The following is a 113,593-nucleotide window of genomic DNA, read 5'->3' as shown; positions in this document are numbered from 1 at the left end:
TATGGAATATTCCGTTATCCAAAATACCCCTGGTCCCAAGCATTTTGGATATGGGAGACTTAACCTGTACTTGTCAAATCCGAGAAAATGTTAAAATTAGGTAAATTTAATATGTGGGGGGAAATGCACTAAGCCACAGGTTCTCAAACTCTGTCCTCAGGACCCCAAACAGAGCATGTTTCCAGGTATCCTCACAGAATCGCAAGTGAAATAATTGGCTCCACCTGTGGATCTTTTAAAATGTGTCAGTGAGTAATGACTACACCTGTGCACCTGCTGGGTGACCTGGAAAATGTGACCTGTGTGGGGTCCTGAGGACCAAGTTTGAGAACCACTCCACTAAGCCTTGGAGACTGATAGAGTGGAGAGAGATAAAGTACCAACCAATCAGCTTCTAACTGTCACTTTATAGACTGTTTGAAAAATGAAAGGAGCCGATTGGTTGGTACTTTATGACTCTCCAAGGCTTTGTACATCTAGACAAACTTTTGCTAAGGGGCCTTTAAATACCTAGTTACGCCCCCGCCAACAGATATTTTATCTGACAGCCTGGAACCCACCAGATATCGTGGCTATACATAGTGAGATATTTCACAGTATGGCCACACAATATCTGCGCTCCTCCCCAAGGGAGAAAACATCTCCCTGTTCCTGTGAATGAACAGGAGGAATTTTGGGCAGTCAGCCGCAGCAGCGCATACACTGCCAGATGCGGCAGACCGCTGATGAGCGTATCAGTCCGGCATGTTGGAAGTTTTCTCATGCCCGAATGCTGATCAGTTGCAGCCATACACTATGCGATTATCAGCTCGATCCGCTGATAGTCTGTGGATCTAGACGATAATGGCATATTGTATGCCCGGCTTAACAGATGTACAGCATCACAGTTCCAAACTAATTTCCTACATGCTAGAGCAGGGGTTCTCAAACTCTGTCCTCAGGACCCCACACAGTTCACATTTTCCAGGTCGCCTGGTAGGTGCATAAGTCTAATCATTACTCACTGATACATTTTAAAAGATCCACAGGTGGAGCTAATTATTTCACTTGTGATTCTGTGAGGAGACCTGGAAAACATGCACTGTTTGGGGTCCTGAGGGCTGAGTTTGAGAACCCGTGTGCTAGAGAGACAGGCACACCTAGTTACGTAGTGATAAATGTACAGGAGTGAGACCAGGTACCTCACTGATGTTATTTTACCATTTTTAGTGCTAGTTTGCATTTGAAATGCATTCATTAGTAGCGTCCTGAGGAAATTAAAGTTCATAGGCCAAGATTTATCAATGAGTGATATTTTTATTATTGCTTATTACTAATCTTAAATGGTGCTCCAACCAATCAGCTCGTAACTGTCATGTGTTTGAAAAATGACAGGAGCTGATTGGTTGGAGCACAATTTAATATTAGTAACAAGTGATAACAAGAATATCACTCATTGATCAATGAGGCCCATTGTCTCCTCAGTATGGAGGGGCCTACACATTAAGTTGAACGGGTCCGTTATACGTAGCTGTCCTGATGTGGCCACTGTCCATTCAAGCTCAGAAAACAAAGTTTTACTGTAGGAACTCGTTAGCTCGCTGTATCCCGCTCTTTAACTTACGCTACACGGTAGAGGTGAAAGTAGTAATGGTAGAGATATTTTTTTAGGAAGCTGTCCCTGTGCCGGATAAATACTTTATTGGTGTCTGCTGCTGCTGCAAATCGTGGTGAGTTGGCTCCCTCATTTCCGCTGGGCCACCATAAATTATAATGGGTAGGCTCCATAGCAAACCGATAGTAAATAAAACTTGGGTATGGTAGCTCCAAGTACATTCACATCCCCACTCACATCAACAGGACCGGATTAAGGGGGGGCGACGGGCGGTTGTCCCTGGGCCCCCACACATGGAGGGGCCCCCACACAGGGTCGGTGTGACCCTGCCGAGAACAGGTGTCCAGCGGCACCTGTTCCCGGATTGAGGCTCACTGCCACAATCCGCTGTTACTGTATGCATCGGCACAGTCAGTGCCGCAGCATACAGCGCAGAGCGGCTCCCGAGTCCTCTCACCGGCGCCACGTGACCCATTATATCCGCGATGCCGATGAGAGAACCAGGGAGCAGCTCTGCAGGGAGGTCACGTAAGTCAGTGGCGGAACAATAAGCATTGGGGGTAGGAGGACGGTAGGCTCAGGGTGGCTAGGAGGAAGAGGGGGGCTCTGTGTGTCTTGATGGGGCCCCCCACAATTTAGTTGCCCTGAGGCCGGCCCTGCACATCACCGTACTCTTCTGCCGAACCAGGGCTCAATGGCATCTACTTTTTTCCTTTTCCCCTCTTTTCCTTTATGTTAAGTTACATATTGAACTAATTTCAATGCAATAAGCTACTGTCATGTCCGCAACAGAGCAAACAGTCCATCTACACTAGAAGCCAGGATCTGTTGTTAGTTACTATTATCTGTGGCATCCAGAGCAGTTTACGCCCCATGAATAAAGCGCTCTCCGGTGATGTGCGGTGAGGTCAATGGCTGGGGAGGTACACATGGAGATGGGTCTGAGTGCTGGGAGCCTCTCACCCCCTACTCACTGTAACTCTCCCCTCACTACACAAAGCTTCAGTATCCATTGATTCTCCTACCTGCATCACTGTGTCTTCTCTTGCTGCTGCTGACTGAGCTCAGATCTCTAAACACTGCAGTGCACTTCCTGGTCACATGACACATCCAAGGCATCCATAAGTGCTCAAGCCCCCCCCCTTCCCCTTTACTCAGTGGCATATCTCTATTAGCTCTCTTTCTGTGCAGCTTACTGGCCGTGGTGTGGCCCCGACTCCAGCTCTGCAAGCAGTGTCTGACTATACAGAAGTGAGGCTGAGCTGTTGCTGCCTCATCTCTCATCTCTCTGCAGTACCAGGGAGCTCCACAAAGCTGGTGAGTGTTAACTATAAAAATGATGAGGGTTGGCTCCTGACACGTTCTGTCAGTGCAGCCGCACAGGGGCGCCGGGTCCGACCAGAGATAATCCCCACACTCCACCCATGTGTCGCAGGTATAATTATAAGGTGAGAGGGAGGACACATGGAAGGAGCGGGTGGAGGGGAAACACGGAATGGCGTTGGGTGCAAAGACACCTAGCGCCGACACTGAAAATTATTACAAAGATGATGTCTATAAGTTATAAATATATTCTTTGTATTATTCTAATCGTTTTTATATCAAATCTCAGCAGTGGGACAGTATGGCTCGACCTCCCCTGACTGCACATGCCTTGGCTCTCCTAGATTGACCAATCTGCCGCAGGAACACTGCGAATGCGCCCGCAGTTATCACACGGTGCACTACCACCATCTGGTGGCCGCACGGTGCAATGACACGTCAATGGCCGCTGACAGCACGCATGCGTAGACCAGTCTCTTCCGTGCTCGTCCCTGCGCACAGACAGTGTGACTGTACTGTGTACGTGCTCGCCGCCCGTGGCTGCTGCTGGCTTTAGCTATGTCCCGCCGTGCCCTGAGGAGGCTGCGCGGGGAGCAGAGGGGGCAGGAGGAGCCGGAGGGCCCCGTGGAGGAACCCCAGCAGCCCGAGCCAGCCAGCCGAAAAAACCGGGGGAACCGTAAACTGTTGGAGGAACGGGGTTTGAGTAACCCGTTCCAGCTGGTGTGTACTGCCACCTAGTGGGGGAAACAGCTGACAGCAGCTGGCAGGGAATGAGTAACCCGTTCCAGCTTGCGTGTACTGCCACCTAGTGGGGGAACCGCTGACTGCAGCTGGCAATAGCATAGTTACGGATGTGCCATTTTTAACTACTAATTACACCATAGAACAGGCTTAAGTCACATCTGGTCCTCCAGTTTGTGTGCAGGCTGGGAAGACATGCTGAGACATGTAGTTCCACAAAAGTTGGAAAAGGGTTTACTAAGCTTGCTGTAGGTAGTAGCTAGGAAATAAACGTGATATAGCTATGTATACCAGTGTCATACTGGGATGGGGAGAGCGCATCATCTGTGACACTAGACGATGTGCCCCGATATGTCATCCAATCCGGCCGGATTGGACGACCTATCGTCTAGTGTGTACACTGCACTGTTAGTACTTTATCTCTCACCAAGGTTTGATATGTCTACCCCTGGGTGTTTTAGTTCCAGGAGAACTGCCATGCCACAGATTGCCCTTTTCTGACCTGATCTGGAGCCAGTCCTATCGGAAGGCTTAATGGATCAGCAGAGTCGTAGTAACGCCTGGGGGAGGCCTCCGTGTACCGTGCCTCCCCTCCCTCCACACACACACACACAAACCTTTTGACGGTGGTACCATATCCCATTTGTTATTTTCAGAAGCTCGTGCATGTGGTGAAGACTGAAAGGGCTCTTGGAACAGTGTCAGAAGTGGCTGCACAGGAGAAACCCTTTCTCAATGGCTTTCAGTCCGTTCACAGGCATTCTGTAATAGATCTAAATGTAGATGAGCCGCCCGTACAGAGTCTGTACTGTAGTACGTACTTCTGTAGTGTTAGCTGATTGGCTGACCCTTTTATTTTCTCACCTTGTCACAGATTACTGAAACAGACGAAGACCCCCAGGGTGACCCAAACGTTGGCCAGACGGCTCAGTCGAGATTGACTGATGAAGAGGAGCCAGATGGACTAGAGAACCACCAAAATGGCAGGAGTGGGTCAGCTTCAGCAGAGGTACAGTAAGGCACTGGCCTTCCTGCTCTATATTGAAAAACCACTGTATGTTGATGAGAAACAGCTTTTATATGTGTTGTGCTGCATTGTGATTATATTATAGCAGGCCTAGATTTCATAGTGGTGCTTTGTCGCTATTTGACACTAAGGGGCAGATTCATTTAAGCGCGGAAGCCCCTGTGACCCCCTCCGGTGGCTTTGACGCATTAACTGACAGAAGCCATTTTGCTCGCAGCCAGTGGCGGAATAAGCAGAATCAGCCACTGGTAATAGGCGGGAATATACGCAACGCGAGCTGCCGGCGGCTGCTCGTGTACCACAAATCTCAGAGACAACACGTCATTAGCCATAATTACATTACTGATTGTAAAGTCCGTTTTATTTGTTTTTGTTGGAAGAATATGTATTGAATGCATCACCCTTCATGCTGAATATCAGGTCACTTGCATGTCATTAAGGGGTCTATTTACTAAGCAGTGTTAGGAGACAGTGAAAAGTGATAAGGTACCAGCCAATCAGCTCCCAACTGTCATTTCTCCATCCACTAGGGGACACTGGAGTTCAAGACAGTGGTGGTAGAGCAGAGCCTGGCACTTTAAATAATTTAGAAGTGTGACTGGCTCCTCCCCCTCTATGCCCCATCAGCCCCAGTTTTTAGAATGTGCCCGAGAGAGCCGGTCGCACATCAGGCTGTCTCCAGCCTTTCTCATTTTATTTTTAGTGTTTTTTATTAACAAGCACTGAGGACAGGCAGGCTGCTTACTGTGGCAGTCTGCCTGCTACGTGGGAGACGCCGGGAAGGGCACCACACGGCTACTGCAGCATGTGTCCGGTGACCCTGAGGAGGGGGCACAAACATGGAGTCATCGGACCCTGCGAGGACCCGCCACTGCTGACACCGGCATGTGTCCGGGTTCCTCGCCGCCCCCTCAGGCCAGCATCCCGGCCGCAGCAGTTGTAAGTATAACCACTGCTTCTGATAGCAGGAGCAGTGGAAGCATTGCTGGGCTCAGTGACATAGTATGTCACTGTTAGGAGACCCGACCATCCCCCCCGCAATAGCTCCCTCCATGAGCACTAGACCCGCCACGGCCCTCAGCAGGCAGCGTCCGGGTCTCTTAGCTTATCCCTAGCGGCCAGTTACTAGTAACGCTGACAGGACAGCGCGATCCCGCAAGACTAGCGGGGGTGAAATTATAAGGCGCGTCCGGCATATTTAGCGGCGCCATCGGCATTTGGGCTCTCCCTCTTCAGGCGCTGCTGCCAGAAACCAGAGAAGGGGCCCGTCGCAGCTGAAATCCGCCAAGGCTAGCGGGGGTGGAGCTTATTACCGGCGCGTCCTGCATATCAAGCGGCGCCTTCTGTAGTCGGGCTCTCCCTCTTCTGCCAATTAAGGGGCCCGTCGCAGCTGAAACCGGCTGGGTCCGGCTCCTCCTCCCTACACTCAGCAAGGAAAGTGGATGTGTAGCGCTAGGGTAGGCGCGCTGAACGGCCACCATTAGCGGGAGCTGTTGAGAGAGACCCACCACAGCTTATAGAGGTCAGTGTCTGGGTTACTGATTATGGGGAGCGGCGCGATGTTTGCTCTAAGCGTAGCTCTGCGCCCACCCTGTACTCCTGCTATGCATTGTCCATGCGGCCCACCATAACATGTGGGCTAAATATATGCAGCTGAGACACCAGCCACCGCCAGAGCAGACTGGCTGGACTTAGAGCAGCGGTTTTGCCATCATATCACTGCATGCCTTGGCTATTAGAAGCTCTCCTCACGGGAGGAGACGCCGCGTCCCGTAGCTCCTAGCTGTGCTGAGTGACTGTCATCCCTATAATAACAGGCTACTAGCCTTTAAGTACCAGCGCAAGGCTCGGATCCCACCACGGCCCTTGGTGTGTGGAGTTTGTATGTTCTCCCTGTGCTGGCAGCACTGCCTTAGCTATTAGCTACTCTCATCTAAATCTCAGGAGGAGACGCCGTGTCCCGTAGCTCCTGGCTGGGCTGGGCAGGCTTCCCTGTTAGATATAGCCTTACGTTATACCTATGCCTGTATGACGTCACGCTGCTGCCACAGCAGCACATCAGTGTTCCCGTGAGTTAGCCCCTCTCCTGTCTTGCAGGAGAGGTGTTGGTTAATGCGTGGCTTTGCGTCAGGAGCCTTGAATGCTCCCTGTATTCCCGGCACTGACCGGACCTTCAACTACTCCACACTATTAAGAGGACTAGCGCTTTGCTGACTGGTGTGTAACAGTTCGCGCATACACAGCGTGGTATTTCATAACAGAGGCAGTATAGCTCAGTGCACTACCTGCACCACACATGTATATAAAGATACATACTTACACCCTCCTGGGGGTTATAGTTCAGTTCCCGTCATTCTATATCTACGGCACCCGTTTGGGGGACCTATTATTATTTACAATGGTGCACTTGGTAGCAAACGTATTAGACTCAACCACGCTGTGAGTGCTTCAGCACAAAAGGTAAGGGATGCCTGTCCTTGATCACAAGGGTTTAATGCTAGCTACAGTGGATAGCTGGTTGCTAGCGGTAGGGACGCTAGCCCAATCCCCCTTTTGCACTATAACACCGCTTTAGGCGGTTCGGAAAGCGGCCAGTGGTTCAACCGATGCATCACGTCTAGAAGCAATGTGCTGACGAGCCACAGTCCTGCCAATTGCAGCGCCGTTTGGTTTTACCCCATCAGGCTCCCCTTCGTTCAGTAACAAAGGGCGCCTAGCTTAATCTAATGGCCTGATATCTTAGCCTGTTAAGTATCATAGCCTCATGGTGTACTAGCTCCACGGTTCTGGTGCTGCTGCCAGAACTTTAGGTTATAGCATACCCTTCACCCAGGGTTAGTACATTTTTGCGTCCCATCCCCAGGCTTATGCCTCACATTGGCTCGCCTTACTGAGGGGCAGTATCTTCCCATGTATATATGTGGCAGCAAATATACTACATTATAGGCTGGTCTTAAAATCTCTCACCAGTTTTCTATGCTTACCTTAGAAGGTATGCATATGTGCATCTATTTATATCTCATGTGTTCCCTTTGGCAGCACATACAGGAAGAGGTTAATGACGCACGGCTGGTGTGGTTGTTGGCATTGCTGCCTCGCAGTACTGAGGTTTTCTTTTTGATTCCCACTTCAATAAACAGGTTCATCTGGCGCTAAGATGGCTCACTTGATAATGCGAGTACACCAGTAACAGAAGGGTCCTAAGATCGTAACCAGTCTGGGACAACACGCTGCTAGAATATCCGGCCCCTACGCTGTAGCAAAATGACGGCCACACGCGTCACATGAGCAGTCTATGTATGTATATTGTATTTTATACTAGCCCTGCTGTATAACATATACATGCTGGAGTGTTCCATGGCTTTAACTATTGCTCATGTTCTAATTTTAAAAGTTATCGTCACCTACTAAATTTGTATGTAGGTACGCGTATCTATATGTGGATATCGCTTCTTATCCTTGCGTAATAGCAGGGGTAGGATTTGTTCTCATCAGTCTGTCTAGTACCTAGCATATTGATAGAAGGAGGCTGCGATTGGAGGCTGGACTCGCCTGAGGCGTTAGTTGGTGCATGACTCCGCTTTACACTCTCTCTCCCTGAGGATTGGGTTGTGTGCGTGTGTGTGTATATATACATATATATATTTATGTATATGTGTAGGATGCCTATACTTCTACAATCATTAGGTTTACTTATTATTCCACGCATGGGAAGCCGCCTGGGATTCCAGAAGCTGTAGGTAGTATTCATACTTATTAATATTATATGGTGGCTCTATAAACTAGGGTGATGTGTTGCAGCTTACATAGTGATAGTCACAATTCCCTAAGGCATTGCTTCTAGTATGGACCCTGACATGTCCTGGGGCTTTCTTGTATGTCCCTTATGTATATGGACTGATATGAAAACTTCTGGAGTTTTCATCTATATTGGACAAGCGCAGAACTGTAAGATTGTATTTTTTTTTGCATGTCCCATTCCTTGTATGAACACTTGGGATGACAAACGCGTTCTATGTCTAAGTACAGGTACCCTTCTCAGTATCTATTCCGGTACTCCATATTATTGTCGCATATCTCAATAAACTTAGTCTCTAAGGGGCCCTTATGTACAATTCATATCATGAAGGCCTAGGGACACCCTCCGATATAGGCAGGGTCAGGCCTGGGTTGTATTAGATTGGTGGGCATAATATGCACTTCACCATTATAAATATTTATGTAAGGGTACTTACACTAGCAGACGGTTTTAGGGGTATATGTATAATCTAACACGGCTATACAGATACACATCCCTTATGGAACAGGCTCAAGATAGAGTTCTACGACCTTCTTGTCTCCACTAACATTTTGCTAGTTTCCACAGTATTTTATACTGCACATCTCCAGACTAAGGTCCGTGCTGTAGAGCATTGGTCTTAGCCCACTGAAGCTACTCTCTATTCCTAACGTGGCGGGTCGCTGTGTGGTGAAAAAGGTCAGTGACATTCTACATAGCGACCAGAGGTCTTCTGGTCGCCCACAGGTAAGAACTTACCTCACTAATGCCTAGGAAGATGCTCCTATTTCATGCAACCTGACATACATAGTGTTATTCTCCCTTACGCACCCTAGCTGCTTTCCTAGCAGCCATCCACTCTTTTAATCAGTTGGCTCTGCACTTTAGAGTTTTCCTGGTGTGTGGGTGCATAGTTACATCATTGGATCAGTGACACTATTCTACTAGAATCTGAGTTAGGGACTGAAGCGCACCTACGGGCTAGTGCACATGTTGCATAGAAGTGTAGCAGTCACTATGTTCCACACTGGGGGCCTGGTTGGGTTTCCTGTTCAATATCTGTTGATATTTGATCACTCTGACAGGTACCGAACAAGTATCTTCATGGTTGTCCTAGTGCTCTAGCCTTGCTGATGGGATGCTTCCCTATATTGGTAGCTCTCCCTGGTTGACTGTTGCATTCGTGCACTTTTACTGCTAGGGTTCGAGCCAGCAGTTGGTCCTGACTACGCACTTCCATCATGTTGGAAGTTGTCTGTTGTTTTCTTTTTACGGCAGTGTTTCAGTTGCTGTTTTATCCCTGTTTTCAGAATGGGATGTACTGCTGTCTGACCCTTTTGAAGGGTATTGTAGTCTCAGTCCTCCCTATTTCGCCTATGTCTCATGCCCAGTGGGAACTCCACTCGTTGGAGACTTCTATGGCCTAACCCTTCCGCTGGTTCACAACTTTGTTGTAGTTGGACCTCAAGGATGGTTCAGGGCGACTGTTCGGTCTAGTCTTTTGACTCCCTGCATTCTCTGTTAGGAGTCTGTGGACAGGATTAGCTCTATATCTGTATATTGATATTGTTATACTTCTGTATACACGATTATGTCCAGCTGTGCTGGGATTCTGCTGTCTGCACCTGTTGCAGCTTCCTGTATAGCCTCTAGTACGGTTTCTCGAGTTTGTTCTCGTTTACGGCCCTTCTATGGATTCTTGTTGGGGCTCTCGGCTACCAATGGTCCGTTTCTGGTCTATTTTCAGTTGAGATTACTGGTTCTGACGTTTCTCAACTGTCTTTGTTCTCTCGCCAGCCGTTCTGTTCCTTTTGACTCAACCTGTACGTTGTGGAAGTTTCCATGACTGTTTAGCGAGGAGTGGTGTTTTGTCTCCTGTGCTCTACAGCACTTAATCCTCAGCTTCCGCTGGGCCTAAGGTTCTTGGCGGTCCCTGTTTCGGATTGGCCGAGGGGGTCAGCAAGTTCTCCGCGCTTCCCACCCAGGAGGTTGGCTTTGGGACGTCCCCACTGTGGATGAAGGAGAAAACAGGATTTTGGTACTTACCGATAAATCCTTTTCTCCGATTCCACAGGGGACACTGGACGCCCGCCCAGCGCTGCGTATCTGCTGTTTTGTTTGGTTCCTTCTATGGTCGTGTGACTGCATGGGTTCCCTGCAATGGGTTCCTTTGTTCTCCTTCAGTCGGTCTTGTTCCGTTCTGTGGTCTTCTCCTTCTCGTTTTTCTGTTGTCCTCCGTCTCCTCTCGGGCTCAGTTCTTAAACTGGGGCTGATGGGGCATAGAGGGGGAGGAGCCAGTCACACTTCTAAATTATTTAAAGTGCCAGGCTCTGCTCTACCACCGTCTATACCCCACTGTCTTGAACTCCAGTGTCCCCTGTGGAATCGGAGAAAGGGATTTATCGGTAAGTACCAAAATCCTGTTTTTTCAAACACAGCCTGTGAGATGACAGTAGGGAGCTGATTGGCTGGCACCTGATCACTTTCTTATCACTTTTCACTCTGTCTCCTAACACTGCTTAGTAAATTGACCCCTAAGACACTGTTGAACCGTTACATCTTGGTAAAGAACAAATGAGTCTGACTATTTGACATGGTAACTTCAGAAAGGAGGGAGGGATTCTAATGGAGTTTGTGGTAATATTTTATAGACATATAGCAATACTATAAGTACTGTGGCCAGAGCAACTGAAGGAAGCACAAAGTGCTTCACACCTCAGCGATGTCCCCATTCCTGAGAATTGCTATCATGAATATTGGTTCAGCCCACAAAATGGCTGCCTCCGCTGCAAGTGACAGGTCCACATTAAGTGACAGCCTAAAAAATGATGCTGGGTGGAGCTATAGGAGGAATCTGATGTCTTTTGGGAAGATTTCACGATTTACCCATATACGTACTATTGTTTTGTTTCCTCAGACAGTGCGTTTGTAATACAGTGATAAGTCAGTCATCCATTTTGTAATACAGTGATAAGTCAGTCATCCATTTTGTAATACAGTAATAACAACTGACTTTCTTTTAAGGCTGCTCCAAGTAATAAAGCAAAAAAGAAAAAAAAGAAGAGGAAAGCGAAAAAGTCTGCGGCCAGCGATGGTCAGGTAATATTTCCAGTCCTGTCCCATCCGCTCTGGTGGTTGTTACCGGTTAGTGACAGATTTTCTCTCTAGAGCGGTATATTTACTAAAGTGCGGGTTTTTAGAAGTGGAGATGTTGCCCGTAGCAACCAATCAGACTCTACGTAACATTTATCTAGCACCTACTAGAAGATAATAGCTAGAATCTGATTGGTTGCTATGGGCAACATCTCCACTTCTAAAAAAAACCAGCCCTTTAGTAAATATACTATACTGCTGCCCTTAATATGTGCCTTGCATAGGTAAGCACAGGCCTGAATATTCAAGGGACATAGTTTAACACACACGCAGTGGTCGCTTTCTAGGTACGCCTGTCTGGTACTGAGTGGGTTCCCCCTTTGCTCCCAAAACAGCCCAGATTCTTAGTGCAATGGAGAAAACAAGGTGCTGGGACTATTCTGGCCCATGGTGACGTGATAGCATTACGCAGTTGCAGCAGATTTGTCTCCCCTTCCCCCACATCCCAGAGGAGCCCTATTGTGCTGAGATCTGGTGACTGTAGAGTGGATTGGAGTGCACAGATGTCATGGTCATGATCATGGAACCAGCATGAGATGACGTGTGCTGTGTGCCATGGCGTGCTATCCTGCTGGAAGTAGCCATCCGAGGATGGGCAGACTGTGGCTATAAAGGGATGCACATGGTCAGCAGCAATAGCCAGGTTGTGGCATTTCAACAATACTCAGTTGGTAATAAGGGCACTAATGTGTGCCAAGGAAACATCCCCCACATCATTACACCTCCACCATCAGCCTGAACTGCTGAGAGAAGGAAGGCTGGTTCTTTGTTGTTTATGCCAAATTCTGAACCTCCCCTCTGAATGTAGCCTCAGAAATGAATATTAGTCAGACCATGCTGCGTTCTTCCAGTTTTCATCTGCCCGTTATTGGTGGCCGGTGCCCTCTGTAGCAGCAGAAATGAATATTAGTCAGACCATGCTGCGTTCTTCCAGTCTTCAGCTGCCCGTTATTGGTGGCCGGTGCCCTCTGTAGCAGCAGAAATGAATATTAGTCAGACCATGCTGCGTTCTTCTAGTCTTCAGCTGCCCGTTATCGGTGGCCGGTGCCTCTGTAGCAGCAGAAATGAATATTAGTCAGACCATGCTGCGTTCTTCCAGTCTTCAGCTGCCCGTTATTGGTGGCCGGTGCCCTCTTTAGCAGCAGAGATGAATATTAGCCAGACCATGCTGCGCTCTTCCAGTCTTCATCTGCCCGTTATCGGTGGCTGGTGCCCTCTGTAGCCTCAGAAATGAATATTAGTCAGACCATGCTGCGTTCTTCCAGTCTTCAGCTGCCCGTTATTGGTGGCCGGTGCCCTCTGCATGTAGTCTCAGAAATGAATATTAGTCAGACCATGCTGCGTTCTTCCAGTCTTCATCTGCCCGTTATCGGTGGCTGGTGCCCTCTGTAGCAGCAGAGATGAATATTAGCCAGACCATGCTGCGCTCTTCCAGTCTTCAGCTGCCCGTTGTTGGTGGCTGGTGCCCTCTGCATGTAGTCTCAGAAATGAATATTAGTCAGACCATGCTGCGTTCTTCCAGTCTTCAGCTGCCCGTTATTGGTGGCCGGTGCCCTCTGTAGCCTCAGAAATGAATATTAGTCAGACCATGCTGCGTTCTTCCAGTCTTCAGCTGCCCGTTATTGGTGGCCGGTGCCCTCTGTAGCAGCAGAGATGAATATTAGTCAGACCATGCTGCGTTCTTCCAGTCTTCAGCTGCCCGTTATTGGTGGCCGGTGCCTCTGTAGCAGCAGAAATGAATATTAGTCAGACCATGCTGCGTTCTTCCAGTCTTCAGCTGCCCGTTATCGGTGGCCGGTGCCCTCTGTAGCCTCAGAAATGAATATTAGTCAGACCATGCTGCGTTCTTCTAGTCTTCAGCTGCCCGTTATTGGTGGCCGGTGCCTCTGTAGCAGCAGAAATGAATATTAGTCAGACCATGCTGCGTTCTTCCAGTCTTCAGCTGCCCGTTATTGGTGGCCGGTGCCTCTGTAGCAGCAGAAATGAATATTAGTCAGACCATGCTGCGTTCTTCCAGTCTTCAGCTGCCCGTTATCGGTGGCCGGTGCCCTCTGTAGCCTCAGAAATGAATATTAGTCAGACCATGCTGCATTCTTCCAGTCTTCAGCTGCCCGTTGTTGGTGGCCGGTGCCCTCTGTAGCCTCAGAAATGAATATTAGTCAGACCATGCTGCGTTCTTCCAGTCTTCAGCTGCCCGTTATTGGTGGCCGGTGCCCTCTGTAGCAGCAGAAATGAATATTAGTCAGACCATGCTGCGTTCTTCCAGTCTTCCGGTGCCCTCTGTAGCCTCAGTTTCTGGTATTAGCTGACAGCAGTTTAGTCTTCTGCTGCTGTAGCCCATGTACTAAAAGGCACCACATGCTGTGTGGTCAGTTGCTCTTTCTCATACCACCACTGGTGTAACACAGGAGCAGGCTTCGTGTGGCACTCCAGCTGTTGTGGAACTACACATCCCAGCATGCCATGTCACAGGTTTAGCAGGCCCCAAGAGTAAAATTGTGGCAGTGCATTCTGGGATGTGTAGTTCCACAGCAGCTGGAGTGCCACAGGTTGCCTACCGCTGTTGTAACGCATGATTATTTGAGTTTCTGTCGCCTCCCTGTCAGCTTGATAGGGTCCGGCCATTTCGCCCCCAGAACTGCCGCTCACTGGATTTTTTGTTTTGCGCACCATTCTCTGTAAGAGTTAGAAATTTGTACATGAAAATCCCAAGATCAGCAGGTTCTGAGGTTCTCAAACTCAAACCGCCACAAATCCTTCCACGGTCACAGCCACTGAGATCATATTTTTCCCCTCTTGACCATGCTTGTAGGCATTGACTTGCTGCCACGTGATTGGCTGATTAGATGTTTGCATTAGCATGCAGGTATACAGATGCATCTAATAAAGTGGTTACTGAGTTTTATATATGAAATCATGCTGCATGTCACTACTGAATATTTTGTGTTTCTCCCCTTTGCAGCCAGATGGCGCTCTAGAGGGAGGAGATGATCTGAAAAATATTGACAGTATTTTGGAGAGCATAGAAAACACCAATGGTTTCACCTACCAAAGCCAGAACAGCGGCAGCACAGACAGCCGCCCCCTGCTATATGTGGAGCACAGGTAAAGTCTGATATTTTTGTGGGAGACATAAAAGGTTTCTCATTTCGAACCATGTACTGCATCCATCACCTACACATAACTGAGGCAGCCATCTTTGTGGGTGGGGCCAAAGTGACACCACTACCGGTCACGTTAGCAGTATAGAGCAGCTACCCAGATAATTCGAGGGAGGACCCCACTGGTGGTGGCAATGGGAAAGAAGCAACCAGGAATACAGGTGTATTGGGAACTAGAATGCTGTGATATTGGTATTATCTGAAATAGAAGAACAGATTAGCAGACTGACCTTGAATAGACAAGTTCATAGTCCTTCAGTCCTAGGTTCGGTACACATATAGGCGATGATTGCAATAGCATAGGGTCAGGCAATAGTGTAGTACTTCAGTATCACAGTCATACAGAGGTTCCACAGTAACAAGAGGGTCAGGCAGAAGTGTGGTGAAGTCTGTTCCATAGGTCTGATGCACAGTATTAGCAGGCAGCAGGGGATTAGGCAAAAGCGTATTTAATAATCACAGCAAGAATCTGGTACACAGGACATACAATCCTGTGATATAAGGGTATGCGAACGATTAATTAGGAGTCACAGCCAGATTGGTACACAGAAAGGCTTTTCAGAGTGTGGCGGAAAGCAGCAAGTCATAGAGCACATTAAACAATCACCTAGCACTGACTGCTAGGTCTCACCATGCCTTATAATACAAGGGGCAGCGGAGACGGAGTTCATAAAAGTCAGCCAACAACTTGCACCTGATCATTTTGATTCCAGCAATGCCAGGGACTCGTGGAGGTTACGTTTCTACTTCAGGGTCCATAGGGGGTCCACAGGGTTGACCTTGGGGTATAGGTTGGGAACCAAATCCGGGCACCACGCAGTTAAAGCTTTTAGCTCCCAGGATGCACTTGGGTCCACTCTCCCTATAACCCCGCCCCCCAGCCAGAGGCACCTCAGTTTAAGTTGGTGCCCGGCCGGAGTCGGGTCACCGTTACTGCAGGGGGGCTGCTTAGCAGCCCCTAAGCTTAAAAGAGTTTTATTTTATTATTTTTTTTTACTACTCTTCAGAGCGGCAGCATCAGACTGTCCAATGGACGTCTGAGCTGCCGCTCCTACACCCCGCCGGCGCTGCGACGCCAGTACAGATCTGGGGATCGCAGCGGGACCCCAGAGTCTGTACTAGCCGGGCTCTGGAGGAATCCCTGGGCTGCTGCCGGATCGACGGGGACAGGTAAGTCGCGTGGTCACCGCTTGCGGTGACCCGCGTGTACATGCAGCCTTATGCCTCCGGTCTCTGGGGACAGACCGGAGGCGCTAGCGGTGGCGGCGGGCTCCCCCTCCATGGAGGCATACCCCGCGTGTCCACAGCCCACCAGGGATTATAGCGGCAGCGGGAGCCGGCATCCCGGGGGGTTAATTGCTAGCCAGGGGAGGAAGCCTTCCCTGTCTAGCGGCTCCTCCCCTCAGCTCAGCGCGCCTTTCAATAATACAGTCTGGCGTCGCTGAGCTGCTTCCTCCGCGGGCCACGCTTCTTCTGAGGTCTCCAGCGGCCATTATCTCTCGGTGGTGCTGCAGAACTCTTAGGATGTCAGTGAGCCCAGTCCCCCTGCGTACCTGGCCATTTTGGGTGAGTGTACACAGCGCTATAGCCTTCCCAGACACTGAATCTGGGCAGTTGAATGTAGCGACATTGTGCAGTATATTATATGTCATGCTTATGTATGTATATATATTTTTCTGCATTGTATGTGACTTATGCTAGTGCTGACTGTCTGCTTTTTCTCTCACCTGTCAGTGTATATCTATCCCTTTTCTTTATCTGCCCTAATACAGGTGTACCTGGGGTGGTTCTGAGACCTCACATATATATATTTGTTAATATCTGTGAGGTTTGTCACATACTGTTGCGTGCTGCACGTTGCCATATTTTAGATGGAACTGTGAGTTGCGTACGCTGATAATGGGTTCCTGCAGCTAATCTTAGCGTCAGTCAGGACCGGTATGGCGCTGCTTAATATTTCCGTCAAGATAGTCAGATATATCTGACCAGGAGATTGCACACGATACTGCACCCATTATTGCTATCCTGCAAGTCATAGCCTGCAGGAATTAGTGCGGAGGATTTTAACTCAGAAAGGTTTTCGTATGCGGCACCATCTGGTGCCGGGCCCCTTGCACGACCCCCTTAAAGGGCGTTGTTTCTCAGGATCCTCTCCTTTGAGGATCGCCGGGCGGGCCCCATTGTCGTCACTCGCTTGGAGTTACTTCACCATACTGCCCTTTTGAACTCGGGGTATCTCGCAATTTCTTGCAATTTACCCCTGTGTCACAGACTATCGCTCCCTGCCGGGGTTTTTCACAGTACATGAATTACCTCCGATACCACATCGGTCTGTCATTCCCCTTGCAGGGATTACCACAACGGCCACCCTGGTGGATGTCGTTTTATACGAAATACTAATTGGCGTGATATACGCCCTGTGGTTACTGACCAGTGGCTCTGCCGTGAACTGGATGGTATATTCGGCTCTTTCCCTCTCACATGGGGGGGAGCCGATCTCAAGTATTATTATCCCTGCTTTGGGGCTGGTAGCCAGGCTCATTCTGGATATAGAGAATGTCGATCCTGCACCAGTATCATACATCTCCCGTTTTCTGCCCAGCGGGTGGATCTCATAGCGGGAGTCTGGCTGTCCCCAGATACGAGGAGTCACAAAGGCCTCCTGTTTCCCATTCCCTGAGGGTCCTCACAAGTAATGGAAATCCCCTTCTGGGATGGATTTGTATGTTAATCATCGGGTTACAGGCATTAATACGCCTCCCATCCCGGCCTGGACGAATTTTACGGATCCGTAGGTGGTAACTTTGCCTGAAATCAATGTACTCGTTTTCAGGGCCTGTTGCCCGTCCTACCATGGCCATCGCATGGTGATGCTTTTGTGACGTTTTTCCCCTCCAACACGTCTGAGGTTCAAATATCTTTTTGCCGCTCACAAAATATGCAGTGGTCATATGTGGGATTACCTCATGGGATGCCGGTCTTCTAACTTCAGGGTTTCGGCGGCGTCTGTATCCGCCGCAGTACCCTATGGCTGCGTTATGGGAAAGCAGAGGTGCACACTCCTTCCAGGGGGAAGTTCTTGTTTGGTCCTGACCTTGACAAGATTGTTGCATCATTGGCAGTATCACTAATGGGGAGATACCGTCTTTAGCTACTCCCACTACATTCGGACTAACTCTGTTAAGTTTTTTTGTCCTCAGGGTCAGCCTAAAGGCCTGTTTTTTCCTAGGCTGTCGGCCTCCACGGGGGCCACCTTATCCAGTACCGAGCAGTCCTGGACTTCCGGACGACCCTGTTTCTACACCTGAGGATATACCCTCAGCCTGACGGGACAGGTCTACATCTGGGGAATTTCCAGAGTGAGGTACTGATTCTCAACGGCCTCTCATTGCTCATGCAGCCTCCTCACAGGCATTGTTACACGGGCCCTTCTTCAGAACTGATCAGGGCCTTACAATCCCAGAAAGCTATACAGTCTTTGTGGTAAGCAGAGCTATTTCGGCCAACCTCACTATCTCAGTGAGGGACTGGTTGTTCTACTTTCTTTTTGGGGCGGTGACCGACTGGTCCTCCTTTGCCTATACTCTGTCTCAAATCCCTGAATCAGATTCCAACGGTGCCTTGACTCAGGTGGAATCGTCCATGCTCCATCATCCGATGTTTGGAACCTGGGGATTTTATGGTATATCCGAGTATTCAGGATACGTACCTACGGGTACATACAGAGCCCTCTCATCAGCATGGGTTCAGGTTTGCTGTGCCACAGCAACACTTGTAAGTTTCGGGCTCTGCCTTTTGGGGCTGTCCTCAACTCCACCGGGGTTTACCAGCTTTATGGATTTTCTGACAGTTCACCTGTTCAGTGTATCCGAATGCTCCTTTCTCTGGACGGTCTCCTACTTTTAGCAGGATCACCAAGGTACTTTACCGCCAGGTCAGGATAACCGGGGCTTCTTCTCGTCACAGAAAAGTCCTCCCTGCATCCCTCACAGGGTTTTCTTCATCTGGGAGCACTGCTGGATTCTCAGAATCTGAGAATTTTTCTGGCGTAAGACAAGATCTCCACTCTTCAACTTCGAGTGTGCGGATATCTACGCAGTCGACATATGTCATTACTCTTTGTGATGCGCGGTCTACCAGAGTGTCTACCTTTTGGTAGGGTGGAATGTGCTCAGTTCCATTCCAGGCCTTGCCATAATTGACTCCCCTCCAGATGGATCGAGTTTTTTCCATCGGATCGCTGTTCGAACGATGATACTTTCTACGGAGGCGAGTTGGTCTCTGTCCGGGTGGCTATGGCCATCTCGTCCAGGGTGTTCTTTGCTAAAGACAGTGTCTGGTCCGCATTCATTTCGGGGCAGTTGGACGTCTGTCGCTTCTGCCCTGCCACTTACCTTGTTGATACTTTAAGCTGTCTTGGACTTTCACTCTGGCCTAACCCATTTGTCACGGTAAACCTGAATAGGTTCAGTCCGACAGTGTCACAACAGTGGCTTCCATCTAGGCAACACTGGTAGTTGGGTGGCAATGTTAGGAATGTCACCCATTCTGACATAGTCCAAGGGTCTTCTCCTGGCCAACTCTGCGGTGTTTATTCCCGGAGCTCTCCATTGGGAAGCGGGCTTCCTCAGCCGTCACGGCGTGCATCCCGGGGACTAGTCTCTTCTCCAAGAGAGGTTTCAACTCCTGGTGAGCAGAGGGGGCCTCCCTGAGGGGATTGATCCCCATGGCCTTCTGACTCGATCACACATTACCGGTGTTACAGTCCAGCTCTAGGAGTACTGAAGCTACCTTCAGTGACTCTTTGTCAGTGAAGTGGTCCTTCCACTTTGTGTACCTGTGTCCTCCGGTCTCCCTTCTTCCTCGAGGTCTTCGGAAGTTTAATTCGAGACGGAGGGGCTTTCCTTCTGGGGGCTCCAGGTCGTCCCAGACATCACTGGTACTAAGATTTTCGGAGTCTCCTCCTCGATGCTCCGTTCCTACTGCTTCACTATCTGGACCTGTTGTCTCAGGGTCCTTGTTTTTCCCTGGATCTGGATCGCTTGTCTTTAACTGCGCCCCTACTGTGGTCCTCGGGCTTCCCTGGCTCTGTCTTCATTGAGATGTTTAGAGCAGATAGGCCAGACTTTGCTGGGATCTGCCACGGACTGTGGCATACATAATTCTTATGGTATCGTACCTGTCGATACGATCCTCCGGTGTCCAGGATTTCCAGATATTCTGGCATTCCTTCCAGCTGGCTTGGGTTTCACCCTTGGCCTGGCCTTCCTGACAGTGCGGATCTCTACACTGTCGGTATGGTTAAGATATGGAATTGCTCCGCTCTGATATCCAGTTCATCCTTTGGAGTGTTTTCTGGATTATGTCTCCACTTGTCCCCCCTAGGGACTCCTGGGGAGTTAGTAGTGGTTCTTTGTTCCCTCCGGGGACAGTCAATGGAACCGCTGGTTGTGATAGCCATTACATGGTCTATTGTTTAAGCTCTCTCTCTCTCTCTCTCTCTCTCTCAGGGTGTTTAAATCAACCAGGAGAGTGTCTGAATGGGGAGCGTTCTCATGTGGCTCCCTCTTCTGGAGGGCATCATGTCAGGGTGTGAGTTGCTCTCGCCCTGTGTTTCTTCTTAAAGTGGTTTTTAGGTTCCATATTATTCTGGAACTTATGGTATGGCCATTCAGTTCCCAGTCCTCTCGGCTGTTGTGGCCTCATGGACTGTGGTCCGGCCTCTTTGGCTTTATGTGATCCGTTCAAGTTCCTTATGGTAAGCGGACTCCTTATTGGTGGTCTGCGGTTTCTGGTTTTAACAGGAAACGATGGCCGGCCTATAATGAAATGTTGACTGGATGGCCTCGTATGTCTTCCTCAGGGGCCTACCCATGGGTGGGCATTTCTGTCGTTGAGGCTTGTTTTTTTCTCGGGCCGTGTAACCCTCGTGGGCGGCTCGTCGTGGCGCCTCGGCTGTTTTGCCTTACTAGGTGTCCACGTGGTCTTCTGTCCATACCTTTTTAAGGTTCTAGGCATTGGTTTCCTTTGCCTCTCAGGATGCTTCCTTTTTGGCGACGGATTCTCCTCTCAGCACAGGAGCGTCCCCACCCTTGGTTGAACTGCTTTGGGACATCCCCAAGGTCAACCCTGTGGACCCCCTATGGACCCTGAAGTAGAAAACAAGAGATATGGTAAGAACTTACCTTTGTTATCTCTGTTTCTACGAAGTCCATAGGGTCCACAGGGCGCCCGCCCTGACGCACCTGGCTTCATATGGGCTGTGTTACTGGTCACCGGCTTCCCGTCTCCTTTTCTGTGAGTATGGTTCTAGAGTGTTCCAGTTTTCTCTCTCTTTTTCTCTCCTCCTCCGGCCTTTGGCTACTTACAATCTGAGGTGCCTCTGGCTGGGGGGCGGGGTTATAGGGAGAGTGGACCCAAGTGCATCCTGGGAGCTAAAAGCTTTAACTGCGTGGTGCCCGGATTTGGTTCCCAACCTATACCCCAAGGTCAACCCTGTGGACCCTATGGACTTCGTAGAAACAGAGATAACAAAGGTAAGTTCTTACCATATCTCTTGTTTTTTCCCTTCTGTAGTCTGCAGGTGATACACTTTATGTATGCGAGCCGTTTAGTGTAATGACATGGATAGGAAAAGTGCTGCGGGCAACCACTGAACAGACCAGACTACCTGACACTGTGCCCTCTTCTTGTTTGCAGGAGCTTAAACCCAGAGACGGAACTGAAGAAATTCTTTGGTTCACGGGCAGTGATGGGAGATCAGAGGTGAGCATGTGAGGCTGCATGGCCTGCTTTCATGTCTATTTAGGGGTGAGAACAGCAGATGTAAGACAGTAAATCAAATGAATGGTAACTGGATGACTGATACTGGTAACTGGATGACTGATACTGGTAACTGGATGACTGATACTGGTAACTGGCTGACTGATACTGGTAACTGGATGACTGATACTGGTAACTGGATGACTGATACTGGTAACTGGATGACTGATACTGGTAACTGGATGATTTGATACTGGTAACTGGATGATTTGATACTGGTAACTAGATGACTAATACTGGTAACTGGATGACTAATACTGGTAACTGGATGACTGATACTGGTAACTGGATGACTGATACTGGTAACTGGATGATTTGATACTGGTAACTAGATGACTGATACTGGTAACTGGATGGTTGATACTGGTAACTGGATGACTGATACTGGTAACTGGATGACTGATACTGGTAACTGGATGACTGATACTGGTAACTAGATGACTGATACTGGTAACTGGATGGTTGATACTGGTAACTGGATGGTTGATACTGGTAACTGGATGACTGATACTGGTAACTGGATGACTGCTACTGGTAACTGGATGACTGATACTGGTAACTGGATGATTTGATACTGGTAACTGGATGATTTGATACTGGTAACTAGATGACTAATACTGGTAACTGGATGACTAATACTGGTAACTGGATGACTGATACTGGTAACTGGATGATTTGATACTGGTAACTAGATGACTGATACTGGTAACTGGATGGTTGATACTGGTAACTGGATGACTGATACTGGTAAATAAAAGTATATTTATACAAGTAAATTATTAATTCTGTATATAAAAGGTATGTTATCCCCAGGTAACACTTTATTGCTGCCTCTAAAATAAAACACCATAAAACACTTAAAGACCTACATCAGTATAATGGGAGCCCAGTAGATGGGATATCAGGCGTGCAAGCGCCGTCATACAAATAGCCCAGTGGTGCCCGCAAGGGGGAGGGAGGGGGCTTCTGAGTAACTAGAAACCTTTCCTTGTCTCACTACAATTGGAGCTCGTGGGATAGATACTTAGCATTGTGTAGGGCCCCCTCTAACCCAGCGACGTGCAGAAACACAATGTGATTTCACAAATAGAGGGAAGACCTCTGGAGAGAGGGTGACCCATAACGTCTGGATAGCTTCTCACAGCTCCCTGTTATTTGTGGGTGCAGGATCTGGGGTGTGAATGGACCTCTCCACCATGTCCCATAAATGCTCGATTGGGTTCATGTCAGGTTAACGTGGCAGCCGCACCATTCGCCGGAACTCTCCAGAATGGTCCACGAACCAATTCTGCTCAACTTGGGACTGATGATATGGTGCATTTTCTACTTCAGGGTCCATAGGGGGTCCACAGGGTTGACCTTGGGGTATAGCTGGATCTGGATCCACGGGCACCACGCAGTTAAAGCTTTGCTGCTCCCAGGATGCACTTGGGTCCGTCCTCCTCTATACCCCGCCCCGGCCACAGGCACCTCAGTTTTAGTTGGTGCCCGGCCGGAGTCGGGTCACCCTGTCGCAGTGGGGCTGCAGGAGCAGCCCCTAAGCTTTATTTTAAAAGAGAAATTTTTTATTTTTTTCTACTTTTTTTACACTTTTAGAGCGGCAGCATCAGACTGTCCTTTAGGACGTCCACGCTGCCGCTCCTCCCCGCTGGCGCCGCGACGCCAGTACAGCTCTGGGGATCGCGGCGGACCCCAGAGCCTGTATTAGCTGGGCTCTGGGGACTCCCTTGACTGCTGCCGGACACGACGGGGATCAGGTAAGCCGCGGGTCGCCGCGTGCGGCGGCCCGCGGATACTTTAAATGCAGTCAGAAGCCTCCGGTCTCTGGGGACAGACCGGAGGCGCTAGCGGCGGCGGCGGGCTCCGGGGCGGCGGGCCCCTCCAACCCCCCTGTATCACAGGACCCTCCTTGGGCGATGTTTTCACAGGTGCTGGCGTCTATTGCGGACCGGTTATCGGTCCCATCAGCGGTCCCTTCTAGGGCGTTGCCGCAGCCCACCATCCCCCATTCCCCGGGGGTTCCACAAATATTGCGGTCTCCCCCCGGGGCCCAGACTGTGGGTCCTTACTCGGGACTGCCTGTGTATGTGCAGTCTTCCCCAGGGACGCGTCAGTCTGTAGTGCCTTTGCAGAGTTTTGCTCCGACGGCTCCTCCGCCTTGGGTGGATGTTCTATCCAGCTCCGTACAGAGTCTGGCGGCTTCATCCTCTGCGTTTCAGTCCATGTTGCAAGGTGATGTGCCACCAAGGGTGTCTAAACGTCCGGTTGTGAGTTCACTAGCTGCGCAGTTGTCGGACTCGGAAGTGTCCTCAGATGATGGAGAAATCCATGAGGACTCTGATGTCATGGGGCAGGAGGTGGAAGCTAAGTCCTCCATTAATGTTCCAGCCTTAGTTAGGGCGGTGCGGGCTATCCTACATGTTGAGGATGATGCGCCGGCTCCTAGGTCGAAGTTTCCTAATTTTAAAAAGGCCAAGGTGACTTCAACTGTGTTCCCCCTGTCTGATCAATTATCGGATCATATGGCGGCGGCCTGGCAATTACCTAGTAAGAGGTTCCATCCACAGAAGAGGTTGGCGGCGAACTATTCTTTTCCTGAAGCTCATTGCAGGAAATGGGAAACTCCGCCGGCGGTGGATTCCCACGTTACCCGCTTGATCAAAAGCGCGACGCTGCCATTGCCGTCTATCTCCTCTTTGAAGGATCCCACAGACAGGAAGGTGGAGACTTGTTTAAAGTCCATTTATTCTCTTTCCGGGGCGGTGGCTCGCCCGTCCATGGCTATCTCCTGGGTGGCTAAAGCCATTGAGGCATGGGCCAATGCCTTGGAGGATACCTCCTGATGAGGCTCCGGATATCCAGAGAGCGTTAGTGGGACAGATGCGGGATGCAGCTTCCTATATTGGGGAAGCGTCTTTGGATGCCAGCCTGCTCACTTCTAGGGTGTCGGCTGCAGCGGTGTCTGCTCGGTGCTCCCTGTGGCTGAGGTCCTGGAGGGCTGATGCAGATTCAAAAAAGGGTCTGGAGGCCTTGCCTTTTAATGGTGATTTACTACTTGGTCCGGATTTGGACAAAATAGTGGATACTTTGGCTAAGTCCAAGTCGGCTTTTCTCCCTTCGGCCTCTGCGCCGGCTAAAGTGAGGAGCTCTGCCTTTCGGTCCTTTCGGGTTCAGGGTAAGGCCAAGGGCCAGTCCTTCCCGAGACATTCGGCGACCAAGGCCGCACCCAAGCCCAAGAAGCAGGCATGGAGTGCTCGGCGCCCTTCTTCCAAGCAGGAGGATAAGCCTGCTGCCTGATGGGACGGGCCTCTCTCTGGGGGACCCCAGAGTGGGAGGCCGACTTCTCCAATTCGCCCAGTGTTGGCACAATACCACCACGGATGCCTGGGTTCGAGAAGTAGTCTCTCAGGGGTACGCCCTGTCTTTTCGGTTCAGGCCGCCCCACCAGTTTTTCTGTACGAGTCCTTCTCTGGACAAGACCAAAGCTGGTCAGATTCAGGTAGCTATAGAATCCTTGCTACAAGCAGGGGTCATTGTTCCCGTTCCGCAGTCTCAGCGCGGGACGGGGTACTATTCTACTCTGTTTCTGGTACAGAAACCCAATGGTTCTCATCGCCCTATCCTGAATTTGAAGTCTCTGAACAGATACCTCAGAGTTCCCAGGTTCAGGATGGAAACGTTACGTTCCATCATTCTGGCGATGGAACCCGGGGATTATATGGTCTCCCTCGATATCCAGGACGCCTATCTCCATGTGCCCATAGCACCGGCACATCAGCGGTATCTGAGGTTTGCTATCCTGAACCATCACTACCAATTTCGGGCGTTGCCTTTTGGCCTTTCCACGGCTCCGAGGGTGTTCACCAAGGTGATGGCGGTTATGGCTGCCCACCTTCGGGGTCAGGGTCTACGTCTGTTGCCGTACCTGGACGATCTTCTGCTGCTGGCGAGCTCCCCGGAGGTGCTTCTTCGACATCTCCACCTGACCATTGCTTGTCTTCAAGCACACGGGTGGTTGATGAACTGGAAGAAGTCCTCCCTGATTCCATCACAGCGGATGGTTCATTTGGGAGCCCTGCTGGATTCTCGTCAGCAACGGATTTTCCTGACTCCAGAGAAGGTCTCCTCCCTGCAGCTGCGGATACAGTTGCCTGAGCAGTTGCCGCCTGTCGGTCCATTCAGCTATGAGAGTTCTGGGGTCCATGGTGTCGACATTCGACATGGTGGAATTTGCCCAGTTCCATTCCCGGCCCCTGCAGGGGCTGATTCTATCGGAATGGAACGGGTTACCTCACCGGATCCGCTCTCAGATGCTGGTGTTGTCCCCGGAGGTTCGGCAGTCTTTGGCTTGGTGGCTTCAGATGGCGCATCTGGTCGAGGGGCGCCCCTTTTGGATCCCGGACTGGGTCCTGCTCACGACGGATGCCAGTCTTCGGGGTTGGGGGGCAGTGACCGGCTCATTATCGCTTCAGGGTCGTTGGTCCGCGGAAGAAGCACTTCTCCCCATCAACATCCTGGAACTGCGGGCTGTGTACAGGGCCCTGCAGTCGTCCGGCCCCGCTCTTTACGGAAGGGTGGTTCAGGTGCAGTCCGACAACGCCACCACGGTGGCGTACATCAACCACCAAGGGGGAACTCGCAGTCGGGCAGCAATGTCGGAGGTGTCTCGCATTCTTGCTTGGGCGGAGTGTCACGTTCCAGCGATCTCGGCAGTCTTCATTCCCGGAGTCCTCAATTGGGAGGCGGACTTCCTCAGCCGTCACGACGTGCATCCCGGGGAATGGTCGCTTCACCCAGAGGTGTTTCAGATACTTGTGGACAGGTGGGGGCTGCCGGAGCTGGACTTGATGGCCTCCCGTCACAATCACAAGTTGCCCGTTTACGGGTCAAGGACAAGAGACGCAGGCGCCTTTCTGGTAGACGCTCTGTCGGTGAAATGGATGTTTCACCTGGCGTATCTGTTTCCTCCGATATCCTTACTTCCTCGGGTTCTGCGGAAATTCAAGCAGGACGGCGGCACGCTCGTGCTGGTGGCTCCGGCGTGGCCCAGACGTCCTTGGTACTCCGATCTGAGGTGCCTCTCCATCGACGCTCCGTACCTTCTTCCTCAGCGTCGGGACCTGTTGTCTCAAGGGCCCTGCCTTTACCCGGATCTGGGTCGGCTGTCTTTGACGGCGTGGCTCTTGAGACAGCCGTCTTGAGGTCTAGGGGTTTCTCCAGTTCGGTGATTGGTACCATGCTTAGGGCACGCAAGCCTGCTTCCGCGCGGATTTACCACAGGGTGTGGCGCACTTATTTTCAGTGGTGTGAATCCAGAAACTATGATCCGCAGGTGTTTCGGGTTTCTAGAATCTTGGAGTTTCTTCAATCGGGTTTGGACCTCGGCTTACGCCTGGCCTCTCTGAAGGTTCATGTGTCTGCTTTGTCTGTGTGGTTTCAGCGACGGATTGCTACACTGCCAGACGTTCACACCTTTTTCCAAGGTGTTCTCAGGATCCAGCCTCCCTTCGTGCCTCGGTGGCTCCGTGGGACTTGGCGGTGGTGCTGCGGGTCTTGCAAGGTCCTCCTTTTGAGCCGCTTGAGTCGGTGGAGCTCAAGTGGCTGACGTTTAAGACCATTTTTCTCCTGGCAATTGCTTCTGCCAGGAGGGTTTCAGAATTGGGGGCGCTTTCCTGTCGCTCCCCTTTTCTGATTTTTCACCAGGACAGGGCGGTGCTCCGCACTCGTCCTGAGTTTTTGCCCAAAGTGGTCTCACAGTTCCACATTAATCAGGAACTTGTTGTGCCAGCTTTTCAGTCACCTGATCTTTCCGCTGGTGGGGCTTCCTTAGATGTAGTCCGGGCACTTAGAATCTACGTGGACCGGACTGCTTCGGTTAGGAAGTCGGATTCTTTGTTTGTCCTCTTCGGTTTTCACAAGAGGGGTTGGCCTGCCAACAAGCAAACGTTAGCCCGTTGGCTTCGTTCAGTTATTCGTGAGGCTTATGCACAGGAGGGTTTACCTGTGCCAGCCTCTCTTAAGGCTCATTCCACTCGTTTTGTGGGTCCCTCTTGGGCTGCTAGACGTGGCGCCTCCGCTGTTCAGCTGTGTAAGGCGGCTACTTGGTCTTCAATTCAGACGTTTTTGAGGTTTTATGCGTTTGACACCTTCGCCTCTCAGGATGCATCCTTTGGGCGCCGGGTACTCCTTTCAGCACAGGAGCGTCCCCGCCCTTAGTTGAACTGCTTTGGGACATCCCCAAGGTCAACCCTGTGGACCCCCTATGGACCCTGAAGTAGAAAACAAGAGATATGGTAAGAACTTACCTTTGTTATCTCTGTTTCTACGAAGTCCATAGGGTCCACAGGGCGCCCGCCCTGACGCACCTGGCTTCAAATGGGCTGTGTGGCTGGTCACCGGTTTTCCGTCTCCCATTTCTGTGAGTATGGTTTCTTGTGTGTTCCAGTCTTCCTTCTCTCTGTTTAGTCTCCTCCTCCGGCCTTAGCTGCTTACCAACTGATGTGCCTGTGGCCGGGGCGGGGTATAGAGGAGGACGGACCCAAGTGCATCCTGGGAGCAGCAAAGCTTTAACTGCGTGGTGCCCGTGGATCCAGATCCAGCTATACCCCAAGGTCAACCCTGTGGACCCTATGGACTTCGTAGAAACAGAGATAACAAAGGTAAGTTCTTACCATATCTCTTGTTATTCTGCTGGAATATTCCATCGTTGTGGGGGTACATGAAGTCCATTAAGAACTGCAAATGGTCATCGAGCGATGCGACATAGCTGTTACCGGTCAATGACGTGGTTCAGGCGGACCCAATCCATGCCACGTGAATACACCCCACACCATTATGGAACCACCACCAGCCTTCATGGTGCCTTGTTGACAACTGGGGTCCATGGCCTCATGGGGTCTGCGCCACACCCGAACCCTACCATCAGCCTGAAACAACTGGAACCGTGACTCATTGGACCACGTCACGTTACCAATTCCAATGCTTAATAAGCGACGTCACGAGCCCAGGTGAGGCGCTGTGTCCTGTGTCATAGTGTTAACAGGGACACTCTGGTGGGTCCTCTGCTCCCATATCCCATGGAAGATAAAGATTGCTGCACTGACCTGCTGGATATGCGTCTGGTTCCTCCTGCATTGAATGTGGATGTGATTTGAGCCAGTGTCACTAGTATGTTACCATGGACAATTCTGGCCAGACGCCGCTGTTCACGATCATTAAGCACCCATGGTCGGTATACCTGATACACACGTGACACCGTAAATCGAGAAATGTTGAATGTCCGCACAACTTCGGAGATTAATATACCATCCCTTGGGCACCCGCCATCATGCCCCATTCGAACTCCAATAATTCTCTTCGCCCTGCCATGAGCAGCCTAGCCGGGGTTCAAACTGACTCGTGAGATGTCAGATTACAACTGAAGTAGGTCTGGGCATTTCCAAGACGTCACCGTACAACGCCACCTACCATTATGTATCCCAGAATACACATGTAGCAGCAGCGGCACTCAGGGTCTCAGAAAAAGTAGCACAGTGTCTGTCTGATCGACATTTCACTGGATTTCCTGTTTTCAGCAGGGACCCCCCCTCCCCTTCCCCTTGCAATTCCTGCATCTGCCTATTGTGTCTGTCCTGGTAATGTCTGCCATTAGCCTTTCGTTCCTCTTCCCAAAGTTACAGGGTGTGCTATATTTCTTATTTCTCCTTCATCCACTAGGGGACACTGGAGTTCAAGACAGTGGGGTATAGACGGTGGTAGAGTAGAGCCTGGCACTTTAAATTCAGAAGTGTGACTGGCTCCTCCCCCTCTATGCCCCATCAGCCCCAGTTTTAGAAATGTGCCCGAGAAGAGCCGGTCACATAGGGCTGAGCTCCAGCCCACACTTAGTATTTTTACTTTTATTTTAACTTTATTTATTTTCATAGCTTCAACAAGCATTGAGGACAGGCTGACAGAGTGCTGCGTCTGTCAGCCTGCTACATGGAGACATCAGGAGACCCGCCACCACTAATAAAGAGTGCGTGTCCGGGTCCCAGGCACCCTGGCAGTAGCTCAGGGAGGGACACGCCACAGCTTAATATAGAAGCTGTGTCCGTGCTTCCATATGCCTAGCCGCAGCCCTGATGCCAGCAGCTGGTAAGTATAGCTCTGTTCCCCTGACTAGCGGGGGACTGAGTTAGATCTGCGGCCCGTCCGCCCCCTCCCAGGCTCAAACAGTCCTGGATTCCTGTTATAACGCCGCTAGCGTTATTACAAGGGGCGGAGCTACCGCGCATATAGCGCGGATATCCACAAGAGAGACTGTTCAGACAGTCTGTAATTACATAGGTTCGCTGTGCACTGCCCTGCTACGAGCTGCTGGCGCACGCTCTTAACATCCCTGCACTGCTGAGTCAGCGCTGGCTCACTTAAAAGAGTCTGACAGCGCTGTGTTTGACTGCTGCTCTCATGTAAGTGAGAGACGATGTGATCTCCTCCTCCCTCTGCTCTATGCCACAGTGGTGAGCAGCAGGGGTTAGTTTATTGGCGGTTAAGACCGGATGCAGTTAGCGACGGGGCTCTACTCCCGGCAGTGAGGGGGCGTGGCTTAGGTCCGGCAGCCATTACTGCTCCCGGGGAGCAGGCGCCGCATTTTTTTTTTCTGGCCTCTCAGTTGGCGCGCACTACAGCGCAGGCATATGCAGAGGCTGTCACTGTACAGAGCACAGACAGTCTGTAACTTTGCAGAGGCAGCTGCTTGCAGTGCAGGGAGAGGCGTAGAAGTTGGTGCCTGAAGACGCTGCACTCACTGTACCGCTGCTGGAGTTAGTTCCAAGCACCTTTGTCTACCTATGACATAATTTAATATGGGTAGCTTTGTATACATGCCTACATGAGTTAAGTGTATGGATGAGTATATATGTGTATATATACGGGGCTTTCCTGCTTATATATACTGTCTGTTAAAACCAGTTTTGTTCTATTGCTGTTTCCAATTATAAAGCGTGGCAGAATACGCTGCGATATATAAGAACTGTTAATAAATATATAGATGAAGAGGACCTATGTGTATAGTCTCCCCTGTGCATAGCTGTAGATTCTAGATAGAACCTAGTTTGGTCTCTATGATAGTAAAATGCTGAGGCATACTGAGCTGATTACAAGTCTTCCTGCTTACTCAGTCACGCAGCGGCATGGTCCATATAGAACATGGCTCATCTCTGTAGTTCCTATATGGTGGTCAGATTCCAGCAATGAACTTGTTAGTACTTTATCTAGCAGTAATGTACTTCTATTCTGTAGGGGAGAGCACTTCAAAACTGTCGACCCCACAACTATCCTAACTGCTGCCCTACGTCATTGTGATGTCACTGTGTAGAGATAGTTGCGACTATTTTACAATTGTCTATCTCAAGATGTCTGCTGGAGTCTGTTTGATTAAGAAATTAATCAGTACTCGCTAATGTCAGATGTTATTGAAGCAGTACCTCTACATATCATGGGACCCACCGCCACTATTATAGAGTGAGTGTCCGGGCCCCTGACAGTAGCTCAGGGAGGAACATGCCGCAGCCTAATTCAGAGGCTGTGTCCATGTCACTTTGCCCTCCGCATGACAAATGTGCCTGTTAATGCAGTATACTTCATTGCACTGAGGTCGTCCTTTTGATCCCCACTTTGAAAAGGTGGGTTCAACTGGAGCTCAAATGGCTCACCTGATAAGGCAAGGGCAGAAGGCTCCCAGGATCTATACCAGTCTGGGACAGCACGCTGCTAAAATATCAGGCCTACAGAGGATGGACACACGGCACATCAGCAGTCTCCCTGCGTGGAGGTAAGCCACAGTTCATACTTACCTGGCCGGGGAGATACCATGATCACAAAGGTGGTTCTCCCAGGGCGAGGCGCATCCATTGCACTCTGGGTGTGCTGACCCCCGATGATTTCTCAAAATGCGGAAATCTCGACTGCATAATTTGTGGAAGTGGGGGACTGCGTTCATGCTTTTTCCTGGATAAATTATCGTTACCTGTGACCTTGTATGAGGGTACATGTACAATATATATATATATATATATATATATATATATAATGTATCGCTTCTTATCCTTGCCATAAAGGCAAGGGTAGGATTTGTTCTTATCAGTTTTAGATCTGATACCTAGCATATTTTAAAAAGAAAGATACTGCAATTGGAGGCTGGACTCTCCTGCTGCGGTGGGTTGGTACAACAACTTCGATTTACACATACTATGTATGAATGTATTTGTTATATGTGTGGGTATGCCTATGCTTCCGCAATCATTAGGTTACCTCTAATTCCACAGATGGGAAGCCGCCTGGGATTACCAGAAGCTGTAGGCTATAATATATTATATTGGCTCTATAGACTAGAGTCATGTTCTGCAGTTTACATTGTGATAATCACAATTCCCTAAAGGCATGGCTTCTAATATGGACCATATACTTGTCGGGGAGCCTTCTGGTAGTCCACACATGTATATAAGATAGGCACTTACACCCTTCTGGGGTTACAGTTTTGTTCCTGTCAGTTTATATCTACGGCGCCCCCTTTTCGGGGGAGTTATTATTATTACAATGTATGTGTATGTATATATACTCGCTTTGACAAAGGGGCACGTATCCCCTGAAACGTCGGCCTGTTTGTTTCAACATAGTTTAGATATACCTTTTTGATCACTATTTAAGTCTCGGAGTGCCGCTATTTGTGGTTCCTACTATGTATATATTTATATATTATATAGAGCATAATGTTCTCCTAGTGCAGGAGTATACAAGTATACTTACTATGTTGACTTCTCATGCAACTATTTGTCTAAGTGTACGTGTGTATGTATACCGATATTTCTACTTCAGGGTCCATAGGGGGTCCACAGGGTTGACCTTGGGGTTATAGCTGGAACAGGATCCATGGGCACCACACAGTTAAGCTTTTAGCTCCCAGGATGCACTTGGGTCCTCTATACCCCGCCCCCGAGCCACAGGCACCTCAGTGTAAGCTGGTGCCCGGCCGGAGTCGGTCACCGCGCAGGGGGGCTGCAGGAGCAGCCCCCAGAAGCTTTTTATTTTAAGTTACATTTTATTAATTTTTAATCTATTTTTACTACAGACGGCAGCGAAGGGCTGTCTGTACAGACGCCCACGCTGCCGCTCTGATCCCCGACTGGCGCCGCGACGCCAGTACTGATCTGGGGATCGCGGCGGGAGGGCAGAGTCCGTACTAGCCGGACTCTGTCTACCTCCCAGGACTGCTGCCGGAGTCGCCGGGGATTCAGGTAAGCCGCGCGTCGCTGGCTAGCGGCGGCGCGCGGAATGCCTTAAATGCAGTCCTTTAGCCTCAGGTCCGGGGGACAGACCGGAGGCTGCTGGCAGTGGCGGCGGGCCCCCCCCCATAACCCGTGGGACCACTAGACCACCAGGGATAACCGGCAAGCGGGAAGCCAGCATCCCTGGGGTTAATGGCCAGCCAGGGGAGGAAGCCTTCCCTGTCAGCGGCTCCTCCCCTCAGCTCAGCGCGCCTTTCAGCACGCAGTCTGGCGTCGCTGAGCTGCAGATTCCTCGGCCACTCCTCCTCTGAGGTCTCCAGCGGCCATTTTCCCAGTGGCAGCGCAGATCTCAGGGAGCACGCGGACCGGTCCCCCTGTGTACCTCTCCCCTGATTAAGGACAGCGTACACAGCACTATAGCCCTCCCAGACACTGAATCTGGGCAGGTTGATTGTAGTGTAAAGGTGCAGTGAGTATATCTTCCTGCATGGTATGTGACTTTTGCTAGTGCTGCCTGTCTGTGCTTATTTTCCGCTTACTGTCAGCTTATACCTATCCCTTTACTTCTCCTACAAGCCCTACAGGTGTGTGGGGGAGGGGCGTTTCTACTGACCTCACTTATATAGATCACGTATTTGTGAGGTCCGTCACATACAGTTGTGTGCTACTCAGTGCCATATTGTGGGCTGTTGTTCAGCACACCGGTGAGTGCGTTTTACTTCTACCCTGGTGCCAGATATATAATATATTCTGTCATGTCAGACGAGGAGGTTGAGCGCTCAGTGGCTCCGGTGTTGGCCTCCTGCGGACGCTGTTCTGCAGGAGTAGATAGGGAGGATTTGTCACAGGATGGCCTGTGTAGTCGATGCCAGGTGGCTCCTGGCCCATCCAGACCTTCTCTGGCGCAGGAACCACCGTGGGCGATGTTTTCTCAAGTGCTGGTGTCTATTGCGGACCGTCTGTCGGTCCCGACTGCTCTCCCTACTAGGGCGGTGCCCCAGCCGACCATCCCCCATTCCCCGGGTGTCCCACAGTTATTGCGGAGTCCTCCTGGGTCTCAATCAGTTGGTCTCTATGCGGGGTTGCCTATGTATATACAGGCTTCCCCTGTGCCGCAGCAGCCTGTGGTACCTTTTCAGGCCCCTATGGCGACGCCTCCACCATGGGTGGATGTGCTCTCCAACTCCGTGCAAAATTTGGCGGCCGCTTCCTCGGCTTTTCAGTCAATGTTGCAGACTGACATGCCTTCTAGGATTTCTAAACGCCCACTCATGACACGGGCTGCTCAGGTATCGGACTCAGAGGGTTCCTCAGATGATGGGGAGGTCCCTGATGACACTGACTCGGACGCCTCGGTCCAGGAAATGGATACCAAGTCGTCCATTAATGTGCGAGCACTAGTTAGGGCGGTGCGAGCTATTCTTCTTATAGAGGATGAGGCACCGGTTCCTAGGTCAAAGTTTCCTAGTTTCAAAAAAACTAAGGTGGCTTCTGCGGTGTTTCCCCTGTCGGATCAGCTGACGGATCATATGGCGGTAGCTTGGCAGGCGCCCAGTAAGAGATTCCTTCCTCAGAAGCGGTTGGCTTCTAATTACCCCTTCCCTGAGGCACATTGTAAAAAATGGGAAACTCCACCGGCGGTGGATTCCCATGTCACCCGTTTAACTCGGGGCGCCACCTTACCATTACCGTCGATATCCTCGCTGAAGGATCCCACGGACAGGAAAGTTGAGACTTGCTTAAAGTCTATTTACTCCCTCTCCGGGGCGGTGGCCCGACCGTCCATGGCCATTTCCTGGGTGGCCAAGGCCATTGAGGGGTGGGCCAATGCATTGGAAGATACCTTCCCGGACGACGCTCCGGATGTCCAGCGGGCGTTGTTGGGACAAATGAGGGACGCCGCTTCTTACATTGGAGAAGCTTCTTTAGATGCTAGTCTGCTGACCTCGCGGGTATCGGCTGCAGCGGTGTCTGCCCGCCGATCCTTATGGTTGCGGTCCTGGAGAGCGGACTCTGATTCAAAGAAAGGTCTGGAGGCCTTACCTTTCAATGGGGAATTACTATTTGGTCCGGACTTGGACAAAATAGTGGACACCCTGGCTAAATCCAAGTCGGCCTTCCTCCCTTCGGCGGCACTGCCTGCTAAGGTTCGGAGTTCGGCTTTTCGTTCCTTTCGGGTTCAGGGTAAGGCGAAAGGTCAGTCCTTCCCGAGACAGTCTGCGAGTAAGACGGCCTCTAAACCCAAGAAGCAAGCCTGGAGTGCTCGGCGCCCTTCTTCCAAGCAGGAAGATAAACCTACGGCCTGATGGGACGGGCCTCCCTCTGGGGGACCTCAGAGTGGGAGGCCGACTTCTTCTATTTGCCCAGTGCTGGCACAATACCACCACGGATGCCTGGGTTCGAGAAGTGGTCTCCCAGGGGTACGCCCTGTCTTTTCGGCACAGACCACCCCACCAGTTTTTCTGCACAAGTCCTTCTCAGAACAAGACCAAGGCGTTACAGGTTCAGGAGGCTATAGAGTCCTTGCTGAAAGCAGGGGTCATTGTTCCCGTTCCTCTATCACAACGAGGGACGGGGTATTATTTGTCTCTGTTTCTGGTGCAGAAACCCAATGGTTCTCATCGCCCTATCCTCAACTTGAAGTCTCTGAACAAATTCCTCAGAGTTCCCAAGTTCAGGATGGAAACGTTACGTTCCATCATTCTGGCGATGGAACCGGGGGATTACATGGTGTCCCTGGACATCCAGGACGCCTACCTCCATGTTCCGATAGCATCTTCACACCAGCGGTATCTGAGGTTCGCTATCCTTCAACACCACTATCAGTTCCGGGCGCTACCCTTTGGTCTCTCCACGGCACCGAGGGTGTTCACGAAGATTATGGCGGTCATGGCCGCACATCTTCGGAACCAGAATGTACGGCTGCTGCCGTACCTGGACGACCTCCTGTTGCTGGCGAGCTCCCCGGAGGTACTGCTTCAACATCTCCACCTGACGATCGCTTGCCTGCAAGCACACGGGTGGTTGATAAATTGGAAAAAGTCCTCTCTGATTCCATCACAGCGGATGGTTCATTTGGGAGCCCTGCTGGATTCGCGTCAGCAAAGGATCTTCCTGACTCCGGAGAAGGTCGCCTCCCTACAGCTGCGGATACGCAGTTGCCTGAGCCGTTGCCGCCTGTCGGTCCATTCGGCTATGAGAGTTCTGGGGTCCATGGTGTCGACATTCGACATGGTGGAATTTGCCCAGTTCCATTCCCGGCCCCTGCAGGGGCTGATTCTATCAGAATGGAACGGGTTACCTCACCGGATCCGCTCTCAGGTGCTGGTGTTGTCTCCGGACGTTCGGCTATCTTTGGCTTGGTGGCTTCAGACAGCTCATCTGGTCGAGGGGCGCCCATTTTGGATCCCGGACTGGGTCCTGCTCACGACGGATGCCAGTCTCCGGGGTTGGGGGGCAGTGACCGGCTCTTTGTCGCTTCAGGGTCGTTGGTCAGCGGAAGAAGCACTTCTCCCCATCAACATCCTGGAACTGCGGGCAGTATACAAGGCCCTGCAGTCGTCCGGCCCCGCTCTTCACGGAAGGGCGGTACAGGTGCAGTCCGACAACGCCACCACGGTGGCGTATATCAATCACCAAGGCGGAACTCGCAGTCAGGCAGCGATGTCGGAGGTGTCTCATATCCTGTCTTGGGCGGAGGGTCACATTCCAGCGATCTCGGCGGTCTTCATCCCCGGAGTCCTCAATTGGGAGGCGGACTTCCTCAGCCGTCACGACGTGCATCCCGGGGAATGGTCGCTTCACCCAGAGGTGTTTCAGCTACTCGTGGACAGGTGGGGACTGCCGGAGCTGGACTTGATGGCCTCCCGTCACAATCACAAGTTGCCCGTTTACGGGTCAAGGACAAGAGACGCAGGTGCAAGTCTGGTGGACGCGCTGTCGGTGACATGGACGTTTCACCTGGCGTATCTGTTTCCTCCGATATCCCTGCTTCCTCGGGTTCTGCGGAAATTCAAGCAGGACGGCGGCATGCTCGTGCTGGTAGCTCCGGCGTGGCCCAGACGTCCTTGGTACTCCGATCTCAGGAGCCTCTCCATCGACGCTCCGTACCCTCTTCCTCAGCGTCGGGACCTGTTGTCTCAGGGGCCCTGCCTTTACCCGGATCTGGGTCGGCTGTCTTTGACGGCGTGTCTCTTGAGACAGCCGTCTTGAGGTCTCGGGGCTTCTCCAGTTCGGTTATTGGTACCATGCTCAGGGCACGCAAGCCTGCTTCAGCACGGATTTATCACAGAGTGTGGCACACTTACTTTCAGTGGTGTGAGTCCAGACATTATGATCCTCAGGTGTTCCGAGTTTCTAGGATCTTGGAATTTCTTCAGTCAGGATTGGATCTCGGCTTACGCCTTGCATCTCTGAAGGTTCATGTGTCCGCCTTGTCCGTGTGGTTTCAACGGCGGATTGCAATACTACCAGACGTTCACACCTTTTTCCAAGGTGTTCTCAGGATCCAGCCTCCCTTTGTGCCTCCTGTGGCTCCTTGGGACTTGGCGGTGGTGCTACGGGTCCTGCAGGGTCCTCCGTTTGAGCCTCTTGAGGCGGTGGAGCTCAAGTGGCTGACATTTAAGACGGTTTTTCTCCTGGCAATTGCTTCGGCCAGGAGGGTGTCTGAATTGGGGGCGCTTTCCTGTCGCCCTCCTTTCCTGATTTTTCACCAGGACAGAGCGGTGCTCCGCACTCGTCCTGAGTTTTTGCCCAAAGTGGTCTCGAAGTTCCATATTAATCAGGAACTTGTTGTGCCAGCTTTTCAGTCCCCTGATCTTTCAGCTGGTGAGACTTCCTTAGATGTGGTCCGGGCGCTTAGAATTTATGTAGACCGGACGGCTTCGGTTAGGAAGTCTGATTCCTTGTTTATCCTCTTTGGTTTTCACAAGAGGGGTTGGCCTGCCAACAAACAAACGTTAGCCCGTTGGCTTCGTTCCGTTATTTGTGAGGCTTATGCACAGGAGGGCTTACCTGTGCCAGCCTCTGTTAAGGCTCATTCCACTCGTTCTGTGGGTCCCTCTTGGGCTGCTAGACGTGGCGCTTCTGCTGTTCAGCTGTGTAAGGCGGCCACTTGGTCTTCAATTCAAACGTTTTTGAGGTTCTATGCGTTTGTCACCTTTGCCTCTCAGGATGCATCCTTTGGGCGCCGGGTACTCCTTTCAGCACAGGAGCGTCCCCGCCCTTAGTTGTACTGCTTTGGGACATCCCCAAGGTCAACCCTGTGGACCCCCTATGGACCCTGAAGTAGAAAACAAGAGATATGGTAAGAACTTACCTTTGTTATCTCTGTTTCTACGAAGTCCATAGGGTCCACAGGGCGCCCGCCCTGACGCACCTGGCTTCAAATGGGCTGTGTGGCTGGTCACCGGTTTTCCGTCTCCTATTGCTGTGAGTATGGTTTCTTGTGTGTTCCAGTCTTCCTTCTCTCTGTTCCATATTCTCCTCCGGCCTAGGCTGCTTACCAACTGAGGTGCCTGTGGCTCGGGGGCGGGGTATAGAGGAGGACCCAAGTGCATCCTGGGAGCTAAAAGCTTAACTGTGTGGTGCCCATGGATCCTGTTCCAGCTATAACCCCAAGGTCAACCCTGTGGACCCTATGGACTTCGTAGAAACAGAGATAACAAAGGTAAGTTCTTACCATATCTCTTGTTATTCATGTTCCTCGTATGACTACTTCCTAATAATTGGGAAACACCTGTTTTTTTAGCCCTAACTGGGGTTTTCTTTACAGATATATCCCTTCTTACCTTATCCCTTCTTATCCCTTGGGATAATTATTGCATTCTATGTCTATGTACAGGTACCTTTCTCTGTATAGGTTCCTGTACTCCATATTATTGTCTAGTCGCATATCTCAATAAAATGAGGCTATAAAGTGGCCCCTGGGTACATTCCTATCAGTACATAAAAATCCAGATTCTATTCCATCCTCAGGGCTTACTTGGTTAAATGACAACAGATCACACTTCTGCTCCTGTGCCTGAAGGTCTAGGGCCACCCACCAAATAGGCAGGGTCAGGCCTGGCTTGATTAGATTGGTGGGTATCCAGTAAATCATGGGCCCTGCGGTTCAAGTTTAATCCCTCATTGTGAACACTATGATTGTCAAGGGTCACTGGGGGGGATCCATCATCAAATATGTAATATTTCTATGTGTATCTTGACCAGTACAGGGTCTTATTTAATTCTTTCACTATCCCGCCTCTTGACTAATACGCACTTAACCATTATAAGTGTTAATGTACTAATACTTACTCTAGCAGACCGTGCTTGGGGTATATGTATAATCTCTATAAGGATACACATCCCTAATGGAACAAGCTCAGGTATAGAGTCCTGTAGTACGACCTTCTTGTTACCACTAACATTTTGCTAGTTTTCTACAGTCTCTCCTACGGCAACATCGCCAGACTGAAGACTGTGCTATGGAGCATTGGTTTTTAGCCCACTGAAGCTACTCTCTATTCCCGATGTGACGGGTTGCTGTGAGATGGAGAAGGTCAGTGACATTCTACATAGTTTCTAGAGGGCTTCTGATTGCTCACAGGTAAGCGGTACCCCACTATTGCCTCGGAAGATGCTCCGATTTCATGCAACCTGACACGACATAGCCGTTATTCTCCCTTCTGCATCCTAGCTGCAGACTTAGTAATCCGCTCTTTTTAGCAGCAGGCTCTACACTTTAGAGCTTTCCTGGCGTGCATAGTTCCAACATTGAGAATGTCACTTTATTCTTCTGTTGGGGTTATAATGGACTGTAGCGCATCTGTGGGCTAATGCACATCTTTACATTAAAGTGTGACAGTCATTATGTTCCACGCAGGGGGCCTGGTTGTTTTCCTGTTCAGTACTGTGAATATTTTCATCACACTGACAGGTACTTGATGGGTACCTCTATGGTTGTCCTAGTTCTGTAGCCTTGCTGTATGGTTGCTTCCCTATATTGGTAGCTCTCACTGGGTGACTGTTGCATCCGTGCTCTTTAACTGCTAGGGTAACTGGGTTGTTTTTATACTATGTTCAGGACAGCAGTTGATACTGCCTACGCACTTCCATCATGTTGGATGTTGTTTGGAGTTTGTTGCTGTGGGTTTCTTTTCAGGTCGGCACAGTGGCTTGTGCTGTAAGGTCTCCACTTGGGATGCCCCATACACTAATTCGAGACCCGCCCCAGGCAGTAGTAACCACTCAATAGGCAGACAACTGATGGGCTGCCAGACATTCTGCCAGTGGTCTGGTATGGGGATTTCCAGCTGCAAGGTTTCAGTTGCTGTTTTTCCCTCTGTTTCTGAGTTGATTGTACTGCTGTCTGACGCTCTGAAAGGAATTGTGGTCTCGATTCTTTCAGAGCTGCCTCTGCCTCATGTCATTGGGATTTCTATCCTTATTGGAGACTTCTATGGTTTCACTCTGGTTGCCAACCTTGTAGTAGTTGGACCTCAAGAATGGTCCAGGGCGACTGTTCGGTCTTGTCTTTTGCTCCCTGTATACTCTTGTTAGGAGTCTGTGGACAGGATCAACTCTGTATCTGTAGATTGGTATTGTTATATGTATAACTATATGAGTTATGTTCAGCAGTGCTGGGATTCTGCTGTCTCCAAATTATACAGCTTATCATGTTCAACTCTGGTTCGTGCTTGGTCTGTTTCGGCTGAGCTTACGGTGTTCAGCTGTTTTCATCTGCGGTTGTTCTCTTGCTAGCAGTATTCCATTCCATTTACGCTGTAAGGTGTGGAATTTCTATGGCTGTTTAGCAGGGAGCCTTGATTGTCTCCTCTGCTCTACAACACTTGATCTTCAGCTCTTGCCTTTCCATTAGGCCTATGGTTCTTGGTGATCCCGGTTTTCGGTTTTGCCAAGGGTTCGGCAAGTTCTCCGCGCTTCCCACCCGGGAGGTTGGCTTTGGGACGTCCCCACTGTCTTGAACTCCAGTGTCCCCTAGTGGATGAAGGAGAAAACAGGATTTTGGTACTTACCGATAAATCCCTTTCTCCGATTCCACAGGGGACACTGGACGCCCGCCCAGCGCTGCGTACCTGCCATTTTGTTTGGTTTCTTATAAGGTTGTGTGACTGCATGTGTTCCCTGCAGTTGGTTCCTCTGTTCTCCCTCATTCGGTCTTGTTCCGTTCTGTGGTCCTCTCCTTCTCCTCGTTTTCCTATGGTCCTCCGTCTCCTCTCGGGCTCAGTTCTTAAACTGGGGCTGATGGGGCATAGAGGGGGAGGAGCCAGTCACACTTCTAAATTATTTAAAGTGCCAGGCTCTACTCTACCACCGTCTATACCCCACTGTCTTGAACTCCAGTGTCCCCTGTGGAATCGGAGAAAGGGATTTATCGGTAAGTACCAAAATCCTGTTTTTTAATCTTTTTGGGATGCTATTGAATCTGCCTGCTTTTGTGTAAAAGATGAAGGCAAATAAGAGTTCCTATAACAAATGCTGATAGGGTGATATAAACGTATGTCTATATGTATCAGTAATAACTTCTTACACTATTAGGTGGACTTCTAGGAAGCAATCCGATCCCGTTTTCTCTCCCATACTGGGATCTTTTCCCCTGATGTTAGTGATCATTGTTTATTGCTGGCACAAGAGCAGCCTCTGATCCTACGGATCAAAAAATGATATCCAGCGTTCTTAATACTAAAGCGCTATCAGAACGTGTTATTGGTATACAGCAGACATTAAGGCAGCGCTAATGGAAAGGGGTGCGCTCTGGCAGCTGGCACACAAGTCTCACACTGCAAAAGACTGGCGGCTTCTCAGGACCAACAAAGACTAATACACGTAACAAGCCCGGAGATCAAAGTCCCAACTTTTATTGCTTTGAACTCAATGTTGTCTCCAACCGAGCCATAAAGTTCTGGTGTAGAATCGCCTTCTGGTAGTATGAAAGGTGCAGTAATGCTCTCCTCCAATACATATCTCACAATAGGTGCGACAGGTGGGTGGTTAGGCAGACGCGGGGTATCAGGAGTGTGTCACTAACAGAGACTCGTCTAAAGAGTAGGAAGATCATTGGTCGCGGCAATGTCAGAACAACGTGGCTGTGGAAAAGGCCACCTCTGAATCAGTTTCAGCTATTTTGGGGAAGAAGCAGAAGAACAAATCTAGTCTTACTGGTGCACTCTTAATAAATAGGATGAAAAGTCAGAAAAAGAAAAAATTAATGACATGATAATACTTACACTCTTTTTATTAGATACTAATTAAAGGTTATTATAGATACACTTCTGGTTACCTGGGATCACAAAAACAAATGATCATAAAATACAAATCAATAATTAATACAATAATTCATAAATATGGCGAAAATATTCTTCTCCCAATTCCCTTGTGTAATCATAGAGTAAGATTAGTTGACAGGAAACTAGAGTGGATACACCACCTTTTTAGGATGTGTAGTACTTAGATAATCTCATTAATACCCTAGAGACCAATTTAAGCACATCCAAAGTCAGGGCAGCTGTATATTTTAACTGAATCATTGTGCTTATATTTGATAATGTAATTATTTCGCTAGGAATTAGTTTGAACACATCAGACTCAGCAGCCATATATCATCATTGAGTCATTATGCTCATGATTGGAAATGATAGAATTGATAACATAGGCAGTTGAAAAACATATATAATCTTTTAACCTAGTTCTGTCCCATCACTATCAAACCTGAAACAGTGTTCTCCCTGAGGTAATTAATAGAGTAATAGAATAGTGAACTCAGAATATATAATAAGTGTATGAACACATACATATATGCAGAGACTGGTCAGTTTAAGTATGGAAAAGGTCGCAGTCTTTTGTAGATACTATTCAGTCTACAATTCGTAAAGCACAGTATATAATACTTTGCAACAATTGGTTGTGCTGATGGTTTAAATAAGAGATAGTAAATAGTCTATACAGACTTGATATAACTATTTAAAGTATACACAAAATGAAGCAAATAGTACCCACTTTATGTGTAGATGGAGACCACAGAGTTAAATCAATGTGTCACAGAAATTTGAGGAAAGCTTGGGGGCAAGCTTTGTTACACACCTTCTGCTTTCCCTTGTCTATATATATCGAACAACGGATGAGAGAGGAGTGAACAAGATCCCCAGGGAAACAACAGGTTGAAGTGCTTCTACTGTCCTCGCTCCTGACCGTGTCTCCCCTCTGTTGCTATTAAAGCATTGCAGAGGGAGAGTTTCAGTCCGGCTTGAATGAGAGGACGCTAGAGTGTTAGGAAGAAAATATACCTCGTGTGAGAGTGGCTGCGGGAGTGCGGCTGCCAATGATGTTTCAGCTGGGCTGTTACGAGTAGACAGCCCGTGGCTTGTGGCTGCGGGAGTGCGGCTGCCAGTGGTGTATCAGCTGGGCTGTTGCATGTAGACAGCCCGTCAGGTGGACGCGCGTTTCGCCTCTGCAGGCTTGGTCACCTGATCGCCTGATAACTTATTTATAATTATTGTGTACAAATGGTTCTGATTGACTAGTGGGGACTCTACAAAAAACCTTCTCTACACCTCTGAATCAGGCCTGATGTAACTATCGACAATAATAGAGAAAGTTCCACTCCACTGATTTGTGCATGCGTCGTGTCTCAACATGGACCCTTTTGGGAATGTTCTCTATTGCTCTGCTTTACATATTGAGTGATCATTTTTTCATGTGTCCTTGTTTCCTTCATGATGCTCTCGTTTCTATCTGCAGTTTTAATAGCCACTTTGTTAGTGCAAGCTAGCCCGCCACACTCACACTGCCCACACTCCCAGCTCACTGGGCAGGCTTCCTTATATAGCTGCAGTCTCCTCAGTCCCTCCAGCTCCCTAACAGAGGGGGGGAATCTCCTCCACTTGGACACCAGATAAAAGTGCTGGTGCTGATACCTTTGTGTCCTATAGGTTACCTTCCATGCATTGGCCGTACCCCTAACCCGTCTATTTAACATGTCATGTTCTCATGGCACCCACCCCAAACAGTGGTAGGCCACACGCCATCCCTTTGTCCAGATCACAGGGTATCAAAAGTTAAAGAACTACAGGCCCAGCTCCCTTCCCCCAATACCATCAATAGAAATTGTAAATACACCACTGAAATTATAGTTACCTGCTAAACACAAGAACAGAACGGAGCATAGGAAAATTATGCCCCCTCTATTAGAGGCCTATTGTAACTCCTGTTAGATAGACATTGTGGCCTTGTAAGTAAGCTTGCCCAATGCCGTTGGCCCTGGTAAATAATGTGATTGGTGCATAGGTGTCTCTTTCTGATATGATTATTACTATTTACATTGACCTTGTCCTGCTATAATGTTGTCTCCACCTCGCAGGCAGCGTCAGAGGCAGCGGCCGCACCACAGAAGTACCTGGCTCACATCCCTAAAGAACACCTGGCCGAGATACAGCAAAACGGGTGAGCGTCTGTCTGACTGTACGTTATGGGCGAGGCTAATAAAATCCCTTACCGGCGGAAATCTGGGATGAAGTCTCCTGGAAGTGATGTCATTCACCTGTGCGTGATGATGTCACGTTAAAGGAAAAACAAAACAAAAAAACCTGACCAAACAGAAATGAATGCAGTGGGGTGCGGTGTGTAGGGGACAGCATAACACAAACGTATGGCAAGTAACAGTACGCCTGCTTACCTTGTCATGCTGTACCTGTGTAAGTAGGGCCCTAAGACGGTGTTGGGTGTAATGAGGGCTGCGTGGTGCATGGCATAGTAATAGACGGTCTGAAAGTGTTTCTTAGTGCATCACTTAGCGTAATGTTCAATAGCTCCTGCCTGCTGCGTCCATCATTGCCTCGCTGAGCCTGCCTTCCCATGTATTCACTGACCCAGTGCTAATTGCATATGACTGCACAGCAGCTTCCAGATCCAGTTCATTTGACCGTTAGCAGGGCAGGATCCGCAGGGAGCCATACATACTGTACCTGACCCCGGGGGTAATGTGCAGAACCACATGTGCCAATGAGGTTATTGTGCTAATACATATACTTTTAAAAAACTACATATATCCATCTTTGGACACTTGTTTATTCAAAATAATATCTATTCTCAATAATAAATGCTATTACAATATCCATACAACACACACACAGGACTTGGTACTGTACAGCTGTTGATAACTACAAATTAAGAGCAGATACTGACAGGCAGCAAAGTCCCTGGAGCCGAGCCTCCAGCGAGCCTAATGGTGCATACACACGTTCAGATCTGTCAGACGAACGATTTCAGACTGCATTAAAATGAATGGAATCGTCCAAGTCTGACTGCAAACACATCAGATGTCAGATATCGTTATCTGACAATCGGGAACGCGCATCGTTGCATGTCAGATTATCTTTGAGATATGAACGATTGAACGATTTTTAAAATTGTAAAGCTGCATACACACGTAAAGATTTTCTGTCCAGCCATCCAGCTAGTTGATTGTTTGGAATGAAAATCTGGTAACGTACGGGAGTAACTGATCAGCAATTTGCTCCTAAATGCCAGAAAACAGATGAAAATGGCGTCAGACAAGTTTGTTAAATGTTTGATATAAACAATTTGTTCAAACAACAGTTTTTGTCCATTTTCCGGAGTTTGGGAACAAATTGCTGATTGTAATTTAAGGTTCCCATACACGGTGTGATGCAGCGTGTAGGGCGACTGCCCCGATCCTTTGGCAGACGGATCGTGCTGTCACCGCCGGCAATCGTGCGGTCCCCGCAGACCGCATGATATGCCGGCTTCCCCCTCCTTCATCTGAAGGGGATCGTACATCACATTCCCAGATCAGATGGTTTTGCAGGAAGACCTGGGGATGCGATGTACAACCCCGCAGCACGATATCAGGTACGATATCGTGCCCATACGCTGCACAATATATCACCTATATCGTGCTGATCCGTCGAATCGGCACGTATATCGTGCCATGTATGGGGGCCTTTACTCCCATACGTTACCAGATTTTCATTCCAACCAATCAACTAGTTGGATGGTTGGACAGAAAATCTTTACGTGTGTATGTAGCTTTATTGTTCAAATCTGAATGAAAATCTGGTGTGTATGCGCCATAACAAATCACTGCTGGCACTCTCAGTGTTGGAGGTCATTTCCGTTGATGTCAGTGGATGTATATATACCTATTATCCTTATCTCTGTGTAAGATCTCTCGTCCAGCTCTGAATTGTGGCTTTGTGGCTCCTTTATTCTGCAGTATTATCGCACACAGAACCATCGGTCCTGTGCAATTATCAATGTTGCATAGCAACCGTTTCCTTTTGGTAACATCTGATACTGTAAGTGCAAAACAGAAATACCAGCCAACCATGGCAGCTTCTTCTCACACCGCTACGACGCAAATTTCCGCCCCTGACTGATGACTGGTATGTAATCAAGGGGCAAACCTCTGAGCCCCTTACAGGGCATGGTAAGACGTAACGTAGAGCGGCACAGGGAAGCATGTGGCATCACACAGCAGTGAAATGTGGTCAGTAATATGTTATTGGGGCGTAGCCATGACAAAATGCCATAAAGTATCGATATAGGAGGAATGGACACTGTATAGTATCAATGTGCGTCTAAAGCCTCAGTTCCACTGTTCCTGGAAATCAGAGGGGTCATGTGCTGGAACGTTCTCAGTTACTGATTATATAGAGGCTGTTATAGTACCCTAATAAAGAGCCTTGATTTGGCATTTAGTGCAGTACCAGCGATGTGTGGTAGAGATGACAGGGGGCCTGATTCAGACGCAAACGCCATCGCAGCTGCCATCAAATTCGCAATTGCAAAAATATGCTAATGAGCCACTCCCCATTTGCTTAGAGACACCCTCTAAAAGTCTAGGCTTGGAAAGAGATAAATTACCAACCAATCAGCTTCTGTTGTTGTCAGGAGCTGATTGGTACTTTAATCTCTCTCCACTTTATCTCTCTCCAAGCTTTGATAAATCTCCCCCACTCTCTCGCTAGACTGTTACTTAGTTTTGGTGTCTTCTAAACTGGAAGAAGCTGTTACTGCAGTGGGTGAAATGATGCTATAATAACCAACACCGTATAACTCACCATCCTATACCACACCCAGGCCGGGCACAGGGACGGTCCTCCAAGTTCTGCACCCACTGACTGGTCTTGTTGCCATGTGACCACAGAAGCATTGCCAGCATAGGGCACCAGAGAACCCTCCCAAAATGATGTAAACCCTATGACTGTGGATCTTGGTTAAGGAAATATAAAATGGTTCAGAGATTTCACCTTAAGATCTTATTGGTGCTTTTTGCAACTTTAAAAGATCACCTTGTTTATTCTTCCTATACCCACCTGTGCGTTTTATTTACGTCTGGATATTTGGAATTATTGTTTGTCATTTCCCTGGTATACACAAAGTACATACAGTCAGGTGCATAAATATTGGGACATTGACAGAATTTTCATATTTTGGCCTCTATTCACCACCACAATGGCTTTGAAATGAAACAAACAAGATGTGCTTTAACTGCAGACTTTCAGATTTAATTTGAGGGTTATTACATCCAAATCAGGTGAACGGTGTAGGAATTACAATGGTTTCTATATGTGCCTCCCACTTTTTAAGGGGCCAAAAGTAATGGGACTATCAACTCAAAAGCTATTTCATGGACAGGTGTGGGCTATTCCCTCATTATTTCATTATCAATTAAGCAGGTAAAAGGTCTGGAGTTGATTCTAGGTGTGACATTTGCATTTGGAATCAGTTGCTGTCGACTCTCAATATGAGATCCAAAGACTGTCTCTATCAGTGAAGCAAGCCATCATTAGGCTGAAAAATCAAAGCAAACCCATCAGAGAGATAGCAAAAACATTAGGTGAGGCCAAATCAACTGTTTGGAACATTCTTAAAAAGAAAGAACGCATTGGAGAGCTCAGCAACACCAAAAGACCTGGAAGACCACGGAAAACAACTGTGGTGGATGACAGAAGAACAAATTCCCTGGTGAAGAAAAACCCCTTCACAACAGTTGGCCAAATCAAGAACACTCTCTCCAGGAGGTAGGTGTATATATGTCAAAGTCAACAATCAAGAGAATACTTCACAAGAGAGAATATAGAGGGTTCACCACAAGATGTAAACCATTGGTGAGCCTCAAAAACAGGAAGACCAGACTATAGTTTGTCAAACAACATCTAAAAAAACCATTACAGTTCTGGAACAACATCCTATGGACAGATGAGACAAAGATCAACTTGTACCAGAGTGATGGGAAGAGAAGAGAATGGAGAAGGAAAGGAACTGCTCATGATCCAAAACATACCACCTCATCAGTGAAGCATGGTGGTGGTAGTGTCATGGCGTAGGCATGTATGGCTGCCAATGGAACTGGTTCCCTTGTATTTATTGATGATGTGACTGCTGACAAAAGAAGCAGAATGAATTCTGAAGTGTTTCGGGCAATATTATATGCTCATATTCAGTCAAATGCTTCAGAACTCATTGGACGGTGCTTCACAGTGCAGATGGACAATGACCCGAAGCATACTGCAAAAGCAACCAAAGAGTTTTTTAAGGCTAAAAAGTGGAATGTTATGCAATGGCCAAGTCAATCCCCTGACCTGAATCTGATTGAGCATGCATTTCACTTGATGAAGACAAAACTGAAGGGAAAATGCCCCAAGAACAATCAGGAACTGAAGACATTTGCAGTAGAGGCCTGGCAGAGCATCACCAGGGATGAAACCCAGCGTCTGGTGATGTCTATGTGTTTCAGACTTCAGGCTGTAATTGCCTGTAAAGGATTTGCAACAAAGTATTAAAAAGTGAAAGTTAGATTTAGGATTGTTTAGTTTGTCCCATTACTTTTGGCCCCTTAAAAAGTGGGAGGCACATATAGAAACCGTTGTAATTCCTACACCGTTCACCTGATTTGGATGTAATTACCCTCAAATTAAATCTGAAAGTCTGCAGTTAAAGCACATCTTGTTTGTTTCATTTCAAAGCCATTGTGGTGGTGAATAGAGGCCAAAATATGAAAATTCTGTCAATGTCCCAATATTTATGCACCTGACTGTATGTATACAGGAGGGTGCAGCTGCGCTATAAGGAAGTAATGGATAAGAAATGCTGGGAGAACTGGGGGGACTACAGCTAATGATGTTGGAGGAGTATTAGGAACCTAACCAAAGTCCTTCTTCCCATGAAATGAGAATTTCCTTTTGGATGGAATCTCCCTGGGGGTGGTAGATACCAGCTTCTCACCTTCTGCCACCAACATGCCAGTACAACTGTGAGCAAAAAGAATAAGGTGCAGTCACCCTAAATTCAGGTCAGCTGCTCACACAGCGGGTTTTGCTCCCCACTACACAATAATAGAACAGTTAAAAAGGGCCATGGGGAGCGCCCCTTAGAATTTGATAAAGAAAAAACTTTATTGCTAAACATCTTACAATGGACCTGATTCAGAGCCGCTCGCTGGCAAAAAGGGGCCGGATATTTAAGTGAAGCGCTCGCACTGCGTCGCGTAAGGGCGCCCACTATGTTTTAGCGAGCTACGGCAAAGTGCTCTCGCAAGTGTCTGAAGACGCCCCCTTGCCACTCGCAACACACGTCATCTCCGGGAAATGAAGGATTGATCGGGACCATCGTGAGCCATCGGAGCTGCTCGCAGCCCTTGGGGTTGCCTTTCCCTGCCGCAAGCACAGCGATCAGCGCTGGCTGAATTACATGCAGGTGACGTGTACAATGACGATACTTTGCTAATTATGCACGCCCTTTAAACGGCGTTTTGGCAACCTGACACGCCTGCATTTGCACATCCACTACCCCGTTCTCAAGCACCTTCCCCTGTTACCACCCACAAACGGCACTATCTGTCACTCAAAGCAGTGACCTAACAGTAGCTTACTAGCTACCAAAATCAGATCGCAACGAATGACTTGCGCACGCGCACTGCGAATTATACGCATGCGCAGATGGGCAAAAATCGCTCACAGCGAGCGGGTCTGAATCAGGTCCAATATTCATATCCAAAAGATAATCGATTCCACATGATACAGTATCACAAGTATTGAACTTAACTTACTACAAACTAAAATACACCATCAGTGTACAATTATATTGCATTATACAGTTACGTGCCAATAAAACATGAACATTTATATGTCCCTAAAAAGGGTAAATAGCTGCACAGGTTTATCGCCATCTTCAAAATGTTGTATCAGTTTAAGTAACCAGTTGTGTCATATATTTTGAAACAAAGTAGCTGTTGTAATGTTAGTAACTTCACTACTCTGCAGAAACAGTGTTAAGTATAGCTGGTTCTCTTTAAAATAAGATCCCAATAGTACCGAACATAAATGTCCATGGGTAGGATAACTCACCTCTCTGAAGATGGTAACAACATATGGAGTAAAACGGGGTCGGGTCAGCAAGGGAGATATTCTGCATGTAACAAGGGTGGACCGTCAGCCAAAGTCAGTTCAATGAAAAGTGAGACAGGTCCCTTAGTAGGCGATCGCTGGTGTTCCACTGGCGACTTGGCTTGGCCCTGTGCCGGGGTGGAGGTGATAGGCAGCTGGGGGGAGTGGTGAGTTGGCAATAGAACTCCTCCGTGAGTAAAGCTGGCAACTCGTGGTGGCAGCCTGAGAGGTGGTCACTGGTCAGACCACTATGGTAATATCACTGTGCCATCACTTCTCATGTTTTACTGCTGCAGTTCCATAAGTTTGAACAGATAATTCCTTTAGAATCACCGAGAGTTCTGATACCTTCTGTAAGGAGAATGTACTTTAACGTGAGAGATTTTTCTGTGTCCTGTTTAACGCTGGCTCACTTGGCTGTTCCCATTCCAGGCATCACTATGAGTCTTCTAGAGACCAAGCGAGGGGTCCAGCACTTCACCTTCGAGCACCAGCGAGACTACCAGCAGGTGCAGTTCAAGTTCCTGGACGCTGTGGAATCGATGGATCCCAATAACATTGTGGTAAGTGAAACAACCCCCTCGTTCAGCCTGGACCACCCATTCTCTGCTGCAGTGTTCAAACCCACCAATCTGTCAGGGTTTATTTACCATATCGTACATGTTACAGGCAGCAGGGATGTTACACGTTGGGCCTTAGTTTTATTATGTGTATTATCATTTATTATTCTCAGTCTATATGTACTAATGCGTTCTGCAGTGGTAGGATCTGCCTGACACTCTATCCTGAACTGTGGAGCCATCTATTGGCTCTATCTTTCCTGTACCATTCATTTTTGCATTTACTTGTTTTAGCCAATCCATGTCTCTTTTCTATGTTGTATTTATATGTTCTTTATTCTTTGGCGCAGTTACTCCTTCAGATGAACCCCTATCACGTGGACTCCCTGCTGCAGCTCAGCGATGTCTGCCGACTGCAGGAAGACCAAGAAATGGCGAGAGACTTAGTTGGTAAATATCAGGCATTGGTGATTTTACATGTGTGCCAAGATTCCTAATTGAATTTAAAGGGTATTACATGCATGTTTTGCAGAGAGAGCCCTCTACAGTCTGGAGTGTGCATTCCATCCTGTATTCAGCCTCACCAGTGGGACCTGCAGGTTGAACTACTGCCGAACAGAAAACAGGTCTGTTGCCACCACTGAATTATGTACAATTTATGGAGGCAGCAGGAAGCCGCAGGCTGAGAGTTATATAGTGGAACGTGCAGGGTCCCCAGCAGCACAGAGTTTATCAGGAGATGAATGATATGCTAGTGAGGATAGAGCTGCATGTGACAGGGGCAGTGACATGATGTATGGAGGAGAATGGAGGCAGCAGGAAGCCGCAGACTGAGAGTTATATAGTGGAAAGAGCAGGATACGTAGCAGCACAGAGTATGTCAGGAGATGAGTCATGTGTTAGTGAGGGCAGGGCTGAATGTGACATGATGTGAGGACGGAATTTGAAGGCAGCAGGAAGCCACAGACTGAGAGTTATATAGTGGAAAGAGCAGGATACCTAGCAACACAGAGTATATCAGGAGATGAGTCGTGTTAGGACAGTGCTGTATGTGACATGATGTGAGGAGGGGAATTGAGGCAGCTAGAAGCAACAGATAGTTATATAGTGTGCGGAGCAGTGTACTCAGCAGCACAGAGTATATCAGGAGATGAGTGATGTGTTCAGGGCCACCTACTTGCAAAATAATAAAATTATTCTATTGCGCGGCTTTGAAGTGCCTGTGCACAGGGAAATGCCGTTGGCAGGCCCGATAAGGTGGGTGGAGGGGCGAGTGCAATCTCTCACTTTCCTCGCACATCACGCAGGAAGAGAGAGGACTGACTGCTGCTACAGCAGGCCTTCTCCACAGTCCAGTGCAGCAGCAGTCTCTTCTCTCTCCCTGACCAAAGTTCTGCAACCTGCTATGGGGGAGGGGGGTGCTTGGCTGCAGGACCGCCCCCCCCCTCCCTATCACTCGGTACCCCTGGATGTGAAGAGGGGAATGGAGGCTGCAGGAAGCCATATACTGAGCTAGAGTTTGGAAGGAGCAGGGTCCAATAACAGCACAGAGTAGTTACATGAGGCTCCTGTCAGACTTATGTAGGAAGACCGGTGATAACTGCATCTCTGCATGAAAAAACCTTCATACATTTAACTTGTTTACCATGGAGACCGTCCACCTGATTCTGCTCTTTTGTCTGCCCTCAGAGGGTTTTTCTTGGCCCTTTTCAAGCACATGATGTTCTTGGAGAAGAGAGGTTGCCCGAGAACTGCCCTGGAGTTCTGTAAACTTATCCTCAGGTGAGTGCAGACTCAGAGCCATGTTTATTATGAGCGCACCTAGAAAACACGTAGGCAACCTATACAAGCAGCCATATCTATGCTATGAACCAATCATCAATACCACATATCCTAATAGTTCATGACTAGCTAGTGACATTGCCGGTCCATTTACTAGAATGTCCTGAGGTCCTTATGCATTGAAAAAAAGAGCTGTTTTATGAAAGGAACGAGATATCTTCATGCTGTTACTGTCTTCATACTTCCATAATGTTCTGTGGTATCCAGCACCGTTTTACTTGCAAATAGAGAGTTTAAGGGGTGCCCCCCTCCCTTTCATATGGGGTATACAAATTATATCCCGTAAGCACACTGAGAGGGTAAAATAGACTGTCTAACTTCTGAATCATTTAACCAGAATGGCTTAATCAGTGAACGCTGCCATACTTCTGTGACAGTATGTCCCACATTTCTAGTTACTTACAGTAAATGACTAGATGGTAACAGTGGGCCTGATTCAGAGGTGACTGCTTTGCCGATGTTTGCGCAGTTGAGCAATGTTTTTTGTACAGTGCATGCGTCGGAGTCGCGCTGCGCATGTGCCGCGATGGTTTAACAACGGCAGTCGTAGTGAGTCAGTTTGCATATGTGGGGGGTAACGGGGGGTGGCTAGTCAAATGCGGGCGTGCCGCAAGTGTTGTGTGGGATGTCGCAGCCAGCAACTTTGTCTTTGTAAGCAGCTTCGCTGGCCCCGGGGCTTACGATCAGCGGACATTCAGAGCAGTCATAGGGTGGTTTAAACTAGGGATGTGCAGGCTCGGATAGGTTCGAGTTTGCACGTGGAGTTCGGATTTTTCCCTCCAAAAAAACGGAACTCAGAAAGAGGCAAAACGTCATCTTGCATGGATGAACATCATCATTCCTGGACTTTTGTCCAGGAATGATGACGTTCGTCCATGCAAGATGACGTTTTGCCTCTTTCTGAGTTCCGTTTTTTTGGAGGGAAAAATCCGAACTCCACGTGCAAACTCGAACCTATCCGAGCCTGCACATCCCTAGTTTAAACGTTTAATAGTGTGACCAATGCGTCTTTGTACGCAAGCGGCGGATCAGAGACGCAGCTGGTGGGCGTCTCTGTAAAAACTGCAGCGTCCACGGCATTAGGATAACTTATTAGTACAGCTGCGTACAAAGACGCAGCCCCAACGGGATTAGGGTTAGACACTAGGGGGAGGGTTAGGGTGAGACTTTAGGGGGAGGGTTCGGTTTAGACTTTAGGGGGAGGGTTAGGGTTAGACACTAGGGGGAGGGTTAGGTTTAGGGTGCGAGGGGAGGTTAGCTTTAGGCTCTAGGGGGGAGGTTAGCTTTAGGCTCTAGGGGGAGGGTTAGGGTTAGACACTATGGGGAGGGTTAGGGTTAGACACTATGGGGAGGGTTAGGGTTAGACACTAGGGGGAGGGTTAGGGTGAGACACTAGGGGGAGGGTTAGGGTTAGACACTATGGGGAGGGTTAGGGTTAGACACTAGGGGGAGGGTTAGGGTGAGACACTAGGGGGAGGGTTAGGGTTAGACACTAGGGGGAGGGTTAGGGTTCGACACTAGGGAGAGGGTTAGGGTGAGACTCTAGGGGGAGGGTTAGGGTTAGACACTAGGGGGAGGGTTAGGGTTAGACACTAGGGGGAGGGTTAGGGTGAGACACTAGGGGGAGGGTTAGGGTTAGACACTAGGGGGAGGGTTAGGGTTAGACACTAGGGGGAGGGTTAGGGTTAGACACTAGGGGGAGGGTTAGGGTTAGACACTAGGGGGAGGGTTAGGGTTAGACACTAGGGGGAGGATTAGGTTTAGACACTAGGGGGAGGGTTAGGGTGAGACTTTAGGGGGAGGGTTCGGTTTAGACTTTAGGGGGAGGGTTAGGGTTAGACACTAGGGGGAGGGTTAGGTTTAGGGTGCGAGGGGAGGTTAGATTTAGGCTCTAGGGGGGAGGTTAGGTTTAGACACTAGGGGGAGTGTTAGGGTTAGACACTAGGGGGAGTGTTAGGGTTAGACACTAGGGGGAGGGTTAGGGTTAGACACTAGGGGGAGGGTTAGGGTTAGACACTAGGGGGAGGGTTAGGGTTTGACACTAGGGGGAGGGTTAGGGTGAGACACTAGGGGGAGGGTTAGGGGGAGACACTAGGGGGAGGGTTAGGGGGAGACACTAGGGGGAGGGTTAGGGTGAGACACTAAGGGGAGGGTTAGGGTTAGACACTAAGGGGAGGGTTAGGGGGAGACACTAGGGGGAGGGTTAGGGGGAGACACTAGGGGGAGGGTTAGGGTTAGACATTAAGGGGAGGGTTAGGGTTAGACACTAGGGGGAGGGTTAGGGTGAGACTTTAGGGGGAGGGTTCGGTTTAGACTTTAGGGGGAGGGTTAGGTTTAGGGTGCGAGGGGAGGTTAGCTTTAGGCTCTAGGGGGGAGGTTAGGTTTAGACAGCGGGAAGGGGTAGGGAGAGGGGGAGGGTTCGGATACTGACTGACGTCGGTATCCTAACCCTATCGGGATGCCGGTGTCAGGATTATGACCGCCAGAAACCCAAGTGGCGGCATCCCGTACCCAACCCATATCCGCCATTTACCTCTTTACATATCACATTTAAAATGAAAAAGAAAACAAGTCAATCAGAGCATAATGGCCCTCATTCATAGCCGGACGCAATTAGCGCTCGCTCGTCCTGAAAATAGGGGTGGCTATTCAAATGAACCGTTCGCTGTTTGCGGTCTGTTCACGCCTCTAGGTCTGAACGAGCGAACAAAACTTGCGGTCGTTTTTTGGGAAACTACGCCCCCTGGCCGCTCGCATCCTACGTCATGTCCGCTATTTATTAGATTAATCGAGTACATCGAACAGGGTATGAACTGCTCGCTATTCTTGTGGTCGGTTTTTGCTACCACAATCTTGCGAGTAGTTCTGGCTATAAAATAACCCAGTGACGTGGTCAATGACGCTGCTGTTTTAATTATGCACACCCATAAAACGCCCATTTTGACCTTTAAGCATGCCTGCATTCTGATCTCCACTCCCCGTTTTCAAGCACCTTCCCCTGTTACCACCCACATACGCCTCATTCTGTCACTCAAATTAGCAGGCATTCGCTATTTTGCGAGCACATGAATTTCGACCGCACTGACTGGTTCGCGCATGCGTATAAAGATCCGTACGCATGCGCAGTTGGCCAAACATCGCTCGGAGCGAACGAGCTGCCGCTTACGAGTGGCTCTGAATCAGGCCCTATGTTTTCATTATTCTGTGTTCTGTGACCTTGGTACATAAAGCAGAGTTCACCATTACAGCTTCCAGTAGGGGGGGAGGCTGAGATGGCAAAACTGATTTATGTTGATGCAAAACAATCATTTGTTAGTTTCACATCTATGAACAGACCCTTCTGTATGCGTTTATATTATTGCACTGTAAGTGGAAGTCTGTTTTCTGTGTTAAAGGGCAATTCCACTCTTTGAGCAACCGTTCCTGTACCATACAATGGCTGTGCCATATATTTACTAATTTTTCCCTTTGCTAATATTCTTGGCGTTCTTCTTGCAGCCTTGATCCGGAGAATGACCCTCTCTGCATGCTGCTGCTGATAGACTACTTGTCTCTGCGGGCGCGGGAGTACGTGTTTCTCAGGCGGATGTATGACGAGTGGGAGGTGAGTCGGCATTCGGTCATTGCTGGCGCCAGTGCACGTTGTGCCTCCTAGTGGCGATGCAGCTGCACAACAGGGGGCGTATCTGCGCGACCTGGCAGTCTGTATGACAGAGGTGAAGACTGATTATCGGGGACAGGTGTGGCATAAAAGGTCAACATTCAGTAGGTCGACTGGTTCTGAAAGGTCAACGCATTTTTTCTTTTTGTTATTATGGCCTAACCCTAAAAATCAGGAAAAAAACCATTGTCGACATTTTAGTGTATGTGTTAAATGACAGCCTTCTGGACTGTGACGACAATTTAACCGTTTCGATTTAAATACATGTCTACATAATGATGGTCGCCTTAATGTCAACCTTTTTTACTGTCGGCATTCAGAATTGGTTGATCTTTTGGTGTTGACTTTCTGAATGTCAACCTTTTTTTTTTTTTGTCGAGCGGTATCCATCGGGGACTGTGCTGTAGGCACTGGTACAGTATGGGGGACACTGCGGAGTAATAGAACGTTGTAACCATCTATAACAGGGGTCTTCAAACTTGGCCCTCCAGATGCTGTGGAACTACACATCCCAGCATGCACTGCACATAGTTTTAGCATGCTGTTATATCAAAAAGGTGGCAGTGCATGCTGGGATGTGTAGTTCCACAGCAGCTGGAGGGCCAAGGTTGAAGACCCCTGACCTATAACAACAAAAAATGCAAAGTGCTAAATTTCTGCCAAAGCGATGAGTTCATTACATGTATTACAGCTGTATGATTAGCAGCTGGGACATGTAGTCACATTAAAGTGAGGTATGTTTCACATTGCAGACCCATCGGAACCTATCCCAGCTGCCAAACTTTGCGTTCTCTGTCCCCCTGGCCGTGTTGCAGTACAGCCAGCAGGAGGAGCTGTCTGAGCAGGAGCAGAGCACCGCCTATGACCAGGCATCGCACCTTTTGCGGCAGGCTATCATAATGTTCCCAGGAGGTATGTGTCCCATCTGTGGTGGCGTTTGGTTTATACACCTGTCTGAAGCCATTCATTTTCTTTTAAGGTGGGTTACTGGCCTTGTTTGTCATTGTGTTCATAACAGCAGCAGCAATAAAGTATTTCTGAATTGAAATCTGAACCTGCAGCTTTTTGCAGAGTACGCTGGCACCATGGTTCGTTTGAAGGCCCTATATGTGTGTAGTTTGTACGTTCTCATACATATAGGTTTCCTATGGGTGCTCTGGTTTCCTCCCACGAACCTAAAACACACTGGTAGGTTAATTGGCTTCTGACAAAATAATGAATGGATTTGATTCAGTCAGCTTGTCCACGCGGCTTTACACCGTAATTATGGTATCTTTGGACTGGTTGGGTACGGGATCCCGGCAGTCAGAATACCGACAGCAGCATTCTGATAGCCAGAATTCCGACAGAATAGGGTAAGTACAACCCTAACCCTCCCCCGCCCCGCAGCTTAACCCTAACCCGTAACCCTAATACCTACCGTCGGGGTGTCAGCGGTCGGGATTCTGACTCTGAGCCGTTTTCAATTACAGCGGATCCGCGATACTTTTCCACCTCCCAGACTTTTCGCCTACATCGCGTGTTTTGTAGGCGGAAAAGTATCGTGCATGTGTTCCCGCTTTACCCCGTATTCAATTTGAAAGTACGCGAAAACGGGACCCGGCGAAACTTAAACAAGCGTAAAGTACTGTCAGATTTGGGGAAATCAGCCTGACACCCCCCAAAAGATGCTCTGACATGGGGTTTAGCTATGGTAACCCCCGATTTGGCTTGCTGGAGGTATTTGGTGTTTTTAAACGGGCTCAATAGCTGCTAAATAGCGTTTTTGTATACGTGGTGAAGAATAGTATTCAGGAGGTTTTTTTGCAGAAAGTAACTTTTCTACTTCAGGGTCCATAGGGGGTCCACAGGGTTGACCTTGGGGTATAGGTTGGGAACCAAATCCGGGCACCACGCAGTTAAAGCTTTTAGCTCCCAGGATGCACTTGGGTCCACTCTCCCTATAACCCCGCCCCCCAGCCAGAGGCACCTCAGTTTAAGTTGGTGCCCGGCCGGAGTCGGGTCACCGTTACTGCAGGGGGGCTGCTTAGCAGCCCCTAAGCTTAAAAGAGTTTTATTTTATTATTTTTTTACTACTCTTCAGAGCGGCAGCATCAGACTGTCCAATGGACGTCTGAGCTGCCGCTCCTACACCCCGCCGGCGCTGCGACGCCAGTACAGATCTGGGGATCGCAGCGGGACCCCAGAGTCTGTACTAGCCGGGCTCTGGAGGAATCCCTGGGCTGCTGCCGGATCGACGGGGACAGGTAAGTCGCGTGGTCACCGCTTGCGGTGATCCACGTGTGAATAATGCAGCCTTATGCCTCCGGTCTCTGGGGACAGACCGGAGGCGCTAGCGGTGGCGGCGGGCTCCCCCTCCATGGAGGCATACCCCGCGTGTCCACAGCCCACCAGGGATTATAGCGGCAGCGGGAGCCGGCATCCCGGGGGGTTAATTGCTAGCCAGGGGAGGAAGCCTTCCCTGTCTAGCGGCTCCTCCCCTCAGCTCAGCGCGCCTTTCAATACTACAGTCTGGCGTCGCTGAGCTGCTTCCTCCGCGGGCCACGCTTCTTCTGAGGTCTCCAGCGGCCATTTTCTCTCTGTGGTGCTGCAGAACTCCTAGGATGACAGTGAGCCCAGTCCCCCTGCGTACCTGGCCATTTTGGGTGAGTGTACACAGCGCTATAGCCTTCCCAGACACTGAATCTGGGCAGTTGAATGTAGCGACATTGTGCAGTATATTATATGTCATGCTTATGTATGTATATATATTTTTCTGCATTGTATGTGACTTATGCTAGTGCTGACTGTCTGCTTTTTCTCTCACCTGTCAGTGTATATCTATCCCTTTTCTTTATCTGCCCTAATACAGGTGTACCTGGGGTGGTTCTGAGACCTCACATATATATATTTGTTAATATCTGTGAGGTTTGTCACATACTGTTGCGTGCTGCACGTTGCCATATTTTAGATGGAACTGTGAGTTGCGTACGCTGATAATGGGTTCCTGCAGCTAATCTTAGCGTCAGTCAGGACCGGTATGGCGCTGCTTAATATTTCCGTCAAGATAGTCAGATATATCTGACCAGGAGATTGCACACGATACTGCACCCATTATTGCTATCCTGCAAGTCATAGCCTGCAGGAATTAGTGCGGAGGATTTTAACTCAGAAAGGTTTACGTATGCGGCACCATCTGGTGCCGGGCCCCTTGCACGACCCCCTTAAAGGGCGTTGTTTCTCAGGATCCTCTCCTTTGAGGATCGCCGGGCGGGCCCCATTGTCGTCACTCGCTGGGAGTTACTTCACCATACTGCCCTTTTGAACTCGGGGTATCTCGCAATTTCTTGCAATTTACCCCTGTGTCACAGACTATCGCTCCCTGCCGGGGTTTTTCACAGTACATGAATTACCTCCGATACCACATCGGTCTGTCATTCCCCTTGCAGGGATTACCACAACGGCCACCCTGGTGGATGTCGTTTTATACGAAATACTAATTGGCGTGATATACGCCCTGTGGTTACTGACCAGTGGCTCTGCCGTGAACTGGATGGTATATTCGGCTCTTTCCCTCTCACAGGGGGGGGAGCCGATCTCAAGTATTATTATCCCTGCTTTGGGGCTGGTAGCCAGGCTCATTCTGGATATAGAGAATGTCGATCCTGCACCAGTATCATACATCTCCCGTTTTCTGCCCAGCGGGTGGATCTCATAGCGGGAGTCTGGCTGTCCCCAGATACGAGGAGTCACAAAGGCCTCCTGTTTCCCATTCCCTGAGGGTCCTCACAAGTAATGGAAATCCCTTTCTGGGATGGATTTGTATGTTAATCATCGGGTTACAGGCATTAATACGCCTCCCATCCCGGCCTGGACGAATTTTACGGATCCGTAGGTGGTAACTTTGCCTGAAATCAATGTACTCAAGTTTTCAGGGCCTGTTGCCCGTCCTACCATGGCCATCGCATGGTGATGCTTTTGTGACGTTTTTCCCCTCCAACACGTCTGAGGTTCAAATATCTTTTTGCCGCTCACAAAATATGCAGTGGTCATATGTGGGATTACCTCATGGGATGCCGGTCTTCTAACTTTCAGGGTTTCGGCGGCGTCTGTATCCGCCGCAGTACCCTATGGCTGCGTTATGGGAAAGCAGAGGTGCACACTCCTTCCAGGGGGAAGTTCTTGTTTGGTCCTGACCTTGACAAGATCGTTGCATCATTGGCAGTATCACTAATGGGGAGATACCGTCTTTAGCTACTCCCACTACATTCGGACTAACTCTGTTAAGTCTTTTTGTCCTCAGGGTCAGCCTAAAGGCCTGTTTTTTCCTAGGCTGTCGGCCTCCACGGGGGCCACCATATCCAGTACCGAGCAGTCCTGGACTTCCGGACGACCCTGTTTCTACACCTGAGGATATACCCTCAGCCTGACGGGACAGGTCTACATCTGGGGAATTTCCAGAGTGAGGTACTGATTCTCAACGGCCTCTCATTGCTCATGCAGCCTCCTCACAGGCATTGTTACACGGGCCCTTCTTCAGAACTGATCAGGGCCTTACAATCCCAGAAAGCTATACAGTCTTTGTGGTAAGCAGAGCTATTTCGGCCAACCTCACTATCTCAGTGAGGGACTGGTTGTTCTACTTTCTTTTTGGGGCGGTGACCGACTGGTCCTCCTTTGCCTATACTCTGTCTCAAATCTCTGAATCAGATTCCAACGGTGCCTTGACTCAGGTGGAATCGTCCATGCTCCATCATCCGATGTTTGGAACCTGGGGATTTTATGGTATATCCGAGTATTCAGGATACGTACCTACGGGTATGTACAGAGCCCTCTCATCAGCATGGGTTCAGGTTTGCTGTGCCACAGCAACACTTGTAAGTTTCGGGCTCTGCCTTTTGGGGCTGTCCTCAACTCCACCGGGGTTTACCAGCTTTATGGATTTTCTGACAGTTCACCTGTTCAGTGTATCCGAATGCTCCTTTCTCTGGACGGTCTCCTACTTTTAGCAGGATCACCAAGGTACTTTACCGCCAGGTCAGGATAACCGGGGCTTCTTCTCGTCACAGAAAAGTCCTCCCTGCATCCCTCACAGGGTTTTCTTCATCTGGGAGCACTGCTGGATTCTCAGAATCTGAGAATTTTTCTGGCGTAAGACAAGATCTCCACTCTTCAACTTCGAGTGTGCGGATATCTACGCAGTCGACATATGTCATTACTCTTTGTGATGCGCGGTCTACCAGAGTGTCTACCTTTTGGTAGGGTGGAATGTGCTCAGTTCCATTCCAGGCCTTGCCATAATTGACTCCCCTCCAGATGGATCGAGTTTTTTCCATCGGATCGCTGTTCGAACGATGATACTTTCTACGGAGGCGAGTTGGTCTCTGTCCGGGTGGCTATGGCCATCTCGTCCAGGGTGTTCTTTGCTAAAGACAGTGTCTGGTCCGCATTCATTTCGGGGCAGTTGGACGTCTGTCGCTTCTGCCCTGCCACTTAACTTGTTGATACTTTAAGCTGTCTTGGACTTTCACTCTGGCCTAACCCATTTGTCACGGTTAACCTGAATAGGTTCAGTCCGACAGTGTCACAACAGTGGCTTCCATCTAGGCAACACTGGTAGTTGGGTGGCAATGTTAGGAATGTCACCCATTCTGACATAGTCCAAGGGTCTTCTCCTGGCCAACTCTGCGGTGTTTATTCCCGGAGCTCTCCATTGGGAAGCGGGCTTCCTCAGCCGTCACGGCGTGCATCCCGGGGACTAGTCTCTTCTCCAAGAGAGGTTTCAACTCCTGGTGAGCAGAGGGGGCCTCCCTGAGGGGATTGATCCCCATGGCCTTCTGACTCGATCACACATTACCGGTGTTACAGTCCAGCTCTAGGAGTACTGAAGCTACCTTCAGTGACTCTTTGTCAGTGAAGTGGTCCTTCCACTTTGTGTACCTGTGTCCTCCGGTCTCCCTTCTTCCTCGAGGTCTTCGGAAGTTTAATTCGAGACGGAGGGGCTTTCCTTCTGGGGGCTCCAGGTCGTCCCAGACATCACTGGTACTAAGATTTTCGGAGTCTCCTCCTCGATGCTCCGTTCCTACTGCTTCACTATCTGGACCTGTTGTCTCAGGGTCCTTGTTTTTCCCTGGATCTGGATCGCTTGTCTTTAACTGCGCCCCTACTGTGGTCCTCGGGCTTCCCTGGCTCTGTCTTCATTGAGATGTTTAGAGCAGATAGGCCAGACTTTGCTGGGATCTGCCACGGACTGTGGCATACATAATTCTTATGGTATCGTACCTGTCGATACGATCCTCCGGTGTCCAGGATTTCCAGATATTCTGGCATTCCTTCCAGCTGGCTTGGGTTTCACCCTTGGCCTGGCCTTCCTGACAGTGCGGATCTCTACACTGTCGGTATGGTTAAGATATGGAATTGCTCCGCTCTGATATCCAGTTCATCCTTTGGAGTGTTTTCTGGATTATGTCTCCACTTGTCCTCCCTAGGGACTCCTGGGGAGTTAGTAGTGGTTCTTTGTTCCCTCCGGGGACAGTCAATGGAACCGCTGGTTGTGATAGCCATTACATGGTCTATTGTTTAAGCTCTCTCTCTCTCTCTCTCTCTCTCTCTCTCAGGGTGTTTAAATCAACCAGGAGAGTGTCTGAATGGGGAGCGTTCTCATGTGGCTCCCTCTTCTGGAGGGCATCATGTCAGGGTGTGAGTTGCTCTCGCCCTGTGTTTCTTCTTAAAGTGGTTTTTAGGTTCCATATTATTCTGGAACTTATGGTATGGCCATTCAGTTCCCAGTCCTCTCGGCTGTTGTGGCCTCATGGACTGTGGTCCGGCCTCTTTGGCTTTATGTGATCCGTTCAAGTTCCTTATGGTAAGCGGACTCCTTATTGGTGGTCTGCGGTTTCTGGTTTTAACAGGAAACGATGGCCGGCCTATAATGAAATGTTGACTGGATGGCCTCGTATGTCTTCCTCAGGGGCCTACCCATGGGTGGGCATTTCTGTCGTTGAGGCTTGTTTTTTTTTTTTTTTCTCGGGCCGTGTAACCCTCGTGGGCGGCTCGTCGTGGCGCCTCGGCTGTTTTGCCTTACTAGGTGTCCACGTGGTCTTCTGTCCATACCTTTTTAAGGTTCTAGGCATTGGTTTCCTTTGCCTCTCAGGATGCTTCCTTTTTGGCGACGGATTCTCCTCTCAGCACAGGAGCGTCCCCACCCTTGGTTGAACTGCTTTGGGACATCCCCAAGGTCAACCCTGTGGACCCCCTATGGACCCTGAAGTAGAAAACAAGAGATATGGTAAGAACTTACCTTTGTTATCTCTGTTTCTACGAAGTCCATAGGGTCCACAGGGCGCCCGCCCTGACGCACCTGGCTTCATATGGGCTGTGTGGCTGGTCACCGGCTTCCCGTCTCCTTTTCTGTGAGTATGGTTCTAGAGTGTTCCAGTTTTCTCTCTCTTTTTCTCTCCTCCTCCGGCCTTTGGCTACTTACAATCTGAGGTGCCTCTGGCTGGGGGGCGGGGTTATAGGGAGAGTGGACCCAAGTGCATCCTGGGAGCTAAAAGCTTTAACTGCGTGGTGCCCGGATTTGGTTCCCAACCTATACCCCAAGGTCAACCCTGTGGACCCTATGGACTTCGTAGAAACAGAGATAACAAAGGTAAGTTCTTACCATATCTCTTGTTATCCCAGCAAATTTGGGGTACGTGAAAACGGGGGCCAACATATTTTAAAGTTGCTAAAGTTAAGTTGAAAAAAAAAAACGTGAAAAATCCACCTGCCGCAAGCACCTGCAATCAAAAAAACACCTGGGGCATACTTGGGGACCCCCCCAGAGTCAAGTTCGCTAGTTTTTAACTTTGTTCCCCAACATTTTTTTTTTCCACCTCCAAATTCAAAGTGATTTTTTTTGGGTGTCCTTAAGTGTTTTTTTATTTTTTATTTTGACGCAGTTTACCTTTGGGGGACTGTCTGAAGGCTGCAGGGGGTTCCCGCAACGTTGCAACCCAAAACCCCAATTCTGCACTTTTTTCCGCCTCCTATTCATAGGCGAAACTTTTCCGCCTATTACATTGCATTGAGACGGAAAGTCTTTCAAATTGAATACGGAGTAAAGTGAAAACAGGTGAAAATTACGTCATCGCCGAAAAGTTTCCGCCAAAAACACGTGAAAACGGTCTTTTCGCCTCAAATTGAATACGGTGAATAGGCGTCAGCACCACGAAAGCTGGGATGCCGACTACATCCCTTTTGAACTTGCTGATTCTTTTTCTTAGCCCCATCGGGTTGCCTACAAAAACCTGTGACTCCAGAGTGAGATTAAGCCATGAGGGGGGCGAGTTGAGGTGCTGTTGCACTGGCAATTCGCGGCCAATGTCTCACTCTATACTCAGCGCTGTACAACATTAATGCCATTGTAGGGGTACTCACCTCTGTCACCAATTCCACTACTGCATCACCTGGCGGTATTCAGTTCAGGATAAGTCTGTACTTATTGTGCCAGAGAAGCTGACTGGACGAGCTGCACATGCCCGACCAATCATCTTCCACAGAGCGCGATGAATTCATGTATGGATGCCAGGGATTTGTTATTTATTTTTAATTCAAATACAAGGTACCCTATATATGGAGATGTCACATTAATTAACGGTGTCATTTTTCTCTTTTTTCTTTTTTTTCAGCAGAAAAAACTTTATACATTCTTAATGGTAATATTTAGCTGTTCTGTGTGGTATTCTAAGCGAGATACAGATCTTATTTTAAAATCTCTATGTCCTAGTGGCAATTGCTGTCAATAGAAAACATTTCTATGACACCTGGATCTCTTCATATAGAGCAATACACCTGGCTGCAACCTTTAGAATACATTTTTTTATTGACTTTGCATGGTAAATGACACAAGGCCGGTAGTACCCTGCTGTAATCGGTAAAATTAGCACAGAACATTAATACAAATAATGACACAAGCCATTAAATTGCTGCTTTCTCTGGTATCTCCCCGCTCTAGTTCTCCTGCCGCTCCTCGATGCCTGTGGGGTACAGCCTGACACCACTGTAACGGCACACGCGTTTTTTGGAACTGTTGCCCAAATAAGGTAAATAATAATATATATATTAAAAAAAAAAATACCTTTCAAGCTCTTTCTGTTGTACTGAGTTGTAACTTCACAGCTACATTCACCTACAAGTAGCAAAGATCTGGTATCGGTAAGATCTGGTCCGTGCTCAGAGCACCAATGTCCCTCCCCGTGTTTGAGGGACAGCACCCCTACTTCTGATCTCTCCAGGCCTTGGGGCTCAGTCAGTAGGGAAGTAGTGATAAGCTCACAGATTCTCCTTATACGGCCTGGAGAATTTCTATGCCCAGTTGCTATACATAGGTGACAGTGAGGATCCTGCCCAGGTGCTTATCACTAACCTTCCCCCCCCCCCCCCCTCCCGGTTGTGCCTAACCCTAATCCCCCTTTCCCGCACCCTAAACCTAACCCTCCCAGGGGATGCCTAACCCTAACCACCCCCCCTTGTGGTGCCTAAACCTACCCCCCGCCCCCCTCCCCGTAGCCTAACCCTCCGTGGGGGTTACATAAACCTAACCCTCCCCACCCGCAGCTAAGACCTAGGAAGCCCTGCTTACCTTCGTTCGGGATGTCGGCTGTCGGGATTTCGATGCCTATCTTTAGTCCCGGGTTGGGCTTCCACTGTCGGCATCCCGGCCGCCTATAATCTAACTGCATCCCGGTTAAATGCAATAGTCTGTGAGTTGCGGAAAGTGCAGAGAACCTTGCAATTTGTCTAAAGGTAAAACCAGATTTGTTACTATAGTACATTCTTATGAAAGGAGGTTTATGCCTGGGGAGTCTACCGCTCAGAATCTGCGCAGATTGTTTTCCCTTGTTTATAAGGCCCATGAAGGCGAGGGGGCGGGGGCCTGTGGTGGTGTCCTGGGGTGCTGCTGAGGCCTTAGACTCTTCAGACTGGGACTATCTGTAGGAGGTGTTTTCGAGATTTGGCTTGAACCTATAATTTTTACTCCACGGCTCGGGTCTGTCTGAGTTTAGGTTGGGTAAGTGCACCTGGCCCGCTCTCCCCCACGCTATTTGCACTGGCCATAGAGTCGGTGACACGACTTATAAGAGCTGAGCCTAGCATTTGTGGTCTGCAGGCAGGGGATTGTGTGGCTGCCATAGCTCTATATGCTCCTGTGCCTGACTGATGCAAGTGCTTTAATGGACAATCGCCTTCAAGAAGTTGACACTTTTCGTTGTTTCTCTGGACTTCAGATTAATTGAGTGGAGTTTGGGCCTGATTCAGCACAGATCGCAAGGCTACGTTCCCACGCACCCGCTCGCAGTGAAAATATGCTAATGAATGCGATCACACGGCAACCGCTGCACTATACCAAGACCCCATCACTGTGTAAAGCCTGCCCACTTCCCATGATATGCATCCGCAAGTCATCGGTAACATCGGAACCATTAGCACAGTTGTGGTTGACCTGACCCTACTGCACAAACTGCTACATTTCCTGTCGCCATCTAGACCTCTGCCAGCGTATGCGTAATTATGCACGCCCCTGTAATGGCGTTCAAACGCAGGGCACGCCTGAGTTCCGCCGACCACACCCCCAAACGGTCACTTCATGTCAATCACTATGTGACGGGACTGCGTGCTCACTGCGCTTGCTTCCCGATCACAACGGCCGGTTTGCGCACCGCGATGCATGCGCAGAGCACAAACATCGTGAACGCAGCCTTGCGATCCAACCTGAATAAGGCCCCTTATTCCCTTTCCACAGCTTATTCCCTATACAGCTGGACCCCCTCCCACTCTATACTTGACTACAAAGTTTGGTTACTTGGTTTAAGTGTCCTTTAACCACCAACTATGTCCAGCTTAACACTACTACCATGTAACAGTTACTGGTAGGATTAATCCGCTCATAATGGCAGGCGCCTCCTGACAGCGATATAGACACTGCATCGGATCAGTTGCGATGGCGGCAGCATTGGCCAGTCTGAGTAATCTTTAGTTTAGGCCGGCAGCTTGCCAGGCCAGGAAATCTGCGTCCACCAACGCAGATTTTGGCCTCTGAACTCCCGGAAAATGGGGGCGTCCAGGAACGCAGCCCAGACACTCCCCTGCTCTGTCCCCCATACGCGCAGTATGTCAGACATGCTGAGGCTTGGAGGATCTGGGAGCAAGATCGCAAGACCCAACCCAATAATTGGAACACTGCGTGAATACTCTCTATACCGTCCAGACATGAATCAGGCCCTGTCACCAAAATCTCGGCACTTGCTGCAACTTGTAGACTCCCGTCATAAGCGTAGATACGATGGAAATGCATCGCCGAACGTGTGCCCGCCTATTGCCGGAGCGAGATTCTTCCACAGAAGAGCAGATCTTTGGAATCCTGACATGAATTGGGTTCACGGTACAGACGCAGAAATGAGGAAAAACGAATTACTGACCTCCCAGCCTCCATCCTGACAGTCTTCCCTGCAGCTCCCCTGTGGTGATTGGCCCCCATCGCATACTCCCGCTCTTTATATAAGCTTTCTGCATCCGTCATTGGCATATAAATATGGACGTTTGTTTTGTTGTTTTTACCCAGCCAGCCAGCTGCCCTGTCCCAGTTGATCTCCCTGTATGTTGGACGATGCCACAGCCTCTGGAAGGAGCCCTCCATCATGTCCTGGCTGGAGCAGAATGTGGGGGAAGTTCTAGGCATGGTGGACAACAATGAGCCTATAGTGAAGGAGTGCGAGACCAGGTAAGAACATTTCCAGCAGCTACCTCCCGGCAATCGTGATCAAGTCTTATTTACAAGGACCCAGTGCCGGATAGGCAAGGAACAATTCCACAAAACCTAAATAAGCACAAGACAGAGGAACATATACAAGTCATGTGAGAAGAGATCCGCATCCAAGATAGGATGTGTGTAAATTCTCAGAGCAGGTATAATCATACAGCCGGGCCGGCCAAGATGTCCATCGCGATCTACCGTTAGCTCACGGAGCTCCCGCCGGTAGATCGCGACCTACTTGCTGCAGCAACTGGCAACGCTGGTCTCTGAAGCGATCAGAGACTAAAGAAGCCTCTAATAGTTTCAGAGGCCAGTGATGCAGTACTGCACAGGGGAGTGGGGCCTGTTCTACACTGGGAGGGGGCACAGCATAAGGGGCACTACTAGGGGCAAAACATAAGGGGCACAACTACATGGGCATTGCATAATGGGCTCTAATACAAAGGGCTTTGCGTAATGGGCTCTAATACAGGCACAATTACAGGGGCACTGCATAATGAGCTCTAATACAGAGGACATTGCATAATGTGCTCTAATACAGGGGGAACTGCATAATGTGCTCTAATACAGAGGACATTGCATAATGTGCTCTAATACAGGGGGAACTGCATAATGTGCTCTAATACAGAGGACATTGCATAATGTGCTCTAATACAGGGGGAACTGCATAATGGGCACAATTACAGGGGCACTGCATAAGGGGCTCTAATAGAAGAGGCATTGCATAATGGGCTCTAATACAGGGGGCATTGCATAATGGGCTCTAATACAGGGGGCATTGCATAATGGGCTCTAATACAGGGGCACTGCATAATGAGCTCTAATACAGAGGACATTGCATAATGTGCTCTAATACATAGGACATTGCATAATGTGCTCTAATACAGGGGGAACTGCATAATGGGCACAATTACAGGGGCACTGCATAAGGGGCTCTATTACAAGAGGCATTGCATAATGGGCTCTAATACAGGGGGCATTGCATAATGGGCTCTAATAAAGGGGGCATTGCATAATGGCTCTAATACAGGGGGCATTGCATAATGTGCTCTAATACAGGGGGCATTGCATAATGGGCTCTAATACAGGGGGCATTGCATAATGGGCTCTAATACAGGGGGCATTGCATAATGTGCTCTAATACAGGGGGCATTGCATAATGTGCTCTAATAAAGGGGGCATTGCATGATGGCTCTAATACAGGGGGCATTGCATAATGTGCTCTAATACAGGGGGAATTGCATAATGTGCTCTAATCACAAGAAAGAGAGAAAGAGAAAACAGAAACTCCTTTGTTTGGGGCACACTGCGTTACAAAAATAGTAAAAATTAACTTTTATCTCAGAGAATTAAAAAATGTTACAACTCAGATACATCATGTCAATGGTTGATTCAATCAAAGAAATATAATATGATCCTATATGTCTAGTTAGCAACAGGGGACATCAAGGTGCTTGGTGCAATCGAATATATATACACATAAATATGTCCTTTAAGGATATATATCCTGCTCATTAAATAAATATAGTAACAATAAATAAATAGTTAGTTAATGAATTAATAAATATAGTCAAAAACAAAAATAAATATATACAGAGAAAAATCAAAGTGCTAGTGCAAATGAGAAATTGATCAGGAAAACTCAATCAATAACATGTGTGTGCAAATGTGAGCAATAGATAAAGCAAAAATAGGCAGTCAATTGATAATTTGATAATTAAATATAAACACACAGAAGGTATGTGTCAACAAACTGGATAATTAGCAATTAGTGTCAAAAGTGCTAGTGCTATTTAGAGAGATCCTATATCAGAAACACAATAAACATATATGTGCAAAAGTAGGTGGTGACTGTCATCATACCACCAAATATTAATTTCACTGGTCCAAATACAAAGTACAGCGTACTGATATCTCACTTGATGCAGACAGAAAAATACACATAAGTCACATAAGATATATATAGTAAAAACTTGTCCTCTTGAGCAAGTGATATAGCGTTATCATATTGGTGTAAATACATTCATCATTAATTAATAGAACACAGTTAATAGGTAAGAAATACAGTACAGTAGGCGAAAATAAAATCAAATATGGAAGAAATGTCACCAATTGATCAATTACTGCCTATACTAATGGATGCAGTAATAACACGGACCTGACAGTCCTGTGATTGCAAGATGTCTTTTGAGGCATCCCTCATTAACCATAGATTGCCCCCATAGTAGATTAGAAATAAAGTGCCTGTGCGTTTATAGGGAGATAGGGATCTGTTATTGCCAGTCCTACATCTGCATAGGACTGGGAATGAGAGTCCCTGTCCAATAACACAGTGAAGTATAGGAAGCACTCTCTCTGCTGTCAGCGCGGGCAGTGTAACCCCCCTGTTACCGTGGTATTGCAGGGTGGGAATAACAGAGCCTGCAGCTGATGAGAGTCTGGTGAAAATAGAGTAGGACAGAGATACCTGATACACTTAGCGGGGAGAGTAGCCTGGACTGCCGTCCGTATGATCCGGAGTGCCTGTGCGCACAGGTGCTCCTGTGGCCTGACGCGCGTTTCACCAAAAAGGGCTTTTTCAAGAGGGCTCCTCTTGAAAAAGCCCTTTAGGCGAAACGCGCATCGGGCCACGGGAGCACCTGTGCTAAACATCATGTGATATCTCTTATTTACATTGGATTTGTTATATATCTGGGGAATCTTTATTTGACCTGTGCTGCGTTCTTCCCCCCTCCCCCCTTTTTTTCCCATACATTATTCATAATGTGCTCTAATACAGGGGGCATTGCATAATGTGCGCTAATACAGGGGGGCATTGCATAATGTGCTCTAATACAGGGGGGCATTGCATAATGTGCTCTAATACAGGGGGCATTGCATAATGTGCTCTAATACAGGGGGGCATTGCATAATGTGCTCTAATACAGGGGGGCATTGCATAATGTGCGCTAATACAGGGGGCATTGCATAATGTGCGCTAATACAGGGGGGCATTGCATAATGTGCTCTAATACAGGGGGCATTGCATAATGTGCTCTAATACAAATAAAATAAAAATGCATAGTCGGCTTTAATACAGGGGGAACTGCATAATGGGCACAACTACTGGCGGCATTGCGTAAAGGGCACTAATACTGGGGGCACTACTACTGGGGGCATTGCATAAAGGGCACTACTACTGGGGGCACTGCATAAAGGGCACTACTACTGGGGGCACTGCATAAAGGGCACTGGATAAGGGGCACTACTGCAGTGGGCATTGTATAAGGGGCATTACTGTGGGCATTGTGTATAAGGGGCACTACTGAGTGTAGTAACGTGAATAAGGGACACTACTATGTGGTGTAATGTGAATAAGATTGTGCTGCTGTGTGGAGTAATTTGAATTGGGGTCACTATGTGTGATTTCGTCAGGACAGTCCCCACGTCCCTTCCTGTGAGATCACTCCCCCTTTTTGCGTACCACGCCCCCTTTTTTGTGTACCACGCCCCCTATTTCGGACTCGGTAGATCACAAAAGGTTTTTAGTTTTAAAAGTAGGTCCCGGAGTCCAAAAGTCTGGCCACCCCGGTCATACCGTTACAGAGGAGCAACCGAAGGATAGTATGTGACTGGGTAATGGGGGTAAGGCCCAACATTTGTACCTTTTCAAAATACAGATTTTTTCCTACCTTTTCACACCCTCGGGGGTTGCGCACAAAAAAACACGAATCTGATGTAGTAAATCCGTTGCAAGTGTAATTCGCAGTACGAGTTCCCTGTGCGAATGTCTCGCAGGACCCGACTCGCACCTCATGTGATTGACCCCCAAAAGTGAAGGAATAACATAACCCTATTACAAATGATAGTGAATGTGATCAGTATAAAAGCACTCGGCCGGCCTTTATATGGTCTTAGAGCTTCTAATAGGCTAAAAGCTTCATGGAAGTGCGTTACCCAATGTATCACTTGCTGAAGTCTGTGAGTCCCGGTAGGTATTGGGGTAATGCTGCTCCATCTGTCACACACTGTATCTAAGGGCTCCGGGAGGAGTGTATACAGCTTAGAACAACAGCCCATTGATGACATGAAAGCGTCCTCTTTGGATTGGGAGAGCAGCATCACCCCGTGCTACAAGATCATGAAAGGCTTCAAATTGTTTTCCTAATCTCTAAATATAAACTTTTTCCATTGCCAGGAGGAAGACTCGCTATCAGAGTGCCCCCAGGAACGTACATCGTCATGTCATCTTGTCTGAGATCAAGGGGGCGAACTCTGCGCTGCCTCTGGTGAGCATCAGGCTGGCTCCGTGTGAGATCTCTCCAGGGGCTTTTCCAACTCTCACAGTTATGGTGTCCTTAGTATGTAAATATCTGCTTAGGCTTACCTCATTATGTCACAAGATGCCCTTTATCATACTCCTGTATTCTTAGCCCTGTTCATTCCTCTCTGCCCGACACACACACACACACACACACACACACACACACACACACACACACCCCCCCCCCCCCCCCCCATCCCCGCAGGGTGGAATTAAGGTATGTGGGAGCCACAGGGCAACTAACTTGTGGTGATATATTGTGCTCCAGCCCTACCTTGTATGTTTTGTATTGTGCTCACATTAAATCACACAAACCCCCTCCCGCTATCTCCATATTGTGGTTCCCCTCACCCCAGTGGTTAAGTTACCTAAGGCCGTCCTCTTGTGCTCCTTTGTTTGTGGAACGCTCCTCAAAAATCCTCCAGTCTCCACTAACCAGCAGCGCTGCAACGTCATTACATAACGCCCGGGCCGCTGCTAGGAGCCAGGCCCGGAAACAGGTAGCACCTGCCAGTGGGGATACGGGCGCCTAAATAGCCACCATCAGAGCAGTGATTGCAGCCCTGTGGGAGCAAAACTTGGGTGGGAGCACCACATATAATCCGTCACTGCCCCCCACCCCATCACACACTATTATCCCTCTCTTCACTCCCCATTCCACCTTTCCCTCTCTTCTCCTCCCTTTCATCCAGTGGCGGACCCCCACCCCGGTGTAACACTTCCATCCTGTCCACTACTGCTGTCTCTGCTCTAACAGCGTAACAGAGCACCGGTGTGCGGCACAGCTGGGCAAGGGGAGAGCAGAGACACTGGCAGCAGCCTCCCTGGACTCTGCCCAGCACATAGCAGTATGTGCTGGGTTGGGCTGGGGGGGCAGCAGCAGTAGTCTCTGCTCTCTCACTGCCCTGATGTTGCTGCCCACCAGCGCTCCGCTACGGTGCTAGAGCAGACACAGCGATACTGGGCAGGCAGAAGGGAGGTGGTATCCCCATCCCTGCTGATCCGCCACTGTCTCCCTCTCCTCAATCCCCCACCACCACCTGTTCCTCTCTTTTCCACACCAGTTTTCCCTTTCTTACCAACCCCCACACAGTTACTTACCTTCTCCCCACAACTATCGTTGTTCTAAAGAGGTACAGTCAGGTGCATAAATATTGGGACATTGACAGAATTTTCATATTTTGGCCTCTATTCACCACCACAATGGCTTTGAAATGAAACAAACAAGATGTGCTTTAACTGCAGACTTTCAGATTTAATTTGAGGGTAATTACATCCAAATCACGTGAACGGTGTAGGAATTACAACGGTTTCTATATGTGCCTCCCACTTTTTAAGGGGCCAAAAGTAATGGGACTATCAACTCAAAAGCTATTTCATGGACAGGTGTGGGCTATTCCCTCGTTATTTCATTATCAATTAAGCAGGTAAAAGGTCTGGAGTTGATTCTAGGTGTGACATTTGCATTTGGAATTAGTTGCTGTCGACTCTCAATATGAGATCCAAAGAGCTGTCACTATCAGTGAAGCAAGCCATCATTAGGCTGAAAAATCAAAACAAACCCATCAGAGAGATAGCAAAAACATTGTGTGGCCAAATCAACTGTTTGGAACATTCTTAAAAAGAAAGAACGCACCGGAGAGCTCAGCAACACCAATAGACCCGGAAGACCACAGAAAACAACTGTGGTGGATGACAGAAGAATTATTTCCCCGGTGAAGAAAAACCCCTTCAACTACAGTTGGCCAAATCAAGAACACTCTCCAGGAGGTAGGTGTATATGTGTCAAAGTCAACAATCAAGAGAAGACTGAAGAGAGTCTATAGACTCTATATTCAAGAGTGAATATAGAGGGTTCACCACAAGATGTAAACCATTGGTGAGCCACAAAAAACAGGAAGACCAGATTAGAGTTTGTCAAACAACATCTAAAAAAGCCATTACAGTTCTGGAACAACATCCTATGGAGAGATGAGACAAAGATCAACTTGTACCAGAGTGATGGGAAGAGAAGAGTATGGAGAAGGAAAGGAACTGCTCATGATCCAAAACATACCACCTCATCAGTGAAGCATGGTGGTGGTAGTGTCATGGCGTGGGCATGTATGGCTGCCAATGGAACTGGTTCCCTTGTATTTATTGATGATGTGACTGCTGACAAAAGCAGCAGAATGAATTCTGAAGTGTTTCAGGCAATATTATATGCTCATATTCAGTCAAATGCTTCAGAACTCATTGGACGGCTCTTCACAGTGCAGATGGACAATGACCCGAAGCATACTGCAAAAGCAACCAAAGAGGTTTTTAAGGCTAAAAAGTGGAATGTTATGCAATGGCCAAGTCAATCCCCTGACCTGAATCCGATTGAGCATGCATTTCACTTGATGAAGACAAAACTGAAGGGAAAATGCCCCAAGAACAAGCAGGAACTGAAGACATTTACAGTAGAGGCCTGGCAGAGCATCACCAGGGATGAAACCCAGCGTCTGGTGATGTCTATGCATTCCAGACTTCACGCTGTAATTGCCTGCAAAGGATTTGCAACAAAGTATTAAAAAGTGAAAGTTAGATTTAGGATTGTTTAGTTTGTCCCATTACTTTTGGCCCCTTAAAAAGTAGGAGGCACATATAGAAACCGTTGTAATTCCTACACCGTTCACGTGATTTGGATGTAATTACCCTCAAATTAAATCTGAAAGTCTGCAGTTAAAGCACATCTTGTTTGTTTCATTTCAAAACCATTGTGTTGGTGATTAGAGGCCAAAATATGAAAATTCTGTCAATGTCCCAATATTTATGCACCTGACTGTACGTACTGTTCTATAGGAGGTACGTATCGTTCTAGAAGAGGTACGTATCGTTCTAGAAGAGGTACGTATCGTTCTAGAAGAGGTACATGTAGTTCTAAAAGAGGTACGTATCGTTCTAGAAGAGGTACGTATCATTCTAGAAGAGGTACATATATGTGAGCGTTCCTTATTCCGCCTTCCAGAACTGAAATTAAATGTTCTCTATTTGAACAGATTTTCTGTCTAGATCAGGTTTTAAAGGGTTCATCCCCAAAGTAATATCATTTTGAAGGGCTTAATAAACCTAAATTAGATGGTGAAAAAATTGTTTAATGGGTTTGAGACATGAACCTGGCTATTGCTTTGCCCGTGTGTTGTAATAAAGGGCCTGATTCAGATATCGGATATACCATCGGGTTTCCGTACATATCCGATGATGGGGCATCTGTGCATGCGCGGGTCCTGCGGTCACGGCTGCAGTGGCCCCTGAGCCGGAGTCTGTCAATCAGTTTGGGGTCGGGGGCTGAGCTGGGTTCCTGACAGGCTTCTGTTTCCTGGGAGTGCCGAGGCCAGGATCTTTGTCGTAGGATGCAGATTTCCTGGCCTCGCAAGTGGCCGGGAGCCGGCCAGACGCAGCCTGATCAAAGCAGCAACCATCACAACCGGTGATCCAAAGCCGCGTCTAGGGACGCTGCACTGGGATCGCAGATGCATGCAGGAGATGTCTGTGTCCTTCTTCAGACGCCTCCTGCTGCATTAGCACATTAGTTAGACGGTATCGCACCACCTTTTCCTTGTAGCTGTACAATACCGTCCACATCTGAACCAGACCCAAAGACTCTTGTGCTCAGCAGTCAATTGATTACATTTTTTATTTTTTAAATGTTCTATTTTACCAAACTGTTCTAATTGTGTCCCGCCTTCAGGAAGTGACATCACAGCCTGTGCTCAGCTTCGATCCTCTTCCTCCGCTGGATTCTGTTGTGACCTATACACGGCCTGAAAGGTGAGTATGATGGCGGAATGCTTCTTCCCAGGATCCTGTTTGCCTGGAGCATTAAACAGTTTGTGATTTTTGAAATAAAGTACTGTAATAATTTAAAAGCTGCAGCACATTTGGCATAGTAGATAGCATTACTGAGGTCTTGGGTTTCATTCCCACGTATCTGGGTGGAGTTTGTATGTTTTCCTCGTTTTCGCGTGGTCCTCCAAAAACATTCTGGTAGGTTCATTGGATACTGGCAAAGACAAAATAACCCTAGTGTACAGTATGGGAGTGTATATGTTTTAGGGAATATAGATTGGGGCAGGGACTGATGTGAATAATGGAAATAGTCGATGTAAAGCGCTGCGTAATATGAGTGCGCTATAAATATAGCTGTTATTAAATCAAAGCTGAGCCTACTTTTGGCTAATTTTTAATACACTGTTCCTGTGAAGTTACAAGTATTAGTGGGTACCTGTACCAGTCTAAGCTATTTAAAAAATCTCTGGATTGTTGTCATAGACCATGGGGGTTTTCAACTCTTGACCTCAAGCTCCTTCAACAGGTCATGTTTTCAGGATTTCTGTTGGTGGAAAAAGATGGACTCTGCAAAATAGATTAACTCATCTGTGTGTAATTAAAGAAACTTTAGAAAGCATGACCTGATGGGGAGGTACTTATGGATTGGAATTGAGAATTGTCGTAGATAACCAGTAACAATATGTGTTGTTTGCAGACTTACCCCAGCACATAAGCCACATCTTACCTGATGTCAGGGATCTATATCTATGGATACGGTGTGAATTCCCTCCTGACATAAGGACATGTCATACGTTGGTGGCTCTAACAGCCAGTGTTATTAGAATTGTCCCTGTATCTTCCCTGTTGGGTGGATGTGGGTATGTGCAGGGGGAGTGAGGGAGTTTGGTAGCGGTCAGTGGGTGAGGGGATAGGGCTGGTAGCACTGCTGCAAATAGCTTTGTGGTGATCGTCACTTTGTAAATGTGCCATTTCTCTCTTCATGAACTTGTCGTCACTGCAGATCTTTTTACTAGACACATCGTTACTGTATAATGCTGTTTGTTGTCGCTGTTTGTATAATAGCTTTTTATTCAATCTGCAGGACACACCGGCCTTCTAATGAAGGGACCCTGTCTCTGTTCTTTAGATCCCTTTTGCCAAATTTTAACTTGCAGGTAGGTTTCATACTCGTACCACGTTTATTATTATTTTCAGTGCCCATTTGGAAATCCCCATGTAGTAAGTTACTGAGTGCGAGTGGGGGCTACTTATCGGAGGCACGATGAAGCGCGTACACTTATCGAAGGAATGACGGGAAAATGTGGACCCCTTGTTGGTGCAACAGGTTCCATCCCGAAGCTTTATCTACAGTTTTAAATACAAATCTTTCATTGCACTTATTGCTATCCCCTAACTCTCCCTGTGTTATAACCTGTTGTGCTTAAGGTAGAATATATTCTTGTAAAAGTCAAAATTTGATTGATCGTTTCCATTGTTTTGTTCTGTTTCATGTTGAATGATGTTACATTTCCTCTATACCACAATGCAAATAATCGCCTCCATCCTGGCATTTAGTGCAATGGTTTCAATGTTTAACGGGTGTGTTTCCTACCAGTTGTTAATTAATGTTCTGTTTAATCAAACTTGCTCTAACTTGCTGGTTAGAAAAGTGAAAAGGTAACCATTTTATAGAAGCCGCAATTAAAGGACAGAGAGCTAGGGTTTCCGTTACACCTCTAGGTGCCGAGGCCTGGGGAACATTCCATTATAGCCATCATGATCCCCTACCCCGCAGTTTATTTTCTCTACACCCAACTACAGGGGGCATTGCAGAGGGGGGGCAACTACTGGGAGCATTGCTTTATGGGCACAATTAAGCAATGTCCCCAGTAGTTGTGCCCCTTCTGCAATGCTGCCTGTAGTCTTGTCCACTAATGTAGTGCCCCCAGTACTAGCTCCCCCTCCCCGTCCACACCCCTATGAAGAAACTTACCTGTCTTCATGCTGGCACCGCTCCACGCCGTCAGGGCTCCCGAGTCCCGCCGCCACTGCTGCTGACGATCCTCTGCTGGCTGGATCCAGCAGGCACACGGGTGACTTCATGACGTCACCCGTGAACTTATTCACTGGGAACGTCGGCCTCTGAAGCGATCGGAGGCTTCTTTAGTCTCTGATCGCTTCAGAGACCAGCGTTCTCAGTACCAGTTGGGATCTGTCGAGCCAGGAGACGCAAGGGAAACACAAAAGGGCCGCATGTGGCTCGAGAGCCGCGGGTTGGCCACCCATGTTCTAGAAGGTGCTAGTTAAATGTTAAGTAGAATCTGATTGGTTGCTATGGGCAGCATCTCCACTTCTAAAAACTATCACTCAAATATACCCCTAAGAGTTATATAGTGGGAGGAGCAGGGTCTCCAGCAGCACAGAGTATATTAGGAGATTAGTGATGTGAGGACAACGCTGCATGTGACAGGGGCAGTGACATGAGAGATATACTGGAAGGAGCGTGTCCCAAGCAGCACAGAGTATATTAGGAGATGAGGGATGCGTCAGTGAGGAAATGGTTGCATGTGACATGAGAGATATAGTGGGAGGAGCAGGGTCCCCAGCAGCACAGAGTATATTAGGAGATGAGGGATGCGTCAGTGAGGACATGGTTGCATGTGACAGGGGCCGTGACATGAGAGATATAGTGGGAGGAGCAGTGTCCCCAGCAGCACAGCGTATATTAGGAGATGAGTGATGTGTCAGTGAGGACATGGTTGCATATGACCTTGGCAGTGACATGAGAGATATAGTGGGAGGAGCAGGGTCCCCAGCAGCACAGAGTATATCAGGAGATGAGTGATTTGTTAGTGAGGACAGGGCTGCATGTGACAGGGGCAGTGACATGATGTGAGAAGGGGAATAGGGGCAGCAGGAAGCCACAGACTGAGACTTGTATAGTGGGAGGAGCAGTGTCCCCAGCAGCACAGAGTATATTAGGAGATGAGTGATGCGTCAGTGAGGACATATTTGCTTGTGACATGAGAGATATAGTGGGAGGAGCAGGGTCCCCAGCAGCACAGAGTATATCAGGAAAAGATTAGTGATGCGTTAGTGAGGACAGGGCTGCATGTGACAGGAGTAGTGACATGATGTGAGGAGGGGAATGGAGGATGGAAACCACAGCTACTGGAAGGAGCATGGTCTCCCTGCAGCACAGAGAAGTGAGGGTCTCATTCAGACCCGCTCACAAGCGCAGGACGCTCGCAAGCGGGTCAATGTTACCGCAATGCGCACGACGGAGGGAGCTCCGTCGTGCGCATGCGCGAGACCCGGACAGCGACAGCCGAGCTGTTGCTCCGGGTCTCGCACCAAAGGGGGCGTGCTGTCGATGGTGACCCCCGTCTGGGTCCGGCCCCACTGACATCACTAGTGATGTCAGTGGGAGTGATTTTGGCTCTGATAGAGCCAAAATCAATCCAGGGCTTGCGGCCACGAGATCCTACCGCAGGGTCTCGTCGCAGGCCCGATGGTCGCGATGGTCTTGACCATCGCGACCATCATCATGGACGCTCGCATAAGCTGTGGGTGGTAACCCACAGCTATGCGAGCGTCCAAAAGGCCGCTCCACATTTAAGTAGGACGGCCCTGGTTCAGAGCGAGCGCTCTGGTCAGAGCGTCCGGCTCTGAATCAGGGCCTGAGGGTGCTGTCAATCTGATGTGGAAAGTTACTTCATGCTGCAATTTGTCTGCTGGTTGGTTTTTTTGTTTTTGATGTAAGTCACAAAATGAAAGGAAAGTTACCAGAGACTGTCTCCCTGTTCCTGCTATGCATTGCAGTGCTTCTATGAGAGCCTTGCCCAGCAGTCATGTATCACGTGGTGAGGGAGTCTGCCAGTACACCCGTCCCTGCTAAATAGTCTTCTCATAGCCGCTAATAGTCTCTAGCAGTCATAGGTGGAGAAGTTAGAACAGCTGCAGCTCTATCTACATCTATGTCACTATTACCATGGTATAAATGTTGGCTGTCGTGCAAAATCGGAACCCGTTCAAAATAGAACTATACCTTTTATTAGATCTGTTTGAGCCGGTATAAATAAATAGTTATGGTGATTGTGTTCCTGTAAGAATCCTATGGTGGAGGAAAGATGGGAGTGGTCTGAGAAGCCGCAGATTACGTAATGATGCTATTACTATTGTTTCACAGGGGGAAGCCTTGGCGGCGGGCGATGAGGCTGGGGCGGTGCAGGACTTGAATCGAGGTGTGAACAGACTCATGGCAGCCATGAGAGACATGCTGGCCAACATCCAGTTTCAGGAACCCCCACGAGAAGACAACCAGGACGAGGAGGCAGACGCAGAGTGGGACTAAGCCGGGACACGTCTTGCTGCTTTTCCCACATCCTGACCGCACTTTTGTTGGCAAACTGTACAGTGAAATAAACAGAAACAGACTATACAGCTGTGGTCTGAGTACTGATGAATTGCAGGCGATGTCTTTGTGGGTAGAATCGTCTTAACGCTGTTGTTGTGTCGTGTTTGTACCATTCCCCGCAGTGCTGGCCGCGGTCACATGACTTCCGCTCGTCCTCCATTAAAACCATGTGAGTGTCCTGCATACCCCATGAAGTGTGAAGCACTCGACTGGTTAATAACTCTCATGTGAGGCTCAGAGACCCCTTCAGAATTAGAGCCAGTCACACGGGAAACATGAAACAAGGTTTGTTCCACTGCTGAACTTCTGTGACTCCGGCCTCAGTTGGTGCCGCTGACTGGTATCGTGGTCCTGGCTTGCCGTCCCCTGTGTAGGGAGTGAGCGAGGCCTCTGGGTGCGGAACACAGGAACCGGATTACTGAGAATATCCCGGGGATGCGGCTGCATTTTATCCTAGATAATTCGGTCAATGCCTGTGAGTGCTTTCTTTAGAAAACATCAGGTACAAGCAGAGAAAGGAGTACCGTCTCATTCTCTACACGCCTGCTGCATATACAAGGGCAGAGGCAGAATAAATCAGACTCTCATTGCTCCATAGAGACCTGCATGGATTAAAGTGTGTGTGCTTAGGTCCAGGCTTGCATAGGACTCATTTGCATGAACACGCCCTCACTAAGCTTATGCCTACATGAGAACGCCCCTTTCCTCCCCTGCCCCACCTCTCTGGTTGTAAGTGTCGTACCAACAAAATACGTGCGACTAAGCGTTGCCTGTAATTGCATGCGGCCACTCTCGGAGCTTGTGCAGTGTGAACACACGCAAGTACTAGTGTATGTTCAATGCGGCATCACCCCCCATAGTGCTCAAGTAAAGAAGCCTATTACTCTTTCTAGTCTCTTGGTTGTGGGCACCTACTAGCAGAGCCGGATTAAAGTTTGTGGGGGCCTCAGGGCAACTAGATTAAGGGGTCCCTACTGATAAAAATGCCAGTATGATACGCTGGTGGTGTTACTGAAAGTATTGTGTGTGAATACTCCCAGCAACACACGTGTTACACTGTAGTGCCAACAGTTCACATTATGCCACACAGAAACCCCAGTTCACATATGCCATAGTGCCCCCACGCTGGTGATGTAGCTGTGTGTTGGGGCCCCTGGGTGACAGCCAAAGCAGCCCTGTTGTTACTATTTTATTACTCCTGCCAGCGCACAGCGGCTCATACAAGCTGTCACCTGCGCCCCTTGGAGGCAGCTGTATGAGTTCTGGTGTCAACCAACATTCATAACCGAGCAGCCTATACATAATATTAGTAATCAAAAAAATAAACAAAAATTAATCCACATGAATATAAAACAATCGAACATATAATAGAAAAAAAAATCTACTTACAATAGATCGATTAGCGACCACAGTACAAACAAAAGACGTAACCAGTGTAAAACCAATGCCACGTAAGGCTAGGTATACATCAGAACAAAATGTTTCCCAGCCAAACCGATGCACGATGGAAAGATATACCGGGCGGTCGTACACACTGCATGAACCGGTGTAGGGCCGTCCTGCAGTCGTCATCGGCGCGACGTCGTCCCATCTGACATGCAGTACATCAGATGGGACGTCGTCACTGATGACGCATGTGATTGAGGGTACACACTAAGTCACATGGACGATATACTGCTCTGATCTGCGGAGGAAGAAAAATATCGTACAATATATCAGCCTAACCCTATTAGGCATTTCTGTGGATGAATGTATAATAACTTATTAAATAGTTCTATAGAAGATAAACCATGTTTTCTTTGTTAGGTAACATTTTCAATCAATTGGTCCTTTTAGTCAAATATTGTTGCTATAAAATCTCACTTAGGGGCATATTTACTAAAGTAAGAGTTTTTAGAAGTGTAGATGTTGCCCATAGCAACCAATCAGATTCTGGCTATTATCTTCTAGAAGGTGCTAGATAAATGATAAGTAGAATGTGATTGGTTGCTATGGGCAACATCTCCACTTCTAAAAAGTCTCACTTTAGTTAATATACCCCTTAGAGAGCAAGAAGTGCCTTGAGGAGAACCATTGGATACAGCGTGGGGTGCTGCAATGGGGCTTCCTCCTTCCCTGACGGGTCATGGACGGGTCCCTTCCCCCCTCCGGGACATTGACTAATGTATGTCCCGGAAGGGGGAGGGAGGGTAGTCTATGATCCGGCGGGGGGATGTATCTCTTTGAGGCACCCCTGTGCCAGCTTCTGTGCACGTCTAGGAGTTGGAAAACCAAATTAAGTCATTTCATATTAGTCGAAGTCATGTGACAGGAAAATACTGGATAGCAATGTTATTATGTGATATAACCGTACTGCATATGAAATGGTGATAACATGGAAACCCAGATCCGTGTGCGGATACAGAAGTGCGTGTGTTCCAGCTGCTGGGAACGGTGTCACAAATTAGGCTGACGGGCAGATCAGGGCATCAAGGCGCCAGTTTAAGTGTGGAGAGCGATGCTGCTCTAACCTCCTGGGTACCCACTATGCTATAGGATGCTCTAATAGCAAAGGTGTGGCAGCTACTGTGTAGTTCCACAGTAGCTGTAGGGCCACATGTTGATCACCCCTGATTGCACTAATAATAGATAAATGGTGGCATTCACATAAAGAATGCACTAGCATACATCTGACTGGTCAGACTTGTCCTATTCATGAAATAAGTTCATCTAGAATACCTGCCATTACTTCTCATGAAATGACAATAACATTACAGCTTATTAGTATTAAACGTCACACAGTTTTACAAACACTGACGATAATAGTACAGCCGGAGTAAGTACCCAATTGCAGTCACTGACATTAATAGTACAGCCGGAGTAAGTGCCTAATTGCAGTTACTGGTATTAATAGTACATCCGGAGTAAGTGCCTAATTGCAGTCACTGGTATTAATTGTACAGCCGGAGTAAGTGCCTAGTTGCAATCACTGGTCATTAATAGTGCAGCCGGAGTAAGTGCTTAATTGCAGTCACTGACATTAATAGTACATCCGGAGTAAGTGCCTAATTGCAGTCACTGACATTAATAGTACAGCCGGAGTAAGTGCTTTATTGCAGTCACTGGTATTAATAGTACATCTGGAGTAAGTGCCTAATTGCAGTCACTGACATTAATAGTACAGCCGGAGTAAGTGCCTAATTGCAGTCACTGTCATTAATAGTGCAGCCGGAGTAAGTGCTTAATTGCAGTCACTGACATTAATAGTACAGGCGGAGTAAGTGCCTAATTGCAGTCACTGACATTAATAGTACAGCTGGAGTAAGTGCTTTATTGCAGTCACTGGTATTAATAGTACATCTGGAGTAAGTGCCTGATTGCAGTCACTGGTATTAATAGTACCTCCTGGAGTAAGTACCTTATTGCAGTCACTGGTCATTAATAGTGCAGCCGGAGTAAGTGCTTAATTGCAGTCACTGACATTAATAGTACATCCTGGGTAAGTGCCTAATTGCAGTCACTGACATTAATAGTACAGTCGGAGTAAGTGCCTAATTGCAGTCACTGGCATTAATAGTACAGCCGGAGTAAGTGCTTAATTGCAGTCACTGGTCATTAATAGTGCAGCCGGAGTAAGTGCCTAATTGCAGTCACTGGTCATTAATAGTGCAGCCGGAGTAAGTGCCTAATTGCAGTCACTGACATTAATAGTACATCCGGGGTAAGTGCCTAATTGCAGTCACTGAGATTTATAGTACAGCCGGAGTAAGTACTTAATTGCAGTCACTGGCATTAATAGTACAGCCGGAGTAAGTGCATGATTGCAGTCACTGGTATTAATAGTACATCCGGAGTAAGTGCCTAATTGCCGTCACTGACATTAATAGTACAGCCGGAGTAAGTGCTTTATTGCAGTCACTGGTATTAATAGTACATCTGGAGTAAGTGCCTAATTGCAGTCACTGGTATTAATAGTACAGCCGGAGTAAGTGCCTAATTGCAGTCACTGGCATTAATAGTACAGCCGGAGTAAGTGCCTAATTGCAGTCACTGACAATAGTACAGCCGGAGTAAGTGCCTAATTGCTGTCACTGTCATTAATAGTGCAGCCGGAGTAAGTGCTTAATTGCAGTCACTGGCATTAATAGTACAGCCGGAGTAAGTGCCTAATTGCAGTCACTGACATTAATAGTACAGCCGGAGTAAGTGCCTAATTGCATCACTGGTATTAATAGTACATCTGGAGTAAGTGCATGATTGCAGTCACTGGTATTAATAGTACATCCGGAGTAAGTGCCTAATTGCGGACACTGGTCATTAATAGTGCAGCCGGAGTAAGTGCCTAATTGCAGTCACTGACATTAATAGTACAGCTGGAGTAAGTGCTTTATTGCAGTCACTGGTATTAATAGTACATCTGGAGTAAGTGCCTGATTGCAGTCACTGGTATTAATAGTACATCCGGAGTAAGTGCCTAATTGCAGTCACTGGTCATTAATAGTGCAGCCGGAGTAAGTGCTTAATTGCAGTCACTGACATTAATAGTACATCCTGGGTAAGTGCCTAATTGCAGTCACTGACATTAATAGTACAGTCGGAGTAAGTGCCTAATTGCAGTCACTGGCATTAATAGTACAGCCGGAGTAAGTGCTTAATTGCAGTCACTGGCATTAATAGTACAGCCGGAGTAAGTGCCTAATTGCAGTCACTGACATTTATAGTACAGCTGGAGTAAGTGGTAATTGCCGTCACTGACATTAATAGTACAGCCGGAGTAAGTACTTTATTGCAGTCACTGGTATTAATAGTACATCCGGAGTAAGTGCCTAATTGCAGTCACTGGTCATTAATAGTGCAGCCGGAGTAAGTGCCTAATTGCAGTCACTGACATTAATAGTACATCCGGGGTAAGTGCCTAATTGCAGTCACTGACATTAATAGTACAGTCAGAGTAAGTGCCTAATTGCAGTCACTGACATTAATAGTACATCCGGAGTAAGTGCCTAATTGCAGTCACTGAGATTTATAGTACAGCCGGAGTAAGTACTTAATTGCCGTCACTGACATTAATAGTACAGCCGGAGTAAGTGCTTTATTGCAGTCACTGGTATTAATAGTACATCTGGAGTAAGTGCCTAATTGCAGTCACTGGTATTAATAGTACATCCGGAGTAAGTGCCTAATTGCCGTCACTGACATTAATAGTACAGCCGGAGTAAGTGCTTTATTGCAGTCACTGGTATTAATAGTACATCTGGAGTAAGTGCCTAATTGCAGTCACTGGTATTAATAGTACAGCCGGAGTAAGTGCCTAATTGCAGTCACTGGCATTAATAGTACAGCCGGAGTAAGTGCCTAATTGCAGTCACTGACAATAGTACAGCCGGAGTAAGTGCCTAATTGCTGTCACTGTCATTAATAGTGCAGCTGGAGTAAGTGCTTAATTGCAGTCACTGGCATTAATAGTACAGCCGGAGTAAGTGCCTAATTGCGGTCACTGACATTAATAGTACAGCCGGAGTAAGTGCCTAATTGCATCACTGGTATTAATAGTACATCTGGAGTAAGTGCATGATTGCAGTCACTGGTATTAATAGTACAGCCGGAGTAAGTGCCTAATTGCAGTCACTGACATTTATAGTACAGCCGGAGTAAGTGCTTAATTGCAGTCACTGGCATTAATAGTACAGCCGGAGTAAGTGCCTGATTGCAGTCACTGACATTTATAGTACAGCTGGAGTAAGTGCCTAATAGCCGTCACTGACATTAATAGTACAGCCGGAGTAAGTGCTTTATTGCAGTCACTGGTATAAATAGTACATCTGGAGTAAGTGCCTAATTGCAGTCACTGGCACTAATAGTACAGCCGGAGTAAGTGCCTAATTGCAGTCACTGACACACACAAAGTTCTTGATTAAATGAGCTATAAATACTGTTCTACTCTCTCTGACTTCTTCCTGCTATAATGTCTTTATGCATTCTTTAAATGAGCTCTTTATGTGGGCTGTCCTGCGTGCCAAAGATCTGTTACACTGTTTTGTGCTGGCAGATTTAATATTATTTAATAATGTCAAATGATATCAGTATTTTGCTTTGATTCATATTGGACAATTTAGACAGCCAGGCCTGCACTTTCAGAGCTACCTCCCTGATGGTCTCCCTCTCCATGAACAGCTGGGACAGGAGGGTCACCGGGTTCCGTGAGTCTTTGCAATTGTTCCAGTCTTCACAATTGTGCCAGTCCGAACAATCTCCTGTGGGTTGTCCGGGAAGGAATCACGGCTTCGGGGACAGTCCTACTGCATCCTTCACATCTGGTGTTACCCCTGGTCTGTCACAGACCTTCACTTATATGGCTGCCCCAGTTCATTCTGAATTTCAGTCCTGCCCTCCTGGGCATATTGGCCTCTAAGCTAGGAAGTCTTTCAGCACTATGCATGTCTTTATCTGAGTAAGGACACAGGACTAAAGGTGCGTACACACGGTACGATATTGTGAACGATATCGTTATCGTTCAATATAGTTCCTTGTGTATGCAAGACATCGTTAACAATGTTTGCTGTCGCCCGAAAATGCAGGCCAACCTGACGATATCGTCAGGCCCTGCATGTGCGGGGACTGTGGCCGGTGACGTCACTGAACAATATCGTTAACGATATCGGTCAGTGTGTATACTGAATGTTGGGAGGAGACAACGCTGAACGATATCGCTCACAGAGCATATCGTTCCATGTGTACCCAGCTTAAGTAATACTGACACCAAAAACATAGGCGCCTTTATTTTATATCACAAAACATACTATTTATAGGGATCGATCTAATTAGGTGTGAGGAGCAAGTTGACATTTTCTCCGCGAATTCGCATAGCAAATTAATTTTGTAATCCAATTCGCAACTCGCACTGAACCAGTCAGAGTGAATTCACATTTTTCCATTCGCACCTCCCTGAGGGTGAGAGATGGAAAGGAGCATTTTTATTTTAAGGTTAAAATGTCTGGACACCGTGCTGAACCCCTTGGACACCCCCCTAATGACTAAGGCAATTGGAGTTTCCAATTATCTTGATTAGTCCAATAATTACATGTCATTGTTGGGGTAAAAAAATGGGCTCAAATGACCCCAAATGCGAATTTTTTGTTAGTTTAGGCACCCCAAATTTACTTACAATATTTATTTTTTATTTTTATCATTCTTTTTTTTTTTTTGTTACAATTTTTCAAAGTGCCCTCAAAGTACCCCCAAATCACCTTTTTTTTCCTACTTTGTTTGCATTTTTTTTTGTCATTTGAATTTAAATGAAAAAAGTTTGCTTTTTAGCTTTTTAGCTTTTTTTTTTCATATTTTTTTTAAAAAGCACAAATCAGCCATTTGACACCATTTAAAACCATTCAGTACTATCCTTATGCCCACAAACAGCCTTTTATCCTGTCCTACTAATGAAATTATCAATTTTGGGGGATCCAGGAAGGTCTCCCTACTTTTTCATGTGCTTCTCTCACATCACACATGTCAATTCGCAAACCTCTGCTGCGAGTACAGCGGACAAGCATTTTTAATTGGATTGGAGAATTCTTGGGTGCGCGCATTCGTACGAAGTTTACGTGTTTCATGAAACAAACTCGCAATTTGCACCTAAATGGATTGACCCCATAGTATAGAGCAAGGGTGGGGAACCTTTTTTCTGCCGAGGGCCAATGGGTATTTATAAAATCAGTCACCTTCGAAGGACTTCACGTGGCAGGGGCGGGGCCACAATCGCCGGTGATTACAGCAACCGGAGCATCCTGAGGATGCTCCGGGGAGGTGTAAGGACAGCAGTGAGACCGTCTGAAGGTCCTAAGAATGCTCCAGGCAGTACTGCTGTATAGATTCTGGCTGCAGGGTGCCATTCTAGGTACCCTGCTAGCCAGATGAGGCTAGAAGAAAAAAGCTCCTAGATTTATTGAATTTCGAGTCAGTCTGCAATTGCCTTGGCAGGGCCAGAAGAAATTATTTTGCTAGCCTTATACGGCCCATGGTCCGGACATTCCCCACCCCTAGTATAGATAATTACATAAACAAATTACACAGAACCTTTTGCCTGGGTAAAAATAGTTTTATTTATTAGCTCAAACACTTATTTAACACTTTTTTTCTTGAGGGTGGGAGGTTGGACCCTTATGGCCCACCTCCACATGTTGTGGTTTGGAGGGTGAGCTTGCGAATCTAGTCCCCATGGATTACAGTGGTCAAACAAAGGGAAAAGTGGTCCGTCCTAGCCTTGCAATGGCAGTGGGTTTGAAGCCTCTTGCACCAAAGGGGCCCATTGGCTTTAGGAGTCGATGAGTTAAGGAAAGACCCTAGTCTTAAAACCATTGTCCCTTAAAGATTATTGAGACTCTGGGAGTTGAAGGTAAAGGAAGTCACACAGCCTTGAAGTGAGTAGGGGCGTGAAGACCCATACCCTGCTAAGGGACCTGTCTTTCTTGGGGATTGGGGAGTAAAGGGGACCATCCTCTTCTGAGGGGAGCCTCAAACACCCATGCCCTGAATGCACAGTAATCAGGTTGAAAAAACAACTACTAACTGAACAGACTAACATATAATAATACCCTATATCAGTGGTTTCCAAACTTTTTAGAACCATGGCACCCTATCGTATCAGCATTGTTTTCACAGCACCCCTCAGCAAAAAGTTTGGTATGAGGATATTTAAAAAAAAAAAAAAAATGAAGTAAAGTTAAGTAAATTGTGCTTACCTGTCATCCTTCGGTTCAGTTATGTGGTAGTGGACAGGTTTGAGATTCTGTTTGTCCACATATTTACATTACATTGATGATAAATAATTTGATTTGGTGCTGGACCACCAACCTGAGGCACCCCTGCAAGTGTCCCAAGGCATCCCAGGGTGCCACGTTGCACAGTTTGGGAACCACTGCCCTATATAATTTTATACCCCACAGTAGTGTCCTAGTTCATTTTATGCCCCACAGTAGTGCGCTAGTTTATTTTATACACCACAGTAGTGCCCTAGTTCATTTTGTGCCCCACAATAGTGCCTTAGTTCATTTTATGCACCATAGAAGTGCCCTAGTTCATTGTATGCACCACAGTAGTGCCCTAGTTTATTTTATGCACCACAGTAATGCCCTAGTTCATTGTATGCCCGCAGTAGTGCCCTAGTTAATTTTAATGCTCACAGTAGTGCCTAGTTTATTTTATGCACCATAGTAATGCCCTAGTTCATTGTATGCCCCACAGTAGTGCCCTAGTTCATTTTATAGAAATGTTTGGTAGATCTTATAGGGCACACACAGTGTACATAACATAGACATATATTGCTCATACCCTTTATTCCTTTCCCGATCTCCGACATTTCACGTGTGCACCCTATAAGATCTACCAAACATTTCTATATTTATCTTTAAGTGATCAAGAAAGGGATCACATTGATCTGTGGCAGCCACTATTACCTCCTGTATTCCCACCTGATAACTGTCCTGTCCCTATTGTTTCATCTCCTTCATTTAGCGCAGATATCACATCACTCTCATAGTTCATTGTATGCCCCACAGTAGTGCTCTAGTTCATTTTATGCCCCACAGTAGTGCCCTAGTTCATTGTGTGCCCCACAGTAGTGCCCTAGTTCATTGTATGCCCCACAGTAGTGCCCTAGTTCATTGTGTGCCCCACAGTAAGTGCCCTATTTCATTGTATGCCCCACAGTAGTGCCCTAGTTAAGTTTATGCCCCACAGTAGTGCCTACTTTATTTTATGCACCACAGTAATGCCCTAGTTCATTGTATACCCCACAGTAGTGCTCTATCTTATTTTATGCCTCACAGTAGTAACCTAGTTCATTGTGTGCCCCACAGTAAGTGCCCTAGTTCATTGTATGCCCCACAGTAGTGCCCTAGTTCATTTTATGCCCCACAGTAGTGCTCTAGTTCAATGTATGCCCCACAGTAGTGCTCCAGTTCATGTTATGCCTCACAGTAGTGCCCTAGTTCATTTTATGCCCAACATTAGTAACCTCGATCATTGTATGCCCCACAGTAGTGCTCTAGTTCATTTTATGACACACAGTAGTGCCCCAGTTCCATGTATGCCCCACAGTAGTGCTCTAGTTAATTTTATGCCCCACAGTAGTGCCCGAGTTCATTTTATGCCCCACATTATTAACCTAGTTCATTGTGTGCCCCACAGTAAGTGCCCTATTTTAATGTATGCCCCACAGTAGTGCTCTAGTTCATTTTATGGCCCACATTAGTAACCTAGTTCCATGTGTGCCCCGCAAAAGTGCTCTAGTTCATTTTATGCCCCACAGTAGTGCCCTAGTTAATTGTATGCCCCACATTAGTAACCTAGTTCATTGTGTGCCTCACAGTAAGTGCCCTATTGTATTGTATGCCTCACAGTAGTGCCTAGTTCATTTTATGTCCCAAAGTAATGCTTTCTGTAAATAGTATGCTTTCTGTTAATGCCTCAGCCCCATTTCATAATAAGCCCCACAGTAGTGCCTCTGCGCCAGTTTATGTAATGCACCCCCACCTCATGTTAGCTCCAAACCCATGCGGGCCCTGTCCGTTCCCCATTCTTAACTCTGCCGCCAGCAGATGGGACCTCAGGTCACTTCAGTGAAACCCTGGGACCATCTCTCCCAGCAGCACTCAGCACTGATGACAATATGAGCTGGGAGAAGAGGAGATGGGCCCCCTAGTCCCCTGGACCCCCTGACAATAGCAGCTTCTGTCTGGCTATAACACGCCCCTGCCCCCAAAACAAATATCCATTTAAACACTAATATCCATAAGAATATACATGACATCACAATAGACAGATTACCACAGGAATCATATACCACTAAGGGGGCTGGGCTAGGCTTTGTGTGCTGGATGACAGGGATAAGGTATTACGAGCGGGGCCTCTTCAGCCAAAGCTTCAGAGGTGAGTGTGTGACAGATGAATGGAGAGGCTGAACCACCACATTCTTTTGCTGGGCCCACATCTTGTCTTGCAGCATGGACCCGGTTATGTTTCCCCTTGAATCGGAGGCGAGCAGTCGGGATCCTGTTAATGTCTGGTGCGAGAGCAGCTATGGTGCTGACCTCCTGTACCAGAGAGGCCACCATCTCCCTCACGCTGGGCCTGATTCAGTAGGGTATGCAAGTGCACTGCTGATCACAGATTCCCGATTATCGGGAATCTGCGCATGCGCAGGACACATTCTGCGAGTGTGCACAATGGGTCCTGCATAGTTGCACACAGACCCTTCAATACATCTGCCTGATTGACAGTGGTGCAGGGGCGGATGGTGTTCACGGAAACAGGCATGTTCGCCCAATTGTTGCAGGAATGGCAAGCCCAGGGACTGCGTCGATCGACGCAGTGTCCTGGGCTCCCAAGCCGGCCAGCCTGACTAAGATGAGGCTTACTCAGCTGGCACACGGGGCGGTGCAATTCACCATCGCAACCATAGACCACCGATGGCCGCGATGGTGATCCCAGCCTGTGACCTCCGTCGCAGCACTGGGATCGCAAATGCAGCAGGGGGTGTTATACACCTCCTGCAGCATTTGCATATCAGCAAGGACATAATTGCAAAGCTGCCTGCATGCAACTTTGCAATTGCGATCCTTGCTGAATCACCCCCACTGTGCATAGGAGCCATGGTCAAGACAGCCAAGCATTGGTGGGATCAATCAGGACTGTAGGAGCAGGCAGCCAAACCGGACTGCAGGAGCAAGCAGCCAATCAGGACTGCAGGAGCAGGCAGCCAATCAGGACTGCAGGAACAGGCAGCCAATCAGGACTGCAGGAGCAGGCAGCCAATCAGGACTGCAGGAGCAGGCAGCCAATCAGGAATGGAGGAGCAGGTAACCAATCAGGACTGCAGGAGCAGGCAGCCAATCAGGACTGCAGGAGAAGACAGCTAATCAGGACTGCAGGAGCAGGCAGCTAATCAGGATTGCAGGAGCAGGCAGCTAATCAGGATTGCAGGCGCAGACAGCAGGAGACAAACAAAAAACAGATTTATACACAAAAAATTGCAGCATATATTAAATACATTCTCACACTAATGTAAGACATAAACTATGTTATGCCGAGTTGTATTTAAGGTGAAACACAGAAAGTTTTATTTAATGAAGAGGTGGCTCTGGCACTAAGTAGATGAAACTGTTGCTGTGACGATTAGAACTCTGTAGTCATTCATGTGTCTGGTATGTCCTTTCTAATCCTCTTCTCATTGTTTTCCTGTGCCCCCGTCTGCTGTCACATCTATGCTCCAATGTCAGGCTTTCTCTGAGCAGGACCTCAGTAACTCGCTGCCTCCAATAAGGATCAGTCTCACATAACTAATAAGAAGATAGAGAAAGGGAAGAAGAGATAAGTACAGATGAAAGCTGAGTGTATTTCTCTGGGGAATAAAGCTCATGAGAGCAACATACTGGGCAGATCCCATTGCACGCATGCTGCGCTGGTTCTGCTGGCACCTCCACAGGCTGCGCGTAGTAATCAACGCACAGACCCAACACGCAGAGCTTCTGGCCGCAGATTACCTGTAATTGTATCTGCCCCACTGACTCTATTTATACATGAGATCATCAGATATAAGCTGTGTCTAACAATTACATGCAGGGTAATTATTCCAAAAATGTGTATTACCCATATTAGTAAAGTTTAAATAATTCTAAAACTATCCATATCATTAGTCTCAAGTGCACCCTCTCTACTTATGTTATGAATCCCACTGCCTGCTCCATGTGAGACCCCTAGAACCCGGCTAGCGAGAGCTTCACCAATAACAACCGCCCGTTGTTCCCTTAGAACTATGATACGTTCACCGGTACTTAGGCGGCCGCCTGGACTTACGCTCGGGGTAGTGGAGGTTCACACGGAGGTACAAGGGAATTCAAGAGATGAAGTGTACAGTTAGAGCTGATACAGGTAATGGTTCTGATGAGTTGGCAATTGCATCGATGATATGGCAATGATACCGATGGTGTGGCAAGTGTGCCGATGGTGCTGATGTTGCTGCGATGGTGCCGATGTTGCAGCAATAGCCATAGATAAACAGTCTAGGGTATGAAAATGGCTTTGAGAGCTGATGGTGCGGCAAGTGTGCCGATGTTGCGGCATGGGAGCTGCTTGGAGTGACTAAGAAGCCGAATGAAGAATGGTGGTAGCACGGGAGCTACTTGGTGCGGCTATGAAGCCTTATGGTGAACGCTGGCAGCAAGGGAGCTGCTAGATGCGGCTAGGAAGCCGTTTGAAGATTGGTGGTAGCACAGGAGCTACTTGGTGTGCGAGGAAGCTGTTTGGAGATTGGTGGCAGGACGGGAGCTGCTAGATGCGACTAGGAAGCTGTTTGGAGGACGATGGCAGCCCGGGAGCTGCTTGGTGTCGACTGGGAATCTGAATGGAAGCAATATCATGGAGAGAACAAAAGCTGCCCATGCAGCTAAGCTGATGAAATCCACAGACACGCTATAGTCGGCACAGGTGCAATAGTTCAGTGAGTATAAATAGGCTGCAGCACTTAATCAAGCTGCACCTGTGTATGAGACATCACTTCCTGAGGCATGCCGATCGCCTAGCAACAGGAGCAACAGGAGTAACCCCGTCCTGCCTGTGAAAGCTGTCAGAAAGGGTCAGGTCGTGACCGCGACTTGTAACAACTTACCTGTGTCCTTTCCTGTCCTCTGTGCAGATGTTTGTATCCTGCTGTGTCATATAGTACACCCCAGGGTGTTACAGATTCCTTGTGCAAGATGGTCATATCCCCGTCCGTGATGTTACAGGTCAGACTGGGTGTCTTTCGCCTGATTAAAGTTGTCAGGTGGTGTGGAGGGGACTCTGACTGATGGTGACTGTGGAGGGTTGGAGGGCACAAGGATGCATCATATGCGGCGGATGACAGGAGGCAGAGGGGGAAGTCTACGTGGTGGTACACGGCCGCGGAAGGGCTCCATAATTGGCTCCACTTTTCTCATGATGGGCTTCACACGTGCAATTAGTGGTGCCACACGCCCATATTGAAGTTCCATTTGCCCCTGTTGGGTCTCCACGCGCCTAGCTTGGGTGTGCTGAATTTGGGGTTGCATGTTCAGTCGGAAGGCCTCCACACGTCCCATGAGGGGATCTATGTGCCTCATGGTGGGCTCCACGCGTGCAATAAGAGGTGCCACACGCCCAAATCGGTGCTCCGAGCAGCATTGCTGCGGCTCCACACGGCCCTGGAGGGACGCCCTGTGAACCAGTAGCGGTGCTACATGCTCATGTTGGGGCTCCTCGGATATAGATTGAGGTACCGTGTGATGTTGAAGCACCATGGGCACATGTTGGTACTGCATACGGTTTTAGGAGAGGAGCCACGGGCTGGGGCTCCACTCGCCTATGTTGTGGTGCCATGTGCCTTTGTTGTGACTCTATAGACCCATGTTGGGCCACTACATGTCTTTGTTGAGGCACCATGAGCCGATTTCGAAGTACCACAGGCCCATGTTGGGGTTCCACATGTCCATGTTGGAGCATCACACTGTATAGGAGAGGCATCACTGGCTGATGATGGGGATCCATGCGTCTTTGTTGAGTTGCCACATACCTTTGTTGGGGCATGATGTGCCCATGTTGTGGTGTATTATATCTAGATGCCTGTCATTTCCCCGACGCCGGGAGACAGGCGCCCGGCATCCCGATCGAAGGGATGCTGGGCGCCGCGAGCGGATAGCCGCGGGGGGGGAGGGTAAGGTTTGGGGCACCCGGGAGGGACTTAGGGTTAGGCACCCCCCTGGGAGGGTTAGGGTTAGGCTAGGAGGAGGGAGTGTTAGGGTTAGGCACCCCCGGGGTGACTTAGGGTTAGGCAGCGGGGAAGGGGGGATTAGGGTTAGGCACGGGGGGGAGGTTAGGGTTAGGCACCCCTAAGGAGGGTTAGGGGGGTTAGGTTAGATTAGTTGATACTTACCTTACCACGATCGGGACTTCCAGCGCTGTCGGGCTTCCGCTCTTCTGTTTTGTTGGGCTGCCGGGATTCAAACTCCCGGCCATGCGGCAGCCGGGATATCATACTGATTCCTTGTGTACGACTGCAACACTAAACAGCACAATGTACTGCACAGTTGCATGGAGAAGCGGTGGGATGTTCTGCAGAAGTGCATGAAGTGGCTGTTTGATGTGCTGCAGAGTTGCATGAGGAAGCTGTTTGATATGCTGCAGAGTTGCATGGAGAGAGGTTGTGACGCTCTGCACAGGCGTAGCGTAGAGCCATGTAACCCGGAGCAGGCTCACGTCACAGCGCGTCCCCATCATACACACACCATGAATCTATTAACCCCTTATTAAACCATTCCCTCAAGAACCCATCGATCCCCCCTGAGAATCTATAAAGCATTTTGTGCATCCAGCACCTTACGCATTGATAGGCAGAATAGGGAGGGAGGGAAGTGTATTAGTTCCATGGCAGGAAGAGAAAATTTCCATTTTATTTATTTTAAGTATCTTTGTATTTATTATAACTTAATGGGCACTTTTATTCTGTATTGGCACCTATTTGTATATTTACATGGTGAACGCCACTTTAGTATTACTAAACTCAACGCTTTTTTCGTTGAAAAAAATGGGGTACTGGTAAAGTAGGTAAAGTAGGTACCGGTACTCACCTAAAGTCACACGATGACATCCGATTTATAGCAGCTTCCGCACTCTGGGTTAGTGGGAAAACGCTTATTTTATTCATAATGATTTCACTGATCTTCCTGTTTCTGGAACTAGTTATAAGTATTACAAATGAGGAAAAAAAATGCGCTTCAAGGGTCTATTAACACCCGAGGAAGGCTATGACCAGGGGGCCCCATCCTCTAAGCAGCAGGCCCCCTCCCTGCCTTGCTCTCACGGCACGGTGCCATCTTCCAGAAGATGTCACCAAGTAGATGGTGCTGTGGAGGAGGAACCCAGTTGCCGGCACAAGGTATATATACAGAGGGTGCAGGGTGTATGGCGAGTGCCCCCCCCCTGGACCCAGGGGCGCCGAGAGAGGGGGGGGTAGAGGTTACTAATTACCCGGGCCTGGGCTTGCTGGAGGGGTCGACAGTGGCCCGGGCCCGGCATCGCTCCCCCTCCCTCTTACGTCACAGCAGCCCAGCACGCACTGCTGTGTGCTGGGCTGCACTGGGAGACTGCTCACGGCTGCTAAAGCAGCAGCCGGAGCAGTCCACTATGCCTAAGGGGGTGCGATCATGCTGATCGTGCCCCCAATTGGCTGTGCACCAGGCTGAGGGGCACACAGCGCCCCCCTCCCCAGCGCGCTGCAAATATGATATATTTTTTACATTTTCTTTCTAAGGGGGCGTGGTCACATCTCCCGTGATTAGGCCACGCCCCCTGTTATCTGGGCCCGGCACGGCTGTCGGCACCCTCTGCCTGGACCCAGTGGCTTGTGTGTACCATACAGCCTGCACCCATTATAAATATGCTTACAGTATGGTGCCGGTACTGTGTACCCCTGAGTACCACAACAACAAAAAAACTGACTATATTGGAAGGGCTCCACTGTCAGTTTACCTTTTACAGTACTACTAATACCATACCTCCCAACTGTCCCGCATTCAGCGAGACAGTCCAGTTTTTATGGGACTGTCCCGCTGTCCCACCCGTGGGCCACAGTGTCTCGTGGTTGGGGGAAGTTGGGGGAAGCATACATGAGCATGCGCACAGCATCTATTCACATTACGGCGGGGAAGCCCGGGGGCAGCCCAGCATCTTGGAGATGCTGGGCACGTCCATTAGTGACGTAAACAGGGGGCGTGTCATCAGGCCACGCCCTTTCCAATCAGGTCACACCCCTTTCTGATCAGGCCACACACCCTTATCGGGCGGGCGTCTTCAGCGCAAGGAGGTCCCGAATATGGGACTCCTAATGTTGGGAGGTATGCTAAAACTGCCAAGCAGAGCCGACACTAACCAATTTGGTGCCCTAGGCAAGATTTTGGCTGATGTCCCTTAACAGATAATCCCACCAAACTACACTCTGCAGAACTCTCCCCACCTCTTCATACATCGTACTCAGTTTTCACTTAGTTCTTAGGCAGGGCCGGTACTATCATTACGCATGGCACGCAGCTGAGTAGGGCGCCACATAGTGGAGGGTGCCTCAGCTGCGACCATGCGGGCCATGGGCAGACTGTGCCTCTGTGACACAGCTACACCGCGTGTGTAGCACTGACTGGACGGAGTTCGGTCAGCACTACACAGTGCCAAATACACAGCCGGTGGCGCCGGCAGCTGTGTGTTTGTTTTGATTAGCGGCCAATGAGAGTCTGTTAGACTCTCATTGGCTGCTGCGCCCACTGCCGCAGCCATCTTCCGGCTCCAGCAGTAATGACGTCTCTCCCATGATGCAAAGCGGCCCGGGAGGACGGACGGAAGAGCTGATAGCGGCGGTGGGACCAGGAGCAGGAGCGGGGTTTCAGGTAAGTGGGTTTTTTTTATTATGTGTCTCTACTGGAGGAGGGGACTACTACTGGGGCAGTGGCAGGCTGAGCCGGGGGCAGGGTGCCATGTGCCCCCCAGGCCACAGCGCCATGCGGGCCGCGGGCCGGGGCAGTCTGTGTCTCTGTGACACAGGCTGCACCACGTGTGTAGCGCTGACCGGACAGAGTTCAGTCAGTGCTACACTGACTAACACACTGCCGCCGGCTCCGGCAGCTGTGTGTTTGTTTTGATCAGCAGCCAACAAGAGTCATGACAGACTCTCAATTGCTGCTGCTGCGCCCACTGCAGGAGCTGCACCATCTTCCGGCTCTCGCAGTGGGCAATGGGAGAGGCGTCATGACATCATGACGTATCTCCCATAATGCAGAGCGGCCCGGCCCGGGAGGACAGACGGAGGAGCGGATGGCGGCGGCAGGAGCGTGAATTCAGGTAAGTGGTTTTTTTTTCTTGTTTTATTGCGTGTGTCTACTGCGGGGGGGGGGGGGAGCTGGCCCTACAAGGGGAGACCAGTACTGGGGGCACTACAAGGGGGGTGGGACTACTACTATTGGGGGCACTACAGGGGGGACTACTACTACTGGGGGCACTACAAGGGGGGGACTACTACTATTGTGGGCACAACAAGGGGTGGACTACTACTACTGGGGGCACTACAAGGGGGTGGACTACTACTACTGGTGATTACTACTACTGGGGGCACTACAAGGGGGGGACTACTACTACTGGGGGCACTACAAGGGGGGTACTACTACTGGGGCACTACAAGGGGGGGACTACTACTACTGGGGACTACTACTACTGGGGGCACTACAAGGGCTGACTACTACTACTGGGGGCACTACAAGGGGGACTACTACTAAGGGCACTACAAGGGGGGACTACTACTAGGGGCACTACAAGAGGAGGGGACTACTACTAGGGGCACTGCATAGGGGGGAGGGAACTATTACTAAGGGCACAACATAGGGGGGAGGGGACTACCACTGGGGGCACTGCATCGAGGGACCACTGCTGGGGGCTCTATATAAAGGGCAATACTGGGGGTACTGCATAGGGGGGAGACTACAACTGGGGCCACTATTTAAGGGGCACTGCATAAGGGTTACCACTATTGGGGGCACTGCATGGGGGGTGGACTGCTACTGGGGGCACTATATAAGGGGCTTACTACTGGGGGCACAAGGGGCACTGCACAGGGGAGACCACTACTGGGGGCACTATATAAGGGGCTTACTACTGGGGGGACCACTACTGGGGGCACTTTATAAGGGGCACTGCATAGGGGGGCTCACTACTGGGGGCACTACTGGAGACCTGCATAAGGGGGCCCTCTCCTGGGGCACAGGGGGGTACTGCATATGGGCACTACAACAGGGGGCTGTCCCTAATCTTTATTTTTACTTTACATTAATCCCATATGGACCAGTTTCCTCCCTGGAACACTTGAGGGGGGGGGCACCGTAGCACGCACGTTCTTCGGGCACCCTGGCTACACGCTACTCCTCTGCCAGGGCCGCCTACATGCATTTGCCCCCCAGGCTAAAAGTTGCCAGCCAGCCCCTGTACTGGGGGCACTAAAAGTGGGAGCTACTACTGGGAGCACTACAAGGGGGGACTACTACTGGGGGCACTACATGGGGGGATTACTACTGGGTGCACTACAAGGGTGGCTACTACTGGGGGCACTACAAGGGGTGCTACTACAGGGGGCACTACAAGGGGGGCACTACAAGGGGGGACTACTACTGGGGGCACTACAAGGGGGATTACTACTGGGGGCACTACAAGGGGGGATTACTACTGGGGGCACTACAAGGGGGGCTACTACTGGGGGCACTACAAGGAGGGATTACTACTGGGGGCACTACAAGTGGGGACTACTACTAGGGGCACTACAAGGGGGGGACCACTACTGGGGCACTATATAAAGGGCAATACTGGGGGTACTGCATAGGGGGAGATCTACAACTGGGGCCACTGTTTAAAAGGCACTGCATAAGGGGTACCACTATTGGGAGCACTGCATGGGGGGACTACTACTGGGGTTACTATATAAGGGGCTTACTACTGGGGGCACAAGGGGCACTGCACAGGGGGGACCACTACCGGGGTATTGTAAAAGGGGCACTGCATAGGGGGGCGCCAAAAAATATACTCACTTACCAAAAAATTTGGGCTAGGGCTGGCCCTGCTCTTAGGCATACCTTCCAACTTTCCTGCATTCAGCGGGACAGTCCCCTTTTTTTTGGACTTTCCCGCAGTCCCACTCAGAGCAGCGGGTAAGAAGAGCGAAAATAGATGCCGTGCTCATGCGCACAGCATCTATTCACAGTACGGGGGGAAACCCAAGGGCAGCCCAACATCTCAGAGATGCTGGGCACGCCTCTTAGTGATGTAAACGGGGCATGCCGCAGAGATGGGCGGAGCTACAGTGTGGGTGGGGCATCATTTGGTGCGCAACCAATATTTTTTTTAAATTGTAAAAGTTTAGGCTATGGGTGTGGGTATTATTATAACATGTCAGTTTATCATATAAGTATTTATAGCTATATACAGAAACATAGGACAGAAAGCTGCTGTAAATTCACACGCACACACACACACGCACACACACAATCCATTAATCTACTTAACATTTAACTAGCACCTTCTAGAAGATAATAGCTAGAATCTGATTGGTTGCACACAGCCACAACAATACATATAGAAGATAAGCAAGAACCATATTAATATTGTACAAGCCAGATCCACATAAAATACATTGAAAAAGCCAGATCCACATACTGTAAAATACATTTAAAAAAACAGATCCATCTAAAATACATTGATATTGACAGATCCACATAAAATATTTTGAAAAAGCCAGTTCCACATAAAATAGGTATAATGACAATACAAGCACCACTATAACACTTTTACAGTTCATATGAGGGAAGCCATCACTGGCGAAAAAAAACGGGCAAATTTTACTGCCATCAGAGTTTTCGCCAGCGATAGCAGCGTTAGAGGGAAAAAAAAAATGAAATCAGTAGATTGTGCTCACCTGCCATGCTCAGGTTCTCCACGCCGATTCTGATAATCGACCAGCAGGTCTCCATCGCCTTCAAAGGGGGTGGTAAAATGCAGAAAAGTGTTTTGTGAAGGGCACAGGGGAAAAGTGGGTGGTGGGGGCAAAGGGAAATGTGGGTGGTGTGGGAAATATATGGGAGACCAGTGATGTATGGATATGGGAGGGCTGCAACTGGAGAGTCACAGGACAGGGAAGACTGAATTAATACACCCACCCCCACACACACAATTACTGCATTAATACACCTCCCCACCACACTACATTAATACACCACCCCACCACAGACAGTAAAACACACTCCAACCCACCCCCCCTCCAGGAAAAAAATACAAATACACCCCTCCCCATTGCATACAGATACAAGGATGTAGTTATGAGACAGGCGGCCGCGATGCCGCTGGTCTCAATACTGACAGGGAAATCCCGACAAGGGACTTAGAAAGGCATCAAAATACTGATGCCTATCTTAATCCCGACGCCATAACCCCGAAGGATGCCAGCCCATAGGCGGTAACTCCCGGGAGCCCTTAGCATTAGCCGTGTGGGGGATGGTTAGGTTTAGGGAGTGTATCAGGGTTACAGTTAGGTTTTGGGGAGGGGAGGGGAGGTTAGGGTTAGGCACCCCTAGGGAGGAGCGTTAGAGTTAGGCACCACTGGGGGTGGGAGGTTGGGGTTAGGCACCACGGTGGGAGGGTTAGGGATTGGCTACAAGAAGTGAGGGTGGGGGAAGGTAAGAATACTTACCTGACCCCTGTCAGGATACCAACCATCGGGATGCTGCTGTCGGTATTCTGACAGGAGGCATCTCAACAGCCGGCATTACATACCCATTCCCAGATACCACCCCTCTAGATGACACTGGCACTTACCTGTCCTGGAAGAGGATGTGCACTGCTGGGGCTGTTCTCCATGGCACATGAAAAGAGAGGAGACTCAGGATAGACTGTGAGATGATAGAGGGCTAGACTGGAGAGGAAGGGACGGGGACCTGGGGTTAGGGGGTGGGGTCTCGTGCAGGGAAAGGACTGTGAATGTAGAGTAGAGAGGAGGGGTGGGGACTCGGGGAAGGGGCTGGGTCTCAGGCCTGGTCAAGTAAAGCGAGGATAAGAAGGGGAGCCCCCTCCTCCTCCGGCCAGTTAGACCGCCTCCTTCTTCGGTATGGCCCGCGGCCAGCTGAATAATACTGTAATAATGAGTCAGTTTGACTCATTATTGGTACTGCTGGCTCCTTCATTGTCACGGGACATGGTGCAGTTCCGAGATGCAGGATGCCCCTTAGTCATTCCAGATGCCCTAGTAATTTGCCTGGAATGCCTATGCCTAGGGCCAGCTCTGCTGAAAAGCCACATCTCCTGGCATAAACCATGAAGGGGTGTACTTGGTCTGCAACAGTGTTTAGGTAGGTGTTATGTGTCAAAGTAATATCCACATGAATGACAGGACCCAAGGTTTCCCAGCAGAACATTGCTCAGAGCATCACACTGCCTCCACTGGCTCTCCTTCTTCTCGTAGTGCTCCTGGTGCCATCTCTTCCCCAGATAAACGACACACTCACCAGGTTGTCCACATGATGTAAAAGAAAATGTGATTCATCAGACCAGGCTACCTTCTTCCATTGCTCCATGGGCCAGTTCTGACACTCAGGTGCACAGTAGCTCATCTGTGGGATAGGATCTGATAAACTAGCCTTCACTCCCAAGATAAGTCTTGGGTGCCCATGACCCTGATACCGGTCCTTCCTTGGACCACGTTTGGTAGGTACAAACCACTGCATACCGGGAACACCCCATCATGGAGATGCTCTCACCCAGAATTCTAGCCACCACAATTTGGCTGTTGTCAAAGTTGCTTGGATCCTTACAGTTGCCCATCAACTTCAAGAACCGAGTGTTCACTTGCTGCCTAATATATCCCACCCCTTGTCAGGTGCAATTGTAACAAGATGATCCGTTTTATTCACTTCACCTGTCAGTGGTTTTAATGTTAGGCCCGGTATATATACTGCTGTATTCTCCTGGGATAAGACTGGTGCATATACTACCCTTCCAAAGCCGCTCAAGTACAATTTTTTCTTGTGCACTCTCCTACTATACCCTGGACTCTAAACACGGGTTGAGGCCGGGTTTCAGTACTTACCCCCTTTCACATATGGGGAATGGTCCTGGGTCATTCCCAGGTTGTTGTCACACTTCACACTAGAACTAGGTCTACCAGTGACCTGTGGATGCTTAGAGATGATGTCATCTCCAAATGCTTCTGTGCCTTCCAATCAAATCTTTTTAGGCATAAACTGGGTCATCAAGACTGAGGTTATGCCTTTCAGACATAAGCTGGGGCATTCACCCAGGTTGCAAGTGCAGGGAATAACCCTGGACGATTGCAGGGTCACGGACCCGGGACTCAGATCCGAGTAGTTTCTGTTCACACATAGCCAAGACCCAGGTCAATGCGCGTGAATAGGTAATAAGACCGAGTTTTTGACGTATGTCTGAAAGGGGTATACACAGGGCCGGTGCAAGGTTTCTTGGTACCTTAGACATAGCTTCAGCCTAGGACAACACCCCCGTCCCACCCCACTTTACACACACCCCTCTCTTTAGTCTCTTTAGATTCTCCTCCACCACTCAGAGTGTTGCTCCCAGACCAGCTGATCGCAGCATCCAATCCCTGGAGATCCCCCCCCTATAAATTCCATTTCCTGACAGGCCTCCATTGCCAGTACAACATTGTTTCTGCTGAAGTAGTGAGGCAGTAGGCTTTGCCACCTTGAGAGAGGGATTTATTTGTATAGATAGTGCCCAGACGGGCTAGGATTTATTTTTATGTTTTGTTTATTTTACTATTTATATTGCACAATAAAAACTGGTTCCGACCAGCTTGCACGAAACCCTGGACTGGTGTGCTGTTCCTGGCTGCTGTGTGTAAGGAGGTGTCCATCTACTCCAGGAGAGGGACCCCTACCACGATCGTATCACAAGTGGTGGAGAATGCGGGCAACACACAGGGAAAATTGCAGCAAGAGGAAAAGTTTTACATTGGAAATTTGAAGGGACAGACACCAATTTGTTGTTTGGATGTCAACTCGTGTTGTATGGAATCCATGAAGGTAGCGTCGGCAGATGCTTAGAGAAGCCAGATTCTGCTTCCAACCTACACTGAAAGACAACATGGAGGACATTGTTAAAGCCTTGCTCCAGGCTATGACAGCTCAGCAAGAAGCTACCAAGGCTCAGCAGGAAGCTACCAGAGCTCAGCAGGAATCCACCAATGTGCAACTATTGGCCTTGGAGACAGCCCAGAGGCATCAACAAGCCGCCATAGAGGAAAGCTGCCAGGCCTTAAGAGAGGTGGTACAACAGCTAGTAGTCTGGTCTGGAGATGCTTCCGCTGATCTTCGAACTAACACTCGCTCCATACGGGCCAGTCACTTTCTGCAAAAGATGACCCAGAATGATGATGTGGAAGCGTATCTTACGGCCTTCGAAAGAACCGCCGAAAGAGAGAAGTGGCCTAAAGAGCAGTGGGCAAGTCTTGTGGCACCCTTCCTGTCTGGAGAACCACAAAAAGCATACTACGACTTGTGCCTGACTGATGCGACAGACTATGATAAACTGAAACAGGAAATCTTAACTCGATTGGGAGTCACAGTATTTGTTCGTGCCCAATGGGTCCACTGTTAGGAGTTAGAACAGAAAAGCCTCCATGCTCTCAAATGCATGACCTCATCCATCTTACCACAAAATGACTGCAGCCAGAGACTCTAACAGGACCACAGATCGTGGAAAGGGTCATGATGGATTGATATCTGTGATCTCTACCTGCAACTCTGCGCAAGTGGGTGAGCCATGCAGACCCCAAAACAGCAGACCAATTGGTTGAACTGGTGGAGACGTATGTGGTGGCTGAGGAACTGTTGAGTGTGCCCCACCGAGCTCCAATTCCGCAACGGCGATCTTCAGTGATCTCTGGTAAGACTGTTCCAGGGGAGAAGGGTGCTGGGCGGTGGAATGAACTTAAGACTGTGGGTTTGGAACCTGGAGATAGGCCAATCAGGCCAGGAAGGTTCCTACCCCATAAAAAACTTGATAACAATATGATCCAATGTTTTTGATGTGGGGGTTTGGGACATATTGCTGCTAATTGTTCGCTTACCACTGAACCTATGCAATGTGATACTGCTTATGTCAATCGCAGAGTGTCTTTCTTTGCTCAGCCAGCCTGTACTGCTGACCGACAGGCTGAGACAGATAAGCAGATGTGTATAGTCACTATAGAAGGCAACCGAGTAGAGGCTCTGTTAGATTCTGGTAACCTGGTTACACTTATGAAAGCTGAACTGGTGAACCCCTTAAAGCGTAAGGGAAAACTGTTGGTGTGACCTGCATACATGGGGATACTCGGTATAATGTTACTGCAGAAGTGAACATAGAAACACAGTGTGGTTCAGCTATAGTCTCTGTGGGTTTGGTGCATGGCTTGATGTATGATACAATATTGGGGAGAGACGTTGCTCACTTCTGGAAGTTGTGGGAAAGCCGAGTTGTTACAGAAGTAAATAACCCCGACCCATTTGAGAAGGTTACTGATGCAGTAGCAGGGGGAGTTTCTTCCTAGTCTGAGATGTTCCATTTTTCTAGCATGATTGGTGAACCAGAGAATGCCCAGAATGATGGTGACTCACCCAGTGATGTGCCTCCCACTGAGATGGGAAGTGTTATTGGGCCAGTTGATCGTCTGCCTGATCTTGAAGTCAGAATAGAGATCTTTGCTGTGGAGCAGTTAAATGACCCTACTCTGGTAAAAGCCAGGGAGAATGTAAAAGTTATTGATGGTAAATCCGTAGACCCTGATAGTCTGTTGTCATATCCTCACATGGCAGTACGCCAGGATTTTTTGTATCGGGTGACTAAGAAAGGGGAAGATGTTGTGGAACAATTAATAGTTCCAAAGGCATATAGAAGAACAGTGTTAGACCTGGCTCATGGTCACATAACTGCAGGTCACCTAGGGGTAGAAAAAACCACTGAGCAAATTTTACAGAGGTTTTTCTGGCCTGGGGTCCAAAAAGAGGTTTCTGACTATTGTGCATCCTGCCCGGAATGTCAATATCATGCTCCAAGGCCCCATTTTAGAAGTCCCCTTGTTCCATTACCCATTATTGAGTTTCCATATGAAAGAATAGCGATGGATTTGGTTGGACCCCCGGGGCCATCAATATATTCTGGTGATAATGGATTATGCTACTATTTACCCGGAAGCGATACCATTGCGCAATACATCAACAAAGAACATTGTTAGAGAACTAGTCCAAGTCTTTAGTAGGTTGGGATTACCTAAGGAAATCCTGACTGACCAAGGTACCCCATTTATGTCAAAACTCATGAAAGAGTTATGCCGCCTGTTTAAAATGGATCAGTTAAGAACCTCTGTGTATCATACCCAGACTGATGGGTTAGTGGAGAGGTTTAATAAAACTTTAAAACACATGCTAAGGAAAGTGGTGGACAAAGATGGTAGAGATTGGGATTACTTGTTACCTTATTTGTTGTTGGCCATAAGAGAGGTTCCCCAATCCTCTACCGGATTTTCACCTTTTGATTTATTGTACCGGAGGCACCCAAGGGGATTACTTGACAATGCTAAAGAGACATAGGAGGGGCAGTCCAGTCCATATAAAACAGTTATTGAGCATGTGTCCCAAATGCAGGAAAGAATTGTTGCTGTGGTGCCGAAAGTGAGAGAGCATTTGGAACAGGCCCAACAGGCACAGCAACTGGTGTACAACCGCAATGCTCAGTTATGCGTCTTTGCTCCCAGGGACAGAGTGTTGGTGTTGGTTCCCCCAGTAGAAAATAAACTTTTGGCTAAGTGGCAAGGACCCTTTGAAATTCTAGAAAAAGTGGGAGAGGTTAACTATAAAGTTTACCAGCATGGGAAAAGAAAACCAGAGCAGATATACCATGTAAATCTTATAAAACCTTGGAAGAACCTTGGAACTGTCCAAACCCCTCCAGTAAACCCAGGGCCGTTGGTTCCCGAAGTGACAATAGCTAAAACCCTATCGGCTGTTCAACAGCAGGAAGTTAAGGAATTTCTTGTCAGAAATAGGGTTCTGTTTTCAGACATACCGGGTAAAACCATAGTCATTAAACATGACATAATCAGTGACCCAGGGGTTAAGATTACCTTAAAGCCCTATAGATTGCCAGAAGCCCAAAGAGAATCAGTGTCTAAAGAAATTTTAAAAAAATTGGAATTGGGTGTAATTAAAGAATCGCATAGTGAGTGGTCAAGTCCCATTGTGCTTATTCCAAAGCTTGATGGGAGTGTGCATTTCTGCAATGATTTCCGATAATTGAACAGTGTGTCAAAGTTCTATGCCTATCCAATGCCTAGGGTCGATTAACTAATTGAAAGACTAGGAACAGCCAGGTACTTTACCACTCTAGACTTAACAAAAGGGTATTGGCAAGTGCCGTTAACTGAGAATGCAAAAGAAAAGACAGCTTTTTCTGCACCGAAAAGGGTTGTTCCAATACAAGATGTTGCCATTTGGGTTACATGGGGCACCTGCTACCTTTCAAAGCATGATGGATAGTATTCTAAGGCCCCATAGACTGTATGCTGTGGCTTATCTAGATGATGTAGTCATTCATAGTCCTGATTGGCAGTCTCACTTGCCGAGAGTACAAGCAGTGTTGGACTCCATCTATAAGGCAGGATTGACAGCCAACCCAAAAAAATGTAGTAAAATATCTTGGATAAACCATTGGCAGAGGTCTGATAAAACCCCAGCTTAATAAAATTGAAGCAATACAAAACTGTCCACAACCCCTGAATAAGAAGCAGGTGAGAGCCTTCTTAGGCATCACTGGATATTATAGGAGATTTATACCTAATTTTGCCACCATTGCAGTCCCACTGACAGACCTTACCAAAGGCAAACAGAAAGTTATAGTTAAATGGTGCTGAAGCAGAAAAGGCTTTTCAGGAGTTAAAAAATAGCATTGTACACCCAACCAGTTCTGATGACTCCTGATTTTGACAGGGAGTTTGTTGTGCAAACTGATGCATCAGATGTAGGCGAAGAACACCCTATTTTTTACTTAAGCCGGAAATTTAATGTACATGAGAGAGACTATGCTACGGTCGAGAAAGAAGCGCTGGCCATAAAATGGGCATTAGAAACCCAGGTACTACTTGATGGGAAGGAAGTTCAGGTTGATCACTGACCATGCCCCTTTGAAATGGATGTCAGAGAACAAAGAGAGCAATGGGAGAATAACGAGGTGGTTCTTGGCATTACAAAACTTTAACTTTACAGTAGAACATAGACCAGGAAGCCAGCTGGCCAATGCAGATGCTTTGTCGCGTGTTCCTTGTTTGAGGGCTGCATCTGTTCTGCCCCACAGGTCGAAGCAAGGGGGGGATATGTGTTAGAAGCACTGGAGAAGTTGTGGATGGCATATATGTGTGTCCCAGATTTCTCACATATGTGTTTTAAACCCCCAGGAAAAGTCTGTTCATCCGAACAGCTTGGAGTGTCGGATTTTGTTAAAAGCCAGATAATGGGTCCTGGGGGTGTGGATGTGAGAAGAGAAGGGAGGGCTCCATCCACAGGCTGTTCCAGGTTTTGGGCTTTTCAATCTGAGAGCAGGCTGATTAGTAGTTGCACCTGGAAGTGGCTCATATAAGCTGGATCAAGGTTTGGTTCATTGTCTCATATACACCTGGGGTGAACAGACAGTGAGGTTTGTTCAGAGACACTGTGATATATTGAATAGTGCTGTGTTTGTGCCTAAGTTTTGTGGTGATGCAGTAGGCCTTGCCACCTTGAGAGAGAGATTTATTTGTATAGTTAGTGCCCAGATGGGCTAGGATTTATTTTTGTCTTGTTTATTTTACTATTTATATTGCACAATAAAAACTGGTTTCGACCAGTGTGCACGAAACCCTGGACTGGTGTGCTGTTCCTGGCTGCTGTGTGTAAGGAGGTGTCCATCTACCCCAGGAGAGGGACCTCTATCCCGATCGTATCACTATATATATATATATATATATATACACATATATATATATATATACATATATTTATATATATATATATATATATATATATATATAGTGTGTGTATATATGTATATATTTTGTGTGGTTTATTTTTTTGGGGTATGCACAATGCCCGATCACTGTGTACAGCAGTGATCAGGACAGGGGCGGAGTTGTAGGCAGAAGGAGTAGCCGGGGACAGGGCACTATGTAATCGCCTGGCCGGGGGAGGAGAGGAGAGCATGAGGTGCTGCTGGCTGTGCGGGACGGGAACAGAGCAGCCGCCGACGATGGTAGGGGTGGGCTAGCCGCCGGGTCTCCGGGTATAGAACAGCAGCTGCGTCTGACAAGAGCCTCAGCTACTGCTTCTGTAGTTCGATGTCACCGGCAGCCAGCGCCGGTTAAGGAAGGGGTGGGCTAGCCGCCCACTCCTTGGAGACGGAGCAGCAGCCGTGGCTGACAGGAGCCACAGTTGCTGCTTCTGTAGTTTGATGTCACTGGCAGCCAGCGCAGGTGAAGGGGTGGGAGAGCCGCCGGCTCCCCAGAAACAGAGCAGCAGCCACGGCTAACAAGCTGCCGCTGCTGCTTCTAAAAGTGAAAGCCTCGACGGCGGGGACAAGGGGGGGGGGGTCCCGCTGGCTGCCCAGGCCTGGGACACAGCATGGCAGCCGAGCCGGGAGGGGGTCACTCCTGCTGCCCAATCACTGCTGGCCACTGTGATCGACACACAGGAAAACAATCTTGTGATGCCGAGGGACAAGAAGGTCCCTCTGATATAGGCGTCTACGGGAAGATTAGCTTCCCGCTGCCGCCCAGTGGGCATTTCTGACTGGTCGTATCAGATACGACCATGTCAGGTAAAGCCCAGTCTGGCATGGTTGTATCTGATACGACCGTGCCAGGCAAGTGGTTAATACAACTGCAGTTTTTCTGGTTCGCCAACCATACTCACGTATACAGAACGATCTGCCTTGCCAGTTCCTTTGCCACACTAGAAGCAGCTGGCGTATGCTCTGTGACAAAGCAGTGCAGAGGTCCCTGTACGGGCCACCATATGTAACACAGGGTATTAAAAGGATGACTCCAGACAGGCAGGTACTTGGCAAAGCAGTGTCTTTTTAATTGGTAGCAGACACTGCACCTTAGCATAGGTGAGGTTAGGCCTGCACACATACAGGCACATAACATAAAATAAAAAAACAAACATAAAAGTCTCAGCACTCCTTGTGCTAACCATTCTGCAGTAGCTTACAGCTACAGTACAGTTGGCCATGCTCTCCCAGCATAGCCCTTGGACCCTGGCACTACAACACTGTCCCTAGAACCTGGTTGCTAATCAGCTTCAGGGCCATGAGCATCAGGTGTGTGGGAGTTTTAAACCTGTGCTCCAGTGATTATTCCAGCTGGGTCTGTGTAAATGTGAGAACCTGGAATTCCACACCTCCACTGCTAACTTATACCTCTTTTCCACCAAAACCCCAGGTCCGACCTGGGTTTTTGGACATGGTTCCAACCCTGGTCAGACCCAGGTCAGACCCATTTACACTGCACCTTTGATCTGGGTTACTCCCAGGTCAGCCCTGTTCACACTGAACTCAGGTCTGCCCTGCTAAACCTGTGAGGTCATAAAAAGTGGGAGGTGAATGCTCCACAACCACCAATCCTCTCATTTTAGGCATGATCCAGGTCAGATAACCTGGGTTGCACCGTTTACACTGCACCATTACCTGGGTCCATCCTGGGTCCAACCCTGGTAGCTATCTGGGTTGGATTGCAGGGTCACTTGACCCAGGTTATTTTTCAGAGACCCTTTTACACTTAGCTGCGACCCGGGTAGACCCATCAAATACCCAGGTTTTTGCTCTGGTGTAAAAGGGGTATAATACAGAACACACAGGTTTCACTCCAGCCTACCTTGGGTAATTCAGGTGAGAGACAATCCCTCTCACCACAAAAAAAAATAATTATATATATATATATATATATATATATATATATATGTAGAAAAAAAGGGGGGGGGTAGCACTCACCAGTCTTCTTAAAAACATTTCTTTACTACATCTCAGTAAAAATTTTTACAGCATTTCAAAATCCAACGTTTCGGTCCTGTGCATGGACCTTTGTCAACCTTGACAAAGGTCCATGCACAGGAACGAAACGTCGGATTTTGAAATGCTGTAAAATTTTTTACTGAGATGTAATAAAGAAATGTTTTTAAGAAGACTGGTGAGTGCTACCCCCCCCTTTTTTTCTACTTTTGCATGAAGAGGATTATTGTGATCCCATATGGGTGTGTCACCCCAGCAATTTATTATTGAAGACGAGAGTGTGGACCTATTTGGACTATATATATATATATATATATATATATTATGCTGTACTGTGCTATAGTTTGTCAGGTGTGGAAAAAATGCTGCAAGAATGCTTTAAAAAATGGAAGTGTTAATAATAGTTTATTTTTATCAATTAACAAAATGCAAAGTGAATGAACAGAAGATAAATCTAAATCAATATTTGGTGTGACTACCCTTTGCCTTCAAAAAACAGCATAAATTCTTCTAGGTACACTTGCACACAGTTTATGAAGGAACTCGGCAAGGAGGTTTTTCTAAAACATCTTGGAAAACTAACGACAGATCTTCTTTGGATGTAGGCTTACTCCAATCTGTCTGTCTCTTCATGTAATCCCAGACAGACTCGATGATGTTGAGATCAGGGCTCTGTGGGGGCCATATCATCACTTCCAGGGCTCCTTGGTCTTTTTTACACTGAAGATAGTTCTTAATGGCATTGGCTGTATGTTTGGGGTTGCCGCAGCAGAATAATTTTGGAGCCAACCAGACACCTCTCTGATGGTATTGCATGATGGATCACATGCAGCAGATGACAGGAGGCAGAGGGGAAAGTCTACGCGGGTTGGTACACGGCCACGGAAGGGCTCTACATGTTCTATGATTGGCTCCACACTTCTTATGATAGGCTACACGTGTGGAATAAGGGGTGCCACCCGACCATATTAAAACTCTATTTGGCTCTCAGTGCTTAAACAGAGTCTCCAAATGCTCTATTTGGGGCTCCATGTTCTGTTACAAGGTCCCACATATTCCATGAAGGGATCTGTGCACCTCATGATAGGCTTTACGCGTGCAATAAGGGGTGCCACATGGCCAAATTTGAGCTCCATGGGCGGCATGCTATGGTATAGTTACTTGTTTCATGGTTGTTCAATTAGGGTTTTGATGCAGGCTGTGCTATTGATAGTACATTTTCTTTTAAACTGCATGACCACGAAGCAAAATACACAGCCGAACCATACTGGCCTACCTTTAGGAGATCCTCTAGAGGAGGGAAGGTCCAAGTGGTGGATGAGTTGCATCTACATGGCACGGTCCTGTCCACTTCCCTGGGGGTGTAGATGGTATCCAGGAGGTTGGGTGCCTCATGGGAGTCTGGGAAACTCCAGAAATTGTGTCGTCTTGTGGTTATTCTGGAGGAGTAGACAAGTATAGGATGAACCTTATATTAATTATAATATGTTAATTATATGTTAGTCTGTTTAGGTATCTGTTTACTATGCAGTTGACATGTCAATACAATATATTGTAATCTATACATAGTATAAAATAAAATCCCTGCTAGGCGTCTGTCTGTGTGTTCGGGATAATCTTGAGAACCACTGGACAGAGGGTCTCATTCAGACCCGCTCGCAAGCGCCGATGAGCTCGCAAGTGGATCGATGTAGAGGCCCTGCGTACGCGCAGCGGCCGCACTGTGCGTGCGCAAGCCCCGGAGCGAGAGAGAAATTCTCTTGCTCCGGGGCTTACTACAAAAGGGGCGGCTGTCGATGGTGATCGACAGCTCACACTGTTTTGTAGGTGGGGCGGGGGGTGGCTTGCCAAACGGAGGCATGGGGGCGGACCCACTGACATCACTCTAATAGAGCCGAAAGCTCACTGGGGCTTGCGGCAGACGAGACCCTACCACAAGGGTCTCGTTGCAAGCCCCGATGGTCGCGATGATCTTGACCATCGAGACCATCAACCTGGCCACTCGCTAAAGCTGTGGGTGGTCACCCACAGCTTAGCGAGCGGCCAGGAGGCCGGCCCGGAAAATAGATGTGGCTGCCCTCATTCAGAGCGAGCGCTCGCATTTTGCGAGCGCCTCTGAATGAGGTCCAGATTCTGATGCAGTTTTCACTAGTGTATAGAGCATTTGTGGAGGAAGGTTTAGGTGTATGACACAAAAGGGAGCCGAGCAGTGACCATTTTAGTGAAGTCAATGAAAAAACGGACGCCTGAGCACTTTCTTGGCTTACGCTTCCTAAACCGTTAAAGATATATCACAATGATGGACTTTATTTTAATACCATGTAGAGATTGATACATATTATCCAGTTTC

At 48.4% G+C, this 113,593-nt stretch overlaps 1 protein-coding gene and 1 non-coding gene across 2 annotated transcripts; both read left to right on the top strand.

The window, feature by feature from the left end:
- Positions 1–3,396: 3,396 nt before the first annotated feature.
- TCF25 (TCF25 ribosome quality control complex subunit) lies at positions 3,397–80,652 on the top strand. Its single transcript, XM_088449417.1, has 18 exons — positions 3,397–3,637; positions 4,533–4,667; positions 11,488–11,562; positions 14,579–14,721; positions 21,477–21,542; positions 44,226–44,308; positions 50,707–50,837; positions 51,185–51,284; positions 51,367–51,460; positions 52,524–52,616; positions 56,175–56,280; positions 57,090–57,249; positions 65,315–65,402; positions 67,922–68,080; positions 72,291–72,381; positions 76,132–76,211; positions 77,314–77,386; positions 80,401–80,652. Exons 1-18 carry the CDS (start codon positions 3,476–3,478, stop codon positions 80,563–80,565), a joined length of 2,004 nt encoding a protein of 667 aa, XP_088305543.1. The 5' UTR covers positions 3,397–3,475; the 3' UTR covers positions 80,566–80,652.
- Positions 31,428–31,592, top strand: LOC148502747 (U1 spliceosomal RNA). Its single transcript, XR_015869979.1, has one exon. It is a non-coding gene; the product is annotated as a U1 spliceosomal RNA (small nuclear RNA).
- Positions 80,653–113,593: the final 32,941 nt, after the last annotated feature.

The sequence above is a fragment of the Taudactylus pleione genome, unplaced genomic scaffold (genome assembly GCF_031769625.1).
Source record: "Taudactylus pleione unplaced genomic scaffold, aTauple2 ptg000484l, whole genome shotgun sequence".
Taxonomy (NCBI): domain Eukaryota; kingdom Metazoa; phylum Chordata; class Amphibia; order Anura; family Myobatrachidae; genus Taudactylus; species Taudactylus pleione.
Note: the sequence above shows the minus strand (reverse complement) of the source record. Positions and strands in the feature narration are given on the sequence as shown.

Coding starts and splice junctions, on each gene's coding strand:
- TCF25 (XM_088449417.1), top strand. CDS start 3,476: ATGTCCCGCCGTGCCCTGAGGAGGCTGCGCGGGGAGCAGAGGGGGCAG. Junction 21,543..44,225: donor GCAGTGATGGGAGATCAGAG/GTGAGCATGTGA, acceptor TCCACCTCGCAG/GCAGCGTCAGAGGCAGCGGC. Junction 44,309..50,706: donor GCCGAGATACAGCAAAACGG/GTGAGCGTCTGT, acceptor TTCCCATTCCAG/GCATCACTATGAGTCTTCTA.